At 42.0% G+C, this 124451-nt stretch overlaps 2 long non-coding RNA genes and 2 other non-coding genes across 8 annotated transcripts; 1 reads left to right on the plus strand and 3 right to left on the minus strand.

Annotated features, from left to right (window-relative positions):
- Positions 1 to 1700: 1700 nt before the first annotated feature.
- Positions 1701 to 1772, minus strand: trnam-cau (transfer RNA methionine (anticodon CAU)). Its single transcript has one exon. It is a non-coding gene; the product is annotated as a tRNA-Met (tRNA).
- A 6-nt stretch (positions 1773 to 1778) lies between these two features.
- On the minus strand, positions 1779 to 1851 carry trnar-ccu (transfer RNA arginine (anticodon CCU)). The gene has a single exon. It is a non-coding gene; the product is annotated as a tRNA-Arg (tRNA).
- A 16093-nt stretch (positions 1852 to 17944) lies between these two features.
- Positions 17945 to 87566, plus strand: LOC146641944 (uncharacterized). Of its 5 annotated transcripts, XR_014909750.1 has the most exons (5): positions 17945 to 18263; positions 18347 to 20152; positions 25032 to 25116; positions 86636 to 86782; positions 86855 to 87566. It is a non-coding gene; the product is annotated as an uncharacterized LOC146641944 (long non-coding RNA). The 5 variants fall into 5 exon arrangements; XR_014909752.1 differs by lacking the exons at positions 86636 to 86782; positions 86855 to 87566 and adding an exon at positions 47147 to 47514; XR_014909753.1 differs by lacking the exons at positions 86636 to 86782; positions 86855 to 87566 and adding an exon at positions 47147 to 47509 and having other exon boundaries at positions 18347 to 18527.
- LOC146641945 (uncharacterized) lies at positions 30126 to 31648 on the minus strand. Its single transcript, XR_014909550.1, has 3 exons — positions 31284 to 31648; positions 30374 to 30581; positions 30126 to 30296 (listed from the first exon to the last, which is right to left on the minus strand). It is a non-coding gene; the product is annotated as an uncharacterized LOC146641945 (long non-coding RNA).
- Positions 87567 to 124451: the final 36885 nt, after the last annotated feature.

Consider the following 124451-nt stretch of genomic DNA (forward strand, 5'->3'; position numbering starts at 1 on the left):
CTGGTGTAAACATATGCACTGCTGACCAAACCAATCTCCTGTCCTTTGCCATAAAATCAGCCCGAATAGAAGCTGCCAGCGAAAACCTTCCAAGCACCAGTAATGAACCAGCAGTCACCTATTCATTATTAAAACCTCTCATAGCAAATGTAATAAATATTTGTCACAAAGCGGCCTTTTTTATCTGATCCAGAGTCCCCGTTAAGGACTTGATTGGACATTGATTTCCCTTGATAATGACCACCACCATAGGATAGCCTTAGCAAACCGTAATTAGCCTGCATCAGCAGGTAGGCTTCATTAGTTATCAATGAATGTACACTGGGCTTTGCAAGCTGTGCATCTTTAGGATTGTGTGTAGTGTTTCTGAGAAAATGAGTCTCTTTATATGCCTGTGATTGTTTTGCATTTGCAGAAACAGATGACACACACACACACAGCGCACCGAGAGAACATGAAATCAAGCATGTGCACGACAGTTTGAATATTTCCAAGATTTTTTTTTTATCACAGTTTGCTTGTTTGCATCATTCTTTCTGACACATGTATTAGTCACATTACTGAATGTTGCTACAGACAGGGAGAAAAACTGAATTATTTAATGATGGTGATTAGTTGCTTGACTAATTATTTAGCAGGGAATCTGTTACTCTTTACTTTATTTCCCTTCATATCTGTATCCTTGTCGTTACAATGGTGGATGCCATTAAAGGTCTATTAGGCATGGACAAATTGGACTGCTTGGTCCGGCAAATATTTAATCAGCCAATTGCTCATCAGCAACTCAACCTGCTAAGTTTCATACTGAGCATCAGCATAGAGAAGAAAGGAGATTTAAGGGACTTTGTTGGAGCATTTCAGAAACTGCTGATTTACTGGGAATTTTCCACACAACCAATCTTTAGGATTTATAGAGAATGGATCAAATAGGAGAAAATATCCAGTGAGCAGCAGTTCTCTCGGTGATAATGCCTTGTTGATGTCAGTGGTCCTAGGAGAATAACCAGAGTGCTTTGAGCTGATAGGAAGGCAACAGTGACTCAAATGACCACTCGTTACAACCAAGGTATGCAGAAGAGCACAACAAAACATGTCAGATGTTGAAAGAAACAGACTAGAGTGTCACACCTGTAAACTAAGAACAACAAACCGAGGCTAAAATTTACATGGGTTCACCAGAATCAGACTGGACAGGAAAAACACCCCCTGCTTTGAAGAGACTCAACATTCAGATGGTACGGTCAGAATTTGGTGTAAAGAACATGAAAGCACAAATCCATCTTGCTGGGTGGCGATTTAATAGTGTGGGGGATATTTTCTTGGCACACTTTGGGCTCCTTAGCATCAACTGAGCATCATCACCTGAGTATTGTTGTTGACCATGTCCATCACACAGTGTATCACCACAGTGATAATCTTCTGATGGCTGCTTCCAGCAGGATAACACACCATGTCACCAAGGTCTGATCATCTCAAGCTAGTTTCTTGAACATGTTAATGAGTTCTCTGTACTCAAATGGCCTCCACAGTCACCGGATATCAATCCAATAGGGCACCTTTGGGATGTAGTGGAACAAAAATCTCTGAGGAATTTTTCCAGCATCTTGTTCAATTTATGGCAAGAAGAGTTAAGGGAGACTCCAACCAGGTACTAGATATGATATGTGAGTGTATGTAGGAACTCTAGCTGTCAAAAATCTTAGCAGAGGATGGTTTCGATCCATCGACCTCTGGGTTATGGGCCCAGCACGCTTCCGCTGCGCCACTCTGCTGAAAGGCACCCCAGATGGGACTCGAACCCACAATCCCTGGCTTAGGAGGCCAGTGCCTTATCCATTAGGCCACTGGGGCTGCACACAGGGAACCCAAACATGCTGCATATTGTTTAGTGTACAGCTGATCCATTGTGAATAGCAGCACAATGGAGCTGCTATTTGTTTGGTGGTGTTTCTGTTGTCTATGGAGATTCATAAAACCACACGAGGACCAGAGAGTAACTAAGCTCTGGATCACCGGCTCTAGTTACATTAAGCTTGAACTCTTAAAGAATCTTTGAAGCATTTTGCTTCATTTATGTCAAAAAGAGTTAAGACAGTGAAAGGGGTTTCTTGCACACTTTGGGCCCCTTAATACCAACTGAGCATTGTTTAAACTCCACAACCTACCTGAGTATTGTTGCTGACCATGTCCATCCCTTTATGACTACAGTGTACCCATGTTCTGATGGCTCTTTCAAGTAGGATAACACACCATGTCACAAAGCTCAAATCATCTCAAAGTGGTTTCTTGAACATGACAATGAGTTAACTGTGGGGGGCCCAGTATCCATGGCAACCCCAGCCACGTGCTCAGATTCACATGCAATTCAGGTAATTCAACCTACAATGAAAATAATGCAATATAAGGTCACGGGCCATCTAACAACCTTCTGATTGGTAGACTACCTGCTCTACCTCCTTAGCTACAGCCACCCATGAATGAATGATTGATGCAGAAGAATCCAAGAAAAATGCAAAACTTGAAATTAACATAAAAGGTCCCATTTATTATTGAAAAATGCAGACAGAACATGAAACTACATTTTAAAGACACATAAATCCAAATCTGAAAGATGATCAATTTTTCTTTTTGTGAAAGATGAAGCTAAAGAAGATACATAATGAGATATGAGAAGCTAGAACCAGAAAATGTGTGGTATTTTTGCCTTAAATACCACAAATCCACAATTTGAATCAATCCTTTATTAATCTCACTGATTACATTTCTGTGACTCAATTAACCTTCGCTGCTTTCATCTCTGTATGAATAAACATTAATTTTTCCATATCAAATTTGAAAGCAGGCACAAGCACAATCATTCACTGCACAGCTCACTTCTTTGTCACATAGCCATCACATTTTCTCATCTGCGGCATGCCTGGTGATTGTACCAAAATCTGAATCTGGCTGTTAACGCTGGTGAGCTTCAAATGCAGAATATTTGGTTGCGAAAGTAGAGCTTCGCCGCAGCAATGACCCTGACTGTAAATCACTGCTGAAACACCCACAAACAACAGAGTAAAATGATGCCACAGATGTCCAAACTGGTGTAGGAGGAGGAGGATGGGAGATCAATCTTCAGAATATGAAGTAGAGATCTGACTTCAACCCGCAGCCCTTTCCTCTCCTTGCTTAAACCGAGCTGTCAAAGCCCCTGGCTTAACACAAGTCTCCAAAACCCCCATCGACAGCGAGCCCTTACGTCGCTCCCTCTTTGCCCAGTTTTTTTCCTGCCTGTTTTCACCTCTTTCTCTGTTTCACTGCATATATACCTGCGTGTGATTTTTTTTAAATCATGCAGTTGTATGAAAAATCATGACCCTCCCATCCTCACTCCCACCAAACCACGGCCTGAGGCGGTACGTGTAACAAGCACACCTCTGAGCCCTGGCATGTCTCCTCTGCGTGGTGCTATAATATTGACTGAATTAATACCGTGCCTGATACAGTCTGTCAACACTGTTGTTAAATGCAGTACTCAATCAAACTGTGTGGAAATATCATACCTGCCACTCAACCGGGGCATTGTGGGAGAGGTCAGCTCATACGGGGCGTGCAGAGGGCCGCCATCCACGGAGAAGCTGAATATGAATACGGGGGGAGGAAGACATGCAGCGCATTTGAATACCAGTGACCTTATATGCATGCTTTTCATTGTAGGTTGAATTACCTGAATTGCATATGAACCTGAGCACCTGGCTGGGGTTGCCATGGATACTGGGCCCCCACAGCCTGTCTGTCTCTCGCTCTTTCTTGCTCTCTCTATCGTGCACACATAGGCGGCGGGTTGCAAATCTGAAGATGTGACTTTCAGAGATATCAAGTAAAATATTGTGGTGTTGAGGTGCGGTATCAAGCTGCAGCTGCCAGGCAGGAAAGTTATCTAACACGGAGAGATTGTGCTGACCCGGACCTCTCGCTAATCTAGGCTGTAGGCAACACCGTGTATTGGGCAATCTCAATCGATCCGTCAAAGTGTCAGCCGCCCCCACCTTTTCCCCCCATGCAAGGATTTTTTTCATTCTCTCTCCTCCCCCCGCCTCTTTCATCTGACCATCTAATCGTTGATGCTTTTTTATTCTTAAAGGTTACATGTTTTCATTTCTAATCCCATGGCCGTAAGTAGATTCATAAAGTTATCACCGACTGAATGTTTGCTCATATGTTTCATTTATCCATCCATCTTTCCATCCATCTTCTTAATTAAGCACATATCTAAATGAGGGTGGTGGGAGGGTGGGAAGGTATCTTCTAATTATCCCTTTCTGTTTGAAGCCTGCTTAATAATGCGCAATCATGCAGGCTTTGAATGCAGTTGAAGGGTCCATGTGGAGACCAAATTAATGCACACGTAAAACAACTGTCTATCCGCTGAATGCAGTTTAGTTTTACATAAGCTTTAAAGAAATCAAAATCATGACATGCTTCAGGAACAGGAAGCCCAGACTGCAGTAGTTCCAGAATTAACGGGAACTACTGGCTGCAATTCTCACTAACAGTATAAAATATACACGTAACTATCATGATCATTGGTTTTGGACTCTGAATTTTAAACTATCGATGTTAGCATTCTGGGTAGCACTATATCTTTGTTTTTGTTTTTGCTTGTTTGTTTTTATCTAAACCAGAAGTTACTTTGTGTGGAAGAGAAAGTGTAGCACCAATTTATCATTAACACTAAGCTAGCAACTTCATAGACAGTATAAAGCTATTGTGACATTGCAGATTGGTTTCGGACACTCTATTTTTAAGCTTCGGTGTTAGCATTTTGGCTACCACTGTTTTGGTTTTGTTGAAGGATGAGAAAGTGGTTTGTTAATTCGTGAGATAATACTAAGCTAATAACTTTAGCCAGTATAAAAAACTGGACAAAGGTACGTTGCCTATTGGTTTTGGACTTTTCATTCTGAATCTTCAACATTAGCATTTTGGCTACCGCTGTGTTATTTTTTGATTTGGATGAAAAGGTGGAGCACAAATTTATCAGCTAATACCAAGCTAGTAGCTCCATACATTTAGGACCATAACTAATCTCCAAAGGACTGTAAGTCTTTTTGAAACCATAGCTATTGCCATCACAGCTATTGGTTCTCAGACAGAATGCAGGTTTAAGACACGTCATTGTTGGTTTCATTTTTCTTCATTTTCCCGACCTGGAAGCAAGTTTTACAATGCACAGAGATACACATATTGATTAATTAATGCAATATCTTTGTGGATGGACACAAAGCAAACCACAATATTAGTCAGATTAACCATTAAAATGATACAAAAGGCTCTGTCCAGTTTAATGACTCAATGAGGCCTTGTATGACTATCATCTATAGCTGCCTACCAAGCTCAGTTACCCAGCAAATGAATTAGAATGGGAGAGTTTTTAATGCTGTTAAATATTTTCACATGGGAGTCTGTGGGCATTGACTCTCTTTTGGAGCCACCATCAAGTGGCCACTAGTACTCCTCTCAGGAGGTTACTCCCAGTTTGTCCCGAAAGACTAAAGCAAGGTGCACACTGAAAGCATTATGCTTCCTGTGAGGTTAGAGGGGGTCATCTACTAATCAAATGGTCAGTGATCAATCCGGGACTCCTCCAGTCCACATGTTGAAATATTCTTGGGCAAGATCCTGAACCATGAGCTGACCAGATGCATCCAGTGTGTGTGTGTGTTTGAATGTCAGTAAAACTTTTATAAATAGTGTATTTACTACCAGGTCATATGTCAGTCAGTGGTATTCTGTACTCAGAATGGTAGCTTCTTCAGTTTTATTTCACCGATAGTAGCTTGAAGTCACCAAATGTTATTCACTTTACATGGTTTCTGATCGCTACATCCCTGCAATTCGCTTCCATCATAGATGCAGCTCAGCCAAAGAGATTAGATAATGGATTCTGAGATTACTAAATCAAATGGGTATCCTGGTATCCTTCAAATGGATGGTCCTTTTTGTGGATTTCCTCTTACTGTATGGACAGAATTTTCTTGCTGAGCTCTAATGGAGTGATATGTCGAGGTTTGTTGTAGGGTCAGAACATTGCCAATAAACCTAAATGCAGCTGCTAGGGGGAAGAATGCCTAATTAAATGCACAGAATAAGTACCTTGGATTGATATTAGCACCAAGCTTAATAAGCAGCTCAGGATGAAACCAATCCACAACAAATGACACTTCTTCCCAGTTTCATTATAAAACATCACTCCTTCTAGTAGCTGTTACATTTATTCAAGCCTGAAAGTATAATTTATTTCTACATCGACACGTGGCTTTAGTTTAAAGATAAAAAATAATTTCCGTTTCATGCAATGAGGTGCATCGATTTTACGTTTGGAGAAAAGAGCAGTGATAAGGGACCTGTATTTGGCATCAGCAGACATCCTAGTTTAAAGAGAAATAAGGTTGGACTGTTGCAATCGAAGCTGATTTAGCCTTGTAAAAAATATACTATTAAACCCGGCACAGCTTCAACCATAGTGCAGCGCAATCACGCTGTTTTCCATACATGTATCACAGCCTTGAACTTTTCTAGACATTACCTGATGAAGGCCTGTGTGAAAACGCCGATGTCTAAATCATTTAGATAGGACATTAAATTGGATTACTTTAACTCGTTATGTGTTGGACTAAACAAAACACTAACAGCACGACTGCAGTTGGTTTAAAATGCTGCTACACACCTGACAGGTGCATGAAGGCTTGATCATATTTAGCTTTCTAATTCCTGAATTGTTGCACTGTCCTTCCTGTGAAGTACAGGATCAATTCTAAATTATCACTTATAAGCGCTTCCCTAGGCTCGCTCCACATGACTGAACAAATCTTTTACAAACCTATGTCCTATGACGCTTACTTACATCTGTTGATCACCACCTTCTAGAAATTCTGAGTTTTCGATTGGCTTCCAGTGACACCCCAAAACTCTGGAATCATCTCCCTCGCCAGATTAGGTCATTTACCTCACTAAAACACTGACTACATACTTGTTTTTATTCAGACTAGCTTTAAGTTACGGATTCATTTAAATAATAATAATAATGCATTTTATTTGAGGGCGCATTTCAGAAACCCAAGGTCACCTTACGAAGAACAAAATTAATAAAAGGAACAATAGTCATAAAATAAGTTAAAATTGCAAAACAGAGCTTGACAACAGATAAAATCAGCACTAAAGCGAATAAACCAGTTTAAACAGATGTGTTTTGAGCTGTGACTTAAATACGGAAAGGGAGTCAATATTTCCTGTGGCAGGAGGAAGAGAGTTCCAGAGCCGAGGAGCAGAGCGACTGAAAGCTCTGTTCCCATAGTAATAAGGCGTGAGGACGGAGCAGTAAGATGAATAGCAGATGATGATCTGAGAGGGCGGGAAACAGTGGTGATATGGAGCAGGTCACACAAATATGAAGAAGCAGATTTATGGATACACTTGTATGTAAGAAGTAAGATTTTAAAATTTATCCTGGCTTTTATGGGCAACCAGTGAAGCTGCTGAAGAATTGGGGTAATATGAGCTCTTAACGGAGTACGAATTATGACTCGTGCTGCAGAATTTTGAAGAAGTTGGAGTTTATGAAGGGACCTTTTAGGTAGACCAAATAGGAGGGAATTGCAGTAATCAATACGGGACATAATAAGACTATGGACAAGGATGGCAGCAGCATGGGGAGTAAGGAAGGGACGGAGTCGGTTAATATTACGTAAGTGGAAGTAAGCAGACCGGGTTATGTAATTAATGTGAGACTGGAATGAATTATTAAGTATGACACCCAAACTTAACCTGAGGGGAGGGAAGGGTAGGAGAATGTAAAAATAGTAATAATAGTAAAATAGTAATAATAATAATAATAATGACCGGTGAGCAGCGGCAGCCAAGCGCGCCAGCGTACACTCGACCGGAAGTTCAATTTACATCTCTTTTACACTTATTATTTACTGCTATCAGTTTTTTGTTTGAACTCTTCAACGCCCAGTCTATTTTAGGCTATTTGATTTACATGTCAAATATGTTTTTATAAGCTTTTGAGACTTCTACACCATTAAAGTGATTTTTTTTCTTCCTGAAAAACCAAAATAAATGGTAGAATAGATTTTGAGGCAGTAAATTGCAAAGAAAAAAAAAAGCCAGATATAGCAAATGTGATAAAAATTAAAACTCATAAATGCAAATTAATATTTATTTGATTTACAAAAAGGTTTGCGGAAGGTTCAATAAATACTCCATTTCGTGCTTTAAATGGTTAAATCATTTGGATAGTTTTCGATGATTTCACATTGGATGTTGTAAATATAATATATATATAAATAAACTTGCTCGACAAGTCAGGTTGTACCTGTGGCAGGCTGATGAATTCACAGTGTACAGACATCACGTGTAATCACGTGTTCTGCCCCTCGCAGTACGAATGCATTTAAAGCAGGGTGTCTCCTGTTAGTACAACAGGACTGATGCGGACAATATCCGAATCCCATTCTGCTGACACTTGCTGGAGCTCACGTCTGAAAAAAAAAAAAGATAAAATATTTGCCACTGTGATAACTTTCCAAAGTTGTTGTGCTATAAATAGGTTTGCAGTTTCTTATGGGACACAGAGTCACAGATGTGTACAGTCATTCATCATCTCACCTGAAACACCTGGCACCTGAAAAAACATGAGCCTAACAGCACGATATGTAGTGAAGGTTGCCAATTCTCATTTATTTTAAGAACCACGTTTTTTTCTCTTTTCCCTATTTTCGGTTTTTGAATTTTGATTGCTGAGAGTTTGAAGCCAGTCTCTGTTGTTTCTCTTTCACTTAGAGTTTCAGCTGAAGCCATTTCTCTCTGTGAAGATTCCAGAAGTGCGCAATGAGACCTGAATATTTTCTTTAATTAGGGTTCTGTGGGAATAGATGACTGCTCATACAGGTATGCGTGCTTGGAGGTAAAACACGTAGTCCAAGCCCTGCAAGAATCTTATGGATGTAAAGGAAGTTCTACCCCAATGAACACAACATTTTCAAAATACTGTATGATCTGGCAAAGTAAAAAAAGGAAAGAAGGAAGAAACATCATGTTAGAACGGGTGATATCAGCCTGCTGTCTTTTATGTCTCGTTCGACATCGGTTCAATACATCTGATATGAGATGTGAGGAAGAACAAAAAAAACATCCTCGCGGTGAAAGAACAGAAGTGCTTTTACATACTTTCAGCTTCTGATCTCTGACTTTTTTCAGCTTGTTTTCTCTCCTAAGTGGAAATCGACATTCAATCACCTCCTGTTGCCTTTTTTCTTTCAGCCAGCCGGCGGGAGGGCAAGACAGTGGTAAAGGCAACCACACACATATGATGGGCTAGATCTTCGAGTGTGTGCGCTTGATACGCTGCTCCCCTCTCTCTCTTGGTCATAACGTGTCATTCAGGACTCTAATACTCCCAGCAGAGCCCCACGACACGGGGCGTGTGGTCATCTGTCACGCAGAGGAGACGAGTGTGCAGTGTGTCAGTGCCCTTGTATATCTCCGCCATCTAGACCGGCTGTATACGTGGTTTTTGTGTTTTTACAGCTTGGATGTGACTCGGTCTTTGTGTGTCTGTGGAGAGACGAGGGGAAGCTGTCACTCATGCCGTTACCATACCTACCCCGCTCTCATCCCTTCACCTTCTCTCGCTGCAGAGTTCAAAGGTTGCCATATCCCCAGTGGGAACACAATGCGCTCTGCCCTCGAGCCATCGGTGCAGGCGCGCTTGGCAGGTGGGGAAGATACTCTAACCTTTGACCCAGTGAGGTCTTAGCAGTGAAGAAGAGGAGGGGTGGGGTGGGGTGGGTGGTGGAAGGCTGCACAGGCTTGTAGATTCAATTGATCCTGGCTGAGGACTGCCATATAGAGGTTGTGGGCGGAGTGGCCTTAGAGCTTCAGAGCTCAGTGACTCGTGCTGACTGCCTCCTGGATGTCAGACGGCCCTGGGCGAGAGAGATAGCCGCTCTCTAATCCGCAGTCTCTCTCACCTCGCCTCCTCCGTGTTTCCAAGATAGCGGATCTTTTGTGTCAGATCTTTGCAGCTGTCACCACTGTTGCTTGCAAGGATGATGCTGGCTTTGTGCGTGTTTGTGTGTCTGTATGTGTGTGTGTGTGAGTGACAAATACACATGAAAACTGATAGATGTAAGAGGTGCCTTTACAATGGCCCCCCTAAAATAGAGAGCAAGGTACCCATGGGGCAGGAAGTGTCACAAATATCATGTAAATTTAAAAGAATGTATTCAGGACAAGGGGTTGTCTTATGCCTTATGTTTGACAGAGATGAGAATACTTGGTTAAATTTCTTTATAATATGTAAAGAGATACACATTCAAATTTCACTTAGTTTTATTTTCATTGTGTTTAGTGTGTTTATTTTATTTGAAAATTAGACTAAAGATGAAAAATCTCTTTTACTAGTGTCCAACAAAGACAGCAGTAAGAGTGGCCCTAGGAGGTAAAACAGGTCATCTACTAATTGGAAGGTTAGTGGTTCGATCCCCAGCTGCTCCAGTTTGCATGCCAAAGTGTCCTTCGGCAAAATAGTGAACCTCAGGTTGCTCTCTGATGCTTCAGAAGCATGAAAGTGTGTTAATGTTAGATAGAAAGCTATTAGCAATGAAAAAGTGCTTGTATGAATGTTGTTTGAAAAGCACTTTGAGTGCTCCAGCAGAGGAGAAAAGCTCTATATAAGAACCAGTCCATTTTCCTGTAAGTAGCATAAATTAGTAGCGCATACACATATAAATATACAAATCCGTGGACCAGTTAAATGCAGAGTGTCAAAATGAGCAAACCTGAAACATCTGCATTATCTGATGCACACGGGGCCATTTTAACCCTTCTGATACAATCAACACTAAAACATTTGAGACAAAATTACGGTTTATGTCCAAAGAATTTATGCTGAAATCCCATCTCAAGCACTTAGCTCAGCTCAGCCGTCTTTCAGAAGAAAGGAATCATAAAATATGTGTGCGGAGAAAGAGCATCCAGGTTGTGTGTTTGTGTGCGTGTTTGTGTTGCCGTTTCCATGTATGCATAGGGGAATAGCAGGGGACAGTCAGGAGCAGGGTTATTTACTCTGCGGCCCAGGCGACCTGTCCGTCCTCACGTCCAGCCCCAGCAGATTAAGATGCAGCTGCTGGCGGCTGCCAGAGTGGGCTGAGATTGATGGGGAACACGGGGGCCGCGGAGGCCCTGCAGAATTCTGAACAGAGCCTGAGCGCACCGGTCGGCTATGCTGCCAGCAGACGCCAGCTCCTCTCCCCTCTCTCTTGTCACCCCTTTTTCTATCTTTTTCCCCCTGACTTTTCTTTATCGCTCTATTGCTCTTCCTGCCATTGCCCCCCCCCCCCCCTCTTTCTTTCTGTCATTCTGACACTTCCTGCATTCCTGTTTTTCTGTCACTCTTTGCCCCCCCCCCACTCCCCAACCAGTCTCACAACCGCCCTCCACCTTCCACTTACTAACCCAACTCAAGACGCTGTCTCAGCAGCTTTAGCAGATTTGGATGTCATGAAACTGCAGGTGTGTCAGTGCTGTGTGTGTGTGTATAGGAGTGAGGAGATATATGCTCACAATAAATAATTCTCTGTTTAAGATGGGTGGCAGGGAAGTTAGCTGGGAGATGAATGCCCCTGTGAATATGTGCGAGTGTGTTTATGAGTGCCAGTGTGGATCTTGTTCTACCTGCAAGTTTCAGCCAACAGAAAAAAATAAAAAAGAAACAGCAATTATCGGGACGTGTCAACACGTGCATGCGTTTGTGTTCGCCGGTTCCTCTGAAATAACTCTGATGTGGCAGTGATGCAAGAGGGAAAAGATGGATGCTTGTCTGGATGCTGTGTGTGTCTGCAAATGTGTGTGCATGCTGAACAAACTGCACTGGCAGGATTTTTGTTGGGGTCCCCAGGGCCGGAGATGCATGAGTCAGCGGCCAGTAGGATTTATAGCCAATTGATTAAATTAGCATTTGTTCTCCTACTGGGGCAGCAGCCTGTCAGTACAAACATAGAAGCGAAACACACACAAGCACCCAGGCGGGGAAGAAACAAGCGCACACCTGTACGCCGACTGCTGTAGGGAACGCAGAGGGTGAAAAGAACCACACAGCAGAGAAGAAGGATGGAAAAAAGCAGCAGACAATTAGCAATGATGTCAGTAAGTCAGCATGATTAACATCCGGATCGCTGAGATGTAAATACTTGAAGAAACACATAGTACACTCCTGCGAGACTCCTTTCTGAGCGGCTCCTTCATGCGGCACGGCGAGCAAGCGAGGGGGTCGCGTACACATGGCTTGCTGACAAGCCTTTTTTATGACATTCATCAAAGCCATCTGCCATTTTCCGCTCAATTAATTTGTTATGGGAAGTGGGATCAATTAAGTGCGCGCAGTAATGGCTTTATATCCTTGTTTCCCTTTTATAGCCCAATATTTTCTGTGCTCCACTCTGGCATGAAAAGGGGAAATCGATATCCCCAGCTATTTTCCCCTCCTGTGGACTAATTTGTTTTTGCCACTCTCTTCCTGGCATGATAAACTGGCTGTAATGAGGGGTTAGGGCGAGGGGACAGACTAAACATAAACCTGCACTCTAGCCAACAAGCCGAGCGGGCATGCTTCTTCCGATGCGTTTACTTGATCCAAGAAACAGAATCTACCAAGAGCTGGATGTGGATATTGGGAATGTACTGCTTCAAACTTAACTAGAGACACAGCGGTATCAGGACGGATTGACCTTTGGTCTGTTATCATTTGATGTGTCGGTCACCTGTAGGGACATTGAGTGGCTTAGCTGAGGGTGGATGATGGATGGTAAGGGCAGAGTTGAGACAGTGACGAGTGAAGCGGTGTTAGTTTGCGTTACCATTAGCATGGGTGTCACGAGCCCTGCCCGGCTCGCCCTGACCCCCGCGATGCATCGATCCCTTCCCCGTTAAGCCTCCTGATGGGCTCGATGATATGATGAAGAAGTGGGGGAGCGGCGAGGGGGTGTTTGAGCGTGTGCATGTGCATGTCTTTAGAGCAGGTTTAGACCATCATTCGTCCAGAAGAAGGCCTGATGACATTGGCGTATTGATTTTGACATCATCTGGTTTGGATGTGCTTTAGAGGCCGGGTCTTAAACCGAGGCGACCGGAGTGTCACCTTGTTTGTGTCAGCAGGCTTATGGGGTCACCGAGGTCCCAACTGTACAGCCAAGCTGTCGTATTTAACAGAGAAGTCAGACAAGTTGTTTTTGCTGATGAAGGTAAAGGTTGATTTCACAATGTAATTGCTGTAGCATCATGACACTATTGGCAATTAGATCAGCTTCCTATAAGGAAGATGCATTTCTGTCTGCCACCTGGTATTAAATCTCCATCGCTCGTCTGTGGGTACATTTTCCCAGGTAGCTGAAATCCTGGATAACAGACTAACTGCATCAACTGTGGAAACTTTATTATGCATAAGAGGAAGGGGAAAGGCAAAGTGATAGACACCTAAAGTGAAAGGAGAGTACTCCTTAACAGTTGGCCACTCAGTTCTAGAGTTCTTAAGTTCTAGATTTAAAAAATCTTTAATTTAGAATTTGTCTGCTTATTGTCTCAATACAGGCGGGTGTTTTAAAACAGAAGTAATCCCATCTTTGGAACAGTGAAGCAACAGGCGTGGTTAGGGGTAAATTATATATTCCCACTTTATTACATATATAGCACTTAATGGCTCTTGTTATAGCTGATGGTTGACGGTGAATATTCATGGTTCTGGTTGGATGCTTAAAGACAGGTTGCCTATGACACATTGCGCCTTGCTGGTCACCCAGAGGTTTGGGGTTCTACTGGCCCAAAGCAGGAAGTCTTTTTTTTAACCATAGCTATCACCATCTAATGGCCTTCTAATGGAATGCAGGGTTAAGGCACTTCTGATTTTTTTTTCATTCCACTAGCGCCGTTCACATTTTATACTAATTTTAAATTAGTGCTAATTCATCAGCTGGTTAGCTAGCATTAAAATGCCTGAAACATGGTTAAGAAGTCCAGGACGGTGTACACATTAGCTGAAGTACTTTCATGCAGCTTAAAAATATAATTTATAAATCATTTATTTTACACTAGTAGTTAAAAGGTAGATAAAGTACTGGTATTTTATTAAGCTAGTATTTTATAGGCATAAGTAGAGAATTCACTATCACAGAAACTTGTAAAAAGAATGACAGATAACACAGGAAAACTTTGCACTAACCCTAAAATATTTAAATGCTGATGCAGCTGATGCTGATGAATAATATAACCCTTATTATTGTTCCCTTTTAAAACCTATGAAAAAGAGGAGGACTACTCGACTATGTGTCCCACAGCAGGGTAGCCTTCCAGCCCGGAGGTCAAAGTCTCCCATTGTTTTCAAAAGTGCACTAAAGCAGTTACCACACGAGAAAATGCAATTCATCACTTGATGGATGATGACCCTTTTAATTTTCACCAACCTAGCTTCAGATCCATAAAGTCACAAACATTTCGTTTTGTATTGACCACTCTACTGGAACTGGAAACGAAGAAATCAATGCACGTCTCCACCTACATTTGCTTGGCACTCTGCCTTGAGTTTTTGTTATGACAGTCAAAAGAAGTATGTAATGTAGCACTGTAATAGGAAAAATGAAAAAGATGCCCATTAATGGATTTTTTTTAAAACAATGGGTGGCTGGGAGCTCTAGGAGGTAAGACAAACCTGCAGGGGTGAATGTACGATAGATCTAGAGAAAGAAAATCCACTGGTGGGCTCAGACTTTGTTTAGTGTCTGCAAGCCAGAAATAAATGACTCTGGTGTTATCTATTAAATATCAATGCATCATTACTGCATTGATTAATTCAGTCATTTGCTTAATTACAATAAACAAATGAGACCAATTACCAACCCCTGCATTGCATTTCTATTGTGGGCCACTAAGCCAGACTGCACAATATTGCTTTACATCAGAATGTTAGCAGTTTCGCTAATTTAAACAGAAAGCAATACTATACTGGGTGGTAGCCTTCTGTTTTTTCAGAATTCCTAAACTAATGGTAGCATTGTAGAATAATACCTTCAATCTCAAATCTCAGAATTTTCTCAGAGTTAAAGTCAATAAAATTTGAATTCTGGCTTTAATGACTTCAGTCCTGATTTTGATCTCGTAATTCTGATTTTTTTCCCCACTGAGAATGCTTTTTCTTTAAAGACATAAATTAGTAAATTCAATTTTTATTTTTACTTTCACTTCACAGCACACCTAAGCCCGTACATCTATCAAAATATTTTATGTAAAAATATTTATTTACAAAAATTCTACAAAAAACAGACATGATTTTTTTTTTCAGTGACACTGTTGAACTGTGTCCACGTAGTTTGTGTTTGCGGATTCTGGTTGAGCTGTTTTAAATGATCCATTTGAAATTACATTCTGCAACAAATGTCATTCTGCTAAATACTGAAGTACACACTTCAAACACAACTTTGACGTTTGCACCATCACAGGGACAAGAAGTAAAAGGGCAGGTGTTGAGGGTTTAAGCAGGACTGTGGGATGTCATTTTCTTGAGCAAGTACCTGCATTCTGTCAGCTGAAAGCAACATCAGGCTGCAGTATAGGAAAAAAATATATCACTTAACTGTATTATGCATTAATCTGCCAATGCGATTTCATTGATCATTTACTGAATGATCTGGAACACCAATCCAGATCATTTGATGGTTATGACTCTCTGTTGTCACTACACTCTACCTTGTTTGCATTTCACGTAATCCGCCAACCTTGAAGATTTTGAAAAGCAGAAAAAAAAATTCCCTCTGTGTTTATTGCCTGGCTCAAAGCGATCCAGGCACTAAAGATGTGTAGGGTCAGCCTGCCGGACACCAGCTTCATTCATAATCAGGCAGCCAACACTGGCTGTGAATGGTGGGTGGGAGGGGGGAGCAAGATTTGGCTGCCTGTCAAGACCGGCCGCAGATTAAAACTCCATCGATCCGACTGTAATTTATTTATCAATTCAAGTAAAAATTAAACATTGACCCCGTTCTTTGAAAATCCCTCCTTTTAATCTTGCTGGACGTAGTGACTTGAATACCAACGAGTCAAATTTTGGGTCTATTATTGTGGAAAAAGTTAAACAAGTCATGCCGAAGATGCAGGTTTCTCCTTTCTTCCTCCGGCTTTAGAGTTAAAAAAAAAAAAAAAAAAAAAAAAAGACTGTTAAAAGCTGCAACTCTGGCTTTTTCTGCATCTCCCAGACCCCGAGGAGTTTTACTTCTGACAATAAACAACTCATACATTTCTCATCGCTGCACCAAACCCTTAGTTCCTCTCTCCACCATCTGTATTCTTGTCACTCCACCTACTCTTCTGATCTTTTCTTCCCTCTCTGGCTATCACTGAGTTTTTCTTTCCAGCTCTTATTTTAATCACAAATGCCAAAACATACCTACATACTGTAACTTTCGTATTGCAACATCAAAGCCTAGTATCTTCTCCACTCCAGCCTTCCTTCTTCTCACCCTCCTCCCTCTCCTTACTTCCCCTGAGCCTGTTACAGATGTGCCAAGTTTCTCGTAAGGCCCACATCCTGCTGACTCAAAAAAAAAATAAACACTCGTGGCATCGTTATGAAAGCTTCAGCCTTTCCCTCGTATCCCGTGCTCCGACTACCTCCCTCAGATGAAATAATAAGGTTACCTGGCTCACGCTCATGTTAAACAGCCTCCCTTCCCCCGTCCCCTCACCTTACCCCTCGCTCTGTGATGTCCTCCTCACCCCTTCCTGAACCCTCCCCGTGACCGATCCTGTAATCCAATTAAAAGCACATTAGGGCCAAATGAATAGCGGTAGATTTAATTAGCTGCTGACGAAGGTTGGCCGGATTGCTCGCTGGCTGGCTGGCTGGCAGTCGGGTGGGTAGACTGGGTGCAGAGGCTCATTGGGGGAGACGAGCATTGTTTGTCTTCAACCCGTCGATGTTGACAGCGTGAGCAGCGTTTGCTGACAAGCTGGCAGAGGTTTGCGTGCACTGCTACTGTGTGAGAAATTGATTTTATGCGTTCAGCCTGTGAACGTTGAAGGATTGATCTTGTGTGCTGGATATACTAAAGGAGTAGAATTAGTCACTGTAATTATTCCTCTTTCTCTTTACTAAGATGCAGAAGATCTGGTGATCGAAAGAGGGAATTTGTACTAATGTGATCAGAACTTTGTAAGATGCACTGAGCACTGCACTGTCTAATTTGGACCCACAATGTACTTAGAACAACTGATTAACTCTTTGAATGTGCAGACTGTCATGTCAGTATAATCTTAAGACAGACCGTTTATACTGGTCAGGTATAAGTATTGTGTTCGTCCCCTTTAGCTGCCAAAACGGTAACAAACTGTGATGCACTGTGTATTCTGACACCTTTCTATCAGAATCAGCATGAGTTTTTTGGTAATTTGAGCTACAGTAGCTCATCTCTTGGATCTGACCACATGGGCCAGCCTTTGATCCTCACGTTCATGAGTGAGCCATGGCCACCCACATTCCTCACCAATGTTCAACATTGTTGAACCATTTTTCATAGATACTGACCACAAGTGCTGCAACTCACTCAAATACTTACACTTTTTCCCCATTTTTCCAGCTTCTAACACATCAACTTTGATGACAAAATGTTCACCTGCTCCTTAATGTATCCCACCTACTAACACGTGCCATATAAAGAGATAATCAGCGTTTATTCATTTCACCTGTCATTGGTCATCATGTTATGGGTGATTGGTGTAAATAAGATGGAGGCAGCTTCCCACGTAGCAAGCAGGTTAGGGATGGGTATCGAAAACCGGTTCTTGTTGAGAACCGGTTCCCACTGTTTCAATTCCTTGGAATCGTTTGCCACTTTTAAAAACAATTCCCTTATCGATTCCAGTCGCCCCGAATGACGTCATCACGTTGAGTAGCGTCTTTTACCCAGTAGGAAACACGGCGCCTGAGCGGCACAAACGCTCAAAAGTTTGGTTACACTTTATGAGAAAGGATGACAACAGGGCAACGTGCAATACTTGCAAAGTAGAGATTTCATCAAAGGGAGGAAACACTATGAACATGCAAAAGCATTTGCTCAAAAAACACGCGATTGCTTTCAACGAATGTCGTGTTTTTGATCCGCTCCGGACTAGCGAAGCTCAACCCAGCAGCAGCGGTAGCGTTTCCACGTCCTCTCCCGTTAATACTGCAGGTAACTAATCAATTAGCATTGCATATTATGTTAGCGCGATTTACCTTATTACAAAACCTGCTATTACTGTGCGTTGCATTTAGATAACCATGATGAGAGAGACAGACAGAGTCTGGCTGGCTCAGATGCTGGCAGTTGTCGCTGCAGTCTACCGGCAGCGTCTCCTTTCAGGCCAGGATAGACGAATGTCACCCAGCAGTGACTAAGTTTGTGGTCAAAGGCTTGCACCCATTTGCCACAGCACATGCCCCCGATTTCACTTTGGTAAGTGAATGTGTTTAATTGTAGGCAGGACATTACTGGATATTCTTGTGTAATTGCTACAGAATAATTTATGTTAAACTTTGTTATTGCTACAGGAGAATATTTATTTTATTATTTTACATATACATTTTTTTTCCTGGGGACCCTGTGACACCCCATTGAAGAGCCGTAGGCTGGATCTCTTAAGATCTCACTGTTGGGTTTGTAAGGCCATGTTACTCCTAAATTTCTATCTTGTTCAAAGAGAAGATATAAAACAAAGTTCTAAGCTAATCGACTTTAGTGTTCTCCTTTAAAAAAAGAAAAAAAAGAATCGATAAGAGAATCGATAAGGAATCGAATCGTTAAACAGAATCGAAAATGGAATCGGAATCGTTAAAATCTTATCAATACCCATCCCTAAAGCAGGTCTGGCCTGGATCTGGTATCAAGCCGGCACTGCTGGCTGACTTCTGGCATGATAAGACGTATGTCATCCAGATATGGGCCAGGCCTGGCAATGATGCCACTGCCTATGCGGTGGCATGCCATATCTAGCTCAATTGCAGTTTGGTTTATGTGGCCCAGGCCCATAGAAAACAGGTCTGACACGGATCCGGCATCAAGCTGGCACTTCTGACTCACTGGTGTCATGGCACGGTGTATGTCCACCAGATGTGGGCCAGGTCTGGCAATGATGGCACTACAAATACCATGTTGCAATACTATAGTGCTATGGTAGCCAACATTTCAAATGCAGGTTTGACAGGTTTGTGAGTGTACACTTTACCCAAAACCTAGTGACGGTTTACTCATCTTTGCCAGCGGGTGGCTGTAGCTCAGGAGGCAGAGCAGGTCACCTACTGATTGGAAGGTTAGTGGTTCGATCCCTGGCTCCTCTAGTCTGCATGTCCAGAGTTTGAATTTAGTTAAGACGCACTCAGTTTAGAGCAAGTGTGTGATTAGGTGGCATGTTGTATAGAGCACTTTGAGTAATCTGGGAGAGTAGAAAAGCATTATATAAGAATCATTCACTGTCTGAACAGAGTTTTGTCATGTTACTTTTGCACTATTATGTTCTGACACATGTTGTTATTACATGGCTCGATTAAGGTACACATTAGGCTGACATCTGGGGCCAGAGCTGAAACTGTTCTGGGCCAGCATTGTGTCTACAACTGGCCTGTGGCTGCACACAACTTACACATGGCCCACATACCACAAAGAATGATGGCCCTTTGGTAGCCCAGATCAGGTTTGCCAGAGGTAATCCACACATGGGCCAGCACAGGAGCACCAGTGTGTCTACAACTAGCCTTTTGCTGGCTCATGTGTGGGCCACCAAAGGGCCGTCATTCTCTGCGGTACGTGGACCATGTGTAAGCACATTGTGTGGGCCAGATCCGGGCCATACCAATTTTGCTATGTGGGTTTGTGGTGTCATCTGTTGGTCTTGAATCGTGGATCTCACACTATAATGCATTAGTAATCTAATTAATTAATCCAGTGCTCGTCTTTGGATGTTTCTGCCTTTTGTTCTGTTCTCTGTCAACATGATCCCACACTGCTTCAATAATGTTGAGGTCCAGGCTCCGGGGAGGCCGATCCATGACTGATAGTGCTCCACTGTGTGTTTTTCTATCCAGGTATGATTTTACTGCATTAGCAGTGTGTTTGGCATCATTGTCATGCTGAAAAATGAAGCTGCTGCCATTCAAAATATTGGCTGAAATGCCAGTGGTGCCATCACAGATGGCTGTAGACACTCACTGTTGTACCTCTCTCCTGATCTCCTCTCTACATACTGATGATCATTTGAACCAAAATTTTCAATTATTTCCAATAAACTCAAGATGTTTGCAGAGTAGTTTACCGTCAGTTTTTGAAGAAAAACACAAAAGACACAAATGTATCTTTTAATGTTGTATACTTCATAATACTTTAACAAAAAATCATTTGAAAGCCACACTATGAGTGGGTTTAGACTTCAAAGATGCTCTCACGCTGTCAGGTCATATGGTAAGCATGCTACAGAAGGGAATTTCCTTACAACACATGGTATGCAAACACCATAAGATATATCTCAATCGTGTGCTGCTGAAGAAGTAAAGCAGTTTATTGTTTTGTTTTGTTTTTTTCAAAGTTTTAGGATGCTGTGCTGCAGCACAACATACAGCACGTCTCATTTCTGCCTCCTTCCCTTAACTCCAGAAACTGGATGCAACCTTTCCTGCTGCAGCCTCCCAATGTGCACAGTCAGCAGAGTAGTCAGCGTAACCCACTGTGGCATTTGCATCATGCCCCTCAGTGACTGTGCGTGAGTGTGTGTGTGTGTACTGTATGGGTGTGCACTCAACTCCTAATGAAGAGAGACAGACTCTGCTGGGGTCTCTTTTTCCAAGCAATGAGAGTGCTCTGGTACAGTAGGTGGACAGTTGGTGTATGGTTTTTGTTTTTTGTTTTTTTTGCACGCTTGAACACATGTTCTTTTGCTCATGTGGTCATGCATGAGTGATTTTTTTAAATTATTATTATCATTATTATGATGTCTAGATGCATGCAAGCCTATGAATGAGCACACCACACCATACTGTACACGAACGTGCGAGTGTTTGAAATGAGATCCAGGTCCCGGCCTCTCCATCTTTCTCTGCAGGTAATAAAAATATAGAGTGCCCTCCAGATCCCTTTATAGAGAGAGAGTTGAGACCGCAGCGAAATCTAGGACAGGCTCCATTGATTTGGAGGCTACAGTATTACTAGCCATCACAGCCAAGGCAATATGAGAGGCCTTTTTTTTTAAATCACACAGCTACCCCGAGCCCAGAGGGACAGAAAGAAGGTACAGCGAGAGGAGAGGGGGGGAGTTGGGGGATAATTGGGAAAACTATCCTTTACTTTGTTTCCTCTCCCTGCCACCCCTGTTACATTGTGTGGATTTTATCATGGGGGAGAAATAACATATTTCACACTTCTGCTTGCATTTTCTTCTTCTGCTTTTACAATCAAATCTCCACAGTGCAGCACTCGTGTTACACAGAAGATGTAAGACGAGTGCTGCACTGCTCCAGCAGTCCCTGCATGTCATGGACATGGTTCCTTTTTTTATTTGTTATACTCGTTTAAAATTGACATTTCTATTTAGTGAGTCCAGTGAACATGCCAGGGTGTGTTATATCACTCTTGGGTCCATTAAATGTGTTAAAAGCCCATTGTCTGATTCCCCCAAAAGTCAATCACAGACAGGGGTGGGTGGGGGGTAAAAAAAAAAAAAGCATTCTGCTCTCAATTTGGTTTTCATCCAACAGCAGTGATTGGTGCCATTTCAAGAGCTGGGCTTTTTACACTTCAAAGGTGTGGACAAATGGAGGAAAAAAATGTTTTCATGGTGTCTCCTTCTCCTGGATTGGGCTCTTCCAGATCTCAGGAGAGCAGTGGAGTGTTCTGGGTCGGGCCAGGAACCGACCTCCTCTGTCTGGCTAAATAAGATAAGACCCTGTCATTGTATCCCTTCACTCCACAGCCCTGACCACATCAAATATTCATGGGCCACAGCAGACTCTTAAGTAAACTGGCCAATTTGTTGCGGAAGACATGCATTAAGATTGGCTGGGCCGATATGCGATTGGGGCCCCCTGGGGGGGACGGGCCAGACAGTAATGGGCGGCTGCCATTTTGGATCTCCCTGTCTCTATTGTTGCCACCCGGCGGAGCGGTGAGAGGAAAAGGGAGGGGGCGCGGCAGCACGTGGCGGTCTGGCTGACGGTAAGAGGCCGGTGAGGGAGGGACGGGAGAGCAGGGATGGGGGAGGAGATAAGAGGAGGTCACCAGAAGCTGTCTTTCATCTGGACGCATGTCGAGAGCGAGTTAAGGAGAAGGATGTGCGATGGCCGTGGTGCACACATAAATGGTAGCAACTTTATAGATCATATCAAAAGGGATAAACACAGCGTACAAGTGTAGCGCGTGCACACCAACACTTTTGAAAGATGGCTCCAGCTGCATCTCCAAATAATAGTTTCCAAGGATAGCCCTTCTTCAGATTATATCTCCCAGAGGACACAAGTTGACAAATCACTAAAGCGCATTTTTATTTTGCTTTATGGGCGCCGAAGTTGAGCGGCGTCTAGGGATAGACACAACTTTACGCTCGGCGATTCCCTGTAGGGCATCCGATGGAAATGAGCTGAGAAAGCTGTCTGCGGAAACGTCTGTTAGAGTAAAAAAGAAGAGGAGGAAGAAGGGGGGGGGATAAGAAGATGAAGCTCATAAAAACCACCCAACTCGTAAAACTGTTGAGCCGATCTGAGAAAGTGAGGATTCCTCGAGGCAGGAGAAAAAGTGGGCGAAGAAGAGGAGGGAGGGGAGGGCTGTAATCCTCGATGGCAGCGGGGTGAGATGGTGATCTGTGGCCGCCGAGAGGGCGCCGGCGACAGAGATGGCAGGGGCCTGGCACGGTTATTAGGTCACTTCCGCAGAGGACCGACGGGTGTTTAGAGAGTGACCGGTTTGCCGGGTGACCCCTGACAGCCTGCTCGTCATCTGGCACAGGGGAACTCTGGGGGATTGGCAAGAAGCTTGTTGTGAATATTAAATGTGACATTCTGTCTTTCGCTTACAGCGAGAGAAGAAAAGAGACAGAGGGAATAATAATTTGGGGTAAAAACGGCCACCGTTTATTTCCCGCCGAGATCATATCGTTCTTTGCCACGTTAATCACTCCTCCTTGAATCAATCGTAGTTGAAATTCACCACATAAAACTATATTTAAATCATCTTGAAACCTGCATTCACAGCATGCAGAGAGCTTTGATTGTTGCCTCAATGGGCTACACGGAGAATGAGGCCATTTACATGCTAATAGCTGAGCAGTGCAATTTTCTTATCATGTATGTAAATGAACACACGTGCAGGATCAGTTTCGTCCAAATATAAACAGTCAACAATATGCCGACTTCATGTTAACGTTTCACTTTATTTATTCGCTCGGTAATTAAACGCTGCAGACGCACACGATTCCTCGTTGATAGCCTCGTTAGCATTAATTAAGTCTAATTAAGAAAACAAACCGATCTTTCGCACCTGTGGTTTTGCCTACACGTCTTCAGGATTCGTTGTGTCCAGCATCTATAATTGGATCTGTAAAGAAAACCAGCTCAACCTTCTATAAGTGCAAACATATGGCAAGAGTATGCGTGCATCCCATGTGTGGGAGTTTTGAAGCCTGCATTACTGGAGCAGTTATTAAAGTAGGAGTTGAAAATGTATCAGAGGGGAAAGAGAAAAAAAAAAACAATGTACAAAGGCAGAGTGTGTGTGGGTGCAGATGAGGATTATTCTGAGTTCTGCCATCTGTAAACAGGCGGACAGGTTTGTTTCCAGGATGATGAGACGGAGCAAGTAAAAACAGCATAAACAAATAAAGTCAGCAGATGGCAGACTTCAGATGAGGATAATGACTGTATTCCTGGATTTTTTTCCTTTTGTTGCTGTTGAGATTTTTTGTCTGTTCTTTTTACCTTTTGCATGTAAGAACTGAATAAAACCCCCTTTGCCACAACGGCATTGCTGAATGTGGAATTGTGTGATCTTGTTCAATGCAACCACAGTTTAGGACGAAATTGCACTATGCAAAGAAAACTTGCGCATGCTCCTCTGTGACATGACCCAGATCCATTACAGACCCCTTGTCACATAAAAACCCCCACAATACGCAACTTTGTAGTTTGTAAAGCATGTTTATTGCCGTATTGTACATCCCTACTGAAGCTGTGTGATGTTTACTCCAAGTTTTTTTTAATGGCCGCACCATTTGAGCAAATGACAGAATGCAAATGTCTCGTGCATCATTTTAAACACATTTCCAGTAAATTAAGCCTAATGTATTTGGTATCTTTAGAAACTTTATTAGACATTAGCATAACGTGCTGTCAGACTGAACAATGCTTGGCCTCACAGCATGAGGCTGTAATGACTGAGCTGCTGGTAGGCCAGCCCAGTGGAAGGGTTATTAAACAGCAGTACTGCTGTCTTTAACATTGTGGTATGGTTGCTGCTACTAAAGCCTTAAGAGCAATTTGGCTTCTCTCTGTTTTTTTGTTTGTTTTTCCAAACTCATCAGTAAAGATGTGTGTAATCCAGCATGAAGGCAACATCATTTCAGTGTATTGGTAGGCAGTTAATATATGCACATGTGTATCCAACATATAATCCCTAGCCATCTCTTGTCATCCCACATTGTATTTCAGCTGAGATCTGATGACTGCAGAGGCCATTTTGAATGCACTGAACTCATGCTCAAGAAACCAGTTGGAGATAATTTGAACTTTGTAAAGTTATATGATGGTCATAAAGTGATGGATATGGTCAGCAACAACACTCAGGTTAACAGCAGTGGTATTCTTCTGCGTCTATTGAGATGCTCTTTTGTATGTCTTGGTTGTAACAAGTACATTTGTTTGTTTTTGAGTTACTCTTGCCTTCCCATCAACTCAAAGCAATCTGGTATTTCTTCTCTGACATCAGCCATCAATGAGGCATTTTCACCCAGACCTGAGGTTGAAGGCAGTGGCGAAGAAGGTCCAGGGAATCTGTTGCACAGGAAAACAAGGTAAGCGACAAAACAAGTAGCAAGAGCATGAAAACCAAAACCAACGTGCAGCCAGTGGCGAAGGAGAGTGTGAGTGGAGATTTAATCCTCAAACTGATTACCCAGAATCAGCTTCAGGTGTTCAGGACTGCAGGAGAGATTATGGCTCCGCCCAGGGGTGGAGACCAAGGAACTCAGGTGTCTGATGGAATTTTCCAGTCATACCTCCAGATCATGACACAAAGTCGTTTAAACCTGTTAAAAAGCAGGTTAATTTAGTGAGAAGTGAAAGTAGAATCACATCAATTCAATTCAATTTTATTATGTTATTTATTATAGTGCCAAATTCCAACAAAATAAAATCTGATTCTGGATTTAACAGGGAGCCAATGAAGAGAAGCCAGTATGGCTGTCTTTAGTTCTCTTGCTGCAGCTTTTTGGATCAATTGACATGCTAATAAGAATGAATTACAATAGTCCAGCCTAGAAGTAATAAATACATGAACTAGTTTTATAGCATCACTCTGAGACAGGATGTTTCTAATTTTAGAGATATTGCACAAATACAAGAAAACAGTGTTATTTTAATTAGAAAGGGATATTTTTAAAAGTTCAGTACATCAGACTAGAGACACAGTTATGCAAGTTGAGTGGAAACATGTTCATTGTTCATGGCGATTTATAAGCCTAAGCAACATTATTAACCATGCACACCTTTAAGTGCTTGCCTAGAGCACTCATTACTGTCTATTACATCCAGCAGAACCTGCTGTCATGAACGATATTGAGCCAGTTCTGCAGACCCCATAGGTCTTTTGTGCAAGCTGTTATTATAACCTGGGTTTTAAATTTAACTGACCTCTAGCAGCTGTGGGAATAAGTGCATGTAAAATGTGCTCTGGTTTCATCACCTTTAATTGGAGTGGAGCTTGGCACCCTGGTAGCTTAGAAAATTGAGGTTTCTCTGACATCTTGTTAACATTTTGAAAACATGCATTTAACCCTGATCACAATCTTTTCCAATTCCAATTCAGTAATTTTGGTCCCTAGAGCTAACAGAATGACAAGTAAAAGTAAAACACAAAAATATCCCTGGATTATACCCCAAATCAAGTTTTAAAGTTATATTTTTACCACCACCACAACCCCATCTGCCTCTTCATGCTGACTTTCACATTCTTTTTTATGAAAATATCAAATAGGTTATTTCAAAGGTACTTTCAAAGGTTGTTTCAGACTCATATCATTGTTTAGTTGGATAAGGTGCTTGTTTTTGTGCCAATCTTTAAATAAGTGAAAGTGGAAGTAAATACTGAGTGAAAGCAAAAGTTGCAGACAAGAAAAAAAAATACCATCATTGTTAGTTGAAAAGCTTGTTGGGTTTATGATACTAGATAAAAGGTCACGTTAAGGTCAAATGTACATTTAGACCTACAGACACGGGATCAATTGTGTCAGAGTTACTTTTCTTATTTTCTAAAGGTTAAAGACAACGACAATCTGCACAGCTAGGATGCAAAGTCAATGCTAACAGGCATTTTGAAAAAACTGTCTACTGAAATTTCCCATAAACAGACAACCGCAACCTAGACAGAGGAAAGCTGGAGGTCATATCCCCATAAAAAGCAATGTCATGCACAAGTGAGGCAAGGTTCATTGTGCTTCACTTTGTGGATGATCGTTTGTTGCTAGTGGACTTTTCGGTCAGCACCTGCAAGTCCAAGAGGCCAGCGTTCTTTGCCAGAAAATGGTGCAACCCTCTGGGTTTGGGCAGAGAGGCTGCGCCAACCGAGGGAGTCTCCCAGGATTTTATTCCTTACTTTTGCAAATGAGACATTGAGTCTCAATGGATCTACCTGTATAAATAAAGGTTGAATAAAAAATAAAATACAAACAAGAGGGTGAGGTGGAACATAAGCTGTCTCACACTGGCCTGTTGTTGGTGAAGAGAGAGCTGGTTTATATTCAAACCCTAACTTTAAAAAGAAAGAAATATTTAACCTTTATTTATACAGGTAGTTCCACTGAGACTCAGTGTGTCATTTACAACAGAGACCTGCAACAGAGACTAACATATAACTTGCATGTTAATGGGATTTGGATAATGACCAAAAGAGTAAGATTGCAAATACAAGTGGCAGTCTTACTGCTTGTATAAGTTCCTCCAGGGTGTATAGGCTCTGCCTTAAGCCTTGATTATACTCCACTGTGGACATGGACAGCTGATGTCCGAATAGTCATTCCTCTTATACTTCTTTGTAGTTGGCTTTAAGTCCACTGCCTGGGGCACACGTATAGTTGGCACATTCTCCGCAGACAAGTCTGCACTGTCACAAACACAAACACAGACATCTGAATGGACCTCCATACTCACTATTGATTTGTTACTCAGAACCGAGCGAATTCGTCAGCGTGGGAAGTATAACCCTGGCTTTAGAGATATGATGTGAACATTATACATCTAGCAGATGCCGGAGTAGACTAATGGCTCCTCCATTTTGAAAGGCACCAAGTGAGGTGGTTCACACATCTGATTTTGATGCCTCCTGGGTGCTTCCCTTTAGAGATTTCCCAGGGACCCCCAAATGGGAAGAGACCCCAGGGATGCCCAACTGGGTAAAAACCCCACACTCAGAAAAATAAAGGTGCCAACTGGAACCAAAAGTGGTTCTTTAGACTGATGCCATAGAAGAACCTTTTTTGGTGCCACAAAGAACCTTTCAAACAATGGTTCTTTGAAGAACCATTTCTTTCAGTGGTTCATTGAAGAACCTTTAAAGGTTCCCCAAAGAACCATCAAGAAATGGTTCTTTGGGGCACCTTTAATGGTTTTCCAAAGAACCTTTTTAAAAATGGTTCTTCAAATGGTTCTTTAAAAAACCATTTTAAATCTTTCAAAATAAAATGCATCATAAATTGAATTTGAGTAGGGTAAAATAAATACGAGCACAGCGTAGACATATATTAATGGTTTATTGTCATTTTGTAGTTACAAAAAGGCATTTTAACCCTCAGCACAACATCACTACTAATACATGACACATATTAGTGTTTTAAACAGTAATAATTAAATAGATTTGCTATACTATAAATAAATATATATAAATACTATAGCTACAGATAACACAACAATACATGTATTGTTTAATTAATAAAACATCAGAAAGTGATAAAACACATTAGAAATAGCAATAGCTTCATAACAGACCAATAAATCAACACATTTTCATCAGCAGATGTTTGCATGTTCAGTAAAAATATTTCAACAACAAGTTTATGATTAAAATGATCAATGAACTTTAGCATTACGCCATGTAATGTACGTTTCATGTTGTACTCATGGTCCTTTGTTAGTCCAGTATAGGATAATGTCTCTGACGTATGTTTCATATCAAATACAGGGAGTGCAGAATTATTAGGCAAATGATTATTTTGTCCACATCATCCTCTTCATGCATGTTGTCTTACTCCAAGCTGTATAGGCTCGAAAGCCTACTACCAATTAACTCATTCACTGCCAGCCATTTCCAAATCAGGTAACGTAATTGACGTCTATAGACGTCAATGGCAGTGAATGAGTTAAGCATATTAGGTGATGTGCATCTCTGTAATGAGAAGGGGTGTGGTCTAATGACATCAACACCCTATATCAGGTGTGCATAATTATTAGGCAACGTCCTTTCCTTTGGCAAAATGGGTCAAAAGAAGGACTTGACAGGCTCAGAAAAGTCAAAAATAGTGAGATATCTTGCAGAGGGATGCAGCAGTCTCAAAATTGCAAAGCTTCTGAAGCGTGATCATCGAACAATCAAGCGTGTCATTCAAAATAGTCAACAGGGTCGCAAGAAGCGTGTGGAAAAACCAAGGCGCAAAATAACTGCCCATGAACTGAGAAAAGTCAAGCGTGCAGCTGCCAAGATGCCACTTTCCACCAGTTTGGCCATATTTCAGAGCTGCAACATCACTGGAGTGCCCAAAAGCACAAGGTGTGCAATACTCAGAGACATGGCCAAGGTAAGAAAGGCTGAAAGACGACCACCACTGAACAAGACACACAAACTGAAACGTCAAGACTGGGCCAAGAAATATCTCAAGACTGGTTTTTCTAAGGTTTTATGGACTGATGAAATGAGAGTGAGTCTTGATGGGCCTGATGGATGGGCCCGTGGCTGGATTGGTAAAGGGCAGAGAGCTCCAGTCCGACTCAGACGCCAGCAAGGTGGAGGTGGAGTACTGGTTTGGGCTGGTATCATCAAAGATGAGCTTGTGGGGCCTTTTCGGGTTGAGGATGGAGTCAAGCTCAACTCCCAGTCCTACTGCCAGTTTCTGGAAGACACCTTCTTCAAGCAGTGGTACAGGAAGAAGTCTGCATCCTTCAAGAAAAACATGATTTTCATGCAGGACAATGCTCCATCACACGCGTCCAAGTACTCCACAGCGTGGCTGGCAAGAAAGGGTATAAAAGAAGAAAAACTAATGACATGGCCTCCTTGTTCACCTGATCTGAACCCCATTGAGAACCTGTGGTCCATCATCAAATGTGAGATTTACAAGGAGGGACAACAGTACACCTCTCTGAACAGTGTCTGGGAGGCTGTGGTTGCTGCTGCACGCAATGTTGATGGTGAACAGATCAAAACACTGACAGAACCCATGGATGGCAGGCTTTTGAGTGTCCTTGCAAAGAAAGGTGGCTATATTGGTCGCTGATTTGTTTTTGTTTTGTTTTTGAATGTCAGAAATGTATATTTGTGAATGTGGAGATGTTATATTGGTGTCACTGGTAAAAATAAATAATTGAAATGGGTATATATTTGTTTTTTGTTAAGTTGCCTAATAATTATGCACAGTAATAGTCACCTGCACACACAGATATCCCCCTAAAATAGCTAAAACTAAAAACAAACTAAAAACTACTTCCAAAAACATTCAACTTTGATATTAATGAGTTTTTTGGGTTCATTGAGAACATGGTTGTTGTTCAATAATAATAATATTCCTCAAAAATACAACTTGCCTAATAATTCTGCACTCCCTGTATATGTCATATCAAAACAAGCCCACACCTGCAGTTGTTTCAGTTTTTCACTGGTGTTTCCTGTCAGCTGGTCAACCTCACTCAGGCGGACATCCATATCAACCAACCAAACGACAAGTTCCTCCCTTTGTGCTTCAAATCCCTCCCACTCTGAGACAAGGAGCTGAAAGAGAGAGAAAAGAGTCAATTATAAAGAAGAGAGAAAAGTGAAGCCCTCCTCAGAAGGTCTGACTCGCATACCTGCAGTTGACCTGTGATGGACTCCAGTTTGGCGTTCACGTCATCCCTCGTCGATGCCAACAGCCGAGTCTGCAGGGTGCCCTGGAAGAGCTGAGTTAATGTTCAACTCCTCCTGGTCAGGCTCTCCAGCTGGATGAGCCGAGGTCTCCCCTCTCGCCGCTGCCTCATCCAGCTGGATGAGCCGAGGTCTCCCCTCTCGCCGCTGCCTCTGAACACAGAAACACAAATTGCATCTGAAGCAGGAGGTGCAGATTTTTATTGCTATTCTTTTCTAAATCCAGGCTAGATCACGTGGAGGTATTTGGAAAAACTTTTTTGGCCAGCAGACGACTGTTGTCTTGCAGAAAGTCAAATCAAACATATGCGATACACAATCAATTCACAAGAACACATTATAAAAAATAAGTCCAGTTCTTGCCTGATTTCAAGTGAATTCTGCATCAAAACAGGGTGACAGAAGTAAAACGAGAGCACAAAGCCTCACTTTGTACAAGCCTGCTATTACAGTTCTCCTCTATGCAGACGACTTTCCTGTTTTCAAGGCACAACTTGGATCTGCTGTACGAATCTTATGGATACACACTAAATGAAACAATAGTGTGCATGACTCCAGATTCTGATCCCTCATCCTAATATGGTCCCAACATAGCAACAGCAATAAAGCAAATGTTGAGGCTTCAAAATACAAAGTCCATAAACCAATGGCTGACATGGGTTTTATCATAAGGGTGATAAATATACAGATTTCAGTCTGTCTTAGAGATTTGATGTTCATTTACCTGCAGATGCACTATACATACCTGCTCCATGGTTTTTCACAACATTTTGCACATCACTATTTAATACAGGAAGTACGTGAACTAAAACAAGTCATCATTCTTTGTGAGAGGACCATATTAATGAAACCAACCTCAATGACATCATAGGGATCCCTAAAGATGCTCCTGCTGCTTCTCTTCCTCCTCATCCTAAGCTTCCTTCTCCTTGTCCTCGCCTTCCATCCAATTGTAATTCAACCTAATTGTGTTTCTGCCCCTCCTCTTCCTCATTTTGTTGGAGCTGTGAACACAATTAATGTGAATCTGGATTAATTTGTGCAAACAAGAAAAATCTACAGCTTTTTGGTTAGAGGTGCTCTTGTGATTTAAGCCGGGTAGAGTAGATTTATGTGTTGATGCTACCTGCTTCAGCTCTGGCTGCTGAGTGATATTTACACCCTGGCTGGATTACAAACTTTAACCATGTGCTGAACTTTGGCCCAGCGTTGATACCTCTTGTTAGTATAACGACCTCTTCTTAGCTTGTATGTGTGATGTATGATGGTGGATAAAAAATTACAATACAAAAAAATTAACTATATTACAAAAGAACATCTATCTTGGAAACATCAAATGACCGGAGCATAACTTGTCAACTAGTCCGAAACTAAGTTATGCAGGAACAGTCAAAGACACACCTTCTCATGTCACATTTCTATTCATTTCTATATAATTTGATTAGACAATAAAGAGTTATCTAATCTAATTATTCATTCAAAACACTTATGCATAGCTGTATTTTATACAGCTCATACAGAATTCAAAGTACAGGTTCATGTGAGTATTTAATGTACAGCTCATATCTACAGAATTTCAGAGTTTCTAGAGCAGACACAGAGCTCACGCCACAACAGGCTTCAGGCGCCATTTTAGTGACTTTAACAATATATTAAATTTTAATTTCGGTCTAGCTGACATTAGGTTATGTACGCAGCACGCAATTAAACCACATATTTTAGAAGCCAAAGGTTCAAATTAGCTGGGAGCACCTTCACTTAATTATAACAGTGGTTTTGTTAGGAAAACAGTTGGATACTAAATTGCGCTGACCTCAACGGCTAACGTATCTAGCCAATCGCTACTGTTAGCACAACATTAACAGCAAGCTACAATGACGAGTAACAAAAACAAAACAGTAATAAGGTTTTAATGAAAATGTTTTACCTTTTCTAACAGTCCCAGAATCCACAGCTTCAGAGTCCAACAGGTACTGAAGACTGTTATCCGTTTCGCTGTCACCGTCCGTGAGTTTTTTTTCCCGAAAGGTCAAGGCCCGCCGCTCGCACACTCTGTCTGCGCATGCGCATCCCAACAACTGACCCCCTCCGTCCGCTCCCAGGAGGTTATAGTATGACGTGTTCTGACGTCACTCTCTCTCCCTGTCATTTATTTGGCTCGAAACACATATTAACAAATTGCTCAGTGATGAACAACTACTCAGATCATTTACCAAAGCAGTGCGCTTTGTCAAAACAAAGTGTGTGTTCATTACACTGACATTCTGTTCTGCAATTGTTATTTACTTGTATTTTATAATTTGACTTTATATACTGCTGGGTGGTTTGTAAAGTTTACAATAACTAGTATTATCATTATGCTACATTTTCAAAAATATATAATAATCTCAAAAGTAATGCCTTGGAGTAGAAAATAGTAATGCTTTATTAAAATTTAAAACTAAAGTACAGTATTTGAATGTGTGTATTGTGTCTACCCATACGGAAAAGAAATAGTAAAAACTTATAGAATCAGAATCAGAATCAGAATGGGTTTATTGCCAGATGTTGAGGTTTACAACATTAGGAATTTGCTGCGGTGCTTCAGTGCAAACAATAAGAATTAAAGTGCTATGTAGAAAGAAAGATATGTGCATGAGATATACATGAGATATATACATGAGAATAAGAATTAAGAGTGCTACGTAGAAAGATATATACATGAGTGCAGGTGGTGATCAGTGCCAGACATGAAATGATGCAGTGACACAGCGTAGGGTCATGTGTTAGTGGCGGGGACAGTCATGTGGTTATTGTTCATGTGTCCAACAGCAGAGGGGAAGAAACTGTTCTTATGGCGAGAGGTTCTGGTGCGGATGGACCGGAGCCTCCTGCCTGAGGGGAGCAGGTCAAACAGACTGTGTCCAGGGTGAGAAGGGTCAGCTGAGATCCGGGCTGCACGCCGCAGTGTCCTGGAGGTGTACAGGTCCTGCAGAGATGGGAGTCTGCAGCCAATCACCTTCTCAGCAGAGCGCACAACACGCTGCAGTCTCTGTTTGTCCCTGATAGTGGCTCCAGCGTACCACACGGTGATGGAGGAGGTGAGGATGGACTCGATGATTGCAGTGTAGAATTGCATCATCGTCCGTGTTGGCAGGTTGAATTTCTTCAGCTGCCTCAGGAAGTACATCCTCTGCTGGGCTTTCTTGATGACGGAGGTGATGGTGGGCTCCCACTTCAGGTCCTGGGTGATGGTGGTACCCAGGAAGCGGAATGAGTCCACAGAGGTGATGGGGGTGTCAGTCAGGATGATGGGGGGGAGTGGGGCTGTGTGCTTCCTGAAGTCCACAATAATCTCCACTGTCTTCTGGGCATTCAGCACCAGGTTGTTGTGGCTGCACCAGGACACCAGACGTTCAACCTCCCTCCTGTAGGCAGACTCATCCCCGTCAGAGATGAGCCCAATGACGGTGGTGTCATCTGCGAACTTGATTAGCTTGACAGACTGGTGGGTGGAGGTGCAGCAGTTGGTGTACAGGGAGAAGAGCAGAGGAGAAAGAACACAGCCCTGAGGGGAGCCGGTGCTGATGGTCCGGGAGTCCGAGACATTCTTCCCCAGCCTCACGTGCTGCTTCCTGTCCGTCAGGAAGTCAGTGATCCACCGGCAGATGGGATCAGGCACATTCATCTGGGAAAGCTTGCCTCGGAGATGGTCTGGAAGGATGGTGTTGAAGGCAGAGCTGAAGTCCACAAACAGGATCCTGGCGTAGGTTCCTGGGGAGTCCAGATGCTGCAGGATGAAGTGTAGGGCCATGTTGATGGCGTCGTCTACAGACCTGTTGGCTCTATATGCAAACTGCAGGGGGTCCAGGAGGGGGGCCGTGAGGGTCTTGAGATGGGAGAGAACTAGGCGCTCAAATGACTTCATGACCACAGATGTCAGAGCCACGGGTCTGTAGTCATTTAGTCCAGTGATCCTAGGTTTCTTGGGGACAGGGATTATGGTGGAGGACTTGAAGCAGGCAGGCACATGACATGCCTGCAGTGAGGAGTTGAAGATGCCAGAAAACACTGGGGCCAGCTCGTTTGCACAGTGTCTGAGGGTGGCAGGAGACACACCGTCTGGGCCGGGAGCTTTCCGAGCATTCAGATTCTTAAACTGCTTCCTCACATCTGCTTCATGAATATGAAGAGTTGTGGTCGGAGGAGGTGGTGTGAAATCCTCTTTTGTGTGGGGTGAGGAGGGGGGTGTTGTAGGTGAACAGTTTGAAGGTGGTGATGGCTCTATGGAGGGGGGAGAGGTGGGGGAATGAGTGTCCAAAGTGCCTCTATTGTTGGGGTCGTTGGAGGTGTGAAGGCTGCCTGATGGCTCGTCAAAACGACAGTAGAAGTCGTTGAGGGTGTTGGCCAAGAGCAAGTCGTCAGTGGAGTGGGGGGTTTTAGGCTTGTAGTTTGTAATATTCCTAAAACCTTTCCACACAGAGGCCGAGTCATTCTCTGAGATCTGCTGCTGCATCTTCTCAGAGTGCTGATGTTTGGCAATGTCCACTTCCTTAGTGAACTTGTACTTGGCCTCTCTGTAGCAGTCCCTGTCTCCGCTTCTGAACGCCTTACTCTTTTCCAGCCACAGCTTTTTGAGTTTAGGGGTAAACCAGGGTTTTTCATTGTTATAACTCACCCTGGTGCGTGATGGCACAATGCTGTCCTCACAGAAGTGGATATAGGAGGTGACAGTGTCCGTAAACTCGTCCAAGCTGTTAGAAGCAGCCTTCAATGTGTCCCAGTCTGTGGTCTCCAAACACGTGCGAAGCTCCTCCACAGCCTCGTTGCTCCACAGTTTTTTGGTCCTCATGACAGGTTTGGAGAGCTTCAGCCTCTGTCTGTACGCGGGGATTAGGTGGATCATGACGTGGTCAGAAAGTCCGAGTGAAGCGCGCGGCACCGCGCGATAGGCCCCGCTGATCGTGCTGTAGCAGTGGTCTAATGTCCTCTCCTCTCTGGTCGGGCATTTAATATACTGCTTGTATTTCGGAAGCTCATGGCTCAGATTGGCTTTGTTAAAGTCCCCAAGAGCAATGATGAGAGAGTCCGGGTATGTCCGCTCCGTGTGGAGAATCTGCTCTGCGAGTGCGCACTGAGCTGCTTGCGCATCCGCGTCTGGCGGGATGTAAACAGCGGCCAGGATGAATGAAGCAAACTCCCGCGGAGAATAAAACGGTTTGCAGTGAATAAAAAGATATTCCAGAGAGGGAGAGCAGTGCTGAGCAATCACTGTTACATCTGTGCACCAGCCACTATTGATGTAGAAGCAGACACCTCCACCTTTGGTTTTACCGGAGAGAGCGGCCTGCCGGTCCGCGCGCAGCAGATGAAAGCCCTCCAGCTTGAGCGCGCAGTCCGGGATGTCCTCACTGAGCCACGACTCCGTAAAACATAAGACACAGGAGGAGGCAAAGTCTCTGTTCATGCTTCTCATCAGGGCCAGTTCGTCTATCTTATTCCAGAGTGAGCGTACATTAGAAAGGAAGATCCCAGGAAGGGCCGTTCTCAGTCCGCGTTTCCTCAAACGCACGAGTACGCCGGCTCGCTTACCTCTCTTTCGACGTCTTATATGTGATTACTCATGAAAGTGGCCACTTTCGCATTACTTTCATACATTGTTTTAGTAAGTATCCAAACCATTATATAATTTTTCAAGGGACCTTATATCTGTTTTCACACTTATATGCTTTTCATACAAGTTTCACACAAGACAGATACAAACTTTATAAGATTTATATATATCTTTTCCATATGGGTATTGTTTGCAAATATTTCTAACTTTTATTTGAATATTCAGTTTCCTACCATCTTCTCTTAAAGGGTAATTGCCAGGTATCCCGCCCTTCCCCTTCGCACACACATGCACACAAAGAAAACACACAGTATAATTCACAGCCTCATTATAGTGAATAAATATTTATGCCATTTACACCATCAAACTTAGATTGCTAAGGATGAAGACCCTTTTGTTCTTTAAAGAACCATTTGTAATAACTGAAGAACCATCCACAAAATAAAAAGGTTCTTTGACGTATGATGGTTCTTTAAAGAACCATGAAGACATCTGAAGAACCATTTAAGAACCATAATTTTTCTGAGTGCAGGGTAGATCAGAACCTGCTCATATTGCCTGGTAATGCTTCAGGGTTCCCACAGGAGGAACTGGGAAGTGTTGTTGGGGAGAAGGACATGTAGTGGCTATCTTTGTTTCTTCTTGGAGTTCTCTATTTCTCTTATATCTAAAATAAGAGTCTGGATGGACAAGAGGCTGTTTTACGCGTCGGTTTGTGCAACAACGACGGTAAAACCATCGTGTCGCTCCGCCATTCGCTTACTTTATTTCTCACAAACCTTTCACAACAAAAGCACCATATCCTTTTCAGGCTTTTCAAAATAAAACATGTAATAACTATAAATGGCGCTAACATTCCGGCCCCTAATTGTTACTGCTAAGGCATAACAATTACATATTAACACAATAAAGCGTCATTTAATATCAACACTCATAATCTAACTGGCTTAACCAAACATTATATGAAACATAAGTCATATGTGTTGAACATATATCTGTTACACATGAGGCTGATATTCAAACTGTTGCCTCCATTTCAAGCAACAAACATAACTTGTCGATAGGCCTCTCCAAAACGCTAGTTTTGGTTTTGACAAACACACGTCTGACAAGTCCATGTGAGTCTGGAACTGTTCTCTCAACCTTTCCCATTAACCAGGAACTTCTTGGTGCACTGTCATCAACTATGAGAACAACATCTCCTGGTCTCAGATTTCTCCTAGTCACTAACCACTTCTGTCTTTCTTGTAGAAGCGGCAAATACTCTTTAGTCCAACGCTTCCAAAAAATGTCTGACAGGTACTGCACCTGTCTCCACCTTTTTTTTGCATACAAGTCCTCTCTTTGAAACAATCCAGGTGGCAGTACTGGCTGCCCTTTAAGAAGAAGTAGATGATTAGGTGTAAGTGCGTCTAAATCATTGGGGTCATTAGACGCTCTTGTTATTGGCCTGCCGTTGACAATTGCTTCAACTTCACATAGCAATGTCCGCAAGCATTCATCATCCAGAGGTTGCTGCTTTAGGATCTGGTTAAGAATTCTTCTAACTGAGCGAATTTGTCTCTCCCAGATTCCTCCAAAATGTGACCCTGCTGGGGGGTTAAATATCCAGGTGATGCCCTTTTGCATGAGCATTTCTGAGATTTTTGAATGATTCCATCCCTTGATTGCTTCACGCATTTCCCTTTCTGCACCCACAAGGTTAGTGCCATTGTCTGATCTCATGACAGACACTTGACCTCGTCTTGCAATAAACCTCCTGAATGCATTTATGCAAGAATCAGTCTCAAGTGAGTGGGCAACTTCTATGTGTATTGCTCTAACAGCAAGACATGTAAACAATACACCATATCGCTTAACTCTGCTGCGCCCATGCTTGACCTCAAAAGGTCCAAAATAGTCTACGCCCACATTTGTGAATGGAGGTTTGTCAGGAATCAGGCGATCTTGTGGCAAGTTTGCCATTCTTTGTTCACCAGGTTTCGCAGATGTCCTTCTACATGTTACACACTTTGACAGGATCTTTCTTATTGCTGAATCTGCCTGTGGAATCCAGAATCTTTCTCTCAGCCTGGATAATATGTAATTCCTTCCTCCATGGCCTGTTTCTTGGTGAATGTGTCTCAGAATCAAAGTAGAAACATGATGACCTTTAGGGAGAATCACTTGATGCTTAACATCGGCTGGTAGTGCAGACTCATGCAACCTACCGCCAACCCTTAAAACTCCATCCTGGACAAAAGGATCCAGCTTCACAATGTGACTGCTCCTTTTAAGCTTGTCACCTTTTTGAAGACTTGCAATTTCTTCTGCGAAGCTTTGATTTTGACAAAACTTAACAATCTCAGTTTCTCCCTTTGCAACATCTGCAGTGGTAAGTGAAGATCCCTTAATACATGTTTTGAACTGCTGCATTTGACCTGCAACCTTTTCAAATTTCCTTTTAGTGCTGTCACAGCCACTTGCTTGTGACATGAGAAGCTTCCGATGCGCACTTAACCTGCCAAGCAGCTGCTTGAATGTAAGTATCCAGGAAACTGCCTTTTTTAGACGGTACCAGTCTGAATAGTGAGAGATCAGTTTGTTCACTGGATTTTCATGTAATTTTGTAACATCCACACTCATCACCTCTTTGACTTCGACATCATTTTTTGGTATTTCTTTAATGTCCGGTGGAATTGGCCAGTTTTTCTTATCTTTTGTCAAAAACTCTGGCCCAGCAATCCAGTTTGAACACTTCATGAATGTCTCTGTGTTCATTCCTCTTGAAGCGTGGTCAGCAGGGTTTAATTCAGAGTTTACATACATCCACTGACTTGGTTTTGTGTTGTCTCTAATAAGTGACACTCTATTTGCTACAAATGTCTTAAATCTGATGTTCTCGCTGGAAATGTACTTTAAAACAGTGCTACTGTCAGACCAAAACACAAATTCTTCTTGTGGCATTTGAAGCTCCTTTCTCATGAGCTTGTCCATTTTTACAGCAACTGCAGCTGCTGTCAACTCCAGACGTGGAATTGTTATCTGCTTCAGAGGAGACACTCTGGACTTGCCCATAATGAATGAGCAGTGAGTTTCTCTTTTCTGGTTTGTGATACGGAGGTAAGTAACGACTCCGTAACCTCTCTCACTGGCATCAGCGAAGTGGTGCAATTGTGTAGATATGACCACTCCAAATCCAGCAGGTTTCAAACACCTGTTGACGGTAAAGCCATGAAGTTTTGAAAGCTCTGAATGCCAAACTTGTGACCTTTGAGCCAGTTCAGCTGGGATTTCCTCATCCCATGAAATCTTCCTGCCACATAGCTCTCGCAGGATGATTTTTGCTGTCAGAATGACAGGAGACAAAAAACCCAATGGGTCATATATTGCACTTACAAATGAGAGGATGCCTCGCCTAGTCTTTGGCACAGGTTTTTCAGTTATCCTGATCTTGAATACATCTGTCTCTGTGCACCAGTTCACTCCTAGGACTCTTTCCTCTGGTAGTGCATCATGTCTCAAATCCAAATCTTTCATCTCTTTTGCTCTTTCCTTTTCAGGAATGGAAGCAAGGACAACTCTGCTGTTGCTCATCCACTTTGTTAAGTGAAATCCTCCACTCTCACACAATGCAGTCAGGTCCCTGACCATAGTACATGCCTCTGTTTCATCTGAAACTGACAGAAGACAATCATCTACATAAAAGTTGTTCAGAACAGCATTAACTGCTGCTAGTGGCATTTTTTCTTTAGCATCTTCTGCTGCCTTTTTTAGTGCATAGTTTGCACAGCTTGGGGAGGATGTTGCCCCAAACAAGTGCACCATCATTTTGTATTCTTGCAGAGGTTCATTCAAGTTCCCATTTGGCCACCAGAGAAAACGCAAAAGATCACTGTCCTCTGGAGGTACTCGCACCTGGTGATACATAGCTTCTATGTCTGACATCAAGGCAATGTGATCCCACCTAAACCTTGTTAGTACTCCAATCAGTGTGTTCGTTAGGTCTGGCCCTTGCAAGAGTTCTTCGTTCAGTGATTTCCCTTGAAAGGATGCTGCACAGTCAAAAACTACACGGAGTTTTCTTTTCTGAGGGTGGTACACCCCATGGTGTGGTATGTACCAAACTCTCTCATTTTCAGGGGTAGTCTTTGTGTTTGGTACCTGAACTGCGTAGCCTTTATTCAGCAAGTCAGACATGAAGCTCTGATACTCCTTGTGAAACTCTGTGTTTCTGATTAATTTTCTTTTCAGATTCTCTGCCCTCTGCATTACTGCACTGCGGTTGTTTGGCATTTTGACAGCTTTGTTTCTCAAAGGAAGACCTATGCGATAATGACCATTAATCCTTTCAGCTGTGCCATTGACAGAATCCATAAACATGATGTCTTCTCGTGACATTTCCTGTTTTTCCTCAGAAGCTTTCTCTGGAAAATCATAGTTGAGCTGTTGCATCAAAAGATTCTCAACATTAGTGACAGAGATGCGATTTACTGAAACACTCAGCTCTCTGTCAGAAGGAGTAGAGCAAGAATCTCTCTTGAGAGGGCCATTGATAACCCAACCCAGGACTGTTAGAACAGCATATGGACCGTTATCGTTACTATGAATAATCTCCCATGGTTCCATAGCCTTGTGCACATCACATCCTATCAAAAGTCCAATGTCTGCGTCTGAATGTGGGAACTTGATTTGCCGAAGATGTGGCGACCTTTTTAAATCATCCTGTGTAGGGATGTTCTCTCTAGACACTGGAATGTCTGCATGAGTGTAAATGTCAGGAAGATCTATATAGGTGTTCTCATTTAAACCACACACTTCTAATCCTGACAGGTGATAACTTGTCACCATCTTTTCTTGTCCCATTGTGCGAAGCATGAATTTTGTCTTCTTACCTTCTACACCCAGTTGTCTCATCAGTTTTTCTGAACAAAACGTGGCTTGGCTCCCATTGTCCATGAATGCATAAGTCTCAATCAACTTATTGCCTTTCTTCAACTTAACCCACACAGGAACGATCGATAACACATGAATGCCTTTTCCGGCCCCTGTGGCTCCACAAATTCTGCCTGAAGTGTGTGTTTCATCACTTGTTGTGGGAATGTCTGAGACATTTCTCTGGATGCAATCGTCTGCCTTACTGTCCTCCTCCTTTGTCCAATGAAGCATACTTGGATGTCTCTTAGAGCAGTACTCACACAATGATCTTTTCTTACAGTCCTTACTCAGATGACCTTGTGTCAGACATGCAAAGCGCAGACCCTTTGCTTTAAGGAACTCTAGTCTTTCTTTGTAAGGCTGGTTTCTGACCCTTTGACATTCTGCCAGTGTATGGAGTTTTTCACAGTATATGCATGGTTTCTGGAAGGCATTGCTAGTGTGACAAGAAGCACTTTTATTAATTTCAGGTGACCTTTCATTTGCAGCTTGTGTTACACTTGTAGCAAATGTGCTTCCCCTTTGCCTGGATGATCTAGTCATTCTCACATTTGCAGATGACTTTGCTTTGTCTTCAGCATCCTTAATGTCACCATACAAAGGATCTGCAGCTATTTTTGCTTGTCTGTTTATGAATCTAACCAGATCTGAGAACTTTGCTCTCCTTCCACTTGTTTCTTGAATGTCAAAAGCAGAGACTCCCCACATTTCTCTCATTTTGTATGGCAGTTTAGAGACAATAACTCTGAGGTTCGTGGGGATCTCCATCTCTTGCAGTTGACTGATGTCTTGCATTGCATTGTTACAACCAGTGAGAAACAGTGAATAGCTATGAAGAGCCTTTGCATCATCTGTTTTGATTTGTGGCCAATTGAATGCTCTGTTCATGTAGGCAGTTGCAATTTTCAGTTCATTACCATAATGACAAAACAGCAACTTCCTTGCCTCACTGTAGCCTTGTTGAGGATTCATGTGCTGACAACTTCTTACCAAATCTCTGGGCTCACCTCTGGTGAACTGTTCAAGGTAATATAACCTGTCACTGTCACTGTCAGTTTTGTCATGAATTGTATGGTCAAAGGCTCTTGTAAATGGTATGAACTCAAGTGGATCACCACTAAAGATGGGAATGTCTCTTTGAGGCAAATGTGACAGTCTATGTTGTTTGACTAACATCTCAGTGATATCATTTTGTTTCAACATGACTTCACATAGATTCATTGGAATAACACTGGCATCAGTTTGGTGCAAGTCATCTTCTTGTTTTACACTGTGACTGTTTACCTTTGAATGCCCATCATGTTCACCTTGTACCTTTGGCTCTTGGAAGCTAAAGTGCTTAACAGCTGATTCACACTGTTCCACATCATTTTTACAGCTGTCATATTCACAGTCCTCTAACACTTTTATTTTGGCTGTAGAAGCAGCAATAGCTGTCTCGATCTCAAGCTGTTCTCTTCTTGCTTTTAACTTACATTCTTCAATGTCCAAGGCTTGTCTCTGTTTCAAGGATGCGGCTCGTGCGAGCAGAGCAGCGCGCTCTGCTTCTTCTTTCTGCCGTACAGATGATACCGAAGAAGCTCTGGACGATCTTGATGAGCGGCTACTGACTGAGCTTCTTCCAATGCTGGTACCTGATTTCTTTGCAGTTAGTCTAGCAGTCACTGACACGCTGTCATCTGGGCTCACGTCGTCGTGATGCTGATGTCTTGTTACGATGATCCATTTCTCAACTTCAGTCATAAACGCACTGAACTGCTCCTTTTTTGGGTTGAACCAGAGCATCTGGTCCACATTCCTTTCATCTTCTGGCAACAGCGACAGTACATCATCATTTGCCCGTAAGAATTCTTCATGCAGCTTTGAAAAGTTACTTAAATGTTCATCAACAATGTCAAGGCTTTCATTCTCTTTCATCAGTCCGCTAATTTTATTCATTTTTGAAGTTAATTGTGACAGCTTGGACCTTCTTGCGTTTATGTGCCTGCCGAGCTGTTCTTCCAAACCTCTTTCGGTGTACCTTTGCGCCCTCTTATGGCCGGTCCCGCTACTGCAGCTCTGTGCCCTAGGCCTGCAACCTTGCGGGTCTTTATCTGCCATCTCTGCTCCTTTTACACAACTTCTTATTCAACAAGTGTTCATGAAACAAAATGGTCTATGACACAAAGCTGAGGCTTTCGTAGTTAGTGTCATCTTCTTAAGACCAAAAACACTGTCACTGACTTATTTGTAAGAAGTTGTGAATCGCAATTGTTCAGTTTTGACACGACTTGTAGCTTAGCAGCATATCATAGTCCAAAATTTTATCCATGAAAGCTTATTTCTTCTTTTCTTAGATTCTTCATGCATACAGCTCTGTGCACTTAACTGACTTGCTGTATCAAACTTTGCACGATCTCATAGCGATGCAGTCGTCTTGCTCGGGAGCATGATGGTTTTACTTAATGTAGTGGCTATCTTTGTTTCTTCTTGGAGTTCTCTATTTCTCTTATATCTAAAATAAGAGTCTGGATGGACAAGAGGCTGTTTTACGCGTCGGTTTGTGCAACAACGACGGTAAAACCATCGTGTCGCTCCGCCATTCGCTTACTTTATTTCTCACAAACCTTTCACAACAAAAGCACCATATCCTTTTCAGGCTTTTCAAAATAAAACATGTAATAACTATAAATGGCGCTAACAGGACATATGGAAAGCCATCCTTAGCCTGCTGCCATCACAAAATAATGGATATATGGTTGTGCACATTATCGTGTAGTACATTTCCATTGTAAATATAGGGTATATATTAGAAGTTTTTATATTTTCTACAATGTCATACCTCAGTCAGCAAAATTAGGCAGACAATTTGATCACTTGGCTCAAATTTGATATATGTTTGCTTGCAACTTTGCTAGTACCTGCCATTGTGGTCTCTGGCTGCCACATCGCTACTGGCCCTCTTTTTTGTGAAAGCCCATTAAGACAAAGAAAGCAAAAGGGTCACCCTTACTAGAGACAACATCAGAATCCTGCATTTCTATACACTACACCATCCTAAAGCACACAAATATTGCAATCCCCTCAGCTCCAGATTAATTAAGCATTCACTCATTGTGATGTTTACCAGCTGAACCCTTCATCGCTATTTCTGCAAAGAATGATGACCAAATCCTATAAAGTCTTTGACCATACACTCAGATTTGCATGTCAAATATTCTATAGACATTATATCAAAAATAAACTTTTGAGAGATTTAAAAAAATAAAACTTGTTTCCTAGTACTTCCCTGTATATTTTCCCCATAGTAAGACTGCATGTGTATCTAGACCTGAATACGTCTATTTAACTGTGCCTGTGACTGTTGGAGAGAGAGTGGCTGAGTGTGACATACTCAGAGGTCATTCTCATAAAAAAATGGAAGGAAGTTCTGAGCATTAGAGGAAATCCAATTAAGACCCCGGTACAGTAGTAGTGGCATTTAACAAATATCTCTCCTCTGTGTCTCCCAGCAGTGGCCGGGCGAGTGAGCCACACTAATAATAACACTCTCACTCTAAGTTATAGTCTTATATCGCGTTATGTCTCCTATATGTCCAAGAAGAATTACATTTCTATTCACTGTGGTGACGAGGGCATTCGTCAACGCCTACTGTAACGACCAATCATCGGTGGTTTTATCCATCATGTGTTTATGCATGTGCACATATACAAACACGCACAAGGATGAGGATCCATCCATTACCTGAAATGTTTGTATTCTCCCAAGGTGGGTAAAAAAAAATCAATGCAAGGCAATATTACTATTGGATTTAGTTTATGCTATCGACCTACTTCTGTGGCACGTAGATCATCTGAGCAACAGCGAATGGATGACCTGGTAACCTGCATCCAGGGTCACTGCATTAAAGCTCGCTGCTGTTCCTGATATAGTGAGTTTACTTGTCATTTATAGATTTTCAAAAAAACTGGCAATGGTTTGAAGAGGCTATTATGGAGATAAAAGGGTGAATTTTGGATGATGTGCATGCCAGAAAATAATAATATCGTGAAAATTAAAAGAAATTACGGTTACTTTTGCTTTTTTGAGGGCTCACAGGTAATGTAAAAGCAATTTGCACAGTATTAGTGGCTTACTGTTTTGTATAAATTGGAGCGCAAACACAATTTAAAAAACCTCATTGTCTGTGTTCTATCCCTTAAACACATAGATGAAAGAAAAACATAATTACCAAAAAAGAGCATCCAGCTAATCTCTTCGCAGAATTCATGAGTGATGCTTTTGTTTCTGCTGTAGGCAATATTAAAGCATTTTGAGCGTCAATAAATCAATTTTAACTATCTCGACACGATAGTGAAAACCGAATGTGCTGGATCAAATCTGGATTATTCTTTTGTGGAACAGAAATTATTAAAACACAAATCAAAAACAAATTATGCACCCTCATTTACAGACTTGATTTCAGATAGGACTTTTCGACTCCTATGAATATGCAGATATCTGTAAGCAGGGGACAAGATTTTTGTTGTACCTGAAGCTTTATGATTTCTGTTTGTAGTCTGAATTTGGTCAGCCTGTCACTTTTGGGCAAGGCTGCTTTCTGTCCCAGCACATTCGCACCTAAATCACTGCATGCTGATGCTTAGTCAGTATGCAACTCATCATGTTTAAACATGAAGGGTTTCCCTTTAGCATCACTTTCCTGTGTGAAGACAAGTCCACATTTGTAGGCAGGTGGGACTGTGGAAAGGATAATCACACTGACCTCCAACCAGAAAACCAACATGATGAGAATCTGAGTTGTTTGGGAGACACTTTGTTTTTTTCTTACCTCTTCAAATTAGTTTGTGTTTTCCAGCATGTCCTTGATTACCACGGTCGTTGTTGACACTAGCAGAGTACTTTTGCCTAAAATGACCCTAACCCGCACTAAAGTGCTACCTACAATATCACAATGTAAAATAGTTGGGTTCTGATCCAGCATACTAAGGGTCAGGGTGTTTAGCCATAGTATGTACTGTAGAAGTAATAATGGGATAAAAATCTTAAGAGTATTTGGCGGAATGAAATATTGAAACCGTCAGCTTTTACCTGAAAAGTATTCAGCTTTTTATTAACTTTATGCATTAATTAACAAGGGTCAGCAACTGGAATAGGACGCATTGGCCCAAATAGCTGCTCACTATACCAGAAGTCCCATAAAAGAAAATTGCCCCCTACCCTGTAAGACTTAGCAAGCAGAGTAGCTGATGGATTCCCATATTCTTTTACCTTTACATATTCAAAAACCTTATACTACTCCCAATTTCTTTATATTTTTCTTCCAAGGAGCCAGGCTTTCTTGTAGTTTTATGTTAAACATTGTCTTCAGCAATAGTTTTGAAGGCTTTCTGAAGGTCTTTCACAGATTTTCTTTGGACATTGGTTTTTTTTGTCAGTCATTTTCAGTCCAGTTGTTGTGCCTTTAGGCATTTTGTAGCTTGCACCCTGTTACAAAGACACATAATTCCTATTTCTTAGCTGAACCTATGAAAAAAATGGCAGCCATAGCACACTTTGACAGGCAGTATAAAACACTATTATTATAATTATTATTATTATTATTTTTAACCAACAACATGATTCCAAAGGAGCTTTCAGACAAAAACTTAGAAGATCTCAACACCACTGTGTCACTGTGTCAGTTTTCATAGTCAGTCATAGTTTATCATTGTGTTCACAGTTTTTTCATAGTCTGTCATAGCCTCAGTTTTCATAGTTTGTCTAGTTTTCATGGTTTTTGCTGTTTGCAACAGAAATAAAGGCTCGCCTTTTGTTCACCTGCAACTCGTCTCTTCAGTGTCTGTTTCTGGGTCCGTTCAACGAAACACACCAGCGTACCCTGCCGTGACACACTGTCAGTGTGTCCTTAAAGAACTAAGGAAACTGGAGAACATATACTTTCTACAGCAGATGAAGCGTATCTGAAAGTCATGTCCTTAAGAAAGAGGAAAGAAAATCCAACAAAACCTGAGAACCTGAGAAATGCAGTTGGACCTTCAGCTGACCCACCTATTGTTCACTGAACCCCCATCAAAAATGGTCTCAGTGAAAGGGTGACTGTCAAGAAGGGAAGGGTAACATTTTAGCCAGTGGCTTGGAAGATCTTGTCAAAGTTGATGGAATTTTTAACTAAGAAATACACCATCAGCTTAATTTCAAAATTCATTCAACGGCTTCATTTTTCAGGTGGAGGCTCTGCCAGGGCTGGAGCTGCATTTCAGTCAGTGGTGTTGGAGATCTTGTCAAAATTGATAAATTATGAAGTAAGTAAAGTAAGTAAAACTTTATTTATATAGCACCTTTCAAGATAAAAATCACAAAGTGCTTCACAGAAGCTAAAACCTAAAAATCAAAATCAACCAAAAGCAAGTTTAAAAAGATGAGTTTTTAGCTGCTTTTTAAAAGCGACCACTGAGTCCACAGATCTCAGGCTCAAAGGGAGAGAGTTCCACAATCTGGGGGCCACAGTCCCAAAAGCTTTGTCGCCTTTTGTTTTCAGCCTCGTGTGTTGGACAGCAAGCAAGCCCTGGTCACATGACCTCAGGGACCTGCTGGGAATGTATGGATGTAAAAGTTCACTTATATATGTTGGTGCTTGTCCATGCAGAGCCCTGAAAGTCAAGGTCAAAACCTTAAACTGAATTCTGAATTTAACGGGGAGCCAGTGCAGCTGAATCAGCAGGGGTGTGACATGGGAAAACTTGGAGGACGTGGTCAGAAGCTTTGCAGCAGCGTTCTGAACAACTTGCAGATGCTCCAAAGAGGCTTTACATAAACAAGTAAACAAAGAATTACAATAGTCCAGACGAGATGAAACAAATGCATGAATGACAATTTCTAATTCGGAGCGCGATACAATGGGACTCAGCTTAGCAATGTTTCTCAAGTGATAAAAACAGGAGCGAACCAAAGATTTTACATGGGCATCCGAAGTCAGAGCTGAATCAATACTAACACCAAGGCTCCTGATAGACGGTTTTGCAAATGTAGCAAGTGGACCCAAGTTTTCCATAACACTAGGTACAAAATTTTTAGGAGCACAAAGAAGAACTTCAGTCTTCATTTAGCTGAAGAAAGTTTGAACACAGAAAAGTTCCATAAAATTTTGATCCACCACGCAATACCATCTGGAAAACATCTGATTAACGACAGCTTCAATTTTTAGCATGACGATGATCCCAAATCAAAACAAATCATACCTGGGTAGAAAAACACACTATTGGCCTCTCCAGAGCCCGGACCTCAACTTTATTGAAGCAGTGTGGGATCATGTGGACAGGCAGAAGCGTCCAAAGAAGTCTGGAGAACTATTCCTGAAAACTACTTAAAGAAATGATGAGAAAGATGCCTAATAGATTTCAGACTGTGCTGAAGAATAAAGATAATCACACCAAATATTGACTTTCAAGCTTGTTATAATTGTAGAGATTTGGGTGGGTTTTGTGTGTGAATGGGTGGATGACTGGATGTGTAAAGCGCTTTGGGGTCCTTAGGGACTAGTAAACAAATACAGGCCATTTACCAGGCCATTTTTTGCCGTATGTACTGTATTTCTATGCATGTTTGCACATGTGTCAGTAAATTTCTGCACCTTATGCCCGATTTCTTATCAAAATAAAAAGAAATGAAGGGTAGCTCAAGAGTTTTGCACCTCACTGTAAATAATCTAAATGAACATGTTGTTTTCCAATATTAGCATTTTGAAAATGGCCCAGCAAATGAATCATCAAAATCTCTATGGGCGTCATGTGATTCCCCCAAAGACTAAAACCAGGCCCTGTGTGTCAACCGTTGCTTTGTCTTTCTGCCTCGTCCCACCCAAGTGTCTCTACAACCCATATATTTGAACCCAGTGTCACAAAGTGACACGGTGGCGAGAGACCAACTCAGCAACTTGTGGCACCACTCGTCTGGGAAGATAATGAGTTCCCATAGGCCAACAATAGGGCACTGTGTGCATGTGCGTGTATGTGTGTGTGTGTGTGTGTCTCTCTTTGTTATTAAAGTACAGAAAGACAGCACTAGAAAGAGACGGGGAAATTCTTTAAACTTTAAACTTCAAATCGGCCCAGTTTGGTCAACCCCCAGCAGGATTTAGCTGTAATGAGGACTGGTTCTGCTCTCTCCGTCTGCTGCCCTCTGTCAGTTTCTCTCATTCTTTCTTTCTTTTTGAGTCTCTTCTCTCCGCAGTTGATGGTACAGACAACAGATCACTCCCAGGAGAACTGGCCCTAAAACATTATCCATCATGTTGACAGCTCAAGAGTCTTAAAGTGAAGAAAATATCATGTACTACACATAGATAAACTCCTCCTTCAAGCTCCTCTACACTCGGTTTTTCTTTCCTTTTACTCCACATCTTTTTCACTTTTACTGACAGCACATGCACTGAGGAACCCACAGGTATTTTGTTGCTGAAGGACTGCAAGTTCGATACCTGATGATCAAATGACACTTTAAATCCATATGTGACAGGTGCTTGAGTATTAGCACTTTAGCCAGTACTTGAGAAAGAATACTGTGATACAAGGCAACAGGAAATTGCTGGCAGTATTTCATCCTGGCTGTATATGTCCTTGTAAAAATACAACTGTGCACATTTAACTGTGGGCAAGAGGGAGAGGGACAGACATATATAAAGAGATATATAATGAAGACATTAAAGAAAAAGGACACGGGGGGGAGTGTGACGGGAAAGCTAAATTTATAGCTAATCTAGCTTTAATTTGTAATTTAATGAAAGACATGAAGAGAAAAACCTTATTCAAAGTTTTTCAATCATGTAAATAACAGTCTTTTTCACTGAATATGTCAGAGTAAGGAATGATAAATGTTTATTTAATATAAGAAATAACAGTAACAGACGAGATCACAGGCTTAATTTCACAAGTCTGACAAAAGAGCCAGGCTGATGAGGAGGTTAAGGGGTCATGGTTAGCTAACATATATATTTAACCCCAGCAGATTTACGTCTTTATAGACAGCAAAGAGAGGTGAACAGAATTAGAACATAATGCTTTATGCTCCCAGTTTTTATAAATGTGTCCTATTCTACATACCTGTGTGTAACAGAAAAATCAGGCAAAAAGTGAATAAATAATAAAGAAATATCTGATTTATTTTTCCATCAAGGACATCCTCTTGTGGAATATTTTTTTATTTCTATGGACCAAGACTGAGAACTATTTGACTGCATGCCACATACACAGATACTGTACATCAAACAATCATTTCACTTTGTATAGTGAGTACACATCACACTGCAACTCCTTCTTCATCGTGTCTTTCTTAGGAAAAGCACTTCTGTATACACTGTACCTATTAGCATACTTGCTAAATTTGACTGTGTTTACATGCAGTATACTGCATTTAGCAAACATTTATATTTCATTAAGCCTCTAATCACAAATCTAAAAATTGGTTGTTAGTCACTCCCCTTTGTGGCGGTAATAACAAGCACCGAGCATATAACACACACTCAGTGTTTTTACCGTTATCGGTATGGCAATCAAGTACTTATAATATGCTACATGTAGCTGCTCTAATAAGTATGAATGGACCCATTCACTATGAGGCACATCGGCTATACAAGATTGGATGGTTCAGCAAAGCCCTTTGTTATATATGTTTTTAATGCTTTTTCTTGAATATTTCAGCTTAAAAATACAGTCATGTGAAAACTAAGTACAACCTTGCTGCTTACATAGGAATTAAGAGGCAGGCCGTAAGTAGCAGCCTGTCTGTGCTAATTAAATGCACTTCTTTCTAGGAGGGGGCATCCCAGCAAATTCACCCAAAGGTGAAGCAGTGCAAGGCTCAGAGAATTGACAAAAAAAACCAAACTTGCAGTTATTGGACTATTTAGAGACATATCCAAACTTGTTTTCATATGACTGTGATATGATCTGCCCGATAAACGAAAAGACTTAGTTAAAGTATAGGGAAATGTCAGGGTTTGTAGCAGGATGCAATACCTAAATGTAGTCACAAACATTCTAGATAACTAAAAATAAACCTCTTTGTTGGGCCAAATGGCCATGTCCATAAAGAAGAACGCAATCTTAAACGTAATCAGGAAATCTAAATACACACAGGTGAAATCACAACAGAGGGGACATAGGACTGTATATACTCTAAGGCAGCGGTCCCCAACCCCCGGGCCTCGGACCGGTACCGGTCCGTGAGTCCTTTGGTACCGGGCCGCGAGAGTTGAGGCTCAGGTGTGAAATGTATGGTTTTCAGGGTTTTTATTGGTTTTCAGCGTTATTTTGTTATCGTTTTTATCATTAACTTGGTTTTCCTGGGTCTTTTCACGTGTGTTATGAATAAATTTTCTTTTTTTCGGTACCGGTACTAGGTTTATTTTGTTGTATTTATCCGCGACACCTTAAAGGCCGGTCCGTGAAAATATTGTCGGGCATAAACCGGTCCGTGGCGCAAAAAAGGTTGGGGACCGCTGCTCTAAGGGTAATCAGGGAGTGGGAAGAGCCGGATACAGGAAGAGTGAGAAGAAAACACAGGTGAATAACATAACACATAACTGATTAACAAAATAAAACAGGAAATATCTAACTGACATACTGAAAACAGAGAGCTTTACACAGGAGGCGAGAACAATACTCACAGAAACAGAGTATAGCTAAGACTAAAACACTTAAGGGGAGGGCACAGAAAACTAAGAAATATGATAAAACTGTGAGGATAAAACTAAAAGAAATCAAACACTGAGGAACGATTAAATTACTGCAAATACAAACTGGTATTATAAAGGTACAAAGTACATTAAAGTCAAAAGATGATCACTGAACCGATTATATAAAACTAAAAGAAGTCAGAGACCAAAACTCAAAAGCCTGAGTCCAGAACCATGACCACGACAGGAAAAGATTACAGACTATAACTTCATCTCTGTGATGGGATGTCTGCTGAACTTCTGACAAGCTATGGACCAATTCACCACACCAACCTCCAAGGTCTTACTTTTAAACTTGCTATATAAAGGGCAGTCTATTGTGTGCATTGGTGCTGCACTTCGACACTGAATATAAATAATGAGGTGCAGAATTGTCCAATATGGGCACAATTTCTAGGAGGTGGTGGGCTGCAGAACCTGCTTAGAATTCATATGAAACTGGGACACAGCCCTAGTTTTTAGTGACTGTTCTCCTTGGGTTGAAGAATTTCTATGACCTCCAGCCTCTCCAAACTCATTGTATAATTAAATGTATGGCAGACATCCTGAAAAAAAGTTTTTATAGCGCTCAAGATGTGGTTTGAAATATTTGAAAGGTTTGACTACAACAGGTTATCTTGCGAGAAAGGTATTCTGACTGCATTCAGTTATGACTTTTCCAAGGTCTGGGCAGTGTGAATGTAGGTAAAGAGTAGGCAAAAAGAGAGATGGAGAGGGGACAAATGTGTTGAGGTGTGTGACGACTCTGTAAGGAATGATAAAGAGACAGAAGGAGAGACTGCTGGTTTTACTGCGCCAAGGCCGACATGCTTGGATTTATGGCGTGTGAGCATGTCTGTGTCCTAACTCTTAAGTGTCCGAACTTGCTGACCTTGTGAAACTCCTAAAAACTGTTTGAATTCATTCAGTGCAATGACACTGTCCGCTTCCAGTGGGTTTATTAAGTGAGGAGCAATACAAAGACACTTTAAGAGGGACTTAAAAGACAGATCCGCCCTCAGATACTCTCATATAGCAATAAATCTTTGTCTGATCTTCAAGGCATGCAGCCTCATTCTTTGATGTGTCGAATTTTTTTCCCCCAGCAAATAATTTCTTACTGGGTGCTGAACATTCAGACAATGACAAAATCGTGACATTTTTGACAAATTATATTTTAGACTTTAAAGGGTTTTCAACATCAAAACATTGTGTTTTTTTCAGCAGAGCAAGAAAAATACAATACCGAGGATTAAATTAACCTGCAAATGCAAGGTAGGTTTCCATTATTGAATAGTTTTAGGCCAGTTTCTTTTTATTTATTATTTTTTTACATATTCAACGTTATGCAATATTAATACCTGAAGCAACTAAATTTCTGCACTGATTTTGATTGGTATTACTTTTTATTCTCTTTCATTGTCCTGGTCTGAAAATAAGCTGACGTTATGTGAATGTGTTGCCTTTCTGCACTAATGCACCTTCTCTTTCCAAAGTTATGATTCCCATTTTGGTTCTTATGGTGCACATTCACAAGGATGCAAGTCCCTGCACATTCTACAGATTTGTAAGGAGAAATTCGTTGACCAAAATAAGGAACTCTACTAACTGTTGGAAACATCCTGAGGCATTTACAGGAGAACATTTGGTTCAAATGTTTGGTGCTATTATGCTCTCACTAACAACATATTTTTGACCATATTAAACCAGATGTCGCTCACCACCTGCCCCATTCTGCTACATTTGGCTCCCCGTGACATCTTCCTCTTTCCCAAAATATGCTGGTGGATTTGACTCAGCAAGGGTGCAAGTGCAGGTGGTCAAAACAGGACTTGGAATGCTTTCAGATTTGCAGCCTTCAAGCAGAGCATGGGCACATTGTACAGGGAGTGCAGAATTATTAGGCAAATGAGTATTTTGTCCACATCATCCTCTTCATACATGTTGTCTTACTCCAAGCTGTATAAGCTCAAAAGCCTACTACCAGTTAAGCATATTAGGTGATGTGCATCTCTGTAATGAGAAAGGGTGTGGTCTAATGACATCAACACCCTATATCAGGTGTGTATAATTATTAGGCAACGTCCTTTCCTTTGGCAAAATGGGTCAAAAGAAGGACTTGACAGGCTCAGAAAAGTCAAAAATAGTGAGATATCTTGCAGAGGGATGCAGCAGTCTCAAAATTGCAAAGCTTCTGAAGCGTGATCATCGAACAATCAAGCGTTTCATTCAAAATAGTCAACAGGGTCGCAAGAAGCGTGTGGAAAAACCAAGGCGCAAAATAACTGCCCATGAACTGAGAAAAGTCAAGTGTGCAGCTGCCAAGATGCCACTTGCCACCAGTTTGGCCATATTTCAGAGCTGCAACATCACTGGAGTGCCCAAAAGCACAAGGTGTGCAATACTCAGAGACATGGCCAAGGTAAGAAAGGCTGAAAGACGACCACCACTGAACAAGACACACAAGAAGAAACGTCAAGACTGGGCCAAGAAATATCTCAAGACTGGTTTTTCAAAGGTTTTATGGACTGATGTAATGAGAGTGAGTCTTGATGGGCCAGATGGATGGGCCCGTGGCTGGATTGGTAAAGGGCAGAGAGTTCCAGTCCGACTCAGACGCCAGCAAGGTGGAGGTGGAGTACTGGTTTGGGCTGCTCAAAAAAGCCAGTTAAACTGGGATATTGATCTGGTCAGTTAAGTAGCAAAGGGACTGTTAATCAGTTTCAGGTGCTCTGGTGTTTGTGAAGTTAACAATTGGTGCATTAGAGGGGCAACAATGAGACAGCCCTCAAAACAGGAATAGTTTTACATGTGGAGGTCACAGATATTTTTCCCTTTCCATCCTTCCTGACAGTTTTTTCACTAGTTTTGCATTTGGCTACGGTCAGAGTCACTGCTGGTAGCATGAGGCAATACCCGGACCCCACAGGAATTGCACTGGTAGTCCTTCAGGATGGCACATCATTACATAACATCGCCAGAAGGTTTGCTGTGTCTCCCAGTACAGTCTTAAGAGCATGGAGGAGATAGTATCTGAGAGTATCTGATCTTTTGTGCACGTCGAAACACGGTGATCACTGCCAAAACTACAAAATGACCTCCAGCAGACCAGTGGTTTGAATGTCTCTGACCCAACATTTATGAACAGACTTCATGAGGACCCAACATCCACCAGTGTGCCCTGTGCTCACTCCAGATTGACATTTTTCCCACTGAGATTTGTTGTGTTTTTAAATTGTTCCATTATTTTTTTTTTTGAGCGGTGTAGGATCAATAAAGGTGTAGCTTAAGTTATAAAAACTATATCTAAACCAAAAAGCATCTCGCAGTTCACAGAGATCTTGACATTTTTATATTATGTCACATCAGGTTCAACATAATAGAGGGCTGAGCTATCCCTAGGGCAGGGATAGCTCAGTAGGTTGAGTGGTGGCCCCATGATCGGAAGGTCGGGGGTTCGATTCCCCTTAACAGCTACCCTGAGGTACCCCTGAGCAAGGTACCGTCCCTACACACTGCTCCCCGGGCGCCCAATGGCTGCCCACTGCTTCACTGAGTGAATGGGTTAAATGCAGAGAGGAATTTCCCCACGGAGATCAATAAAGTACACTTTCTTTCTTCTAGATAGCTTCAGATGGGTTCAACCCCTCCCCCACCCCCAACCATGAATTTGATTAACAGTTAAGAAAATGGATGGAGTGGATAAAGGATGGCTTGCAATAACTCATACATTGTGTTCGGGATGTTTCTGAGCGAGACAGCTGAGCATTGTGCAACATGAATGCAGTTTGTGCTGATCTACAAAGACATCAAGGGTGCGATGACAAGATGAGCTGCTTTTATAGCAACAAATGTAGGGATAGTGTAACATTCTGTCAAGAAATATATAGCAGAATAAGGAACTGTATACATGAACTGACATTACAGAAGCTTGAACTTGGTGAAATGATAAGCTTACAGCGAAGTCAGCGAGGGGGAGGTGAGTACTCTTTTCACAGGAGAGGGAAGGAGGTAAAAAAAAGAAAGGGAAAAGACAGAAGCTAACAGTCAGAATTTGACAGCAGAGCAGCAACCTTGAAACCTTAGGTGGGCGAAAGAGGAGCCTGAGGGGGCTTTATGTTAGCGAGCAAGAGAGGGAGGGAGATCATAGGCCTATTGCTGCACAATGACAAGAGCCTCCACCTGGGGACAAGGACACATGTGACTTCAATTCTCTTCTGCTTTCTGTTTAGTGAAGGGACGGCGCCAGCGTGTCGTCACCCCCGCTGTGCACAGAACACAGTCGAACGTGGATTTTGAGGTTCATTACTGAACATCCTCATCTCGGGGTATCACACAGCTGTGCATGACACATCAGTCTTGTTTCATAAAATGTGGTGTGAGCGTGATGTTCTCCTGCACCGAGGAACTTTGTGAAGTTTTGTGCCATTTATTTCAAATGTACTATACTCAGTGCTACTTCGTACTTTTGATTATTCTTTTTTGTTTGTATGCCAGTTTGAGAGATTCTTTGGGGATTCTACAGCATATAAGCTTCTTATTTGTCATATCTAAAGGGGTTAATCTATCACAGTGAACATTTGTTATTGCTCTCAGTAATGTTTCACATACTTGGCTCAACTCCACTTAGTTTTTATTGTTTTCCATTAGGTGGTTGTTCCTAGTATCTGGTTCTATTGTAGTATGTCCTCTGCCGCGGCTCCAATTGATATGAGTCAACCAGAAAACATGACATCAAGGGGTTGCATGCCTCTCAATAAATCATGAGGGTGACTCTTGCCATTTTTGAATGAGGGAATGAAGGAACTGGCTGCACAAAACCAGCACTGTGGTTCCAGAAACTGACAAAATCCATAGACTGAGCTGCGAGTATACCATCGCCAAGTTGTTGTGTTGATTGCATGCATCAGATTGCATACAAATGATGTCACTGGGTTTTAGGCCTCATGCACATTGAGTTCACAATGTAATGTAAAACAACTGAAAGCAAGTAGAGCCGAGGTGAGGTGAGTCAAAGTAGATACCAGTGGAAAAGAGGCATATATGTTGTATATAAAAGGTGGATGCAGCCCCGCTGTGACAACACTCGCTGGCTTTTGGACAAAAGATTTCAATAGGGACCACCTGCCGTTTTAAGGGCTCCGGTTCCAGAAGTGAATTTCCCATTTATTCTCTCCACTGGTGTTTCAAAAGCCTTAAACCAGCTACGAGGTGACTCATGAGCGTAAACAGATTTGATTTGGCTCACAAAAATAAGAAAAACTAAAAAGAAAAAGGTTTGACTGTTTACATAATTACTTTTTAATGATGAAGGAGCTGTTCATCCCATAATGCACTGCACATCCCAGATTTCACAGTAAATGACTTCTGACCTTCTCAAATTGAATCCATTTTATTACCATGCTTTATTACCATGCTATAATGATACTTTTATAACTCCTGCTGTGTATCTGTTGCCTAGTGATTGATATGCCGGGGGATTCCCATGATGCATTGAGTTTTTCCTTTCCAGTCACCTTTCTCACTCACTATGTGTTAATAGACCTCTCTGCATTGAATCATATCTGTTATTAACCTCTGTCTCTCTTCCACAGCATGTCTTTTATCCTGTCTTCCTTCTCTCACCCCAACCGGTCGCAGCAGATGGCCGCCCCTCCCTGAGCCTGGTTCTGCCGGAGGTTTCTTCCTGTTAAAAGGGAGTTTTTCCTTCCCACTGTCGCCAAAGTGCTTGCTCATAGGGGGTCATATGATTGTTGGGTTTTTCTCTGTATCTATGAAGCGCCTTGAGGTGACTTTTGTTGTGATTTGGCGCTATAGAAATAAAATTGAATTGAATTGAATTGAATTGAATATGGTACAGTGCTTCATTCCTGTCTACAATCAGCACTCTCATGGTTTCATGTGAAATTCAATGTCTTGGTGAACATATTTGTTAGGGGTGTAACAATTTTGAAACCAAGACTGAAACTACACTAAAAGCATCTGCAGTAGCCTACTGTATCTCAATAACCTCTTTCTGCATAGCTATAGATAAATTCAATTCCACAGTGTCTCTTTTGCCCTGTCTGGTTTCCATCACCTCTAATGGTTCGTGGCAGATGGCTGCCCCACCCTGAGTCTGGTTCTGCTAGAGGTTTCTTCCTGTTAACAAGGAGTTTTTCCTTCTCACTGTCACCAAGTGCTTGCTCATAGGTAGTTGTCTGCTTGTTGAGGTTTTCTCTCTGTTATTGTAGGGTCTTTACCTTACAATATCAAGTGCCTTGAGTCGACTGTTATTGTGAGTTGTTTCTATTTTATAAAGTTGAATTTGATTGAAGTAAATAACAGCATGCTAGCCTGTTGACAGTAATGATGTTTAGAGGTAATTCAGACAAACGAAATTCATCTAAACAAAAAACAAGCTAATGAACCAAAACCATAATAATAAAAAACAGAAGTAAAACTGAACTATGGCTTTGAGGAAGTTATTAGCCAAAACTTGGAAGCTGTAGACTTTTTGGGACATCACACAGAGATAGCCTTTTTTGTAATCCGTGTTAAGGAAGAGACAAAATACTAGAATTTCACTGCTCAGAACTAGAGCAAATATCTTTAGTTGGCTATTTCATTTGTCCTTAAAATTGTTTTAAGATGAAACACAAACATAAACATGGCTAGAAGGTCCAGTTTAGGACCCTCAGCTAGCTGCTACAACTTTTGTTGACATCAAATGATCAACGCGAACATGGAGCCAGTATTACAAACTTTAAATCTTAATATGATTCAAGTTTTTTTCTCCCCTGTTTTTAATTCATTCCTTATACAGATGCTGTAGATGAGCCAAAAAGACACAAACTATTTTGTACCAGTTCATGAAAATGTTTTTTATGCTCTAAAGTTGGTTATTTTAGCATGGGAGTCCCAAGGAGTTGACTCATTTTTGGAGCTAGCTTAAAGTACTTCAAGTATTTTAATTTGGGGGGCTTCCAAATTGCTTAAAAATTTACAGGCATGGGAGTTACCACTTGAAAGGATGAAGTGCCCATTAACAAGTGTCTATCCTTCTGATACGGTCACCACACAGTCCTGATCAATGATTTGACTGGCAAGAACCTTGAAATGCAGTTAAAACTACAGAAAGACAGTTTGTTGAATCTTTACCACGTATTGCTTTCAAAAGGTCCCAATTTTCATCATTCATGAAAGTTTTTAGCATCAAAAGCAAAATCTATTCACCTCCATTCTTCTTGTGATTTACTGGGGGAGGAAGTTTTGCTGATTATACCTGTTGGTAATTTGCTTCAGAAGCTTACATTTCAATCTTTTGCAGTCTCCAAGTGTAATTTTGTGTAATTTATTTCACACGACCTTGGCCTGCACAGTCACATACTCGCATACTCACATCGTTTCTTTCCCTTTAGGACAGCACTCGGCGGATAAAAGGTGCAGCCCCCGCGCCCCTCCACCCTCCACCCGCTCCAACATCCCTTAACCCTTCTACTCTCTCCTCTCTCTCTCAGTTGTCAAACATCAAAAAGAAGGGTGCAGTTTCCAAAAAGTCTCACCGAGGGCTCAGAGCGAAGGGGTTGGGTTTGGGATGTTTTTCAGGATGGGGGGGGTAGAAAAAGGGAACATGGCTGATTTTCTTGCTCTGAGCCCTGGTGCCTTATTCATGCCCCGCACGTGCCCCTTGTGTGCAGGGCGAGGACAGGGTTCCAATGATTAGTGCGAGAATGTTCTAAAGAAAGAGGTGCCAAGCCGCTGCCTCTAGCAAAAGTTACACAGAAGGAGAGAAGTGTGTGAATGCGAGTGTCAGTAAAAGGGAGAGAGAGGGGGGGTGAGAGACAGAGAGATTGTGTGCTGTTGCAATGATTAAGTCATTTCTTATACTCGCCTTTGAGTGTCTTGTCTTTGATGCTGCAAAAAAAGAGAAAAAAGCCCCTCCCACACAGACATCATTAAGGACCAGAGGGATTGTCTCTCAAGTTGGATGAGGAGGATGAGGAGGGGTGGTGGTGGCGAGCATGTTGATGAACTGGGGGTGTGTGGAAGTGTGGTGGCGGGGGAGGGTGGGGGTATCAAACAATCCATCCACACGAGACACAACATAGCAGATTTGTATCACGCTTTGTTGTCGTTCTTCTGTTGCGCATTTGGTTTGCTAACAGCTCTGCTGCATTATTGAAAACTAATTAAACAATGTGGCGTCATCGTCTCCTTTTTACATAAAGTTCTAGGCCTCTGTCTGATATGCTCCTCATTATCAGAGCTGAGGCAGCAGCCGTGACAGCGGCACTCAAATTGCTGTGCTTTAGTCACAAAGTTGGGCATTTGAAGGAAGTATTACCAACAGCAAAACTTCTAAAAAGTAGTAAAATGTCATTTTGTTAAGAATTGAACATTTATTTCGCTGATTTCCTTCCCTCTTCACCACCTTCTCAGTCTCATGTGTTTCCTTTTTCTGCTTTTTGCAACATCCTCTGTCGTCCTGCCAGTGGAAGTAACTCAGAACGCCATGTTGAAGGATGTCTCAGTTCCTCATAAAAAGGCATCTGGCGGAGAGAGTTGAACAACTGGAATATACAAACTATGGAGTGACCGTACAAACAACTTGTCCGCATTTGTATAGGCCATTAAAAAAAGCTGTGATATCCTGCCATACTGTACTACAGCGAGAATTTAATTAAAAGTAGCGCCAAAATATACAAGTTGTCACTTTGAAGATAAACCGATGTTGCCTCAGTTCTTCTATCTTCATCAGCAAACATCTCCAAAGGGTGGGTCTGAGAGACGAGGAAAGAAATAAAGGATAGAGAAGCTGACAGATGAGAAGAAGGATGTCTCCTTCTGTTTCTCATGTGTCTCTGTTGTAGCCACTTCTGTTGTTTTTTCCCTGAACTTTTGATTATCAGCACTGTTGATGTTTTTATTTTCTGTCTACATTATTTCACCACTTTATATTTTCTCGGTTACACTTTTGGTTGGCTAAACCTCCTCTGCAGTACATATTATTGCTCGCTTTAAAATTTTATTAAAAACTGATTTTGTTTTTTCCTTCTTTCTTTAAAAATGCACCAAAATTAGAAGCAAAATCTACATGATGGCCATAACTAAGTTTTTCACTGACATATTTATCTTTATATCTTTATATACATCACGTGATAGAGCGGCTGTGGCATGCGGGACCTGTCGGTGGTCTGGATAGCATTTGGAGCTTCGCTAGCAACCTGGCATTTCATCTCCGACAAAGTTATCCCCGAGAGAAGTAAAGCAAGTGTGTAAGTCCATCTCTGAATGTTTGTAAAGCATTCCTGCGTTAAGCTTAACGAGCGACTGCCTGCTCTCCGGCTGCTACTTCAATCGTGAAACTGCTTAATGATCAGCTGATCGGCTTTTCTGTCGCAAGTCTGTCTCTCGTTTGTTTTTGGTCCACTTTGCGCCAGAAAGAGCAAACCAGCGGCTGAACAACAGCAGCACGTTTAAGCTTGATAAGCTGTTGTTACAATTTATTTAATATTACTTTCTACACCAGGATCTTTTTCTACAGCTGACGGCTGGTAACTGTGCAGGGGCGGATCTAGCAAAGTTTAGCCAGGGGGGCCGTTGGGCATTAACTGGGAAAAGGGGGCACAAAGACATACTTTTCTTTCTTATTCTCATTTAAAATGTCGAGCTTTTAATAAATAATTATCTGACACCCAAAGTTTTAATTTGATGTAAAATGAATAAAGTCAATTACTGTACATAGTGACTATTAAGTCTAATATATATACCCTAGTAAGCTATAGTACATTTTCCTTTGGGAAGGTACCATCTGTGCAGTCTGCAATTTTGTTGAAGAAAGATGTTGAATCTATTTAATATTTCTTGAAAATTAATTGATTTCTGTGCATTTTTTTTCACACTGCATCAAATTAAGGTTGATTACGTTGATTAAGCATCATGAGGTGGAGCGTGAGGGGTGGTTCCCTATTTTTTATTTATTTATTTTTGTTGTTGCTGGGAGTTGGAACCCTATTAGTTAGGTTGCTTAATATTTACGCTAAGTACTCTTTAAAATACCAGAATAGGGAGGATGGTGTAGGTCTAAGTTTATTAGATTGATCAGTATTGCTGAACTATGAAATATTTTTTTTGTATACAGGTATAACAGAATAGCTTTAGTGTAGTTGTTGTTTTAAACTTGAGTATGAACTTGCAGACTTGCAAAATGCAGCAAGATATTTAAAAAACAGTTTTGTTGATTAAAAAACACTATATCGGATTCATATCGGTATCGGCAGATATCCAAATTTATGATATCGGTATTGGTATCGGACATAAAAAAGTGGTATCGTGCCATCTCTAGTAATTATTTTACTATTATGAGGAACTAAAGACACCCCATGATTCAATAATTTGTAGAACCACCTTAAGTAATAAGCTGAAGTAATCGTTTTCTGTTTGATTTTAACAGTCTCGTGTATGGTGCTGGCCTAGTTTTCATTACAGCTCAATTTATTGTTTGATTTACTGAAGTTTGTGGCATCACATTTGACTCTAGTTTAATTTGGTATACAGGAGTTCATGGTTGATTGCAAGGTGCCCAGATCCTGTAGCTGTAAACAAGACCAAATCCTGACCCTTCTACCACCGTTCTGTCAGTTGGTATGAGGTGTTTGTGTTGATAGGCTGCGTTTGGTTTTGTGCATTATGTCCAAACATCTCCATTTAGTCTCGTTTGGCTTGACCAAACAAGCCATACTTGTTTGGTCTTTTTTTAATCGTACTATCATGATCTTAAACATCTAACATGCTAACTGAGGCCTAGAGAGTCTGAGATGTAGCTCTTGGGTCTTTTACAGTTTCTCTGAGCACTGCACGGTCTGACCTTGGGGTGAATATGCTGGGACATCCACTCCTGGGAAGATTGGCAGCAATCTTGGCAACTGTTTTCTACTTGTGAATAACCTTTCTCAGTGGAGAATGATGAAGTTCAGATTGTTTGGAAATGCCCTTATAACCCTTCTGAGACTGAAGAACAACAACAATTTCTTCTCTGAGATCATTGCTGATGTCTCTCCTCCTTGATATTGTGCTAACACACACCTGAATGCTTCAGACCAGCAGACTTAAAAAACCTCAGCTTTTATAGAGGTGCTCACACTTTCTGATGATCAATCAGTCAAGTATTTGATGAGAAGCACCTGGCTGCTACTTACTCTTTATATGGAAAACTCTAGAATTTAAGTGTACATTTTTCACCATGACTGTGTACATGATTATCTTTTTACAGTTGGGGGGAAAAAAGTTCAAAAAGCGTTAAGGTGATGCAGTGACACAGTAAATGTCCTTAAAAGTGGTATGCCGTCTCCCAAGAGTTGGTTTAAAGATACTAAAGCAAGAATACTAGTGGCACATTTAATATTCATAGAAAATGTGTTTCCATTTCTGTGCACAAAGCAGTAGATTAAATTTTGTGTTTATTTCACAAAGTGCCACGAGACTGTGTCGTAATATTTGCAGTAGTGGCTGCAGTTATTTTTTCCTTGCTCTCATTGAGCAGATACTGATCTGTTAGCCGTGTGCCACCACTGTAACTGATTGTGTTTACTTGTCCCCGACTCAGTGCACCTATTAAACTACAAAATCTACATTAAGTGGTCGGGGCATTTGACACAAAGAGCCTCACACTTGATCATGTCTGATAACAGTAGATGGTGCTTTTGATTAATGTGTCAGTCAGGGAGGCCATGAATAACATTAGCGAGAGCAGGTCGCTATAAAGTTCTCTATGAGCTGTGGTGGTTGCTGAAACAGTGTGACTCTTATAATGTAAAATGAAAACCCTAATTTTATATAATTATTGTTGAGTTTGTGAGTAAAATACACAACAATGAGACTATAACAATAGATTATCCTGTATACCAGCCACTAAACAGCACTTGAGATGCTAACACCAGTCAGACAATCGCACTAGATCCAAATGGCAGGAATCTCCGTGCGACATTTGCAGCTTCCATAAAACATCGGACTATGTGATGCAGAGACAGAGAACGTAACCAGTTTGTTTGCCTCCATTTACAGGCGGCAAGATGAAAAGAGCGCTGTTTAAGTCTGATGTTGTTGGTTCTCTGTGCTGTCAAAATGAAAGACTTCTAGACTGACAGACACAAAAGGGCTTTTTGAGATTTGTTGCAACTGCAGGAAGCTGCCTCTCCCTCCAAATTTGCCACTTGACAGTGATGGAGTGCCTGTCTAATACAATGATGTGTTAGTCCGCACATGTGCAAGCAGAAGCGCACTCGCAAACACAACCGAGAGTGCGTTCAAAGGCCCGAAGGCTGTCTGACAACATCATTAGTGTGTCTCTGTCTGTGTGTATTACGTCTCCTTTCGTCTCTCTCTTACCTCGTTCACCCTCTCCCCCACTTCCTTTCTGTCTGTCTCTCTCGACGGGAATCGTGGGGAAACAGGTGGAAAACTATTCAGAGAGAACAGACATCGTACGTTCCCTCTGTTATGTCTCAGAAGCAGATCAATGGGCCTGGGTGCGGAGATACGCACAGCTACTCGGTGACAATGGGGAAAGTGTAGATTATTGCCTCTGTGGAAATGAAGTGAATCTCACTCTTGGTCGAAGTTGTACGGTTTCTCCCAGTGGAGCTCACACCCAGTGTTTGTCAAGCAACTGTGATTTATTCTCATTTAGACTCATTATTGCAACTTAACATATTACTAATTCCCAGTCGTGGATGATGGGGATGCCTCTGCATTTGCTAAGGAGTGTATGGAAATACACTCCTTAGCAAATGCAGAGGCAGCTCAATGTAGAGATTAGCTCAATTATTCCAATACCTGAAGCATACCTGAAAGTTTAGTTTAGTCATTTCTACTAAGTTCAAGATGACTGCCAAAATAAATGCACCAATAATTCAAAATGATAAGTTATGACAAAAAAAAAGTAGATACATAATGGTGAAGCAGCTAGAGACCGAAGCTGGCCAGTATCGAATGTTCTCAGTGTGCGACACAGACAAATATTCGTGCTCATTCTCATGGCCTCATTAGCGTGGAGGCTCTTTAAAAAAAATGCTAACAAAGGCCAAGTGGCTAAAAATTTCCAGACCTCAGAGCTGGTCATGAGGCAGCGGCTTCATTGTGATCAAAGCAGTTAGGAGGAAAATTATGGAAATGAGTGAAAGTGAAAAGTTGGTCGATGTCCTGTTATCTGGTGAAGTTATAACAATATTGGAAACGTGCAAATAATAATGCCAGATTTCACATAAATCTGTTAAAAAATTGATTAAAACTCTTTATTTTTTAGGCACATTAAAAAAACAACAAAATTTTTAGACCCAAATTTGAGATGGCACACAGGCCTGGAGTTGTCATCTTAATATAAAAATAACAATGTGCTTTTTTTTCTTTTTTTTTAAACTATTTTTCTCCCCTTTTTTGCAAAACAGCAAATTTGAATATTCATGGATAAGAACAATAATAATTTTCTTGCATACTGATTAGGTAATCATTACTGAAACATCAAAATTATTTTTTGTAATTGCCAATACTGTTAATTTAGAGCAGCTGTGGCATAAACCTTACAGAGGTTGGTGGTCTACCTTTGTTTAAATCTGTCACACCTGCCCTTGTCTGGTAAGTTAAAATATGCCAGGTGAACATTGATGTACAACAACTCAAGTGAATTATTTGTTACTCTTTAAAGAACAGAAAAGTTTGCTTTTGCCAGCTTTGGAAAAAAGTAAAGTTTAATCATTTCTTTTGTTATAAAAAGATTATTTTGCATTAAAGAAAAGTTTTACCGTAATAGCTTACTATTTGTGATCGTTGCTAACTGCAGTACTATTAGTTAGATCATGACTCAAATGTAATCATTGCCAAAGAAAATAGATTTAAAGACCAAATAAAGAAGCGAGATAAGTAAAACAAAAAATATTAATGATCTGGCTAATAGTGTGGATAAACAGCTTATATTGTTACAAAACACTGCAAGCTAAAAGGTTCAGTTTTATTCGTTAAACATTGAAAGGATAGATTTGAGTCTGCGGTGGTACATCAGAAAAAAGATCTGAATCCACTGCTATATCATGTAGACAGCTTGAGCGCCCTGACTGGATGCGCACACCTCAGCTCACGTGTCACACACCTCTAAACCTCTTCTGGATGCATTTACTTGCAGAAACGAACAGAAAACACAATTTCACATGCTGCAAATCAAAAAGGAGATTTTTCTGAAGATGATTACAAGCGTTTCATTTGCTGATGAGCACTCCTTCTGGAAGACAACTCATCTTGGCTGAATATTGGCCTCATGAGAAATGAAATTAGGAAATGATGGTGGTTAAAATCTGCAAATCAACTCTGTTTTAAGCCACAAGACAGTTTTGCATTTGATCACTATAATATGCAGTTTGTTGTATTGCTTGCATTTTTCCAAAATAGGTTTGACAAGAACTGAGAAAAACAACAAAGAGTACCCAAAAAGAAGAAAGGGGAGGAAAGATAAGGAGGTAAAATTGTGCTCTTCACTGCTGGGCTTTGTGCCCCCTTCTCTCTACATGAGAGGGGGTCCTCTGATGAGGTGTTGATTGCCTGTGGCCACAAGTGGTTTCTCCAAACACTCTAAAAGTGGCCTATCCCCTGATTAGATTTAAGTGTTATAACGGCAAATAGGCCTAGACACTTGAACATACATTACGGCATTGAACAGAGCTTGGGGCGAAAGCTTTCATTAAAACGGTGTCTTACAAAAGACCCGAATGGATTAAAGGTGGTTTGGAGAACAGTACATGTACAGGCATTTAAATCCAAAGCGGGCAGCTGTTTTATTTCAGCGATGTGTTAGAGCACGGCAGATTGTTAGAATGCTTGAAGAACAGAGATGGCTCATTGCTATGCAAGGTCCTCATTCCCAGGTTGTCTACTGCTGTTCTGTCAAAGCTGCTGCATTTCACAGGCTCAAGTTGTGCATTGCTGTAACACTGTGATGCACTACAGCAGGTTAAAATAAAAGTGATGTAGATTTGTGATTAGAAATGCACATATCTTCATCATGTGCATGGATGTCATGGTAAAACTGGGCTTTCTTCGAAATGTCTTTTTTCAGGTTCAAATGACAGCATATGTATTTAAAAACCCAAAACTTTGAATTTATTTTGAGTTTATTTTGGATTAACAGGGTCAAAGGGTCTCACAAATCTTTTGTGATGCCGAAGGTTCTGCAATGTCTTTAAACCTGACAAGGGCCTTTAACGCTTTGTTCGTGAGCATGACTACAGCTGGTAGTTTCTCTTTGGAGTAGCATAAAAAGGATTTCTTTGACAGCACTGACTGGATTTGGACAGTTCTCAGAACAATGGGAAAGTCCAAGGAACTCAGTGAAGATCTAAGGATAATTGTATATTTACACAAGTTGGGAAGGTCTCTGAACCATTTCTGAGAAACTGCAGATTCCAAGATCATCGGTTCAAATAACCATACCTAAGTAAAAGGCTGTTTTGTTGCCAGTGGTACATATGTGGTACATTGCATATAGTGGATGGAATAATAAGGCAGAACTACCTCCAAATTCTTCAACTTCACCTCAGATCAGCAGCTAACTTGGAAAAAGTTGCTTGAATAGGACAATGATCCCAAACCCCAACCTGAAGTCTAATGAAAATTTGTGGACTACGCTTAAACCAACCAATTTAAATAAACTATACAAATTCTACCAAGAATAGTGGTCAAATATCCAAATATCCTAAATTATGCCAGAAGTTTGTTGATGATTACCAAAAGCACTGGGTCGAGGTTCAGTCATGTATATATTTGAACCTGTACGTATAATTTTGACCCTGTGTGGGTTGGAGAAAATCCAAATTAAATTCAAACCTCACCAAAGTCTTATATTTTAAAGTCATTAAAGATATGTTGTGTAGTCATTCCACACTGGAAGAAGAACAGTTTAAAGAAATCAATAAAAGCCCAAAATTATCATGACATTCATTTCCGTAATTAGTGCAAGTAAACTTCTGACCACAACTTTACACTTAACTATTTCCTCAACACGTATGAATACTTGTAAATGGCATATTGGTATAAAATTATAGGATTCTCACTCCTTAAACCTTAAATGATATTTCTCAGTGTCCAAAATTATCATGGCATCCATCAATGTACCAGCGCGAAACACAACTTTGCTAGTGGCATCTGGCAGAATGACATGATGCACTGGGGTAATAACACATTGGACGCCCACAGCAACAAGTAAGCAACCAAAAAGGCAGATATAAAATGTTAACACCGGGGGCATTGTTAGGACCGAAATAATGCAATAGATTTCATTTATGGCTTTAATTTCAGAGAAATAAAGTCTGTCAGTGTGAAGAATGCAAACTCTCCCTTACTTTCCAAGGTTAACTACATGGTTCTATGTACAGTGGGTCTGAGAAACTCAGCTTGAAGTTTTACAGATGAAATGTAGGACAATAGATACCCAGCAAACACTTCTAAGACAGTGATATTAATTCTTCAAAAAGCAGTCGTACTACAAGGCAAAAAAAAACTCCAACACTTGTATTTTTGCAACAATACCTGCAATTGCAAGGGTCCTTGTTTTGTTTTTATTTTTTCGGCGCACATCAGTTCACTGATGTATGACAGCACTGATTTATGCACAGCTCTCTAAAGGTCCCACAGGCTTTTTAATCAGGTTGAGGTCCGCACTTTAACTGGGACATTGCAAGACTTTGGTTATTTACTCTTTCAGCCATTCAGTTGTGGATTTCTTGCTTTGCTTGGGGCCATTATCAGACCTGTCAGACAGATGGCCTCATATTAGACTCTTCGGTATACAGAGGACTTCACGAGCAGCTCGGTGACTACAAGGTGCCCAGGTTCTGTAGCTGTAAAACAAACTCAAATCATCACCCTCTACCACCACACTGACAACTGGTATGAGATGCTTCTCTCTGCATTTAACCCATTTATGCAGTGAAGCAGTGGGCAGCCGTGAATCAGTGGATTCAAACCCCCGACCTTCTGATCACGGGGTGACCACGCTATCTACTGAGCTATCCCTGCCCCTCATTGCATTGCAATGGACCGAGGCTACTCAGGGTTCCCATGATGAACTGATTGTTTCTTTTCCACCAACTATGTGTTTATGTGTGTACCATCCTTGCATTTAAGTCAGTTTGAATCTGCTTCTTTTCACGAGTTTCTTCCTCGTCTCCCAAGGTAAAATGCTTTGTTTTGAACAATAAATAACAATTCTTGTACGCAAACTTTCACTCGTTAGACTCTCCAAAGAAGGACTTCCAGCAGATGGCGAGGTATTGTCTCTGATGTTGGCACAGCAATTTTTCAATCAAGACTAGATGTTAAGAAAGGATTGCCAGCTGACGGCGATTCAATTTCAAAACGTTTGCAGAGTATCCATCACTGCACAGTAAATATTCAATCATCTACCAATATGCAGCCTACCTGTACCCACCCGTGAGCCTGGACTGACGTATGTGTGCAAATGTATGGATGCACACACATGCACAAGCATGCCCATTTTGTCTGCGATGCACACGGCTATTTGCTGGCACACAGACGAGACATGAATATTTAAAAGGCTTCAGTCTGCATGCGCTCCATATATGTCACCATCAGAGTCTCAAGAGCTTGTTGGAGGGCAGGGGCCCCTGTGAGGAGCACGTGTGTGTGTGTGTGTGTGTGTGTGTGGCAGGCTCAAAGTGGCCATCTTCATATATCATGTAGCTCCTCCCTGCCAAGAGCACTGCTTCTGTCAAGTGTGTGTGATGAGCACCCACAAGACCTCTCCACACTTCACCCACTCATCTGTGTGTGTGTGTTTGAGTCAAAACGAAGAAGGAAAAGAGAAAGAACAAGGCAGAGAGAACATTATGTGTATCTGCTGTGTTTAGAAAGCAGGTCAGTGGGGTAGGCTGGAGTGTGTGTGTGTGTGTGTGTGTGTAGTTGGGTAGGAGGCTTTTAATCAGCTTAGAGCATTCAAGTCAGTCAAACACAGTTCTTATTGCAAACAGCATGTTTCATAATAAAAATGAATTTCTCACTGGAGTCAAAAAGCTGAACAAAACACACAGAAACCAGATGGATATTTAACATTCTCAATTAAATTTGGTTGCAAGCATTTGGTTGCTTGTGACAATGATGAAGACAGGACAAACCATGATGAAAATGAATTCATCTTAGATAATTATTTATTGATTTTTTTCTTAACTAATGTGTTTCTATCCCTGTCATTGCTAGTTTCTGGTGAAAAGGAAAAATCTAATAAGCAGACAATGGCCTATGTCCGTCTATTGATGACTATAACACTGAAGATGGCATACAATGCACAATAAAACAGAATTATGAAATTATGATCTCAAGTTTAAACACTGATAAATAATTTGAAACTAAACAAAAATAAAAATATATAAATAATTTACAACACAAATTTAAAAAAACACATGAAATACATCATTTAAAAACAAACAAACATACTTAACAATAAAATAAAATATATACATTGGTGTCTATAGCTAACCCTTCCCCTTGTTATAATTTAATTTAATCTACCCATTTAGATTGTATTAAGGCTTAAAATTATGCATTATTCACATCTTGGCTACTTTGACTGGCAGGTGGGTGCTGACAGCTGTCTGCTGGGCTTCACCTCAGTTAATCGGAGTCACTGAACTGTATTCTTAGACCAGGCTGGGGGTGGTTTTCATTGAGGAGAGCTCTAGTTTTATGTCTGCATGTTACTGCTAATTAGCAGGTATCTGTGTCCATGTGATGCACCCATAAAGTCTTTGATTGGACCTTGATAAATAAGCTATGTAGCATTAGCTCATAACTTAGCACTTTGAGTCTGGCCTCAAAAGAAGGAAAAATAAATACATAAAAATCAACAAACCAAAGAAAAAGTCAAAGCTTAAAAACTATTGGTTATCCATCTTTTATATGACCACACAAAAAAAAATACCACACTTAAATTATATTTATTCAGTTTTTAGATACTGTAGTAAACAAACCAAAGATATAAAACTATCTTTGTTTTGATACCCGAACAATCTGGCTACACAAAACAAACCTACAAAAAATTCAAAGATTACTCATATCATTCTGTACAGTAGGGATAGTCACACTCTGTACCGTAAAATGGCTATGTTTGTGCATAAAAACATTTTTACACATGATATTTTTTATATATTTTAATAATATCAACACTTTGCAATAAATTTGGAATTTAAAAAGTGTGACAATTAAATATTTTGCTATGTTTTACATTTTGATCCACTAATCACCACAGATATGCTAGCTAGCATTCATCTAGTGAGTGTAGTCTGTCAGATCACCGTTTACCTCTTAACAGCGAGTGAGAAGCGTCCACGTCTATTTACTCCGGAAAAGGCTGTAAAACTATGTGAAACAAGTCGAATACGAGTCAGTGAGTCAATGAAGCTAACTTCTCTCCAGTGACAGCAATACAGAGATGAGTTGTTGAACCCTTAAACAGTAAGCACTTGTGTATTTAGCGCTGTTAGCCCCTGTTAGTGAAACTTTCTCTGAAGTGGAGCTAACATTGTTGGACTCTGACACTTAGTGAATAACCTATCATAGGATGTGAGAGTGTAATCAAACTGTTTATCAAGGGAAAGGTGAGATTTTTAGGACATTCAAATCGAACATTAGCTAGCATTATGTTAGCTTATAACCAGCTGTTGTTGTTTAGCCGGCTTGTCCTCAGCCACCCAGAGTCTAATCTCCTGAAAATGAGTAATTGGAATAATTGGAATAAATAAGCTTGTTTTTGCATATTTTCACGAGTTAGAGTCTTGACTTCAGTTGAAGAAATGAGGCTCAAGGTAACCAGGAAGAGCAGTAGACACAAGAGAGGAGAGAGGGTCGTGGTGGAGGAGACAGATGCTCGAGTGGAAAAGGAGATAATAAGAAATAGATGATGAAATGTACTAATCTTAAATGTTCTGAATAGCTTAAAAAAATACTTGTCATCTTTAAATTAAATTATTAATGTAGAATTGACCCTTTAGAGCAGGTTTTGTTTTTTCGTTAGTTATATTTTGTTGTTTAACATGCTACACCCCATTCGAATCATATTATAATTTTCTAGATTTTTTAGAACATTTTACACATATTTTTGAGATGTTGGTGAATTTTAAATAAATAGCTGATAACAAACACATCTTGTTCTGAGCTAAAATCACCAAAAAGGTTAAGCTCAGTCAATCAAGTAGTCTCCAGTTTCATCCTTGTGGCCACATATAAGGTCTGACACACTGAATTGCATTACAACATGCCAATAAATTGGTACCACTGTATCGCTGGTCAAAATGAAATGCAATTTGATGTCTGCTTGCTGAGATGCAGCCAAATGTAAAGGGTTAACGACACGGTCGGCGATGCCTCACTTTCCACAACACTGCATGATGGGTAAACGACACCCCCCGCAGAGTCTGACAGTAGCTCGCAGCGGTCCGTCACCTCATGTCCACTCTCAGTGGGACGCCTCACACTTGTGATGTTATGAGATATTCACACAAAACCCACAAGCCTGCACAGACCTGTGTATGGCTTGTCCCACTGATCTGACTGCATATTAAGTGGAATGATAAAATAAGAGTGGCCCCATCTGGTAAATAGGACACTGACTTACAAATGCTGCTGAAAAGACGAGGCACATTTAGAGGTGAATAAATTATTGTTATTTTTGTGCGTTGAAATGATTTTGCTTCCTCTATGGGACAGAAATTCACGAATTAAACAAAATTTTATTCAAAAGATGATATTGTTGGAACTTAATGGACCATTAGTAAGTCATGAACGTGGGTACTGTGGTGTCCCCCGGTGTCACTAAATTTGTATTTATCTGCATCTGCTTAAACTCCTGCTCAAACAACAAGGCTTGTTGATAGCTACAGTGCCCAACTGTTTTAGGATGTTAATTTAAAATAAATTAATTGTGTTTTGTATGCATCGTTTGAATAGGGCTGCATTAAGCCCAAAAAAGACACACCAACTGCAAAAAACAGTGGATTTAATACCCTGCTGTGTTACCCAAGTATTGAGAGAATGATGTACGCTGCATAGTTTCTCTAGGTAACATGACCTTTAACCTGGAAAAAGAGACAAAAGTCGCATACTGCTTCTCTTTACCAGGTCTAGTGGACCAAGGACTGTTTTTTCTTTCTTTTTTTCAGAGAATCTTTCCACTGATTTCAGCAGTAACCTCCTAAAAGAATTGTTTAGTGGGACAAGTTTCAGAATTTGTTTGGATGGAAACTCCTCATGAGAAAGGTTGGTAATTCATTGTATTCAAATAGAAGTTTTAAGCACCGGAAAAGGTTCATTGTGCATCTGGCAGCAATATACAGCTGAAGGTGCTTTTTCTCCTCTCAAGGAGAGCAAACTTTCGAAGGGGAAGGGGAAATGGAAGTGGAGCACAGAGATTGATTTGACTGCAAATGATTTTGACTCTGATGAAGACAAAGTGGTGCTGGAATGATGGTCTGTTTGCACTATTAACGCTGCATCAGTCAGCATGCTCCGGTCGCTCAGTGCTCTAAGTGTTCAGCTGGACGAGGTAGAAAAGCACATGTGCCATAAAACTCTACTTATGTGATATATATCCAATTAGTTATTGTCCAGTGTTGGCTATTTGAAATTAAGTAAGCGTAATAGCCCTGCACTTTTATTGGATGGCATTTCTGTCACAACGGGACTGAACGGACTCACGCGCAGGCTCTAGGTCTTGAAAGCACAAGAGTCTTTATTATGATGCACCAGGTGATTATTTACAAAAGTGAGGGGAAAGCCGGGCTCCGGGGGTCCACACACGAACGGGAAAGACACGCACACTCTCCGTCCACTCCTCCTCACACTCCACTCACTCGGGTAACACAGGGGTAGGTCCAGGGAATCTGTACACAGAGACACGAATGGGTAGTTAGGTAAATCGCTATGAAACACTTCTGAAGTCATTGAGCTGGGGTTACACTGACGAGGGTCGGCAACGGTCCAGCGACGAGAAACACAGGGCTGCCGTCTTATAAAGGAGCTGGATCACTCGTGATGAGCCACAGGTGCGTGGGCCAAGGGCAGGAGCCCGCAGGTAAGCTCCGCCCAGGCAGAGGGAGGAGGGAAAGAGGGGAAAGGAGAGAGCAGGAAAAAAATAAAAAAAGGAATACAAAACATATGTAGCCGTACTGAGCCGACCGGGTAGGCACAGGGACCCTGACAGTACCCCCCCCCTCAACGGGAGCCACCCGGCGACCCACCGGGCTTACCAGGGTGCCGGCGATGGAAGTCACGGAGCAGGCGCCGACACAAAACAGCCGAGCGAGGCACCCAGGAGCGCTCCTCCGGCCCGTAGCCCTCCCAATCGACCAAATACTGGACCCCCCGCCCCCGGCGCCGAGAGTCCATAATGCGTGAGACCCCATACGCCGGCAGCCCATCAACGATCCGGGCGGGAGGCGGGGGCCCGGAAGGAGGGCACAAAGGACTGGAGAGCACGGGCTTAATCTGGGAGACATGGAAAACGTCGTGGACACGCATGTTGCGCGGAAGGTTCAACCGAACAGACACAGGGTTCACAAGCGCACCGATTTCGAATGGCCCAATAAAAGTAGGAGACAGTTTCTTGGACTCCGCCCGGAGGGGCACATAGCGGGTGGACAGCCATACCTTTTGTCCGACCGCATACTCAGGAGCCGGTGTCCGATGGCAGTCTGCGAGCTGTTTGTTACGTGCCGTCGTCCGGAGGAGGGCAGCTCGGGTGGCTCTCCACACCCGGCGACATCTACGCAGGTGGTGTTGGACGGATGGCACCGAGAGGTCACCCTCAACGGCCGGAAAGAGCGGAGGCTGAAATCCTAATGACGCCTCAAAAGGTGAAACTCCAGTGGCTGAGGAAGTCAGGCAATTGTGGGCGTACTCAATCCATGGCAGCTGGTCACTCCAGGTCGTTTGATTTGTGGACACCACACACCGCAGAGCAGCCTCCAGGTCTTGGTTCGCCCGCTCAGCCTGTCCGTTGGTCTGAGGGTGGAAGCCAGAGGACAGACTAACCTTAGCGCTGAGGGCGGAGCAAAACTCCCTCCAGACCCGTGAAGTGAACTGGGGGCCACGGTCTGACACAATGTCCTCCGGAATTCCATGGAGGCGGAATACATGCGTGGTGAGGAGGTGAGCGGTTTCCAGGGCCGTAGGCAGCTTGGGCAAGGCAACGAAATGGACAGCTTTAGAAAACCTGTCCACAACGGTTAGAATGACTGTGTTACCTTTTGAAGCCGGTAATCCGGTGACGAAATCCAAGGCTATGTGGGACCAAGGCCGTCCCGGAGTGGGCAGCGGTTGTAGCAAACCGGAGGGAGGTTGGTTGGACGACTTGTTACGGGCGCAGGTCGTGCAGGCGGCGACGTATTCCCGTGCATCCCGAGCCAAAGTGGGCCACCAGAAGTAACGCTGGAGGAATCGTATGGTGCGGTGTACTCCCAGGTGACAGGTGAACCGGGCGGCGTGTGCCCATTGCAGTACCTGAGAACGAACAGAGGAGGGCACAAACAACTGACCTGGGGGCCCGGTCCCGGGATCTGGTTCTGTTTTCTGAGCTTCTTTAATCTGAGATTCGATTTCCCAGGTCACCGTGCCGATGGAGCAGGAGGCAGGAAGAATCGGACCTGGCTCGGGTTCCGCTTCAGAGGAGTCATACAGTCGGGAGAGGGCGTCTGGCTTCACATTGCGGCTCCCGGGCCTGTACGTAATTGAAAAGTTGAATCTCGTGAAAAAGAGAGCCCACCTCGCTTGCCGGGGATTGAGTTGCTTTGCGGCTCGGAGATACTCAAGGTTTCTGTGGTCTGTCCACACGATGAATGGTTGAGTGGCTCCCTCTAGCCAATGTCTCCATTCCTCCAGTGCTAACTTGATAGCCAGAAGTTCCCGGTCTCCAACATCATAATTGCGCTCTGCTGGGGAGAGACGGTGAGAGAAAAAGGCACATGGGTGGAGCTTACCCTCCCTCCGTTGGGACAACACCGCCCCGACCCCGGAATCCGATGCGTCCACTTCAACGACGAACTGTTGCTGGAGGTCGGGTTGGCAGAGGATAGGTGCTGTAGCGAACCGTTCTTTGAGACGTAGGAAGGCCTCCTGCGCGGATTGGTCCCACTGAAAAGACACTTTAGGAGAAGTGAGTCTGGTTAAAGGCAGAGCGAGTTTACTGAAATCTCGGATGAAGCGGCGGTAGAAGTTGGCAAAGCCTAAAAAGCGCTGGAGCTGTCGACGGTTTGGGGGTTCGGGCCAGGTAAGCACTGTTTGGACCTTCGCCGGGTCGGGTTTCAGATCACCCCGCTCTATTATGTATCCGAGAAAGGCCACGGAGTCCACGTGAAAGTCACACTTTTCGCTTTTCACAAACAGTCTGTTTTCCAGCAAACGCTGCAGAATCTGTCTGACGTGTGTCTCGTGCTCCGCCACTGTTTTAGAGAAGATAAGGATATCATCCAAGTAGACAAATGCGCACCGATTGATAAAGTCCCGGAGGACGTCATTCACGAGGGCCTGGAAAACTGCTGGGGCGTTAGTCAGCCCAAAGGGCATCACCAGGTACTCAAAATGCCCCAGATGGGTGTTAAAAGCTGTTTTCCATTCGTCGCCTTCCCTGATCCGAACTAGATGGTAGGCATTGCGGAGGTCTAATTTACTGAAGATCGTTGTCTCGTGCAGAAGTTCAAAAGCCGAGGAAAGGAGCGGTAGGGGGTATTTGTTCTTAACTGTAATGTTATTAAGGCCGCGGTAATCAATGCAAGGCCGGAGAGACTTGTCCTTCTTTTCTACAAAGAAGAAGCCGGCTGCCACAGGGGAAGAGGACGGCCGGATTATGCCTGCTGCCAGTGAGTCCGTGATGTATTTCTCCATAGACGCTCTCTCAGGTTGGGAGAGACTATAAAGGCGACAGGTGGGGAGTGTGGTGCCTGGGAGAAGATCAATGGCGCAGTCATACGGCCGATGAGGTGGTAACGATTGTGCAAGATCTTTACGAAAAACTTCAGCCAAGTCGTGATACACAGGTGGAACAGAGGTGAGATCCGGAGGCTCAGACAGGTTATTTGGAGGAGACGCGGAGGGCGGAGTTGCAGCCCGGAGGCAGTTCATGTGACAATCCACTCCCCAGCCTACCACGCATTCAGATTTCCAGTCGATATGAGGGTTATGCTGTCGCAACCAGGGGTGACCTAAGACAAGCGGTGTTTGAGGAGCTTTAAACACGAATAGGCTTAGAACCTCGGTGTGGTTGCCGGAGAGTGTGAGTGACACGGGCTCTGAGACATGGGTTATATCAGGCAGCCGCTGCCCAGATAAGGCGGTGACATGTAAACGATGAGGTAGAGGGTCAGACCCAACCCCTAATTTTTCCGCGAGGGCTGAATCGATAAAGCTCTGTTCCGCGCCAGAGTCAATTAACGCCATCACAGAATGGGTTTTTGTGTGAACTGTTAACTTGGCCGGTAACATTAAGCGTGGAAGGGAGCTTTTACTAGACAGGTCGCCCACCAGTACTCCCTTAACTACGGGCGGGCGCCCCCTTTTGGTCGAGATGGACAGGTGGCAATGAAGTGGCCCTTACGGCCGCAGTACAGGCACTCACCAGAGACCATGCGTTGCTGACGTTCCGCGGGTGTTAGCCGTGAGCGACCCAGCTGCATGGGCTGCTCGCCTTCCTCGCTTAGCTCGCCACTGTGGGCAGCACTGGGTTTAGCCCTCCATTCCCCCGCTGGTGGGCCCAAGAGCGCCCGTGGCTCCTGAAAGGCCCGCCCCCGGAGGTCTCTGCGAGCCTGAAGGCGATCATCTAACTTAATGCACAGAGTCATTAGAGAGTCAAGAGAGGCAGGCAGGTCATGCATTATTAGTTCGCCTTTTAATTCATCACAGATGTTATTAAGCAAGGCACTCTTTAGCGCCTCCTGCCCCCACCCCGTTTGCTCAGCCAAAACCCAGAAATTGACAGAATAATCCGACATCCTGCGTCTACCTTGTTTAAGATTTAACAGGCGTTGAGCGGCGGCGGCAGCCTCGGATCCTTTGTCAAAAACGCTCTTAAACTTAGACAAAAACTCGGGGTAGGAGATGTCGGGGTGGGATCGTAGCACTGCCTGGGCCCACTGTAGAGCGCGATCACGTAACAGTTGCACAAAGAAGGAAATCTTATCTCCATCGCCAGGGTACCAGTGAATTTGCTGACGAAAAAAATAAGTGAGTTGTGTGAGAAATCCTGCACACTTATCCAACTCACCATGAAACAGTTCAGGAGAGGGAGGCTGATGCCCGACGACCACAGGTGTAGTTTGGGCCGCGCTTGCGGGCTGAGACGCGCTCGCGCCCGGGATGGGTTCGTCTGCCGGAGAGGCTGGCGGGGGCGGAGAGTCAGTCAACGGGGTCCGCTGGGCGAGAGCCAGAGACAAAGCGGCAACGTCTCCACTGAGCCGCATCAACATATGCTCGTGTCGCTGCAACAGCTCATCCAACGAGACCGGGGCTGGGGCGGGTGACGCCGAGCCTGCTGAGTCCATTGTGGCTGGACCGTTCTGTCACAACGGGACTGAACGGACTCACGCGCAGGCTCTAGGTCTTGAAAGCACAAGAGTCTTTATTATGATGCACCAGGTGATTATTTACAAAAGTGAGGGGAAAGCCGGGCTCCGGGGGTCCACACACGAACGGGAAAGACACGCACACTCTCCGTCCACTCCTCCTCACACTCCACTCACTCGGGTAACACAGGGGTAGGTCCAGGGAATCTGTACACAGAGACACGAATGGGTAGTTAGGTAAATCGCTATGAAACACTTCTGAAGTCATTGAGCTGGGGTTACACTGACGAGGGTCGGCAACGGTCCAGCGACGAGAAACACAGGGCTGCCGTCTTATAAAGGAGCTGGATCACTCGTGATGAGCCACAGGTGCGTGGGCCAAGGGCAGGAGCCCGCAGGTAAGCTCCGCCCAGGCAGAGGGAGGAGGGAAAGAGGGGAAAGGAGAGAGCAGGAAAAAAATAAAAAAAGGAATACAAAACATATGTAGCCGTACTGAGCCGACCGGGTAGGCACAGGGACCCTGACAATTACCTTCTAAGGTGTTCCTGTCATTTTAACCTGTTTCCCCTGAAGCAGGAGTGCAAATCAAAGCCTGAGCCTGAATGTTTATCTACTCAGTGTGTAACGCCGTAATGTGGCCCACGCTTCAGAACCAGCCTCACTGTATGGCAGATATGAGGCGGAAACAGTCATGCGTTACATTACCCCTGTCCACTGTCGCAAGCTTCTGTTACAGAGCAATCTATAAGTACTTAGCTGCTAAGGAAATTAGCCGCTCCATCGGCTAGAGAATGAAGAAATCATTGCAGAGTCCGGTATGCTCCTGTGCGCCTGTGTAATTGTATTTCTAACAAATGTGCTTGCAAAGTAGGGGGCTCCAGACCTTTTTCTACTTCCATCTCCTCCTCCTCCTCCTCCTCCTCCTCCTCCTCCTCCTCCTTCCTCTTAACTAAAACCCCCTTAACATGCGAGCGCAAGCTAGCCATGCACCGGGGCCGTGCCAGCGCACCGCAGCCAACCTCATTACCGTTTGATTATGCGAAATCAGCAGAGAGGAGCGAGAGAATCAAAGCTAACCGCTGGAGATGAGTGAGTTGTACAGTAAGTGTCCCTGCCCCACAGGATTGGTCGGGAGAAAGATTAGAGGACTTGCTCCCTGAGACTCACAGAGATCAAATTCTCTCCGTTTGCCTCCCTCTTGGGTGTCAAAAATGAGTTTCGGTGATGAGACAAGATGTCAAGGTCTATCCTGGAGTTGCTGTTGGGGATGTGAGAAGAGCAGGGGTTTTTTTTTAGTTTTTTTTTTTTAGTAAGCTTGGAAAAATAAGGAAGATCCTTGCTAGGATAGGCATACAGAATTCTGGGACCCTGGCAGAGAGGAGTGGGTTAAAACACCATCATTTATATTCAAGGACAGCTGCAGCCTAAGAGTGGGTGAAAAATTGACGCGGGGGCTTTACCTCGTCTCATCCTCACGTTTTTGTTCAGGCTGAAAAGATGCCTCTGTGCCCGCCGTTGCGGTCCCCGGCAGAGGCTGAAATGATGTTTAGGGGACTGAATACAGAGGTGACAAAAAGGGCGACAAAAAAATGACAGGGCGGTGTGCATGTATTCATACACAAATAGGAGCACAAACACAAGCAAAGATACACACACATTCATTCACAGACACACACACACTCACAGCAGCCATCAGTGCTGTGCAAGATAACAAGACCATACTGAGGATGACCGGAGGGGTGGGGAGACAGGAAAGGATGAGTGAAAGAGTAAGAAAGTGGTCACGCTCGGCTTACTTTTGCCATGTAGCTGCCCTATCTCCCTGCCGCACTGACCCTCTACACGACAAGCTCCACGTCTTATCAGCGCTTTCCTCGGTCCCTTGGTCTTTCTCCCCTGGCGCCGTGCGGGAACGTGATGCCGGAAAAACGCAAACGCCAGATATAGGTTGAGTCATAGAGCGGCACTATCAGCTTCGGACACGGACCCTGTTAGCCTGCAGTCATCAAGCAGTTCAAGGTGTGATTTAAAACCGCGGACTGTTCTTTCCCTCAGGCTTGTATAGAGAGACATATGTTCATAAAGCCCACACACACACTTCAGTATCCCTGAAGAAAACACATGCCCACTTCATTTATGAGCTTGCCTAAGTGCGGCCTTTAATTGAAGTGCTGCTGCAGGTAAAAAGTGCATTTATATGCATTTCTTTAGCCAAAAGCAACTGGCTGTAACACCTGCACACAAACAGAAATGCACACACTCACACATAATGGCAACAGTGGATATTGAAGGTGACAGGGGCCTTATCCGCTTAATCCAAATTTACATACACCACTTCCGTTTGGTATTCCATCAAAAGCACTGAACCCCCACCTTCCCCCATGCAAAAAACCCCCAACACTGGGCTTTGTGTCGAACAGATACAAACATGGTTTTGACCCGAGATCCAAAACTGCCAAAAACTAAATAAAAATGCAAAAACAGGAAAGAAAAAAATTACATTTTTCAGTAGATCTCAACAATAGCAAAAATGTGCAGGGTTGTGGGTTTAGGAAAAACAAACAAACAAAAAAAAACTTTTTGGTGTGTATTTTTATAGCTGTATCTTTGAGTTTAGCTAAATTTGTAGTTGTGTGTTTGTGATGGTGGTGTCCACAACCACACACCTGAAATTCAGTGATATTTATTCACATCTCACATTCATATAAATCAGACACAGATTTAAGGTTTTACCCTCCCTCCTCATTTTACATTTTTGCAAACAGTTGCTTTAATTAATGTGGATATTTTGTTTTCATATAAGTTATACACTTTTGTCACTGATTTTTAGGTTACATTAATTTTTCTCTGTTTTCAGGAGTTACCTGTCTGCTGTTCCAGTCCTTCCTGGTTTAAACAAAAGAGGAGGCTGAGGGGTGGAGGTGGTTTAAATACAGAGGCCAACTAAATGGGCTTAACTCAATTTACGAGGCCAACCATATGGTTATTTTCCATCTTTGCCCTCAAAATGGTTTATTCAGCTAGTTTATCCTGGGTCCAGCTGTCTCTTATTGGAGTAGGTCTTGTTCAAATCTTGTTTCGCTAAGCAATTTTTTGTGTTGATTTTTGCTTAACTGACCTTTCATCTTTTACTTTCACGTGTATTTCTTGATATTAACTTTTTTTCAGTATAAGAAAACCCACATACTGAATTTTATACCTGTTATTAGAGCATTAAATATTTAGTTTTGCTATTTTAAAAAAAGGAAATGCTGTGTAAGCCTATTTTATATATTTAAATATGCCACCATTCATTGACATAATGAAACAACATAAGGATTGTAGCAAAATAGTCCATCCATCCTTTGGCTTTCTGACATTTATCATGTTGCGAGGCTGTCACGCGTCAACAATCTGTCCTGCGTCGTGGTTCCAGCGGTATCCGGTGAGCTCTCACTGGCCCTTGGAAATTTTAGGGGTGAAGGTGTTTGTCTTCAAGGTGAAAAGCTTCTGGCATGTTACCTCAGGGCAGCTAAAGGAAGTCAGCAGGCCAAATCCATCACTGCGGGATAAAGATTGTTGCTAAGGGCTGGGCTGGTTGGGTTGGGGTAAGAAATGGGGCTGGGGGAGCAGTCATCTTGTTGCCTTCCTCTCTGTCTGCCACTGGTGCATGGCCTTCCTTGTAGAGACCATGTCTGTGGTGCTTAGCAAGTCACATGACCTGGGTTTTCATTAGGCAGTGTCCACCACCAGCGGCGGCTCTGGACCCTGTTTACAGATCACCTCAGCTGTGATACCCATCTCATGACCAGCCGGCATCCGGCAACTGACTTAGAACTGGTGCGGACCAGGGGAGTCCCACTGTTTAATTAAAACAAAGCATTGCGAAGGCCCATGGTGGGTGTTGACACGATGTGATTTCTGCCCAGTTCCCTGAATGTCAGAATAGATGATAACCTCAATTGTACACATTGTCTGCATCTCATATATCCTCTTTGTGGCAAAACCGGAAAAAATTCTAAGTACAGGGAACCTCAGATTGAGATTCAAGAAGGTTTTTTTGCAGACCACACTGTGCAACACAGCTTGAATAAACCTGAGTGTAACATCAGATCTCATACATGTGGACTGTGCAAAAATACTGCTAATACTGATTTGTAGGCTACATGCAGGTGCACTTCCTCTGTTATTTCTTTCAGTTGGATGACCCATTTCGGTGGGGTCAAGGCAACGGCTGGAGTACACCTCACTCTGCATTCCTAGTAGTCGGTTAGTAGATGCGGGATAAGGCAGCAGTCACACTGTGAGATGATCGCTGTACATTTTTGATATTGTTAGAATTTGGTCCCAGGCTGTCTTTAAACCACCAGTTGTGGGATGTGTTGGTTGTTTCCCAGGGTTTTGAGTTCCTCTGAGTTTAATATCCTGGTTTATTATTTGGTATTTTCTGATTCATTTAATTGAGATTCCATGTTCTTACGTCTGTTGCCTGTTTGAGGTTTTAATTTTCCTTTACACTCCAGGACATTTAGTCTGTGGTCCGTATTGTATTTCACTTCCAGCTATTTTTAGTGTTTAATAACTTCTATCCCTCCGTTCGAGTCTTACCTCTGTAGCAGCTTCAGGTTTACTTCCTGCTTTATTTATTGCGTGTCTTGCTTTGTGTTTTACTTCTGCCTACAGCTATCTTGATTGTCAGCACACACTCATTTCTGTCCTGCGTCCACTTCCTCTGATTAGCCGTCTGTGTGTGTATGCGGTCTCCATTTAGTTCTTTGTCTGTGTATCTGCCCTCATGTGCTCCCTGGTTTGCTTCCTCTGGGCTCTGTGTGGTGAAGCAAGTTCAGCCTATGCAGTCATCTGAATACATTTATCTTAAAATCAGGTTAAGCTGGTTATCGACTCACTCAGGCAACCCATGCGTTATCAATCGTGCTACGAGTGCATTCGCATGAAAGGGGAGGCATTTTCTCTTGCAAAATTTCAACAATGTAAGTTGAAATACTTTTCAGGAGTACAGCACTATCATTAAGACTCAGGAGAATTCAATGGATTATAATCGAGTTTTGTGGTTAATTTCTGTCATCTACAACCCCGTTGGTGATTAAGAGTTGGAGAGCAAGTAAACTAAATATGAAAACAAAATTCACATGTAGGGTTAGTTATTTTTAAGGATCTTGTATTAAAGCTTATAGCACAAAAACATTCTAAAATTGTTTGCCTGAACAGGGATAAAAATTACAGTATAACATTGCATCGATGAAATCAATCAGGGAAAGTCAATACATTAGACACAACTGAAAAACATTAGACCCTCCCACTATTCATGTAGAAGGGTCCTAGGGATGTTCCAGGAATGGTCGCACTATTTTCTTTTCTTCTTGGAAAATTGATTGTTGATTTCATACCTGCAGAGCTAATCTGTTCCAAAGCAGGTTAGGTCAACAGCATATGTTACCATAGTAATGTACCCCAATAAGAGGTGAACTGCCTTCGTCGTATAGAAAACAAAGAGTTAACCTGGAAGTCACCTGGATAAGATCAAAGACCTTCTTACAGGCTTAGGATTGTGCATGTTTTATTCTGTTTGGAATTTCAACCTAACTTTACCGCTCTTACTAAGCCACATAAGTCTGTCGTTTTGGAATCATCTTGACTATGACACATGATAGGCTCCAGTCCCAAACATGTGCGAGTTTTTATTTTATTATTACAAGTCAAACATCTCACCCATTTGGTTTCATCGCTGGATAACACAACTCCAACTCTAATGTCTTCCCAACAACCCCAGGTATGTTGCATCAGTGGAAGACTAATAGGCATTTCCCCTAATGACACTCTATTCAAAAGCAATCCAGGGTTTCATCAACATGGAGTTGATGAAAATGCTCACTGCTCTTGCAACAAGAGGAAAGTTTTCTATTTCGAGGATCTATGATTCAAAGTGCTTGGCACACTGGCCTAGCTGAAAACCAAATACCACTGTTTACATTATCGCTAAGAACACTCTGTTGGGTTATTTTAGTCTCAGCGTGAGTGTATCAATAATGTGTTAAAGCTGTTAGTGATGCTGTAACAAATGTGGTTTGCACTTTTAAATAGCACATTGTCCCCATCTGTCATTAACAAATGCACAGATCTTGGCATGAATTATTTGGTGTCCCTAGTAGCCCTCCTTGGGATGTGCAGAGGGGGGTGTTGCTAAATCAATAGCCATAAGGAGTCTAGCTCCCATTTGCTTTCAAGATCTACAGCCAAAGGACCCAGTCATCAAAAGTTAATGAGCTATTTAGATCATGCTGTTTCCTCAGCCCTCGACTGAGAAAACACTGCTGGACTAGGGAGCAAAGAGCCCCCACGAATGTGTGTGCTTATGTTTTATATGCTTCATGTGTCTCCTATAGATCAACAGAGAGAGATTGGCAGCTGAAAAAGAACAAAGCAGTGGAAATGGTTATCATGCCTGTGCAGTTGTTCTTGCATTGTTTGGTGCAAATGCTTGACAGTGGTTGCAACCCTTTTGATGGGCAGTAATGTGAAAACAAAGCTTCTTTTTGACTCTGTTGTAATGCTATTGTTGGGCTATTCAGGCACCGCAGCAGCCGCATTATTTGGCTCTAGTGGTCAGTGCCAAATGGCCAAATAGGAACGATGAACATACAGTACATGTTTTAACTAGCAATTAACAATAATGAGTTTTGTTTTGTGTTTTTTTTTTTTTTTTTTTTTTAAAAACTACATCCATGTTATCCACATTTGTCTGTCTCTAGGCTGGTCCAAACAATGGGCAGGAGGCTAAACCCACTGAAAACAGGGGTACCATTTCTAACTTCTAATTACGTGGGCGTCCTACAGCCCACCTCCAGAGTCTGGCACCATCCACCCTTAATGTGGTTAGAAAAACAATAAAGTGTAATGTGTTGTGATTGTTCTCTCCCCCCTTTTGTTCTGAGAGTTTTCAGAACGCCGTCCTGCATTTGAATGTATATCATTTGTGCTGCTGTAATTCTCTGTAGAACTTGAGTCTTGCTGTGAAGGCTGTAATTCAGCATGTCGAAACCTTTATAAAGCTGCTTCCTATAGATTGGAACAAATTATTGTTATTATGTTGGTTTAGTCAAGTTGTCATGCATTTTTGTCAGGAATCGTGCACAAAAAGTCATCTCAGGGATCCCAGGACTGAATGGAAACTGGGCTGCTATAAACTCCAGTCTTTTTCCACCCGAGCGTCCCATCCAAGCATTATATCCTGTACTATCCAGTTGTGTTATCAGCAATTGCATGGCTGTTATCGGTCCTTGGATAGCCTCCCATAACTACTGCGATGTTATCCTATTCACAAGAGGTCGTTTCACCCTGCTGAACTGAAGTAATGCACTTCCACACTTCAGTGTTACTACAAGTGATACTGCGCAACATTCTTTATATTTTGTTTTTAAGCAGCTACACTTTCCTGTAATGTTATAATAGTAGTCTTTAAAAACAGCTCTCCAGGCTTTCTGAAGGTCATTCAAAGTGTTTCCTTGATTGATTTATCCCACATTTTCAGTCCAGTCCTTTTTCAGACAAATATTGTTTGTTTGTTAAGCCACTTAACACTGACTATAAGTCATACAAATGTCTCCTACTGTCACTCAAGGAATGAACCAATGTTTTGCTTACATATAACAGATAACCTTTTGGCCAGTGGTGTTGGTGTTGGTGTTGTGGTGTTGTTAATACTGATGGAATTATGAATGATGCACATTTGATTTTGATGGAATACTATCTGGAAAGCATCTCATTGGGATCAATTTATTTTTTCACTATGACAGTGATCCTTGTTTCTTGTTGTTTTGGAAAATTCTTGCTGTGATTCATGATTTGAATCCAAGCAATAATTCTTATTATATTATTATTATTAGTCCCACTCCTCATTTTTTACTCTTGTTAGTTACACGTCTTTTTTTAACCTCTCTTTCTTCACAACCTCTTCTCTGTATATTATGCTTTTTTTTTATCTTCTATTATCCTCATTTTCTGAATTCTCTGCCATGTTTCTTCACCTGAAGTCAGTTAACAAGGCCTGAAGCAGATCCGCTAACTTGTCACCTAGGAATCCTCCCATGTTCCCTCACTGGCTGTTTCCTGGCTGCTAGCCTAGTTAAAGGGTTTGTACATAAATGTTGCAGGCAAGAAGTTACTGCTGTCCAAATTCCCTCGAGGACAGTCAGAGAATAGGAAGGGCTCCCTATTACCAAGACCACAAAATGTGTGTATGGGCACCAAGAAGGTAGGATGTGATCATTAAGAATTAACCTTAACCCCAGTGCAGCTATTCTGAAGGCTTGTGGAACGAACCCCAACAGATTTCTAAAATTTGTGTATCTCTCTCTCTCTCTCTCTCTCTCTCTCTCTCTCTCTCTCTCTCTCTCTCTCTCTCTCTCTCTCTAACAGAAAGTAGCCAGCAATTCCCTATCCACATGGTGAATATCATCACCGTGGGAGGAAGGTGTGATGTACACCAAACTTTTGGACAGAACTGCTAAAAAATTTTGACCACAGTGCCAGTCAAGCGGCAATGAGGGAATGAATCAAACTGAGGTGAGTGGAGCAAAGCATTGATTTTCAGGATGTTCCCAGTGGAGGAGGTTTTATCCGTTGTGTTCTCCACAGATGCACATTAACCTCCAGCTCTCCGAAATACTCCCAAACCCCCCGAGGACTCAAACCTCACCTGTGGCGATTAATTGGTCAACCTCTACATTGCCCTGCCTCTGCCAGTCTGCCCAGCCAGTTCTCCATTCGTCTCCCTCTGTCTGCCTGTCAGCTTTGATTCCTCCCCTTCTCCAGCAGTTTTCCCACAAAACACTAATCCTGTAGCTTGAGAATCAGGCGCCAGAGGTTCAGCGAGTGAAAGAGATTGAGGATGAACTTTGGCTTACTGTCAGGCTTGGCAACACTTCTACATAAAACCTCCAAGAGAAGGCATACTGATCAGTGATCACTTGTTGAAGCACATTACTTTTACATTTTAAAATAAATAGAATTCAACTTTTTGTAGTAACACACAATTAAACTCACACTGTACACACAAACATGAAATGACTATATAAAGAGCATAAAAACCATACAATCTTTTCTATAAGAGAACATTCAAAAAGGTGTGATGTGAGAAAATACACCTTAAAATTTACAGAGTGTCTGGAAAACTCTGAGAAGCCTGCAGAATTGTCCGTGACATGAATGAGTAACATGGCTGTTATTCAGTTCGGAGCTTAGCAGATCATCTAGCTAGTAAAATGTAGCAGGCCATTTTTCAAAGAAGGACATTTTGACTCGCCAGCAGGATATAATAAAAGCAGTGGTTCCCATTTAGCTCCTTTGATTGCAGGGTTAGGAGAAAAATCAAAGTTGTTTCATTTAATAATGTAAACTTAATGTGTCTCATTATAATTTCAAGGATGTTGTGTTTAGACTGTGATTATTTTGAATGTGTCGAGTGGTTTCCAGTGTTCACGAGTAAAATTTTAGTCATGACTATGAGCCTCCTGTGGTTATTAATGACTCCCAGTCACTGTTTGTGTTCAGATCTTAAATAAAAACCAATTCCAGTGTTGCTGTGCGGTGTATGGGGCACATAAATCCAACAGCATTCTCTGTCGCTTAACACATAATATAAATATTATAAAGATGTATTTCTGTACAGGATGTACCATGCCTCTTGCCCTGTGGTAGCTGGGATAGGCTCTGGTCCCACCATGTCCCTGAATTGGATAAGCAGGTAAAAACAGATGGATGGATGAAATGATACGTAAAGTGTATTTAATTTAAAATTGCTTAAAGGTGCTTTACTATGGTACAGTGTACTATTAAGTTCTTATGAATTATTAAACCTAAGTACTGCACACTTAAAATCAGTCAGCATGCTTAGTGCTGTTGCTTTTTATGACAATTAGTTTAGCCATCTTATCAAGTTTTTCAAGTGCAGCTGCTTAAAATCAATCATTCAATGAACTCTACAATCTGGAATTCCACATTGCGGACATGTGAAAAGGAAGGTTTTCACAGGCCTGCACACTGCTAACTGATCATTAACAAGTGTGAGCACCTCTATAAAAGCTGAAGTTTTGGTAGTTTGCTTTGGTAGTTTCTCTGAAGAATTTAGGTGTGTGTTAACACACAGCCACAATCTTCCAAGGAGTGAGCGTCCCAGTACATTCACCCCAAGATCAATCTGTGCAATGCACAAAGAAACTTTAAAAAACAAAGGCAACATCAGCATGGCTTGTTTGGAAGTGTTTCCAGAAGAAAACCTCTTTTCACTCAAAACTCTTCACACTGGGAATAATGTCCAAACATGCAAAGCAAAGTGGAGATTTTTGGCCACAAAACACAGCATATCAGTTTTTTTTACGACTGTATATTAACCCTTTAAAACCGGTCAGAGCAGGCACGCTCCGTTTTGCGCAACTACTTTAAAATCCCGGTAGCTCTGCAACCACATGAGCTAGCGGGATAATATTTTTTGCATATGAAACCGGAGAAGTTGTACTTACATCTTATGCCATCAGCTTGTCCTAGGTCACGGCTTCCTTCCACATATAGCTTTGCAAAAACTGCATAAAAAGCAATTGCAGCAACAAAAACATAATATTCCAGAAACACGCTTTGCCGTTCCGATCAGCTATTTGTAACACTTCCTATTTGGAATAGATGTCAGCGCGAATTATCGCATGTCCGCCATGACCTGCCCAAAACCGGAAGTGACGTCATTTTCGCGGAAATGTAGTTTTTTACCATCAGGGCCTCATGAGCTTATACTGGTGTTTTTAAAAGTTGTGTTTGACTTTATGACTTTCTGTATCTTTCTGGGATGCTTAGAACTAAAATTGCACTGCTGGAAATAGTTTATTTTGATGCTTATGCTGCTTTTTTTTTGCAAATTTACACTATAATATTTATTTTCGTTTTTCCTGCAGTATATAAAAATTGGTGTATTTCAAAAATAAAACTATGAAGACACTCAAAATAAATGTCCTGTGGTGAGAAACTATTTTGTGCAACTTTTTTGTATTTACAGTTTTGAGGGATAAGCCTCTTAAATATCTCTAACTAGAAATATATGTTAAAAAAACAAAAACAATTTTAAATTTTTTTGTAGTTTATTGCACTTTTTTGCAATTTATGTAATTACTATGTACTTAATGCATGCATATTATTAAAATTTAGGCTGTAATGCTTGTATTGATGTATAGCAACTTGAAATGCTCCCAAAAATGGCACTACAGCATGTAAAAATATAATATAAGCTCTGTTGGACTTGGTTCTATGGTAGGTCTTAAAGGGTTAATGATAGAGCAGCAGTTATAGCTACACTTGTGATCATTTTTGTCATAGTTCACCCAAAGTATGTAAAAATGCGCTAATTTATGATATAAATGCTTTTCTTTTTCAGTGTTGAGAGATATCCAATTCATAACATATATTTATCTGGAAATTGCAATAATGAGGTGTCCTTGGTCTTAAATGTGGTGCAGATGTTCTGCCATTTGTTTATGCGACAGAGATAATTACAAACAGCCGGTGCGTAACTCAGTGGTATATTGAAATAGTGTCCAAAATGCATCAACAGCTGCCTGCTCTTGTTCTCTCGTGAGTCCACTATATAGTAATATATTAGATGAGTGAGTGAACAAGTGGACAATTCAAACACAGCCTGGGATACTTGAACAGAACAGAGCCAGCCTTAATTAACACAGTTAGTAACACCTGTGGTGTGACGTTTGACAAGTCAAACATCTGCTGTGACAAAGACCATTAAAGGCTCTTTGGAAAAGAAGAGATACATAATCCAGTTAACGGTCATTGTATGTCTTTTTATAAAAAATAATAATTAAACTGGCTGGTCGTGTTATAGTTTGTGTTGTTTTACGTTTTGGCCTGAAGTTTTTGTTCAAAGCAACAGAGTAAGAGTCAGTCTTATAGCATAAACGATCCCAACACTACTAAGCAATAACAACTCTGACAACATGACAGCATTTCTGTAATTAGCTAAAATCTACTTATACATGGGTATTTCAATTAATGTAACTTTTTTGATGTATTGAGGCTCTTTGTAAACAAATAAAAGGGATTTTTAAGTCTACACCTTCAAGGTGTAGACTTTAGTTGGTTAGTTTATGTGCATACTAATGGTAAATGGTACAAGAATTCATCTTTTAATGTCAAAGCTGTGTACCTATGTGTCTTTTTTGTTGTCAGACTGTGCTGCCTGTTTTTATTTTATGTGTTCTGATTGGCCAGCATTTCTATACAGTTAGAGTTATATTGCCATGTGGCAAATTAACCTTGCCATGTGTTAATTTGATATACTCTTAACAGCGTTTGGCATTGTTTTTGCCTTTTAATGTTCACTCAGATATTAAAAAAGGTGAAATCCTTGATCAAATACCAAAAGAGAGGCGCTTGAGGCAAGTTTTTCCTTTTCATTAATTATATCTTGAAGTTTGAAATGTTATGATAATCACACGAAGGTGTAAATGTAGATGGGAGAGAGAGGAAGAAGACAAATACACAGTCTGCACACACAACCTTGAAAGGTGTTCTCAACCAAAGCAACAATTGACTGTATGAATAATTACTTTCTTTTTTAAGGAGATAACAGAAACTCTATTTAATTTTAACAGAATACAGTAATTAGCAGTTAAATTTGCTATCAGTTTTGAACTACTTGGGGGGAAAAAAAAAAGCCTTGACAGGCTGAGGCCCACTCGGGATGTTCATCGGTCACTGATGAGTGCTCTCCACAGGACCGAAGCAACAGCCACTGAATTATTGAACATAGCAGCGTCCCTAAGGTGAGGCGCTGCATGGAAGTCTTCAGTCTTTGGGCCTGACAAAGAGAGAAGAAGGCTTGATGAAACATGGTGAGATGCTTACAAGCCATCCGTCATGCTACCTCCCCGGCCACATAGAGGCAGGATTGGATTTCCGGCCAGGGGGATTTGTCGTGTCAGACGGGGGAGCGGGGATTGAGCAATACTTCAACAAAGAATAGTCGTGATTGTTTCCAGAGTTTTCTAAATCTTCATGAATTAAATACTTTTCTGTATGAAAATCGAATACATCTGTCAGTTTTCCGCATCTGTATTTGCTTTTATGCGGTACATGTATATGAAGCGTGCATATGTTCATGTGGGTATGTCTTTTATGAAATGCATACATGGGTAAGTTATGCGTCGGCGCCTGTGAGGCTTATGCCCAACCCAGGGCACAAGTCGTAATACTATCAAAGCTCTCCTGCTGAGCACCTGGTTTATTATTATTATATATCCCTGAACCTCAAGCTGCATATGAAACCTGATAACAAGCACAACCTCATATTTATGTTCAGACTTATATCATACACACTGAGCTGACAAGCAAACTATGCAAGATGTTATAAATTAGGACTAAAGGTGCAATATGTAAGATTCTTAGTTAAGAAAGGTCAAATAGAAGCATAAAAAAATCTATAGCGCTGTTAAAAAGTATGTGTATCTCCTTTCCTGATTTCTCATTTATTGTCCATATTTATCACACTTGCATGTTTCAGGTCGTCAAACTAATTTTAATATTGGGCGTCCATGGGAGAGTTCAAGGAGAAAACCACTGCTGACCTAAAAGAACACAAAGGCTCATCTCACATTTACCAGAATGGTACACAGTAAATGCACTGATTCTTATATGGCACTTTTCTACTCTCCCAGAGCACTCAAAGCACTTACAGCATGCCTCATTTACCTGTGCTTAAGTGCTTTCTATCTAACATTCACACTTCTATGGATGCATTGTAGAACAACTTGGGGTTAGTATCTGGCATATTTGGCATGGGGACTGAAGCAGCCAGGCATTGAACCACCAACCTTTAGAATAGTAGAAGACCTGCTTGATGACATCTTGATGACAAAAGATGAACCTTTTGGAAGGTTTGAGTCCTGTTACATCTGACATAAAACTAACAGCATTTCATTAGAAAATAAATAAAAAGATCATCACAGCAACAGTCAAACGTGGTGGTGGTAGTGTGATGGTCTGGGGCTGCTTTGCTGCTTCAGGACGATTTGCTGCAATTGATGAAACTATGAATTCTGCTCTCTACCAGAAAATCCTGAAGGAGGATGTCCGGCCATCAGTTCATGCCCTGAAGCTCAAGAGCACTTGGGTTATGCAACATTTCTGCACTCTAGGAAGGGAAGTGTGTGAAGGGCAGTAAGTATTGATGCAATGCAGTCAGTTCAGTAGCATTTTGAATTAGCTACAGTTCTTTGAGGTTTTTCTTGCCAACAAAGAGGACACATTTACTGACAGTAATGAAAACAAACACTTCTTCTGCACCTTTAAAGTTATATAACAATCTATTTATTGCACAATTATTATTTTTTGATGAACAACTCATTAGTTGAACAACCTGCAAGGCATCTGTCTGTAGTCCCACAATTCACAAGAATCGCTACTTCTTATTTTAGTGAAACTTAGACATGGTGATCACGTAATGGGTCTTGGCTCAAACTGCACATAAGGCAGAGGTCATATTATTTTGTTTTATGGGCAACAACCTGTGAATTGTGATTAAATCACAAGCCAGGTGAGTTACTACATCACTGAAGTTCTTGTATTGTTTAATTTTGTAAACACCAACCAGGTCACTGGTGAGAGTCCATAAAATTACCCCTTTAATGGAAAATGACAACAAAAATTAGGGTGTGATTCTCTTGATACTCACTGAAAAACGTTTATGTAACCACTGACTCATTTTAAATAGTTTAGGACAGCCAAACTACGGACCAGTTGCTAGGTTCGGCAGGGCTACAATAGTTTTAGAGGGATCTGCTAACGTTCATTGTACTGCAGCAGACACGTGTGCCATAGTTGAACACCCCTCTCAGTCTTCCTTGCCTGGTGGCCTTTGTGTTAAAACTTGCTTGATAACACTTCCTTCCCGAGCTCCACACAAAGTGCCTGTTATGATTACAAATGAAACAGAACAAGATGTTACTATCCCGTCTACTTGTGTCATTGCAGAGCTGGGAGCTTTCCATTGTATCATGTCCCAGCATAATGTCACCAGTGTTAATGAGTCAGCCACAAGTAAGACACCGCTGAATTTCAATTTTGGTGACTCTCCGATTCCACATGAATGGAAAGAGAGGATAACCAAGCAACTCAATGACATTCCGGAAGTATTCGCTTTTCATGATCTTGACTTTGGGTGTACGAACAAGGTGAAACATTCCATCAAGCTTAATGATCCGACTCCCTTCAAGCACCGTGCACGCCCTATACACCCTCAAGATCTTGAGGCTGTCCGGAAACACCTGCAGGAGCTGCTTGCTGCAGGTGTGATAAGAGAGTCTCAATCACCTTTCTCGTCTCCCATTGTTGTGGTGAGAAAGCGGAACAATGATGTGCGTCTATGTATAGACTTTCGCAAGCTGAACTTGCAAACAATAAAAGACTCTTACGCACTTCCAAATCTGGAAGAGACATTCTCTGCCCTTTCAGGATCCAGGTGGTTCACGGTCCTCGATCTGAAATCTGGGTATTACCAGATAGAAGTTGAGGAGGCAGACAAAGAAAAGACCGCGTTTGTGACACCGCTTGGGTTCTGGGAGTTTAACCGCATGCCGCAGGGCATAACCAACGCCCCAAGCACCTTCCAGCGGCTGATGGAGCGCTGTGTTGGTGATATGAACTTACATGAAGTGCTCGTCTTTTTAGATGATCTCATCATCTTCTCAGATAGTTTGGAAGAACACGAACGCCGACTTATGCGGGTACTCCATCGCCTTAAAGAGTATGGCCTGAAGTTATCGCTGGAAAAATGTAAATTTTTCCAAACCACAGTTCGGTATCTTGGGCATGTAATCTCTGAAAGTGGAGTTGAGACGGATCCCGAAAAGATTCAGGCCCTAAAGACCTGGCCACGGCCCAAGAATCTCAAAGAACTAAGATCTTTCCTGGGGTTCTCGGGGTACTACAGACGTTTTGTAAAAGGGTACTCGTCCATAGTACGCCCACTCAATAACCTCACTCGTGGTTACCCACCACTACGTAAGAAATCAAAGTCCAAAGAACCCAACCAGACCTACTTTGATCCCAAACTGCCATTTGAGGACCGATGGACCGCAGAGTGTCAAAAAGCTTTTGATTCCATCATTGAAAAGCTAACGTCAGCCCCCGTCTTAGGCTTTGCAGACTCGAAGCTGCCTTATGTGCTCCATACCGATGCCAGTACTACTGGCTTAGGTGCAGCACTCTACCAGGAGCAGGAGGGTCAGCTCAGAGCCATAGCTTTTGCCAGTCGTGGGTTATCAAGAAGTGAAGCACAATATCCAGCCCACAAGTTGGAATTTTTAGCACTCAAATGAGCAGTGACTGAAAAGTTTCACGATTATTTGTATGGTGGTCAGTTCACTGTGGTTACAGATAGTAACCCACTCACATACATATTGACCTCTGCTAAGTTAGATGCCACTGGCTATAGGTGGCTTGCCGCTTTATCTAACTACAACTTTAAGTTACAGTATAGAGCGGGCAAGCACAACCTAGACGCAGATGGGTTGTCTAGACGTCCTCATGGAGAACTCGTAAATGATGTCCAGTCCAGGAAAGAGCAGGAGCGTGTAAGCCAATTTGTAGAGCGTCACCTAGCTGACACTGACACCACTGACACCATAAAGCTTGTAGATAGTGATGTTGTCCAAGCAATCTGTCAAAATCACCTTGTAAAAGTCAGTGATGATTGTCAGGATAGTGGTGTTACACTTGTAGAATCGCTTACCCTCTCAGCTGACGCGATTCCAGACATCTATGTTTCAGAAGAACATCATGGCTTACCAACCATCCCTGCCTTGTCCCAATCAGAAATTAAGGATAAGCAGAGAGCAGACTCGACAATCAGCCAAGTTATCAAACAAATCGAACATGGTCAGACACCTCCACCGACTGTTAGAAAAGAACTCCCAGATCTCCCTCTTTTGCTTAGGGAACTCAATCGGTTGGAAATGCACAATGAGGTGTTATACAGAAAAAGACAAGATGGAGACCAGGTGACCCACCAGCTTGTTCTTCCTGAGGAGCTCAGAGCTTCAGTGCTCCAAAGTTTGCATGATGACATGGGCCACTTAGGTATCGACAGAACCCTTGATCTGGTCAGAACCCGATTCTATTGGCCACGCATGGCGACACAGGTTGAGCAGAAAGTGAAAACATGTGATCGTTGTATATGGAGAAAGAGTCCCCCTGAAAAAGCAGCTAGACTGGTCAACATAACAACAACCAGACCTTTAGAACTCATCTGTATGGATTTTCTCAGTCTAGAACCAGACAGTAGCAACACACGGGATATCCTTGTGATAACCGATCATTTCACTAAGTTTGCCCTCGCGTTGCCCACCTCTAATCAAAAGTCACGAACGGTCGCCAGGTGCCTGTGGGACCAGTTCATTGTCCACTACGGCATACCTGAGCGCCTGCACAGCGATCAGGGTCCTGATTTCGAGGCAAAACTGATAAAAGATCTGTGTGAGATCTCTGGGATAAAGAAAATAAGAACTACCCCGTACCACCCACGTGGTAACCCTACTGAACGATTTAATAGAACACTACTTAGTATGTTAGGAACACTGGAATCCAAACAAAAGTCTCACTGGAAAGACTATGTTATGCCATTAGTACATGCGTACAATTGCACCCGTAGTGATGCAACAGGGTTTACACCCTACGAGTTGATGTTTGGCAGAAAACCCAGATTAGCTGTTGATCTTGCATATGGACTTCCTCTCAGCAAAGATCAAAAAGTGACACATTCGCAATATGCTGAAAGTCTCAAGAAACGGCTAGAGGAAAGCTATAGGTTAGCTTCTCAAACCGCACAAAAAGTGGCAGACAAGAATAAGGCCAGATTTGATCGCAAAATAACTGTTTCAGAACTTGAACCTGGGAACCAAGACTTACTGTAACCACTGACTCATTTTAAATAGTTTAGGACAGCCAAACTACGGACCAGTTGCTAGGTTCGGCAGGGCTACAATAGAAAGCGAGGCGAATGCAGAATGAAATGGCTGGAGACAGGAATTTGAGCAGCAACAGTTATTATTTTGCACAAAAATGAAATAAACAAGACACAAATTCCACATTGACAGTAGTAGTGATAATAACCATAACAATAATAAGAAGAAGCCGGCAAAACAAAAATAACCCCAAAAATAGTCGTTTGAGCTCAATATTCAATTGTCTTTTTGTCTTTGGTCATTTGTCAAGTCAAAAATTCTTAGTCTAGTTCTTGTTCTCTTTCGTTTGTGGTTTGTGTGTTACCACTTGGGAGTCTCCGTCGAGGAAGAAGAGTAAGTTCCTCTGCAAAGTTCAGTCTGGGCTCAGGCTCGCCATCTCCATCCGGAGAGAATCCATTGGAATCCAAAATCTTAGTTCCTTCCACACGGACAAGGGAAAAAAACCTAGCCAAAATGTTAGAAAATTCCGCACGAGCTATCCGTGACCTGTCTCATCTATTTCCACGTGCGAAAAGATCTAGCTCATGTGAAATGATGGTCTGGTGTTTCGGAAGACGGGGCTAAAACCACCTTCAACCAATGAAAAAGGCATTTATCCCTTGTGATCCAGCAACAGAAAATAAAGTTTGCTAGAGGATCACACTTCCTTTTTTCAAAATAAATGTTTCTTTTCAAAATAAAATAATGAAAATACATTTATACAATCAAAACGAAAACAAGAAAAAAATAACAAAAGGTAGTTTTCTCTACTGGGTTACACTCTCCCCAGCTAAATGTCATGCACGTCTCGTTGCATGTGTAGCCAGTACTGTCCCTCTGTACTGTTTAGGGACTCAGAAAAGGCTATGCTCAAACCCTGGAAAAGTGATTTCACAACAGTAACTAGAGGGTTTCCTAAATCAGGATAATCAAGTCTTTTAGGTGGATGTCTGATTCTTGTTGACTGTCTTACTGGTTGAGTTGTAATGGGATCACAACTGTCCATCTCATCAGGTGAGTTAACAGGCTGGTTTCCTGGTTCTTTAACCAAATCCTCAGGTGATTCATCCAATACGGTTCCCGTTTCATTGTCCACAGGATCGTCAATTCCAATCTCATCTCCATCTGGTAAGTTTTCAACAAGCACATGATTGGTAAGTTCGTCTTTGCTTGCATCTTTATCCATATTCAGCTCCTTGTTGCTAGCAATTTCAGAAAGGTCACAATCAGGTAAGTTTGTAATGTCTGGTTCATGAGAAGGTTTTGGATATTCATGTACAGTAGTAAATCTGGTTATTTCTTCACATGGGGAATCATCAACCCATTGAATGAAAAGTTCATTGTCAAGTTCCATTGATTCTTCATCCTCATTGCTTTCTGTGACAACAGTTTGACGCGTTTTAGGACGGTGAACCTGCTGTGGCTCAGATGTGTCTGCGGTGGCAACCGGGAGGAAACTGCAGGGAAGCAACAGGTCTCTGTGTAAAGTTCGGGAGGGACCTTGCTTGGACTCGGGTTTAACAGTATAAACGGGTAGGTCGCCTGCACGTTTGACTACCACATGGATGTCTGCCTCCCATTTATCAGCAAGTTTATGCTTGCCACGCAGCCGCACGTTTCTAACTAAAACCCGGTCCCCAGGTTCAAGTTCTGAAACAGTTATTTTGCGATCAAATCTGGCCTTATTCTTGTCTGCCACTTTTTGTGCGGTTTGAGAAGCTAACCTATAGCTTTCCTCTAGCCGTTTCTTGAGACTTTCAGCATATTGCGAATGTGTCACTTTTTGATCTTTGCTGAGAGGAAGTCCATATGCAAGATCAACAGCTAATCTGGGTTTTCTGCCAAACATCAACTCGTAGGGTGTAAACCCTGTTGCATCACTACGGGTGCAATTGTACGCATGTACTAATGGCATAACATAGTCTTTCCAGTGAGACTTTTGTTTGGATTCCAGTGTTCCTAACATACTAAGTAGTGTTCTATTAAATCGTTCAGTAGGGTTACCACGTGGGTGGTACGGGGTAGTTCTTATTTTCTTTATCCCAGAGATCTCACACAGATCTTTTATCAGTTTTGCCTCGAAATCAGGACCCTGATCGCTGTGCAGGCGCTCAGGTATGCCGTAGTGGACAATGAACTGGTCCCACAGGCACCTGGCGACCGTTCGTGACTTTTGATTAGAGGTGGGCAACGCGAGGGCAAACTTAGTGAAATGATCGGTTATCACAAGGATATCCCGTGTGTTGCTACTGTCTGGTTCTAGACTGAGAAAATCCATACAGACGAGTTCTAAAGGTCTGGTTGTTGTTATGTTGACCAGTCTAGCTGCTTTTTCAGGGGGACTCTTTCTCCGTATACAACGATCACATGTTTTCACTTTCTGCTCAACCTGTGTCGCCATGCGTGGCCAATAGAATCGGGTTCTGACCAGATCAAGGGTTCTGTCGATACCTAAGTGGCCCATGTCATCATGCAAACTTTGGAGCACTGAAGCTCTGAGCTCCTCAGGAAGAACAAGCTGGTGGGTCACCTGGTCTCCATCTTGTCTTTTTCTGTATAACACCTCATTGTGCATTTCCAACCGATTGAGTTCCCTAAGCAAAAGAGGGAGATCTGGGAGTTCTTTTCTAACAGTCGGTGGAGGTGTCTGACCATGTTCGATTTGTTTGATAACTTGGCTGATTGTCGAGTCTGCTCTCTGCTTATCCTTAATTTCTGATTGGGACAAGGCAGGGATGGTTGGTAAGCCATGATGTTCTTCTGAAACATAGATGTCTGGAATCGCGTCAGCTGAGAGGGTAAGCGATTCTACAAGTGTAACACCACTATCCTGACAATCATCACTGACTTTTACAAGGTGATTTTGACAGATTGCTTGGACAACATCACTATCTACAAGCTTTATGGTGTCAGTGGTGTCAGTGTCAGCTAGGTGACGCTCTACAAATTGGCTTACACGCTCCTGCTCTTTCCTGGACTGGACATCATTTACGAGTTCTCCATGAGGACGTCTAGACAACCCATCTGCGTCTAGGTTGTGCTTGCCCGCTCTATACTGTAACTTAAAGTTGTAGTTAGATAAAGCGGCAAGCCACCTATAGCCAGTGGCATCTAACTTAGCAGAGGTCAATATGTATGTGAGTGGGTTACTATCTGTAACCACAGTGAACTGACCACCATACAAATAATCGTGAAACTTTTCAGTCACTGCCCATTTGAGTGCTAAAAATTCCAACTTGTGGGCTGGATATTGTGCTTCACTTCTTGATAACCCACGACTGGCAAAAGCTATGGCTCTGAGCTGACCCTCCTGCTCCTGGTAGAGTGCTGCACCTAAGCCAGTAGTACTGGCATCGGTATGGAGCACATAAGGCAGCTTCGAGTCTGCAAAGCCTAAGACGGGGGCTGACGTTAGCTTTTCAATGATGGAATCAAAAGCTTTTTGACACTCTGCGGTCCATCGGTCCTCAAATGGCAGTTTGGGATCAAAGTAGGTCTGGTTGGGTTCTTTGGACTTTGATTTCTTGGACTATGGACGAGTACCCTTTTACAAAACGTCTGTAGTACCCCGAGAACCCCAGGAAAGATCTTAGTTCTTTGAGATTCTTGGGCCGTGGCCAGGTCTTTAGGGCCTGAATCTTTTCGGGATCCGTCTCAACTCCACTTTCAGAGATTACATGCCCAAGATACCGAACTGTGGTTTGGAAAAATTTACATTTTTCCAGCGATAACTTCAGGCCATACTCTTTAAGGCGATGGAGTACCCGCATAAGTCGGCGTTCGTGTTCTTCCAAACTATCTGAGAAGATGATGAGATCATCTAAAAAGACGAGCACTTCATGTAAGTTCATATCACCAACACAGCGCTCCATCAGCCGCTGGAAGGTGCTTGGGGCGTTGGTTATGCCCTGCGGCATGCGGTTAAACTCCCAGAACCCAAGCGGTGTCACAAACGCGGTCTTTTCTTTGTCTGCCTCCTCAACGTCTATCTGGTAATACCCAGATTTCAGATCGAGGACCGTGAACCACCTGGATCCTGAAAGGGCAGAGAATGTCTCTTCCAGATTTGGAAGTGCGTAAGAGTCTTTTATTGTTTGCAAGTTCAGCTTGCGAAAGTCTATACATAGACGCACATCATTGTTCCGCTTTCTCACCACAACAATGGGAGACGAGAAAGGTGATTGAGACTCTCTTATCACACCTGCAGCAAGCAGCTCCTGCAGGTGTTTCCGGACAGCCTCAAGATCTTGAGGGTGTATAGGGCGTGCACGGTGCTTGAAGGGAGTCGGATCATTAAGCTTGATGGAATGTTTCACCTTGTTCGTACACCCAAAGTCAAGATCATGAAAAGCGAATACTTCCGGAATGTCATTGAGTTGCTTGGTTATCCTCTCTTTCCATTCATGTGGAATCGGAGAGTCACCAAAATTGAAATTCAGCGGTGTCTTACTTGTGGCTGACTCATTAACACTGGTGACATTATGCTGGGACATGATACAATGGAAAGCTCCCAGCTCTGCAATGACACAAGTAGACGGGATAGTAACATCTTGTTCTGTTTCATTTGTAATCATAACAGGCACTTTGTGTGGAGCTCGGGAAGGAAGTGTTATCAAGCAAGTTTTAACACAAAGGCCACCAGGCAAGGAAGACTGAGAGGGGTGTTCAACTATGGCACACGTGTCTGCTGCAGTACAATGAACGTTAGCAGATCCCTCTAAAACTACTGTTTGGCCTGCTGGAACTACAACTGTAGCCTTGCCTGACAGGGTAACTAACCCAATGCTCCCATCTTTGTTCTGTGTATGTCTTAGTTCTAGAGTTTTCAACAGGGCTCTAAACCCGCAAGGACTAGGTAAGTAGTCAGAAGTCTTAAGGTCCAAAAATTTTTCATAAAGGACATCAAGCGTGTTTGTTCCCACCAACACTGGGGTCTGACTGTTTGGATGAGTGTCTGGAACAACAAGAGCTAAGGTTGGTATGTCCATCTCTGCATCTAAGAAGTCTTTTGGAAAAGTAATGCATGTCTCTATATAACCCAAATAGGGGACGGGCTGACCTGCAGCACCCTCCACTTCCAAAAGATCATAGAGTGGGTTAAGATTTTGATCTGGAAAGTTCTGTTTGTAGAACGACTCAGCGACTGTGGTCACTTGTGACCCTGAGTCCAGGAGACAATTTACATTAACGCCAGAAATGCTAACTACTGCTGTGCATTTAGAGCCAACCAACCCTTTTGGCAGACTATACTTCTGTGGCTTAGTGACAGATTGCTTACAGTTAGCATGTTGCATGTACTTAGTGGGACATGATCGCCTGGCTGCAGTCTCCATTTGCCCCGCAATAGAGACTGTTTTCAGTTTAACTGTTCCTTAGTGGCTGGAGGGTTCTCAACCTCCCATTTCCTCTGTTTCTCTTTAAACAGTTTGCGCTTTTCAGCAACTAGGGCTGGGTTTGGTTCATTTTCGCAGTTTGGCTTGATGTGGCCATCTTCTCCACATTGGAAACAGTACCACGGTTTGGGTGGGGTACTTTGAGTTTTAACTGTTCGTTCTGAGGGCTCCTTGCTCACTTTGTCTGGCTTTCGGTTTTCTTTAGACTTGGTATGGGAGGCATATCTGGAATTCTGCGCTTTTGATTTCGCGGTCAGCTGCACCAGTTGGGCCTGGAGCTCTGCAACTTGCTTTGAGAGTTCTTTAATTGAGCTTAAGGTGGTTGTGTCTTCATTTTCGTCTAAGCAGCCTTTGACTGTTTGGAGGTGGTATGTCGCTTTTTGTTTCGTGATGTTCAAATGTTGCTTCATTCGCATTGTTTTGGTAGCATTTTGGTCTTCTTCTGTGCGTAATAAGAGAAGCAACTCAGGAAAAGATGGGGGGTTTATCTGTTTTTGTTTTAGTTGAAGTGCGTTTAAAAGGGAATCATCCCAGCAACCACGACAGAACTGCGTGACAAGGAGTCTGTCAACATCATTGCTTAAAGCACCACCCCGTTTTACAGTGTGAGTTAAAGCTACCTGAAGGCATTGTACGTATGATGACGGTTTCTCACCTGGATTTTGGAAGGTGTCAAGAAATTTGGCGTAAAGCTCTCCACCATCTTGAACTGTCCCATAGGCAGAATCCAACATTTGAAGGTAGTCTGCAGGTGAGCTGTCTGGGTTCAAGTGCTTAACTACGTCAGCTGCCGGGGGTAAGAGAGACTCAAGAATCTTTCGCGATTGTTGCAGTTGCGACATGGAAGTGTCACTCAAGATTAGTTCAGCACTGGAACGCCAAGTATCATAATCTGGCTCATAGGTTGGCCGGGGGTCCTTGCCAGAAAAAGCTCTGAGTTTTTGTGAAAAATGTTGCACTGAATGATCATCTCTTCTCACAATGTGCTCAACTACTACACGCTGCACCTCAGGAGGGTTTAAATCAGGTGCAGGTATGGTGGGTACACTATGAGCTGGGTTTCTTGCAGTGTGATTTGACTGGTTCGATTGCTGTGCACCATCAACACTGGGTTCAACAGCTGAAGGCTGAAACTCAGCCAAGGGAGATTCAGGTAAGTCAATTTGCTCTGATTGATCATGTTCAGGCTCTTTGATTGATTCAGCTATCTGTGACATCATGTCTTTCAGAACATCTGCAAACCCTCGGCCGCTCATTTTGGCTAGGTTTTTTAACTCAGTGAGATATGACTTGGTTGTATCATTCCCCACACATCGCGTGTATACGCTTGCAAGAGACTGTATTCTATACTTAACCCCGCTATCGGATATGTGGTTGTAAGGTAACGGCTCAAGAGCATCAACAGCAGTACCTGAATTGTACTCAACAACAACACTCGAGATAAACTCAGATTTACCATCATCTACCTTTAAGACTCTTGAGATTGACCCATACTGTTTTAGGAATTCAGTCACCTCATCAATTTGCTCATCTCCAGCTATTTCGCTCATGATCACCGAATTTGGGACTTTAACAGATTCACGTTCAACAAGACGGTCCATTTGGGGTGCGTTATATACTTGTAATCACATGAGAAAAAGCCTCCTGGCTGGCTCGCCAAGACTTACTGTAACCACTGACTCATTTTAAATAGTTTAGGACAGCCAAACTACGGACCAGTTGCTAGGTTCGGCAGGGCTACAATAGAAAGCGAGGCGAATGCAGAATGAAATGGCTGGAGACAGGAATTTGAGCAGCAACAGTTATTATTTTGCACAAAAATGAAATAAACAAGACACAAATTCCACATTGACAGTAGTAGTGATAATAACCATAACAATAATAAGAAGAAGCCGGCAAAACAAAAATAACCCCAAAAATAGTCGTTTGAGCTCAATATTCAATTGTCTTTTTGTCTTTGGTCATTTGTCAAGTCAAAAATTCTTAGTCTAGTTCTTGTTCTCTTTCGTTTGTGGTTTGTGTGTTACCACTTGGGAGTCTCCGTCGAGGAAGAAGAGTAAGTTCCTCTGCAAAGTTCAGTCTGGGCTCAGGCTCGCCATCTCCATCCGGAGAGAATCCATTGGAATCCAAAATCTTAGTTCCTTCCACACGGACAAGGGAAAAAAACCTAGCCAAAATGTTAGAAAATTCCGCACGAGCTATCCGTGACCTGTCTCATCTATTTCCACGTGCGAAAAGATCTAGCTCATGTGAAATGATGGTCTGGTGTTTCGGAAGACGGGGCTAAAACCACCTTCAACCAATGAAAAAGGCATTTATCCCTTGTGATCCAGCAACAGAAAATAAAGTTTGCTAGAGGATCACACTTCCTTTTTTCAATATAAATGTTTCTTTTCAAAATAAAATAATGAAAATACATTTATACAATCAAAACGAAAACAAGAAAAAAATAACAAAAGGTAGTTTTCTCTACTGGGTTACATTTAGCTTGATATCAATAATGCTAATGATAACATCCAGTTTTGATACTCCAGGTAATATTCATATATAATATCTTAAATTAGCTTATTTAACATTGTTTACCTTCGTGAGACGCCATACTATGATATGCCATCATTTTTATGCGAACAGCATTATAGCAGAACCTTTTAAAGAGCAATGTCAATACAGTTCCAATAATATTTCACTTGAACCAAAAGGTAGCAGTATATACTTTTTCCCACTATTCTGCTTTCTCTTATTCTTTCTATTGATATGAAACATCACATACAGCTTGCCACCGATTCTTCAGCTTAAACAGACGCAGGTATCTCACCTACGCACACGTACCCATCTTAGTGTGCACTCACACAGAGAAAATGACAAACACACACCTACTCACACATGCAAACACCTTTCTCTGTTTGCCCCTGTCTGTGTGTCCCATGTGGGTAGTTGCATCAGCAGCGGGGCCTCTGACTGTTGTCATGGTGTGAAACATCCCTGTAACCCCAGTGGATTTAACCAGCCCCCTCTGCTTGCCTGCACATGTGATGCAAAGCACCCTGCTATCCAGCCAGCTGCCTTCCACAGGTGTTGTCAACAGATAGAGGATACAAGAAGAGGAGGCAGGGAAACAAACACGCGATCCTCCTGTTACCTGGTGGAGTGCAGCTCACAGAGGTTTACAAATCCCTGCGATAGTCTGTATTTTTGCCGAGGATCCTACACTCCTACCTGCTCACTTTCACAGGCTTTGCAGTCCGCTGCGTCATAAATCACCTAGCAACCAAACCTGGCGTCATCATTGGGACCCATTGGAGATTTAGCTGTGCACAAACACTGGCTTAAAAGGTATATAACCACCAGGCTGGAAATAAGAGATATTACTGAAAAAGAAAAGAACCTGATTGTGTTTGCAGATCAACTCAGGAATTGAGTGTATAAAGAGTCTACACACAAGTTTAGACTTTTGTAAAATAGCGGCGTGATCACTCTGGAACAATGTCTCAGTGCCAATTTTGTCAGCATTTTTTCTGAAATGCAACACAAGGAGAGTGAAAAGGCCAAATAATCTATTTCATACGACCATTTAAATTTTTGTGGACACTTAGAAACATCCTTGTTTATGAAAGAAAAGCTAATTTCTTTTCACCTATTATAATAAAACAATGGAATCAATATATTGGTGTTCTGAGGCCCATTTTCCCCAACCATCACTCCTCTGTTTCATTGCCTTTTTGGATTATTCCTGTCGGTTACCTCGCAGCTTCCTGGTAGACAGACTGAATTAGTACAACTGGGAATACCTTCCCAGTCTCCTCGGAGCTTTTAAAAGCTGGCTGTCTAAGCCTTTGCTTCCTCTCCATAACACCCCTGTATCATAAGCTGGACTGGCTTTGCCGTTTTTGCTTCATCTCCATCTTCAAGCAAATTTTGGTTTAAACTGTCCCATTTGTCCCATAAACTGTCACATGCACGAGGTGCACTGTAATAGTGTGTAGAAGTTCATGTACAAGTACATGAAGTACAATATTTATTTATTTTTCAATAAATCTTTGAGATGATTACATAAGCTGTTGAGGTATTAAATGTCTTAGTGTAGAAAAAATTTATGAGAAGAGAAAAAGTTCTGCGAGAAAAATTTGGGTTATTATATATAACTCTTGTTCTATGAGTATGCTTAAGGCCCAACAGCGGTAAGCCATAGTTGTATGGGTTGCCAACAAGGGAAGAAAATTTCATTGCCATGGCTCTGACCTGAATTTGCAGCTTCATTATATGGTGAATATAAAAACCAGTATATACAGTATATGCTTTATAAAGCGAGTATAAAGGGAGTTTAAAAAGGGAGCTGTTTTTCCTTCCCGCTGTTGCCAAATGCTTGCTCATAGGGGGTTTTCTGATTGTTGGGGTTGTTGTGATTTGGTGCTACATAATTGAAATGAATTGAATTGAAAGTGACCTGAAAGTTTTTAACAGTTTTGTGTGGCTGTAGAAGATTAGGCACAGTGCAGCACAGAACACATCAATTTTTTCTGTTTTACAATAGCCCAGATCTTAGCTTTTAGAAAGCCTTCTGATTGGTGCGGAAAATGGATTCAGAGACTGTTGGGCATAAGACAAAATGAAGGAGTGAAGCTGGAAAATAGATGCAGATAGAGAGCGGTAGAGCAGGATTCCGCTAATGATCAAAATGGGTCCGGCTGCTTCCTGAATTGTTAATAAAACCTCTCAGAGACACTGATGAGTGTGATTGATTGATACACTCCTGTAACAATGCAAGCCTCTTCAGTGCACTCAAACTCATTTACCTCTGCCTTTCAGTTCCTCTTTGTTTGACTGTGGCTTTATCAGCACTGATCATCAATAAGCCTTTATGCTTCGTCTTTGAATATTAGAGTGCAGCAATGCTCCTCTAACACAATATTCATCACCGCATCTCATGAGGAGCTCCTATGAAAATGGTCTATCATGCTATGAGTGTGTCTGGGATTGCTATCAGCTTCTGTTTGTGCTGTTGTGAGGAAGATAAGCATCGCTGTTTGTGTGTTCTCATATGTTCTAAATGGATATGCATGTCCACTATACATACTGTATTCCATGCGATTGCTATCGGCTTATGTTTGCACTCTTGCTTTGGTAGATAACTATCTCTTTAGGAGTGTGTGTACGTGTGTTTTTGTGTGACACACACCAGTCAGACAGGTAAACATCATCACCGGGCCCTCCATTCGTCTCCCGCTCAGATACCACCTCTCATCTTGTTGACTTCACCTAAGCCTCCAGATTGTATTTTGACAGCGCCGATCGTTTTGCACTGTTGTCGGCATCCAACTTCAGACAACGCCGCCGCCACTGTCGCCAAGATCTTATTAAACACAAAGAGAGACAGAGAGAGGGAAATGGTACTGAATGAGAATGGGAAGCTCAACAAACTTTCACATCATGAGTTAAAAAACACAGAGAGGTGGTAGGCTGGGAAGGATTTTAATTTAAAAAAATTACTAAAGAAATGATGCCCTTTTATGCAGCAAGGCCAGCTCTGCTGAAGGTTTCTCACAACTCACTTCAGCCGAGGAAAAGAGAAAGAGAAGAGTGTGTTCAGCGGTGTTGGAGGCTAATGTGTTGTCAAGGCTAAAGCGACACGCCTCAGACTGAGACGATAAGATAGGAAGCCCGCGCGGCAGTGTGAATGTGGTTGCCAGGGAACTTCACAAATCGATGCATACCGGAGATGGGAGCGGAAGAAGCAAACATTATTCAAACGCAGGTGAGGAAATGAAAACAGTCAGGAAGAAAAAGACTGTCCTTTTGTAATATATTCCTGATTTATTCAGCTGAAAAGTGAGTTAGAGAAAAGCCCATTTGGCAACCTCTTATCAAAAGTGAAGTTTTTTTGTTTTTTTTCCTTTTCTTACTTTTGTGTAATCCACCTACTCAACTAGCCTGGCATCTCTTTCCGCTCCTTCTTTTCTCTTTACCTGCTCGCCTCAGTCCTCCCTCATTTCTCTTCCCCTGCCTCTCAGCTGTACTAAAGCCGAGGCCAATCTGTCCCTTCGCCATTCATCCACTTCATCCCCTATCTTCACTTTTTCTCCGCTCCTCAGCTCCTATCACTCCTCCATCTCATCTTCTTCCCTCTGCTGCCTCCCCCGCCTCCTCCACTCTTGCTTTGCCATTTCATTTCTTTTTCTTTCTCCCTCTTTGAAATGCCTGTTGCTGATCCATCAGGCTTGCAGCTGGAGTATGTTCCCACTCGTTTCTCACAGTGAGTAAAGTCTCTCTCTCACTCTCAGAGGAGGTGGCAGCGGTGCTGGAAGGTAGCCTCCGCTCCAGTAGGGTACCAGCCAGTTATTAATTACTCCCCGATTCCTCATCTGTCTGACGAGGGAAGTAATTACGTCTCTCCCCGTTTCTCCCCCTCGTCGGCATCAGAAATGACGCGATAACCAGGAACCCAAATTACTCCAGCTGATGAGACAATCATTGAGTGAGAGAGAGCAAGCCGAAGATTTTTCAGTCCCACTGTGCTTCACCCATCGGGGTAATGGCACCTTGATTTGGTTTAGGAAGTCTCCCCAATGCATTTGCAGGGTGTTTCCAATTTCCACCTCACAAAACACTGGAAGATGGGTAGAGATAGATAGGCAGAATGAATTACATTTTTTCTCTCTTTCTGTCTTTTTTTTTTTTTTTTGCTTCTCTTTCTTGCTCTCAATAAGCGAGTGCAATCATGAGGAGGTTCTAGCTCCAATCAGCATTTTGCAGCTGGAGAAGAGCGATGATGGAAGAGGGACATTAGCACCGGATCCTCATCTGCCACAGAAGACAGAGGGAAAGAAAGAGTGGAAAAACAATTAAGGATGCGTTTTCTTTCTCTGTCGTTCTGTCTTCCTGTCTATGGGAAAGACTAATTTGGTGGTAGCCAGGTGTCTTCACAGGTGCATACGGATATATTTTTATAAATTTGTGTGAGCAAGAAATAATTTTAAACCATTTTGACTGCTTGCATCACTTTGTTCACAAAATAAAGTGAGAACAAATTGGAACTGACGCTATCAGTTTGTAAAGTATGGGGTAATTAGCCATTTGTTGTCCAAAGTCTACTACTGAGCATTATAAAAGAGCCCTATTCTACAAACTTCTCTAAAGTATTCAGTGCATCGATTCGTTAGCAGGTGGGAGTTAGCATCATGGCACCTAGCTGAAGGAAGGATAGTATAGCATGTTGTCTTTTTCCAAGATATTTCTGACAAAACAAAGAAAGGAGAAGGAAAAGAAAATGTACAGTAATGCTATAATTTTGAACATAAACCAATATCAGTCAGTTTTCAAAAAGTTAGTGAAGTTAAGCTAATTTATGTGCAGTACAAAAGGCTGCTACGCCATAGCTAGCTAACCAAATATTATGGACTAATATAAATACAGAATCAATTTAAAAGTCTTTAAGGTACGACTTGAGTGATAAATACACATTCAGCACTCTCACTGTCAGTTTGTGACACGGCTACAGCACCTGGGCAGAGACTATTAGTATGTTGCTGCGTGGTTTGAATAATTTACTACCAGACTGTAGCAATCATGAACTAAATCTGCTAAAACATGATTTGGCCATAAAGCTTCTAAATTTTGAGGTTACAGACACATTATGAGTTTGCCTGTATGTGTAAGAAATACAAATAAAAACATCATAGAGGGTTTGGATAACAGCTCAACAGGTGAGCACTACAAGACTGTTCTTATTTCTCAACTTTCTGTCACTCATCTGGGTCTGGGTAGAGGGAGCAGCTATCTAAGAAGGGATTCTCAGACCTCCCTCTCCTCCAGCCGAGAGACATAATCTCTCCACTGTACTCCAGGTATGCATCAGTTGGACATACCCCAAAAAACGCACCTAGGAGGCATTGTAGTCACATACCTGAACTGCAAATCGCCACCTTATCATGGTTTGGGTGCCCATTGGTTCCCAGGAGTTTTGTTTTCTGAGGCGGTTGTCTTGGTAAGTCTCCCAAAGCAAACAGGACCTGGATGAGGATCCAGAATAAGAGTGATTCAGAGGACTGCAGTCATGGACTATACCACCTCGCTCAGAATCCGTGAGGGCCCAATGGCTAGGTCTTTGACCATGGGGCCTGACCAGCGCTCCTGTGGACCCACCACCTGTTAGAGGTCAGGTGCTATGTGGATCAGGCAGAAGTGGAAGCAATCCCTGATTCCCCAAACTGGTTTTGTGAACATTCTCATTCCTGTGACATCACCTGATGCTCTTCTGTCAGAACCACCGGTGTAGCATATTTACTTACAAGGTGTTGTTTCTCGGCAGAGCATACCACACTGGGTTGTAGTATCATTGTGACAAATCTGTCACTCTGAACATTGTGCAGCTTTACTCTTGCAAAAAGCTATATTTCACCCCAAACACAATCATTTCCTAAACCTTACCAGTCTACCTGGTTCTCAGTGATTAAATCTAACCAGTTAGTGAAAGCTAAAGTAAAAAGCAATTGAAAGCAGCACAGACATGGACATTTTGTCGGTCTCCCAAACATTACAAGCATCCCCCATCGTCCAGAATTACCTTGACACCCGTGGCATCTGACAAAATGATGTTACATTATTCCCCCCAATTGAGAGCACATTGGCACTGAAAAGAGGGACCTTCAGCAGGCTGATAATAATGCAGTGAATTTCAAAAACGAATACGCGTAGCAGATTTAGCAAACATGCTTTCTTTTGGAACTGATTAAAGTCACCTCTGGGACTCATAGTCCAAACTAACTTGATAAAATGTGTATTATATCAGCCAAATATTCTGCACCTCTGTAGGAGCTCTATGTCAGGGCCAATCGAGACATCTCCAAATACATCTCCCCCCTGCTTCCCTCCTCAGCTGTCAAACTGCAGTTTAAATGGAGCAGCAGAACCAGCAGGCTAGTGCAGCTCTCTATATTGTATTTCAGTACCTGTCAAGTGCTTATTGATTGGCTGCGGTGGATTAGGATGGCTACATTGCTGCAGTACGTGTACAAGTGTGCAGTATATGTTCAAGTGTGGAGCAACGCTGGAGGTCTCCGAACTGGCAACAAGCCCTCTCATGTCACACCACCTAATCCACCGCTCGCTTACTTTATTTCTTTCTAAAGTCTTTTTTTCTCTCTTCCTCATCACCCCTCGCTAACTTCTCTTATCCTCGTTGTCTTCGGTCCAGAACGATTTGGATCCTAATAGTCTTTTTACAACCGCCGGCTAATGTTGCCATGGGGGAATGTAACGGGGCCATAACGAGACAATCCCATCCCATATGCACAGGATATGAGGGGGAATTTGTCTGCTTCAACAGTGACAGGAGCAATCTGTACCGTGGGGTGGCTCCAATGAAGAGACCATCGCAAAGAGAAGAGAAAAAAAACCTCAGTATATTCAGGATTATGGTGTGGGAGCCCATTGAAAATCTAATGGACTAGTCACATCAAATAGACTTGGTAGGAGCATGCTCAGAGGAATACATGTATGCCACCGTGCACACACAGTCACACAGAGAAAGAGAAGCCATTACCACCAGGGGCTAGGCTATTACTCTCTGTCCAGTGTGCCAGTGTGTGTATGTGTGTCCCAATCATAATGTATCCAGTCCCAGAGGGGTCTCAGGACAGTGCGGCCTGCCTGAATAATTACCAAAGCATTTCTATATAAAAAACGCTAAGGCAATAAAGAAACCCACAATGCTGCATTGAGCATATTATGCTGAAATGAAGCGTGAGACGAAGGCCACATTGGAAACATGTCAGGTGGTAATTTAATGGTCCTTGAATGAAAACATTTTTGCAGTGTCAAACGTTGGCTCTCACATTATCATAGGATTGTAGCGACTTTTGAGGCTTTCCGGCACAAAAGGAACAGGTGACTCCACATTTTCAGCATAAAAGGGAGGAGGTGGATGTCTTGGAAAACAGCAATGATCCCTAGTGAGGACTGTAGACACCTGTAAACATCTCCAGACAGTGTTTGAAAGGTGTCTTAACTTTTTCCACAGTAAAAAAAAGACATTTGACAATCTCCCCAGTACCCTTAATGACACCCCGGTATATATCAATAAAGACGTGGTTTGACAGCCAACAGTCCCAACAGATGGCTGCTTTCTACACCTGCACCGATTTATTACAGTTCAGCTCGCTTCTTGTTTCCTCTTCTTTTAAAATGCCAGCAAACTGTTGGCATAGGACAATTAACACTTTTGTTGTTCTTGCACAAAACTTAGCCAGTGAACTGTTTTGTCTATACTAGAGACTATCGCAAGTGCCCAAAAGTAGAAATTTGAGCGACTGGAAGCAGCCAATTTTGGTAACTTTTGCTCTGAGGAAGGACTTGCCAATTAATTTCCTTTCCACTGATAAATGGGTTCATCAAATTGCGTGAGCTCTACTTCATTGACTTTGGTGAGCTAACAAAAAAGGGCCCTTTTCACAGCTCATCATGAATGGAATTTGTTTCTCCTGTGCTTTTACTGATAGGAAAATTCAAAGTCATCTGTGAAAAGAACTCCTCTCAATACAGCTTTTCCTAATTTCAACCTCTGAAGGGCATTGAAATATATATTTTATACTAACAATGGTGCATAACACCTAATTGATGCTACCGTGGCTGGCTTTTTGGTCCCTTTGTCTTGCCCCTCATGCCGTCAAGTTACATAATCATTGTTTCAAAAGCATTTTAATGAGTGTATTTCAAGCTGTATTTTGGACTTGCTGTGGAATATATGCCCATTTAATGTGCGGTTAAAGCAATACACAAATCTATTTGATGCCTGAAAATAAAAACATTTCACTTTCCAGTTACATTTTTCCAAGTTTTTAAAGCCTCTGAGGCATCTTTCTAAGCCAACAATCCTTTAATACTATGAATGTCTCATTTTCAGGTCCCAACTCAAAGCCCACATCATGTGAAAAATAATATATCTAAGTAGAAATGTGACAGCATTAGGGGGAAAAAAGGAAATTTTAACAGGTGTCATCCAGTGTGGGAGAGATAATATCATATTACCAATGCAAATCACATATCCGATTCACCGTTGAGGGTAATGAAGTGGCTTCATTTCAACATATCATGTAATTTTCTTTCAATCGAGTAGAACATCACATGTCATTTTGACCAAGTAGAAAAGTTTGCGTGACTGTATTTTAATGCACTAATAGTGCATTGATGTTTTTAAAGTCTTAAAACATGATATTATGGTGTCGTTTCAAACGCATTCCTCTCTGCCAAGTCCCCGGGCCACGCTGGGAGGAGTGATATGTTCCTGCTGGCGTGGCACATAGGCTGTCTGTTCCTTCAGATTCCTCCCCCGACCAGTCATAATCTGCGTAAGTCATCCTTGATTAACCCCTGCTGAATGACTCTAATTAGAGCCAATTAGCCCAGGCAGAATGAGACGCTCTCCATGCAGATGAACACGATGGAGAGGTGGAAGGATGGATGGAGGGATGGAAGCGGGGTCGAAGTGGAGGTGTGGAGAGCTGGGGGATGTGCTGGATGATTGAGGGACGGTGGTGCTTGGGGCGTGGAGAGAGCCTGGATGTGGCGGGAGGTTGAGAGAGAAATAATGAGGGGATGAAAGACGGGAAGGGTGGTAGAATCTAAAGGAGTCAGGACGGGTCAATGACTACCCAGCCGTACAGCAGGAATAAACACTTGTACGGGCAGATTAGCCATAATAAATGTTTCTTTATGCCTGCATGAAAACACTAGATTTTAGCATGTTTTATCCTCATCTCTTTAAGATAAATGCAGTAATCATATTCGGCACCATTTGGGGACTTTCACCAGTGATCCAGGAGGCACTTTATGTGTTACCCTGGCTTTTTGTGCATAATGTGTGATTAAACTGAATATATGAACACTTTAAAGCTTCCTTGCTGATTTTATTTACCAAGTAAGAGGCTAATGGCTACATTAAAAGACCAGATAACGTTTAGTATGTTTTGTTGTGCAGCTAACAGAGGGTTTTAAAGTTGAAGTATTGACTTCTGGTGAGGGTCAGGATGAATATATTTGTTTGCCGTCGGGCTCCAGCTGAGCCAAAATTGCAGGCTCTAGCGTAGATGAGCAGAAATCAATTACTATATGCCAAGAAGCAGCTCCTCTCAAAAAATTACTTTATTACAATGGTTTATTGATTTTGTTTATTTTCCCGATGGGTATTATCTTTGGATTTCAAAGGGCCTGTTATCTCTTCTTTAAGGCATGTTTGGAGCTTGGTGTTTGGACAAAAGTGGGGCATTTATACTAAGTTGCATTATGGGAACTGTAGGATTCAGCTTCCATGACTCAAACATGAAGTCAGTATATCAGCCCAGCTGTTTTTGTCATTCTGTTGGAAAAAGCCTCATGTGAGGTTATGAAGCTCATAGCTGGACATTAGTCTCAGTGGACTTTGGCAATTCTCCAACATACGAGAAAATCCTTTCAAAATAATTAAACACCACACTATTTTTCTTAAAGTGGACTTATTATGCTTTTATTAATTTTCTGTGGAAACAGTAGAAGCACATATTAAACACGCACAAAGTTTCAAATAAGTAATCTCTGTGAGAAATGTGTTCAGTGTTTATTTGCTCCTGGCTTTGGATGATGTCAAAAAACAGCAGATATGTCTAATATAGTCATCTCAGGTGAACATCTCAGGCAAAGAAGCAACCAATCAGAAGCAAATTGGCTTAAAGTAATTGGAAAGGCAGTTAAGATGGCCCTGGCCCTTGAAGCTTCTTTCTGAACTGCGCCATACTGAATTTCAGACATATTTTAGGGCTGGTTATGGAAAAAAATGACTGGGTTTGCATCAGAATTATTCCAAGGGTAGCTGCATAAACCATTATCCTTGGAAAAACCCAGAAACTAGTCTAATGATGGTCAAACAGTGTCTTTACTGATATAAACCAAGAAGAGAAATAGTAAAGTCTACAATAAATAAACCACAGAATTGAAGTAGAAGTGCCACAGGTGCCTCGTGAAGGCCTTAGACTGTGTGCAAAAATGTTATCTAAACAACAGCGATAAATGGAACAAGAAAATAGAAAGCAAAAATAAGGCTAAGTTAAAGAAGAATTTGAGATACCTACCTCGAAATTTTGTGATAATAACTTAATTTTGACTTAGCCTGAAAATCTTTGTTGTTTGTTTGTTTATATTTCATTGGTGACATCACTTATTTGCAAACTGTAAACATTTAGCCCGTCTCTTCAGTGCTTCCCTCTCAGTTTGACTAAATGAGTTTCGCTGTCTCTCCTTGTTCTCGCTTCCCTTTTCAGTTTTTGGAAGTTGTGTTTTGTTGTGTGTTAGCTTCACTTCCTGCATTTGTCTTGTTTCTTCCTCATGATTCACAGCTTGGTTTCATCCACTCACTTTGCTCTGCCCGTTTTTTAACCTTTTTGTTTTTAATTTTAACCTCAGAATTATTTACCATACAATTCACTGAAGTTACTCCTACTTCCTCTTTTGAACACACAAAAAAATTACTAAAAATATTTAACCGTGTGACAACTACTCTAATGAAAATATGTGAGTTCTCCAGAACAAGGCGTCCCTTTAATTGATAAATATATCTAATATCGCTACACCAACCTCAGTCTTGCTTTGTGTACCCTTTACCCTCAATGTGTATTCATCCACTCTTCCAGCCAGGAAGGGCCTACCTACCAGATACCCATGCCAGCCTCCCTCAGCCCTCCCCTGCCATCAACCAGCAGCAGGGGTGGAGAGGCCAGACTGAAGAGCCCACTCAGCCTGCCCAGTGATTGCCTCAGTCTATCATCAGCCAGAAGATTTCTATTATTGCAGATGGATGATTGGTCTGGCTAGCTGCCGGCCTGGCAAAGCAGGCTCATTTTTGAGCAGTTTCAAGTGCGAGCGCCAGTGTACCGAGGCAAGCGGGGGGGACGACAAATCGAAGAGGGTGGGCAGGGAGAGGGGGCGGGGTGGGCTTTGGTGATTTGGCATAGAAATAATGGAGCAGAAATGGTCATAATGACAAGGCACGCTAGCGCTGGGAGCATTATGCACAGAGGACGAGGTTGTTAATGTAGACTGCCTCTATTTCCGACAACAATTTAGACGCTAATGGGGAGTGTTTTCCTGCTAAACAAACAGACGCCCCGCTCTCAGAACGAGGAGTTTGTTTACCGTTTGTGCGGCGATGCTGGATCTGCCCAAAACCCCATGACAAAGCGTCACGCTTTCCTCGTCAGACATTAGGACATTCGGCTCAAAGAATGAAAGGTGCCTTAATGAAATAAGATTACAGTTAGAAAAATATAGACCTTGTGTTGAAGGAGAGCGTCACTAGAGCAACCACATTGCAACCCTTCACATAAAATGTTGCTTGTTCTTAACTCTTTGCGTATATCTTGTTAGAAAACGTCCTTTTTCCTCACTCCTCTGCACTAAGTTGGTAGCAAACGTCCCCCTCCCCAAGCTACATGATACAAAAGACTCACTATTCCCTTCTGTACACAGCCAAAGGCTTCATATCTGAGCACCACGTCAATATCACATGACTATCATATGGCAACAGTCCTTCATGTTTTTTTTCTGCAGCAAATCCAATTACCGCAACACATTTCACTTCAGAAATTTAGCTATTTAAAGCATATCATGCTTCAACTTAGCATCACCGGCCCCGGGGTCAGTGCTGCTCTGCCGTTGAAGTGCTGGACTCTGCAACCTGCAACCTCAATCGATAGCCTTAAGGGAATTTACAGTATCTGGCTACATGGCCTCTGCACATGGGAGATTGGAGAGGTACAGAGGAAATACAACCCTACATGTTTTTCTTTTTCCACTATTGATCTGCAACCAGAGCTTTAAAATGGTGTTTAACAAAAAAAAGATAGTCTTTGTAACTTCCCTCTGATGTTGAATGTGAAGTTTAAGAGGCTTAATTTAAAGGATTAAGAAGAAATGACAAAAACTAACTATAAAAACTGTTATCACATAAAAGGTGTAACTTTTGGGGTAAAGATCTGGATATGTGATCATCGTACCCAACCATTACTTTACCCTATGCTCCCCCCTCTCTCTGTGACTTTATTTCGTTTCATGTGTTTACGTAGCTAAAGAGCTTTGAACCTCAGTGCATCGCCAGCTCTGCAGCTGCCGCTGTCACCTGCTAATGTCACCGGTAATGATGTGAGGCTGGTTTTTCCTTGAAACGGCGTCACCGAGCCAGGACTCAATCATTTCATTTAAGCAAAACAAAATGCGACAGCGACAACTGTGAACCAGCCGGGAGAGAGAGAGGAGCGGCTGCGACGCTTTCGTCTGCAAATCATTTCGCTAACACCTTTGAAGTGGTGACATGCCAGTGGAAAATGTAGCACGAAGCTCCCGGTTTACGGGATGAAAGGGGAGTCGGCTTCTTGTCAACTTTTGACCTCTATGTGTGAGCGATCAGTTGGGGTTTGGGCCAGCTGCTGCTGCAGACACTGCTGCCGTGTTTGATAAATGACAGCGAGTTTTCTCCGACTTTATTGAATTGGAGCTGAACTGCAGAGGAAAGGAAAAGTAAACTGAGTTAAAAATCAACTCAAATGAACTGAAATAAACTCAAGCTGAAGCAAAACGCATCAGAACAAAAATCAATTTAGCGGGGAATGAGTTGTTCATCTCTACTGGGTTGCCTTTGTTTTTGCATAGGCCACTTCAAGAAGAAGGAGGATTAAGGGCATAGTGATCCAACAGCTCTGTGAATGGCAGTTGACCCTTCTTCTCCTTGAAATTAAGAAATGACAGGGCTTGACCCCACTTGAGGCGCTTGATTATCTGCCCCAGCAGTCATAATGAAATAAGTAATGTCAAAATTATTCGAAAAAGCACCTGACCCGGCCTAAGACAAAGTGACCTAATCCCGGTTAATCCATAACAGCTGTCAGCACTGGTCAGCATGGTGCACAGCTCATTTGAAGTGGACTTTATTGAAGAGTAAGGGTCAAGACATGGTGACGCACTAAGCTGGAAATCTGTGATACTATTTATCAATGACTAAGAGGGTATCCCTCCTTTTTATCTAATTGTAATAAAGACTCCTGATTAAAGAGGTTATTGTTAATAAGCTGAAAATAATCAATACTGTTAAGACTACATTACTTTGTAGATTGAGTGAATACACTTGTTGTTTAGGTATTGGAAAATTAAGCGGCAGACTCTACACTACCAGTACTTTCAGGCTGGGAACTAAGTAAAATTGCCTTTTTCAGTACCTAAATTATGAACTATCCAAAAACTTAAGTACTTATGTATACTTTTTACTATGAAAAAATTTGATACTGAAATTCTGAAAATTAAATTGTACTTTTACTCTGTGTAGGTGGCATAGGCAGCATACCAGTAATCATTGCTAAAAATAAGATTAGACACTCATCTTCTTGTTGACGCATCACCAGAAGCACAGAAAACAGGGGTGTAATTTCCAGGGGGTTAGGGGGCTTATGACCCCCCCCCCCCCCCCCAATAATCAGACGCAACCAATTTAACCCCCCCCCCCCCTCCCCCAATAAAATTATGAATTATCTTGCATAAATAGGCTGTTGATGTTCTTTACTCATTTCAGGTATTACCAGCAAAATAGTTGCATGTTTAATCATCTGGGAATTTACCCAGATTTATTTATTTATTTAGACAGAGATCTTGACCCCCCCAATGTTCAGCACAAAGTTACGATGATGACAGAAAATAAATGGGACAATGGATGAATATGTTTAAATGAACCAGTGTAGTATCACAGCAACCCTATTTCCATGTTAAATTGCAGTGAATCACCTAGGATTGCATGTCCCATCATAAATTTCTTTTTTTTTTTTTGCTGATATAGACTTCACTGATAAAGAAAATCTCCCTGTTAAATTACAGTGAAGCAGTATGAGCTAGATCAGATCAGAAAACTGTTATTTTACTGTTGTTTTACTCTTATAGACTTTCCACTGTTAAAAACCACATAAATTGCTGGAAGGTAGACACGTCATTATAAAACTGTTATTTTACTGAAACAGACTTATTTCCCTGTTAAATTACAGTAAAGTACTAATAGCTTGACTTATCATGATAAAACAGTTATTTCTCCGTGTACCTATTTTTACTGATGACAGCAGTTTCTTGCTGTAAAAATATTTAACTACTGTTGTGTATTCAATTCAGGCTGTCTGGGATAATGCTGTCAGCTGTTTGGTTGCCAATATACTGCTTTAGTGTTCTATTGGGATTTCCATAAGCAGTTTATCACTTGTAGTAAAGTACTGTAAATCTATATCCATAAAAAAATACCATGACTCATGCATCTGCTACAAAATTTAAATTCAGTTTCAAGATATAAGCTTTTGTTACAATTCCCCTTCTCCTTGCACTGCACAAATATAAATGCTGTTGAAGTACATACAGCAATCATCTGAGCATGAATGCTGACTGAATCACTCACTTTTGGTGCACCATTGCTGCCTAAAACCTTAACACAAATCTTAGTTACAAACCGCTTTCCTAACATACTGTACTGTGTTATGGTGCAACTTTTGATATCGGCCCGATATCAGGTAAGTACAGAGTTGATATTTCTGATACCAATACGGATAATGGTAAAACAGCTCATGGGAGAGCAGTGTGCCATGATTTATGAGTTGAATCATCACCAATTTGCAAATTCTGAACACATTTTAAAGACCAATACATCTAATTTTGGTGTCAGTCCTATACCAGGTAAATACAGGAACTGTATGTAAATATGGGATGTAAATATGGGATGTAAATATACCTGCCTCTAAAGCACTTTGAGCCTACGTTTGCAGTTTAAATGTGCTATAGGCTATAAATAAATAGTTGCAGTCAACAAAAAAATTCACAGTGCACATTTCAGTATATTTTTCAATTTATAGTAAAAATATGCAACACAGTTTAGTGGGCCACATACTGACTATAGGGGATAGAAAAAAAAAATCTATCCTATCACTCAGGTATCGATCCAGTACCAATACCTGCGTTCGTATTGATATTATCGATATTTGGATCAATCCACCCAACTCTACTATCAGTTGAGTTTTTGGATGAAACTTCTTTAGCAAGCTTGCTCTTTTATCTTGATAATTTAGTACTCCATCATTTCTTCTAAATATTGTTACTTCAAGCTCAAGAAAAATCAGGATGGCTACAGCCATAATCCTAAAACCGAGGCTTCAAACAGTGACATCACGGGGGATATTTCATCTTCTGTAAATAGCCACCACTTTTTGTGAGGTTTTATTTTACTGATTTCATTATCTTAAGGCACTGAAAACCTACCTACACGGGTTTTATTTGTTTTAAACAGTATGGTTTTAACCCCAGTTAAATCAGAAAGAATGGAGGAAAATTATGACCAGATGAGATCCTGACACTCATAACTGACTTTTCATTTATTTTATTTTAAATGCAACTCTCTCCTATAGAGCATCCATGAATGCGTTTCGAGCTGCACAATGGTGACAAAGAACAAATCAAAACTAATATAATAATGGTGAGCGAGCTCTGAGCAGGAGCAATGACTCCTCTTTGCAGGGAGCTATGGCAACTGTCGTTGCAATGAAACAGTTGACCTTGTTTGCAGTCAAAAGAAGACACTGACATTATCTTACTTCAACACCTCCAGGTGCACACATTGAAACGCCGTGTCATTGAAACACATAATCAAGCCGCACGGTTTTCTATCCTTTCACACAATTTTGTACAACAAGCTAAATTACTTTGATAGATTCACAATGGCTTCAAATGTAAAAGTGTCATTCGCCATCAGGGTCACTGACAATGAATGAGTCTTTTCATGTCCGAGCTTCCAGTCAATCTTGTTTCTATGCACGCTGCACATCTGAGGCCTAAGTAATTTCCCTCGGCTGCTCCCTCAGATCCACCCGTGCCATACTGTGTTTTGTATATTCATGTGTGTACTTTCCTATCTTAATCCTAGCTATTACTCGCATGGCTGGCCATGTCAAGGGGAGATTTGCTCACTCACAGTGAATGGGCCAATATTGACAGCACGCCCACCGCATCAGCGATCAGTGTTAGGGCTTAGCGCACACGAGATTCACCGGTTTGAAGCTGAATTCAATGGGTAGGGTGGCGTGTTGGAAAACAATCCTCACAGGGAATCTATGCAAATGCTAAATGTTACTCTTAGACAGTCAGTAGTGAAAATTTAGCAGTGGGGGTTGTAGACTGATGTTGCTGCTATGTTTTGTATTTTCTTGGAAGAATGTTTCAAGCCAGTTATTTTGTACTAAAGCTGCACTCCTTTTATTCATCGTTCTTTCATTCTTCGTAAAATTCATCGCACCCTTTGGCTTCATTGACTTTGCTGTGAGAAAAGCTAGTGAGAACTCTCATGGATGACAGTAGGTTGGTTCCATTTCTACATTTTTAAAGGTGTTCCTTTAAAGTACCATGCTGTTCTGTAAGTATTAGGGATACCACAGTCATTTTTCAGCAACTGCCAGCAAAAGGAGAAGATTTCCAACACAACAATCATCTTTGGTTCCAAAACTACCATTTTCTTTTTAATTAACTACAATTCCAAGTCTGTGTTTCTTATTATACATTCCTTCTTTTGTCCTCCACTTGTCCAATTTCCTCAAATTTTTTTAAGACACACTGCACACACACATTGACATATGCCAGGGCTTTAGCTAACAGTTCTTAGGGAATCACCTTGTTGGTGCACAAATACTATTTTGTATTATTATTGACATTTTTTATAGATTCAACTAAAGAAATAGGAACAAATTATGTGTTTTTGTGACAGGCTGCTAGTGCTAACAAAGTGCTTAAAGATTAAAATGTTTCCTTGCTACATTTTCGGTTACATTTTGACACAAAACTGATTTATCCCTTGAGTTAGGAGCTTTTTTATGGTTGAATGATTCATAGGTCAGTGTTAAGTGGCTTAACAAACAAAATTATTCCTATGAAAATGGTCAGGTACAAGGAGTGGACTGAAAATGATTGAAAAAGGCCTTAGCAGTTCAAAACATTACAAGAAAGTCTGGCTCCTTGCAAACAAAATTTCAAGAAATGAGAGGTGGCTCGAGACGTTTGCACAATACTGGATAAAGTCACAAATGCACAAGTGTGTTTAAGAGTTTCACAGATACTGTTAATTTTTTATTTTTATTTCTGTGTTGGTCCCACAATAATCGCACTAAGATCTGTGGCTCAATGTAGGATGGCTTAATAACCCAAGTTTACTTAGACTCGCATATTTGCAGCACTTAATGTGCTGGACACTCTTAGTGAATGTGCACATGGAGCGAAAGCAGGCAGGAACTGGTTGGAACTGGGCCACAGGCAATTTAATCAGTGACAGGTTAACATACAAATGAAAAACTAGAGTTTCACCCACCGAAACTAAGACACAGACTTCTTGGATGGGCTCTCATGCAGCAAGCCACATTATTTATCAGGGGTGGCTGTAGCACAGGAGCAGGTCATTCACTCATTGGAAGGTTAGTGGTTGGTGGTTCAATCTCTGGCTGCTCAAGTCTGCATGCTAAACATCCTTGTGCAAGATAGTGAACCCCAACCCCAAGTTTCTCTGGTAAACACTAAAAAGTGTTTGTGGTGAATTGGCTAATGAGGCATGTTATATCAAGCACTGTATAAGAGCCAGTTACCATTATTTGTCAAACAGTTACACTAAAAATACTCCAAGGGACACGAACAGCACAAGAGGTGTGGTTCAGGTGAACACTTGCACATGATTATAAATAGCTTCACCTAAATTAGTTATAGAGACCAAATCCATCCTGTTCACCAGGCTGTAAGTGTGATTATTTCTGCTTCATTTTTTAAGATCAGGAGGCTTCTGCTTGCTTATAATATGACCAAGCATGATGGTACACAACCTAAACTGTCACCTACAAACGCACATGCACAACAACAGCTGCAAAGGCAGTTTGCAGTTCTGACGAGCTCCAGCTAAAGTGGCCCCATTTTCCTCACCCCTACCTTATCATTTTTTGTGTCACGAGCTAAATGTGTGAGTGGATTTCCTCACTAATTGGACGCCTGACAAGCCGTATTGTCCTTTGCCACAATGTGACAAGCTTCTGCAAAATGTTCCCTTCAGTGGCCTTCAGAGGAGGCCAAGGCCAGACAGGGGAGAAGAAGAAGAAGAAGGGGAAAAAAAGAGAAACTAAATGGAACAGCAAATCATAACCCACAGTTTCGGCTGACACCGATGTGACGTTACCGAACAGGCGAGCAGGAAGATAGAGGGCGAGAAGGAGAGTAACTCTGGGAAAACTGACAGGGATTAGGCCCTATTTGTTTCACTTTCTGACTACTCCTCCCTGCCTGCTTCCAGGAGTTTGTGTGCAAATGGGTATTTCCATCTCCCACTCATCGTCGCCTAATTGGCACTTAACAGCTGCCCCTCATGGCCTCCTTGCTGGCTCCGTTTCCGCTCCCCTTTTCTTTTTCTATTTTTTTTTCTTGGCGTAGGAAGGAGCAGCGCTGCATCAGACATCACCCAGCTGAGAGGGCACTTTCTCCTACACTCCTTACTCCCCACCCTTCATCATTCCCTTCCCTCGCAGCTATCTTGTGCGGGAAGGAGTTTGCACCCCCAGACAGCCCCGAGCGCTCATTATCGCTTTTCTCAGTCACCCTGTCGCTCTGAAATCCACCCCTCTTCCCCCCTCTACTCATCACGCGTCTCCACCTTCTCCTGCTCCTCTGGCTCCCCCACCCCCCTCCCATGGAGAAAGCAGCATGAAGATGTTCTGCAACCAGGCTCAGAGCCAAAAAGAGACAGTGCACAAGGCAGACATATGGCCACGTTTTCAAAATCTTATCTTTATTTAACCAGATCCATCAATCAAAAGCAAATTTCCTCTTCTGCGGTGATTTGCTGGGCAAAAAGGCGTGTTTGAGGACAGCTGTTGGGAGGAAAATATGTGCGGTTTGATTTCCTCCAAGCATAAAGGTTATCATAACATTACACCAAGGCAATTTTGACTGGAGGGAGAGAGCGAAAAAACCCAGCAGATTTGAGTAAAATGTTGTGTTCAAATACATCAGGGTATGTGGATGTCAGATTACACCAAATGAGGGAAAATGAAGCAGAGCGGCAACACTCAAGGTCCCCCGATTGCAAGAGACTAATGCCAGCTGGGGCGGGTGCAAACATACGGCTCTGTTTGGAATGCAAATTGGCTTGTTTTAAGAAACTTTTGTGGGTTACGTGATGTTATATCCCAGACATTTGACTTCTTTTTGTTTCCTAAAGAGATTAGTGGTGTGTGATACAGGAAAATTTTGGTATTGATCCAATACCAAATAAATACAGAGTAAGTATTGCAGATACTGATACCCGCACTGATACTTTTGACCTATAATGGGATTTTTTTGATGAATCATCATCAATTTGCCAAATTCTGAACACATTTTAATGACCACTTTACTTTCCACAGGAATTTTCACATATTTTTTTTAACAAACAACAATTTAAGAGCTGGAACATAAATGTTTCTGTCTCTAAAGCACTTTGGCTCAACTTCTGTTGTTTAAATAGTCTGTAAATGAATAAAAAATACTCTGACATTTCCAAAAAACACTATTATTTACCCTAGTTACCAATACCAGCGTTGGTATCTGTGCTACCAATATTTTCAGTTTTTGGAACTTCTTAAGCAAACTTGCTGATCTACACTGATAATAAAATATGCAAATAACAAAATTCTGAACATACTGAACTTAGAGGATAGAAACAAAGTATCGATCCTAACATGCTAGTATCGCTTTTATACCAATACCAGCATTGCTGTCAATACTGTCGATATTTGGATCGATCTGCCC

This window comes from Rhamphochromis longiceps, linkage group LG23 (genome assembly GCF_057381845.1).
Source record: "Rhamphochromis longiceps isolate RC_006_pf linkage group LG23, R_longiceps_female_GT1.1, whole genome shotgun sequence".
Taxonomy (NCBI): Eukaryota; Metazoa; Chordata; class Actinopteri; order Cichliformes; family Cichlidae; genus Rhamphochromis; species Rhamphochromis longiceps.